General features: G+C 31.9%; 11 protein-coding genes across 12 annotated transcripts in view; 4 read left to right on the forward strand and 7 right to left on the reverse strand.

Moving 5' to 3' along the window:
- The first annotated feature begins 973 nt into the window (after positions 1–973).
- LOC115882699 (myosin light chain alkali) lies at positions 974–16149 on the forward strand. Its single transcript, XM_030900913.1, has 7 exons — positions 974–1218; positions 3277–3304; positions 8573–8713; positions 12468–12635; positions 12814–12900; positions 14051–14108; positions 15855–16149. The coding sequence occupies exons 1-6, from the start codon at positions 976–978 to the stop codon at positions 14074–14076; spliced, it is 693 nt and encodes a 230-aa protein (XP_030756773.1). The 5' UTR covers positions 974–975; the 3' UTR covers positions 14077–14108; positions 15855–16149.
- Positions 16150–18469: 2320 nt separating this feature from the next.
- Positions 18470–24898, reverse strand: LOC115882682. The gene is made up of 2 exons (XM_030900874.1): positions 24612–24898; positions 18470–19169 (listed from the first exon to the last, which is right to left on the reverse strand). Exons 1-2 carry the CDS (start codon positions 24859–24861, stop codon positions 18547–18549), a joined length of 873 nt encoding a protein of 290 aa, XP_030756734.1. The 5' UTR covers positions 24862–24898; the 3' UTR covers positions 18470–18546.
- Positions 24880–47046, forward strand: LOC115882681. The gene is made up of 8 exons (XM_030900873.1): positions 24880–25192; positions 26905–27297; positions 27432–27701; positions 30802–31020; positions 36846–37153; positions 38561–38739; positions 41445–41579; positions 46747–47046. The coding sequence occupies exons 1-8, from the start codon at positions 24914–24916 to the stop codon at positions 46968–46970; spliced, it is 2007 nt and encodes a 668-aa protein (XP_030756733.1). The 5' UTR covers positions 24880–24913; the 3' UTR covers positions 46971–47046.
- A 1920-nt stretch (positions 47047–48966) lies between these two features.
- Positions 48967–59430, reverse strand: LOC115882896 (myosin light chain alkali-like). Its single transcript, XM_030901152.1, has 6 exons — positions 59352–59430; positions 56939–56969; positions 52400–52537; positions 51646–51816; positions 50547–50633; positions 48967–49109 (listed from the first exon to the last, which is right to left on the reverse strand). Exons 1-6 carry the CDS (start codon positions 59352–59354, stop codon positions 49057–49059), a joined length of 483 nt encoding a protein of 160 aa, XP_030757012.1. The 5' UTR covers positions 59355–59430; the 3' UTR covers positions 48967–49056.
- Positions 59431–70960: 11530 nt separating this feature from the next.
- Positions 70961–92061, reverse strand: LOC115882843. Its single transcript, XM_030901092.1, has 8 exons — positions 91615–92061; positions 88393–88596; positions 86548–86850; positions 83088–83294; positions 80572–80836; positions 76084–76298; positions 74963–75169; positions 70961–71286 (listed from the first exon to the last, which is right to left on the reverse strand). Exons 1-8 carry the CDS (start codon positions 91753–91755, stop codon positions 70987–70989), a joined length of 1842 nt encoding a protein of 613 aa, XP_030756952.1. The 5' UTR covers positions 91756–92061; the 3' UTR covers positions 70961–70986.
- LOC115882701 (glutathione S-transferase 1-like) lies at positions 80430–84683 on the reverse strand. The gene is made up of 3 exons (XM_030900918.1): positions 84501–84683; positions 83088–83294; positions 80430–80836 (listed from the first exon to the last, which is right to left on the reverse strand). The coding sequence occupies exons 1-3, from the start codon at positions 84639–84641 to the stop codon at positions 80513–80515; spliced, it is 672 nt and encodes a 223-aa protein (XP_030756778.1). The 5' UTR covers positions 84642–84683; the 3' UTR covers positions 80430–80512.
- A 2299-nt stretch (positions 92062–94360) lies between the features above and the next one.
- On the reverse strand, positions 94361–95917 carry LOC115882844 (tigger transposable element-derived protein 6-like). Its single transcript, XM_030901093.1, has 2 exons — positions 95257–95917; positions 94361–94917 (listed from the first exon to the last, which is right to left on the reverse strand). Exons 1-2 carry the CDS (start codon positions 95915–95917, stop codon positions 94361–94363), a joined length of 1218 nt encoding a protein of 405 aa, XP_030756953.1.
- A 990-nt stretch (positions 95918–96907) lies between these two features.
- On the reverse strand, positions 96908–104502 carry LOC115882869 (glutathione S-transferase 1-like). The gene is made up of 3 exons (XM_030901120.1): positions 104267–104502; positions 100505–100711; positions 96908–97306 (listed from the first exon to the last, which is right to left on the reverse strand). The coding sequence occupies exons 1-3, from the start codon at positions 104405–104407 to the stop codon at positions 97004–97006; spliced, it is 651 nt and encodes a 216-aa protein (XP_030756980.1). The 5' UTR covers positions 104408–104502; the 3' UTR covers positions 96908–97003.
- A 4069-nt stretch (positions 104503–108571) lies between these two features.
- LOC115882845 lies at positions 108572–120232 on the forward strand. Its single transcript, XM_030901094.1, has 10 exons — positions 108572–108754; positions 109441–109647; positions 109755–110028; positions 111662–112069; positions 112346–112380; positions 112700–112906; positions 113019–113239; positions 116171–116339; positions 119342–119548; positions 119849–120232. Exons 1-10 carry the CDS (start codon positions 108614–108616, stop codon positions 120155–120157), a joined length of 2178 nt encoding a protein of 725 aa, XP_030756954.1. The 5' UTR covers positions 108572–108613; the 3' UTR covers positions 120158–120232.
- A 992-nt stretch (positions 120233–121224) lies between these two features.
- Positions 121225–128341, reverse strand: LOC115882778 (esterase FE4-like). 2 transcript variants are annotated; one of them, XM_030901019.1, is made up of 11 exons: positions 128239–128341; positions 127868–127996; positions 126708–126842; positions 125060–125219; positions 124800–124967; positions 124371–124576; positions 123690–123882; positions 123449–123615; positions 121849–121981; positions 121655–121787; positions 121225–121468 (listed from the first exon to the last, which is right to left on the reverse strand). In XM_030901019.1, the coding sequence occupies exons 1-11, from the start codon at positions 128287–128289 to the stop codon at positions 121279–121281; spliced, it is 1665 nt and encodes a 554-aa protein (XP_030756879.1). In that variant the 5' UTR covers positions 128290–128341; the 3' UTR covers positions 121225–121278. The 2 variants fall into 2 exon arrangements, with proteins under 2 accessions (XP_030756879.1, XP_030756878.1); XM_030901018.1 differs by having other exon boundaries at positions 124800–124985.
- A 1103-nt stretch (positions 128342–129444) lies between these two features.
- LOC115882678 overlaps positions 129445–144179 on the forward strand; it is a 34482-nt gene continuing 19747 nt past the window's right edge. Inside the window, exons 1-12 of the mRNA XM_030900871.1 lie at positions 129445–129573; positions 129640–129980; positions 130039–130243; positions 130626–130885; positions 133073–133268; positions 134133–134325; positions 134386–134495; positions 134795–134884; positions 134942–135074; positions 137228–137424; positions 139250–139432; positions 142684–142928. Coding sequence (XP_030756731.1) covers positions 129571–129573; positions 129640–129980; positions 130039–130243; positions 130626–130885; positions 133073–133268; positions 134133–134325; positions 134386–134495; positions 134795–134884; positions 134942–135074; positions 137228–137424; positions 139250–139432; positions 142684–142928 — 2156 coding nt within the window. The 5' untranslated portion in view covers positions 129445–129570. The remainder of the gene's footprint in view (positions 129574–129639; positions 129981–130038; positions 130244–130625; positions 130886–133072; positions 133269–134132; positions 134326–134385; positions 134496–134794; positions 134885–134941; positions 135075–137227; positions 137425–139249; positions 139433–142683; positions 142929–144179) is intronic.

Genomic DNA, 144179 nt, shown 5'->3' on the forward strand with positions numbered 1-144179 from the left:
CATTTACTTATTCAGAAAGTTCGTTATATTTCACACAGTTTTACTGAAAATCGATTTTTATTATTATTAATAAATATTTTAATTATTTATCGATATTACTATACAGGGTGGTTTTTAAATAAGTGCAAGTATTTTAACTGGTTAAAGTTATACCTGGGACTAAAGAAACACGCTCATGAGAGTATTTTTACAAAAAAATTGTTGAAAATTGTATATTTTTCCGAAAATCCAAAAAATTAACAAATTCATTCTCCTGAATTTTCTTGATGGTGTATCGAAGGCTTACAATGTTGCCACCTCATACGTTACACGCGTTCTTCCATATTTGAGTGTTTATATGTGTTTATAGTAATTTTAATTCCCTACACAGTAACATTATTAATAACTGTATTAAAACGCCCTATACTTATTTTTTTAACACCATGCCTTAAATTTTTAAAGTTAACTCGGTTATTTTCAATTTATTTTAAAAACGATCTTACACTCCGTTAAAAAAGTCTTGCACTTACTTCAGAGACCCTGTATAATTATTAATTAAATCATATTTTACTCATTTTCAACAAATAGGCCACTACATTTTTGAGCCAATTTTTATTTTTAGATCCTCCCTGTATACCTAGGAGATATTTAACATTAACTACTTGGCACAGATATTTAAGACACAGATATTTCAATAAACTTAAAAAAATATATTTGATTAACGTAGTCATCATCATAAGTGATTTTTTTTACTTTGATTTAATTTACACTAAATATTTGATCAAACTACTTTAACAAATAAATTTTATGACCTAATTATGTCCTATAACACTTAATTACTCCTATTTTTTAAATTATACCGCCGGTTTATTTATCATACCGCCGGTTTATTTTATTATACCGCCGGTTTAAAATGTACCGCCCGCATCAACCAATTTTTTGTAACTTGAAAAATAAACCGCCCGCACCAACGCCTTTTTTTCGCTCTGACCAGCCATGGCTACCGTTACTGAGACGGAACCCGACGTGGACGGCGGCGATCTCGATCGCAAGGTGTCCGTCGTGGACATCTCCGACGACCTGCAGGACTTCATCAAGCGGGTGGCGGCCGAGATTGACGAGAACCCGACCAGTAGCTACACCACTCCCCATATACCCCTGCCGAAAATAAACGTCGGCGAACCCGTTTACGTCAAGGCCATCAAGTACTGGAAGCGCAAAGTCTTCAAGTCCAAAATAGTACTGATCCGAAAAAATCACCAAGCCTATTGAAAAAGGCTGATGGCTTGATAAGTCCGTGCAAAGATGATTTGATTTTTTCCCCAAATTCACAAACTTTGTAATAAGTATCATTATCATCATCATATTCAGCTTTATGCTATCGTTCGTTGCAATGATGCCTCATTTACATAATTTTGTTTCACTTGCCCGCATGTTTTTCGTTTGTGCTTGTTTTCTAATATAGTAATCCCATCTTAAATTAGGTCTTCTTGTTTTTTTACATCTTGGAAACTACAGTATAATTTTTGTGGTCCATCTTACGTCACTCCTTTTCATTAGGTAACTGGCTCGTTGCCATTCGAGACTTTTAATTCTGTAGATCACGTCACTAACCTTGCTCTTCTGTAGAATGTAGAATGTTTAGGAGGGGAGTTAATCTCCGCTACCTTACAGATCTATTGTGTGTTCTCCTTTCTTAAGTTATAACGAGTTATAACTCATCATACAGTATCAGGGCATTAACAAAAGCCAGTATCTGCGACGGCTCCACAGAGGCCAGCTCTCCATCCTCGATATCAACCGTATCAAAGTTCATGGCACGAACGGTCGTCGTCTCGGCGCACTCAGTGATAAGGTGTTCTGGTGTTTCCCCATTTTCCCCACAGAATCTACATTCGCCGTTGTTTTTCAGCTTCAGCCTACTGAGGTGTTTGTTGAGGAGACAGTGTCCTGTTAGAAACCCCGTGAAAATCCGAAGATTGTTTTTACTTCAATCAAAGAAAACTTTTGATTTTTCTCGGTCGTAAGTTCTGAGGAACTTTTTCGTGTGTCTTAGACCGTTGGAGGACACCCCATGCTCTTCTGTCTTATCCACTCTACCTTTTTGTAGAACCCTTTTGTTATTTCAGGCATACATCCTTATACATTTGTACTACTAAGATTTCCCTTGTTTGACTAAAAAAAGTCTGGAATATCTCTATGGAATATCAGGCGATTTTTTAATATAAAATTTTACCTTTGTTAAAATCATTCCATCAACACCATTCTTTTATTAACAGATCATCCACACTTAATTCCATCCAAGATTTTCGGCCATTCTAAAATATTGCTCAGACTTATCAAGCCAAACTCTTTAATATCTTCCTGAATTAGTCGATTGCTGCTAAAAATATTGCGATTTCTTTCAGAAACAGGACAATATGCGATAGTAGGGTTCGGAGGTACTTGAAATTGGTGATAGATAGATTATGTGTCGGTTGTACCAAATTGTGAACTGTCTTTTTGCTAGTACCCTTCGTCCGAGTTGTGTTTAGTCTTATTTATGTTTTTTGTGCTTTTTTATATAATAAATTCTGTATTGGGTCAAGGTGACAAAAAAAAATATAAAAACAAAAAAAACAGATGTAGACATAGCACTATACCTAGTTAAGTACTTAAAATATATACTTTTCTCGAATACTTACCTTATTATCCAAGATATACTAGGTCTTATTAAATTGATTAATGAGAAAATAGTTGGGAACGAGATAAAATATAATGCTAGTTCAAACAATATTTTCCAAACGGATGTTGTAATTTTACTCGAAAATCTGGAACACATCCAAATTCGATATGTTTTTAAAATTGTGTCAGTCAAAGATATCTATTTTCATCTCTTACGTACAAGATCGAGGTATAATAGCAATTCTATTTTAAAACTTTATTATTATATTAGTTTCGAATGATTTTGAATAATAAAACATAGAAAATTAGAAACACCTTGCCCCAATACAAAATTTAATAACTATGTATGTAGTTCTATGTAGTTCCACGTATGGCTTAATACAAATTAAAATGTCTGTGACGTCTACGTTTTTAACTTATTTATTCTTAATAACTATTTTGTAAAAAAATAAAAACAAAAACTCAATAATGATTTTGGTCACTTTAACATGATTTTAAACAGTTCTTAGTGAAACAATATTTATTAAAATTATGTATATGTTTTCTTTATAATTAGAAGTGACTTTAATCATTTTGAATCACGTGATTGAAAGAAATAAAAACAAAATCTGATTTATTTTTTATCTTTTTCAGGCAGATCTCAGTGCTAGAGACGTTGAAAGTAAGTAGAATTTAATTTTATATTTCAAATCATTCATTTTTCTATTTCATTCTTGTCTCTATATTGTATTCTCCAGTCATATAATTTTCAAAGTCAAAATTCCATATAGATCTTTGGCCAGAGTTTATCATCGGCAGTGGCGGACTAAGAGTGTCGGGGGCCCGGGGCGGCGATGCTAAATGTGGCCCCCGGTCTGTTTAGATAATGATATGCTTCTAATGCACATTTTGTAAAAATTGAATGACGTATGTATAATGGTTGACAAAATTCAAGTATTTATACAGGGTGTCCCAGGCTGAGTCTGCGTTAGAAGTTTCTAGAGAACTACAATATCTAAATAGGAGATTTTGTGCATATCATTATTTCACAATGAGATCTATCGATTAAAAATATTTTCAATATGGCGGCACTTTCGGAAGTACCGGAAGTTGACAGCAACTTTCTTATTTTAAATGGGTGACTCCATTTTTTATTACATACTTAAGTTCTCTGTAAAATTTTATGAATTTTGATATTAAATACTCTATACCACCTAACGTTAACCGTTTTTGAGAAAAAAAAATATTTATAATTTTTGGAGGAAAAAAACTGCCTGTCAAAAATATGTATATAGCCTAAACGTCAAATTTAGTGATTGCCACAGCCACTGTACCATAAAGAGAAGACATGTGGCTATCTATGTCAAAAATTAAATTGTCCGAATGTCATATAATAATGGCCGCAGCTGTCATGGAATTGAGCGATTAAAAAATTATCATAAATCATTTTTTTTTCAAATGGAAATCAACTTTTTTCATTTCACTCGTGAAAAGGCTTTCGTTACTTTCGTTTTTAAAATTTGTTACTTTTTGACTATACATGTTCCTGTACCTAAAATAAATCGTTTTTAAGTTATTTAAGATTTAGCTTTAAAGCGTATATTTTTCTTGATTTTTTACCAGTAGTCTATATGACAGTATATTATCATTTCCTAGATCATCATTTCCTAGCTTTGCGCTGTTTTTTTTTCGATCGTACGGTATATTATTAAAATATCAACTATTAGATTGACTCTAAAGAACGAAAATATGGAGATATATTTATATAAATACACTTTTTAAACTTTTAAGCAGGCAGTAGTTATAATATAGGAAATTCAAATAATTCATTTTCTGACAGATGGAAATAAATTGTCTAACTGTTTGACACTTAATGTCAAAGGAAGCTAGATAAAATCAAGAAAAATATACGTTTTTAAACTAAATCTTAAATAACTTAAAAACGATTTATTTTAGGTATAGGAATATGTCTAGTTAAAACGTAACGAATTTGAAAACCTTTTCACTAGTGAAATAAAAAAGTGTGTTTCCATTTGAAAAGAAATTATTTATGATAATTTTTTAATCGCTTTACTCTTTTCTTTATGTCATAGGGGCTGTGATAATCACTAAATTTTTGACTTTTAGGCTGTACAAATTTTTTTGACATGTAGTTTTTTTCGTCCAAAAATTTTAAATATTTTTTTCTTAAAAATGCTTCCAGGGAAATACCGCGACAAAATATCGCGATTTTGTAAGTCCTCCAAGATCCGAGGGGCCCCTTCGCTGTCTCAGACCAGTGGCCCCCGTTAAACTATAGACTTCACTGCTCATCATCAGCAATGAAGCTAGAACACAAGTTATGGTGTGCATTGGTTGTAATTTAAAATGTTTATTCAGTAAAAATAAATAATGAAACCATTGAAAAATAACTTAAAATCTAAAATAACTAAATTCAGTCTCAAAATATAGAAAAAATAATAATTATTCGATATTTTAATCAAAGAAAATTACCCCTTGATTTAATTTCCTAAATAGAAAATGTCATTGACAATTACTGGGACCTGATTGATAATTAAGTAAATATCTGCCATTCCATTTATACTGTTTATAGTTGGCGTATACATATGGTTTGCATACTCCACCTACAAACTGCTTTATAACTACTGAACATATTGGCCTTGTTTGCCAGTTGAATAAAAAATGACTTATTAAGATTCGGAGGCCCCCTAAAAGACGGGGCCCGGGGGCAGACCGCCCCTTCCTGAAAAATAAAACTTTTCCTGAAAAATAAAACTTATGACTTGTGTCTTGTGACCATTTTTCTAAGTGCATTTACAAAGTAAAACTCAGCAGTATTTATGCAACTATAGTTCAAGACAATATATAAGGCGTCAAATTGGAAAACCCGTCGTATTCCAAAAATGTTGTTTTGGAAATAATATGCAAAAACTATTTTAGCAAATGTTTGAAGCGTTATTTTACAAAAAACATGTCCATTGAGTGGAATCATTGTTTTGTGTCTCGTTTTTCTAGAAATAAAAATTAATAATTATTTTTTAAAAAGAGAAAACAAAAATAATTCGGATAAGGCGGGTTTTGTAATTTGGCGCCTCATATAAAGTATTTTTTTGATTACAGTATAACAATGTCGGCATTCATTTTTCTAAAACTGGGTACTATACACCTTAATAATATACCTGTCAATTAATAATAGAATAAAAGAATACCGGGTGAGTCTCAAAAACGGCTCACCCCTATAACTTTTTTATTTTTTCAGATAAAAAAACGAGATTTGGTATGTTAGTATATGACATAAATTAGAATTAATTAACGTATTCAATTGTTTTTGGTCACTTCCTGTTTCACCGGAAATGACTACGACTTTTGATTTTTAAATGACACCCTCGATATTTTGTTACTTTATTCGATAGAAAATAGCACTTTGAATAGAATGACATATCATATTATGTCAACTTTTGATATTTTTGCAAATGGCTTATTTGAAATTGCAACATGCGGTTCATAACGACAATTTGACATAAAATACCAAGTGTATGGTACCTAATTATTCGTAAAAAAATACTTTTCCCAAATATGATAATGAACCACCCTTGTTCCATTTAAAAAAAAATGAAATACGGCTAAAAATACGATTGGGAGATTTTAACTGGCCAGGACAAGACATTAGACGATCAAATCTATTTTTCCAAGGCTCCTTGATTAAAAATTAGTGTTTTCAACACAGTCATGGCATTCTAAATTGAAATTTAAACTACGTTTTTGTTTTAAGCGAAAATGTCAAAAGTTGACATACCTATTATATGATATGTCATTCTATTCACTGTCACTTTCTATCGAATAAGTGACTAAAAACAATAGAATACGTCAATCAATCCTAATTTATGTCATATACTAACATACCAAATCTCGTTTTTTTATCTAAAAAAATAAAAAAGTTATAGGGGTGAGCCACCTTGGAGACGCACCCGGTATACAATTAAAATTTAGGAAAACAACTTGGAAAACTAAATAAGCGGGATATAGTGTATTTACGTTTTCTTATTTGAAATAATACACGCACTTTGGAATGTTTGGGATTTGGGCCGGTGCCGAATATTTTCGTGTTTCTCCCGAACGCGATCTAAAATTATATCGGCCGGATCATATAAGGTTAGGATGGGCGGCCGATTTGAATCCGGAGAGGCGGCACGGCCAAAAATAGAGCTCGCCAGGCGGCCCGCTATAAGAGAAGGTGTTTTGTTTGCCTTCGTCACACACTAACCCAGATTGTTCCATTTCAATAATGATTTTTTGGGAAGTTTTTCGATAAAAAACAACGATAGATCTTTCAGACAAAGCAATTTCTGCAACGGATATACAGTTCATATCAAATAAACTTTTAGTCACGTGATTAAACTTGACCGGCACAGCGTTTATATATTTTCTTTTAATCAAAATATTTTAAGCAACAAAAATAAATTAATTATAAATATATAAACAGTTATTATTTACATCAACAAAACTCACGTCCTTAACAGCACTTAACGGACATAAAAATAAATAGTTCAAAATATTCTAATAAAGTTGCGATGAGTTTTTTACGGCTATTAAGCTATCTTGTACACTTCGCACTAAAAGAGGTTCTAAAAAGAACAATGTTCGACTGCAAGGTCTGCTAGTGAACATTTTTAAGATTAAAATATCACAACACTATTTATTTAATAGAAGTGTAAATAAATGCGGCAACTTGACATTTTTACAGCAGAGCTACCACCTGATGAATACCCAGCGGGAAATTTAAATTCCACTAGTCAGCCCGGCGACGAATATTGCCATGTTGCCATGCAACAATTAATTTAAAAATTGCTCCCTCGATTACGTAACTATAAGTTTAATTGGTATCAAATATACGGATGCATTTTCACATAAATAAAAAAATTTCATCAAATTTATCAAAAATATTTATAGCTAACCGAGCTAAACCCATCAATATTTATCTCTTCCTTTGAGCCAGAATCATTATAGCAATCTTTTATGAGTAAGATTACTAAAAACAACTATCATTTACTCTATGGCCCAACTATTCAAAGTATATCGCGCTTATGTTAACCGTTTCTCCAAGTAATAGAGGCAATTTGAAAAAAAAATCAAATGATACAAAACGCTCCTGGGACGACCAAAATTTTGTTTTAATAATACTTTGACGTTTAAACTATTACTTCAAATGTCACTTTTTTTCCAAAGCTTACCATGAATTCATTGCTACCATGAGTCACCGTTTGTCGTTCATTGTCATTGGCAATAAAATAAAATAATTTATTAGAATGGTCATAATCAAGGGCGCTTCTGATACCGTGTTTTAAAAATAAGTTAGTTAAAGGCATATATTTTTGCTAGTATCTGCGGTTAGAAAAAAGTTATCAAGATGTGTTTTTTGTTAGATTTTTATCCACTTATTCCTCTTTGTTATAAGCTAAAGTTAAACATGCTGTTGTATTTAAAATTTTGGGAAAATCGCGCAATATTTGGTAAATTGTAATACAGATCCCCCTAACTTCTACTGTGAAATACATATTTTTATTCTTTAAAAGGTAGAATCAACGGTAGAATATAGAGCAGTGATTACCCAGTCCGGAGTTATTAACGTTTAAACGAAAACAGATCTAACCAACCAATTTATTTTAGCAGATAGGGCAAATTGATTCAAACAAAAATAACGTAAATTTGCTAAATATTATGATGCCAATATTTATAATACCTTTTACCTGGGTAAAATTTTGTCAAAATACCATCTTCTTATTAGACGTAGCAGTTACGCCCTCTACCAATCGTCCTGGGAGCTTGAAAATAATTTCCAGCAATCTCTCAGTGCCTCTTTGGTAATAATCTTTTTTCCGCATACCCTAAGGCTAATACTTCTAGCGAGACACGTGTTACATTACAGTCATTTACATTTTTTTATTACTAGGGGCCAACTTCGTCTTTTCCATCTACGACTTCGAAGGAAATGGTACCGTCGACGCTGTCAACCTAGGAGACATGCTCCGCGCCCTCAACCTCAACCCCACATTGGCCACAGTCGAGAAACTAGGAGGAACCAAAAAGAAGAGTGAGTAACTTTACTTTCCACAAAATAACGACTCCAAACCAATATAACTTCAATATAATACACAAAAACGTATTTTTTTCTAAATTTTTGTTTATTCTAAAGTTGTTCTCTATTGACAACTCTAAAGCCTCACGAACCACGAACTTAGTAGTTTCAATTGAAGGGATGGCTTTAATAACGAGGCAGCTTCATTTTAACAAAGTTTACTATCGAAACCAGGCAACTTTAGGAGATGCTTGGTTGTTGCTACAAACTGAAAGCTAGGCTGCTCCAAATAGCATTGCTCTTTAAGTACTGTCACATGAAGATAGCTGATTGTTGCAGGGTAATTCAGTAGAAATCTCATTTCTCTCAAAAGTGGAGATGCCTGGTTATTACAGCCACCCCTTCAATAATTATACTTTTTACTTATAGTTTCATTATTGTCTATTGTCTATAAAAAATTATAGACAATAACGATTATATTATAGAGTTTACGATCATTCACAATGTCTAATAATAGTTATTTACAGTACAAGTGTGTTTATGAACATGATTACAACAACGAGTGTGAACGATTAGAACGACGAGGTCGTAGACCGAGTCGTTCTAATCACACGAGTGTTGTAATCATGTTTAAACGCACCTGTCAAGTACAACCGAAAAATAAGAAAATACTGTTGATACTGTTTTAATTTTCGTTTATTAGTCGCCCACCTTTAACTATGACATTTGTCACTTTTTTTCTGAAAAGTCAGTTTGCCCTGTCAAGTAAACGCGAGCACTTTTTGCCCAGAAAAATCATTTAAAAATTACGATGAGCGATTCCGAAAGTCTCCTTTCAGATGTAGAAGTTGCCGCAGTACAGTACGTCTGTCCGTTCTGTGGCTACGGGGTATCCGTGAGATGGGAAACGATATTCTCTCGATGTTTTTCGTAAAAAATTAGACGATGCGTCCCATCAATAAAAATTCGACAAATTTGCAAGTACCTAGCCAATAAAATAAGTGGGCGGAGCGATTTGCGGTGACGTACTTTTCAAGTCGACGTATAAAATATATTGCTGTTTATTTAAATGCTTTTTGTCCGCATTCCTTTCATAGACACAGATCCAGCAGACGAACTGTACGTGCCACGGAATCATTATTACCGGAAAAGTTAATATATTTAGATGTTCGTAGTTGTTTTTCATTATTATAAAAACTAGTTGTCTATAGATTCATAACACCACTAGTTGTGTTATGAATCTCATAACGTCTCTTCAAACTGAAATACTAAAAAAATAGTGATGTAAAAACGTTATAACTAAACGGTTGTAGATAAAAATCTAAATAAAATTAAGAGAATATCCTAGCAACAACTTGCGATAGTTAGTTAGGTATCTATTGAGAAAGCATAATAATTAGTAACCATGGTTTCTCGTAATTGGCGTAACCAAAGTTTCTCGATATATAATTACATAAAGGATATTACTTTTAAATATTTTTATACTATTTAGTACTATATGGAACGTTTAAAATTGCTTAAAAATTATTGGTGACGTTAGAAAAAATAAGCATGTTCTATTTGGAGTAAAAATGCCTTTTCTGCCTCGCCTGCAATCGCTGTCAAACGTATAGCCTCGCCACAAAAGGTATCATTTTTACTCCTAATAAAACAATATATAGTAAACGCCACGAATGTTTGGGAGTGATTGATCGGTCGCTACCATGTGAACTAATCTGCTGAAGGTTACATAAAACTTAATTCCAGTGTCGTGGTGTTTCAAGTCATATAATAATCAATACATAATCTGTTGTAATTTGTTGTTTTAACTGTCAAAGTCTTGTCAAAACAAATATTTGATTATAAATATAAACTGAAATGCCCCATTGATCGCACCGCAAGCACACCAATGGACTGACGCACAAAAACGAATTAATCAAAGAAACGCGATATAGTATCGTCTTTGTCAATCACGCTAACATTTTAGAATAAGTAGGAGGAGCGCAGGAAGATGATTAGACCGGGCCTTTAAAAACCTACGTCTGCGGTAAAAATTTACGTTTTTAATGTAAAAATGATAGCGCGCGTGTCGATTCTAATTTCATCAAGCGATGAATCACTCCCAAACATTCGTGGCGTTTACTATACTATCCACGATTTCTCTTGGCACATAACAATCAAAAGTTAAAATTATATTATTCACAAATTTTGAAGTATAATTACTGGAAAAAATTAGAAATTTGTTAACTTTTAGCTTCATTCAGAACCTCGCAATTAGTGGTTTCAATTAGCGCAGAAGTTTGTTCCTCAAATTTGAATGTAAGCATTCAGAACGCTAAAATTAGTGGTAGGAATTTTCAATTAGTGAAAAAAGTTAACAAACTTTTCACTTTTTCACTAATTATACTTCAAAATTTTTGAGAAATGCCATTTTCGCCTTTAACTATCATCCGTCAAGAGAAAATGTGGTTAGAAATCAAAAGTTTATCTTCACAACAAGTTTATCTTTATCAGGCACAACCTTTGAATAAGAAGACTAAGGAAGGAGCATATCAAAAATCTTAGGTCCACCGCGATGGGCCTCAAATATGGCCGACTTAAATTCCGGTTTATCAGTGTTTTATTTTACGTTGTGAATAAATGTTGGTAGTTATTAAAATTGTTATAAAAATATAAAATTCTACTAAAAATAGATAAGTTATAATAATTATTTATAACCATAAACATCCGATGCGCTACTGAAGCAGATAACTCAAATTGACGTATCTAAATTCTTTGACATCTAATCTTTGACAAGTAGTAAATAAAAGCAAAATAGCAAGAAAAAATATATAATTAGTTAATTTAAGTGAATTTCATAAATGATCGGTTTACTACACACGTATGTATATTATATAGTCACTTACTAGCGAAAAGTTGTTCCATTATTTCACTCGATTGCCGAGATCTACCGCACGCTACACAACCAAATATTTTAGAGTCTTTTTCGATAAATCGCGAGTGTCACTGTTAATTTAAGTTCTGCCACAATTTCCATCGAGATTTACTACCATTATACAACTATCAGTAGTAGAATAAATAATAAATAACATAAAATAAGCTCCGTAAAGACTGACAAATCCACAAAATTTCAAATCAAATTCAAATGTGTCAAATGAATCGTCAAACAGAACTGTCAAGGATCCCCACCCTAGAGTCCTTTTTCCGCCCACCATGCATGAATACATGGATAGCATTATGCTCCTTCCTTAGTCTTCTTATTCAAGGGGTACAGCTGATTACCGCAAACTGTTGCTAAGATATTCTATTAATTTTAATTGTGTTTTTTTCTACACAATTTGAATGAGCACAAGTGTAATTGAAACCAGTAATTTATTCCACTAATTGCGAGTTTAACTTTTTATTTATATCCACTATTTCTCTTGTCAGATTATAATCAAAAACTAAAATGAAATTATACACCAATTTTGAAGTATAATTACTGGAAAAATTAGAGGTTTGTTAACTTTTTTCACTAACTGAAAGTTACTACCAGTAATTTGGACATTCTGAATGACTACTTTGACATTAGAGAAACAATCTTCTACACCAATTGAGACCACCAATTTATTCCAACAAATGAAAAGCTTACAATGACAAACCTCTAATTTATAAGTCTCTTGTTAAATAAAGAGACTACTATTAGATGCCAGCAGACTTGTAACATATTAACGAACACAAAAAAAATGATATCGACTTTAACAAATTTATATTCGCTTGAGGAAATACTAACATGTGAATAATGTTTTAGATGAAAAGAAACTTAAAGTAGAAGAATTCCTTCCCATCTTCAGCCAAGTAAAGAAAGACAAAGAACAGGGTAACTTCGACGACTTCCTCGAGTGCCTGAAACTCTACGACAAAGAAGAAAACGGTAAAATGATGGCTGCTGAACTTGCACACACCCTCCTTTCCCTTGGTAAGTAGACTTCTTCTGCTTCTTGTTGTGTGAGATAAAAATTAGCGATATAAAAATAGAGTTTCTTTCATTAATTCTATTTATGTCAATCTGTCAATATCGGTGTTCACCAAGTTCAAACAAGCAATATTTTTGACAAGAAAAGTGTGCAATATTTAAGATTATTTCTCCCTTTTAGGCGAAAGATTATCAGACGCTGAAACCGATGAAGTTTTAGCTGACTGCCTGGACAAAGAAGATGATGAAGGATTCATCCCTTACGAACGTAAGTATAATTTATAATTAAATACCTAACGTAGCTAAAATATTTCATGACAGCAAGTAAATTTTAAAGTAAGAAATAGCAAATTATTAAGGAAATGAGAAAAGTTTTTTAATACTTTAATATTTGATTCTTCAGAGATAGTATGGTAAATTGACTATTGAAACTACGCTTGTCTTGTTATGCCCCCTGAAACCGCCTGTAACCATTTCGGTTAGACACAAGAACGGTAAACTAATAGGATTGCTCATCCTCATAAGACGTACGTTCGGCTCTTCCCGCGCTTCAACTGACAGTTGTGACGTCAGTGTAGTCCTTGTTATGATAGTGTGTATTATTGGTTGCTCAGGGTAAATTAATAAAAATAACAGCTGAGAAATGTTGAGTTAATTATTTTGTCGATTTTAAATGTGAAAAAGATGCTTTTAAAGTTTTTAGAGCTATAGAGTTTATAAATACGTTCATTTTGTGTCGTGGATTGTGATTAAGTGCTTACTAAGTGCCTACGATATTGTTTATTAATTATTTTAAAGCAAAATATGTAAGTACTCTAAAAAGAAAGCCTGCAAAAGGTGATACAGGGAACTTCTGTACTTAAAAATGCATTATGCGAATATTTAGTACGATTTATAAAGTTAATTTTCTATACTGCATACATATAAGGTGTTTAAATAAATAAACTAAATAATCAATGTTTTGCATACGGCAACCAATAATACACACACTGTCATGACAGGGACTACAATGACGTCACACAGCGAAGAGTTTTCGAATGCACCTGGCAGACACTTTCGGCTGAATGAGCAGTCCTATTAGGTTAACTGTTCCTGGGTTAGACAGATTTGTTTTACTAGTAAAAAGACACTCACAAGATGGCTTCCGCTTGGATCCAATGCAGTGGTTTTTACAAAAAAACATTTTTTTATTCTGTAGAAGCGCAAAAAAGTTGACTTAACGATTTATTTGCTGTTAATAAAAACAATTTAAAATGAAATAAAGTTTGCATTATAGAATTATTTATAGATATTTTTATTAGAGAATTTAGAATTATTAGTCCTTTAACTATTTTTTTATATTTTTTGACTTGGAAGAGACTGTTGATTCTCTTTCTGTTTTTGATTAGTTGCAATAAACGATTTCAATGATTTTTCAGCATTCCTTAAAAAGATGATGGCGTAAGAAGCTATTTTTAGTTATTTTATGTAATTTAAGTAAGTAGTCGTTGTGGATTATGCCAGCTGCAGCTTAGCCAATGCAACTGTTGCAAATCGACAGCACGCTTCGCTCTTAATGCTTTTTGCTTCATAACGTAAATTTATATTTATTGCCTGGAAGTTATTACTGCTTATAATATCTATTGTTGAATTTTCTTGATTTCATCGTTTTTTCATCTTTTTCTTGATTTCGTCATGTTTTATTTTCCATTATACATTTTTTTCTTCTTTAATTTTGCCCATTTGTTGTTTGTTGTTGTGCTGTTTAGCACCATTTTGTGCCTGCTTATTTTCTAATGGTGGTTTCACATCATTCAGGTTCAGTGATCCAATGTTACTGACAGACGGAAAACGGCGTTTGCGTTCACACGCTTCATTTTGCTAGTTGAATAAACATTCATTGTCATTTGAAGTAAAGTGTATAGATTGCGACTGTTAACCTGAGTCTTCTATTTTATACTTTGTATCAGTCATGTATATGTTACAGTGAAAGTCGGAAATTCAGTGATTATTGACATTCACTAGGAAATGCTAGCAATTACGGATTGGACCAGTGAATGTGGTATTTTAAAGATATTTGACGACTTTTCCTGGTAATTTCTAGCATTCACTAGTGAAAGTAACATTTACTAAAGGGCGTCAGTAAAAGTTATTCTATTGTACAGGACGAGTGTGGAGAGGAAGAATGTTGGTGAGAGTTAGAACAAATAAAACTTTTAAGAATATTGGATCACCTCAATATTCAAGCTGATCCACATATCTTAAAATTACAATTTACTTCTTTAGTATATTTATTAAAAATTATAGAAAATAACGACATATCCTTCTAAATATTAAAAGCGATAGTATACGTTTTAAAGCGTACAAAAGAATTTAAAAAAAACATTCATAAACATAAGATTACTTATTGGCATAAAGATTTTTAAATAAAATTCTTCATCATGGACAAAATAAAGGTATGCCCGAATTTTCTTCAACTGGGAGTTATCATTTTTTCAAACCCGCTACTTCAGGCAGATCAAAACGTTTAATAAGTTCATAGTCACTAGGTTCTTTAATATTTTTTTATCTTGCACGCTTAACTTTTGCTATGACTTCACTATATTGCAAAAATAAAAAAACAAGCACTATTACATTCTTGCGAGTGCCTAGTTTATCTTAATTTTTCACAGAAAATTTTTTCCATAGGGAAAATACCGCACAGCACTTTTAAAACGATAACAAAACAATTATACATAACCACAAAAAACAAAGCGAATTTACGCCAGATGCTGTCAACGTTGCTAACGTTTAGCCCAATTTAATGTTATCCTTATAATGTCTATTATTCAACTTATCCTTATTTATCCTTATATTTTACCACATGTGGCAACCGCGCTGACTGAATCTTTCAAACTTACTGCTATCGTATCGTCCAGGGAATGTTAACATTCACTAGTAAAAGTTGGTTTCAAAAATAGCTGTTGAACTTTTACTGGCGTAGTATTAGCAAATCAGTGAATGTGAGCTTTTACTAGTAATTGTTAACAATCACTGATTTCCAACTTTTACTGTAACATATATACTTTTAAAATTCATTTTTTAATATTCAGAAAAATTTGACAATATGTTTCTTTGGTTACTCTTTTTAACAATGTTTTTCTTATATTGCTGCTTATTAAAAGAAATAATACGAAAATGTGTTATAACTATTCACAGTTTCATTTAAACTATCTTTGTAATAATATTTTTAACAATTTTCAGTTACCTGAGTACGTGCTGCTACCAAAAAAAGGCAAAAATCCACAAACTGTACAAAGTCATCTCTATCTGGATAGGTAACGACCATCAGAAGTCAGCACTGTTTTCAAGACTATACCATCAGCACCATGGAAAACTTATTGTCAAAACCATGCAAGAACTCCATTTAAAATCAAATCCAAAATTGTATTTGCCTAAGTTTTGCTATTTCCCGACAATTTTTTGTCGTCGGTTATATTTTATGTTATATTATTGTAAATTATTCATATTGTCATAAAAATAAAAGTGAAAACCCTAATGTGTCTGTAATTGATTTGTATATAGTATTAAGTAATATAAACAGATATACAGGGTGTCCCACTAAGAATAGTTCTCGGCTGTATCTCGCAAAGTATTAGCCGTAGGGGCTGCGGAAAAAAAATATTTATAACTAAAGAGGCTATGGAAAATTGTTGGAAATTATTTTCAAATTTGTAGAACGACCGCTAGGGGTCGCAACTGCAACAAAAAATAAGAAAATGGTGTTTTTACACAATTTTGCCTAGATAAGGTGTACTATAAGTAATAGCTTCATAATTTTCAGTAAATTTTGTATATTTTTGTTAAAGCCATTTTCCCCTATCTACCAAAATAAAGTGGTGGAGGAAGGTTAGATCTGTTTTTATTTAAATATTAATAACTCTGGACTGGATGATCGGTATCCAACAAGCGAGGGCTCGTTTAAAAGAGCGTTTCTTACTCTATATTGTACCATATAAACAATAATAATAAACTTTTGAACGTAGACGCTAGAGGGCGTTGTCTTACAATTTAACAAACATTTCGCGTTTTTTCAAAAAAATTAAATGCAATAGTATATGTAATTTTCGCTGGTAGTTAAAGTAGTAAAGAGTAGTAAAAGCATAAAAAGTCAGCGAAAACCGCATCTTGATATCTCCTTTCAAACTGAAGATATTAGCCAAGTTATAATAAATACCAAAAAATAAGTCCTTAATTAAGCCCATATTTTTACAACACGGTATCAGTAGCCCTCTTAATTCTGCCCATTCTAACAAAAAAAAATAAGATAGAAACATTTAGTTTATTTTAAAATCAACGAAATGCCTTTATTATTTGAAATAAGTTGTTGGCATTTTGAAAAAGCAATAAAAAAGATAAAAAACGCTGATAAGACTATCAAAATGTTGATCTAATAACAATTTGACGTTTATACTATTACGTCAAAAGCAACTTTTTTCCAAAGCCTACCATCACTTCACTGAATCATCGTTTCTTGTTCACTGTTATTAATATCTTAATTATTAGATATTAATACCTCTGGTATTATGGTATTCTGGTATTTCGTCGATTTTAAAATAAACTAACTGTTTCTATCTTATTTTTTTTTTGTTAGAATGGGCATAATTAAGAGGGCTACTGAAATCGTGTTGTAAAAATAAGGTAATTAAGGGCTTATTTTTTGGTATTTATTATAATTTTGCTCATATCTACGGTTTGAAAGACGATATCAAGATGCGGTTTTCTCTGACTTTTTAAGCTTTTACTACTCTTTACTATCAGCTAAAATTACATTTACTATTGCATTTAATTTTTTTGAAAAAACGCGCAATGTTTGTTAAATTTTAAGACAACGCCCCCTAGCGTCTACGTTCAAAAGCTTATTATTACTGTTTATATGGTACAATATAGAGTAATAAACGCTCTTTTAAACGAGCCCTCACTTGTTGGATTCTGATTATCCAGTGCAGAGTTATTAATATTTAAATAAAAAGAGATCTAACCTTCCCCCACCACTTTATTTTGGTAGATTGGGGAAAATGATTCTAACAAAAAATATTCAAAATTTACTGAAGATTATGAAGCTATTACTTATAGTACACCTTATCTAGGCAGAATTGTGTAAAAACTCCATTTTCATATTTTTTGTTGCAGTTGAGCCCCCTAGCGGTCGTTCTACAAATTTGAAAATAATTTCCAGAAATTTCTCATAGCCCTTTAGTTATAACTATTTTTTTTTTTCGTAAACCCTACGACTAATACTTTCCGAGATACAGCCGAGAGCTATTCTTAGTGCCCTTAGTGGGACACCCGGTACATACTGATTTTATTTAAAAAGTAAAAACTTCTAAATTTTAAATATTAAAAGAAATTTATACATATCAGAATAATTGCATGTTATTATTTGCCTATTAAAAGATGCCTTTATGTATAAAAGAAATATAGGTTTTATCAGTATATGTGTCTCTAATCTGTCTAATGAGTCAGAGAAGATTTCGGCAAAAGACATTTAATATAGATCTATTGTGTCCCCATTTCTTGAGTTATAACTCATCATACAGTCTCAGGGCTTTGACAAAAGCCAGTATCTGAGAAGATTTTACAGAGGTTAGTTCTCCATCTCCGATATCAGTCAGTGATAGGTGTCCTGGTTTTTCTCCATTTTTTCCCACAAAATCTGCATTCGCCGTTTTTTCTTAGTTTCAATCCACTGAGGTGTTCATTGAGGAGACAGTGTCCTGTTAAAAACCTCATATCAAACTGCAGATTGTTCTTACTTGAATCAACAACATCAACATTACTTGTTTACAACCATATTAATAGAAAACAAACACTTGTTTAATAAATCTATATATTAAACCAAATAAACACCCCAACTCAACACCGAATTTTGAAAATCAACTTAAATTATTATTTTTTATTCGTTATCTTTGTTTGGTAGATCTTCCACACCATCGCTCTTCATCGGATCATTCACCGCAGCTTTACTATCTTTCTTCTTCTTGAAAAAGTTCACTATTCTACCTCCGACGTTCCATTTCTTCTTCTTCAAATTCAAAGTGCTCATCCTCAACGTTCGGCACTTAGCTGCGAACGCAGCCTTGGCTTTTGCACCATTACTCCTCGGAAAAGTTGACGTTTTTTTCAAGCTTTCCTTAGATTTTCCAGGCATTACCTCACTTTCTTCTCCTATATCTTGATCTTCTTCTAAAGACGCTTCTTCTATGGGTGGATTAAGGATTTCAAGCGAGTCGTTTCTTGGTAAAGGTACCTCTTCAGGAAGTATTTTTTGACGGCATGTGAAGGGTAAATCGTGAATTTGTATGCAGTCCAGTTCTATTACGTCAACCACGTGTTCTTCCTGTTCTTCCTTTTTCTGCTGTTGAAAAGAAACTTTGCTTTCGCTCATCATGATCTTAGCCAGCAGCTGCTTGGAGTTTTTGACCAGATCGGTTAGACGGTTCTTTTTTTCGACAGGAGGATGGAATGGACATACTTCCGTTTGTTCGAAAGCTTCGTTACTTCCTTGGTCACCTGTGCCTAGAATATTAAAAAGAAATATATGTAAAGTTTGTTCAAAGTTCTGAGATAATACACCATTTTTATATCTCATTTCGGAGCAACTTACTTTTAACACTGAACACTAGTCCAGTGTTAAAAGTAAACTGTTTTGGTGCATTGTGGTGAATTAGTGTTTTATTTTGCTGTTGTATAACATCAAATGTTCCAATCTTTTACTGTAATCTATTAAAGGACCTTTGTATCTCTTATATCTCTACTCATAAACGAGAAATCTTATAAAACACACAAGAATGCGAAAAAATAAAAATATAGTACCCATGTACTATATTTTCACCTAAACTTGAAAAACCAAATCTTTGTAGAAACAGATATATGCACTTTGAATATTAAACTAAACACAGTCAGAGATGTACAAGATACCTCTTAAAAAGTATCTGAAATACAGTATCTAAAGTTACAAAGATACTTCTAAGCAAAGTATTTGAGATATCAGTAACGATGATAACGTCTATGTCTTCTATAAAAATATAGTACCCATGTACTATATTTTCACCTAAACTTGAAAAACCAAATCTTTGTAGAAACAGATATATGCACTTTGAATATTAAACTAAACACAGTCAGAGATGTACAAGATACCTCTTAAAAAGTATCTGAAATACAGTATCTAAAGTTACAAAGATACTTCTAAGCAAAGTATTTGAGATATCAGTAACGATGATAACGTCTATGTCTTCTTGTAAGCCTATAGAACGTGGTGTTCCTCAGGGTTCAGTAATTGGTCCTATTTTGTTTCTGGTGTTTATCAACGACATTGCAAATCTACACATTAGCGGTAAAATCTGCCTCTTTGCGAACGATACTAGTTTCACTTGGAGAGGCCCAGATGTTACGACACTATATAATACTATATCCAGTGACTTACGCACCATTAAATCTTGGTGCGATTCTAATCTCCTATGCATCAACCTACTAAAGTTTTGTCATATATAATATGTACTATACAATCTTTTCTACTTAATAACATCACTATTGACATCGTGGACTCTGTGAAATTCTTAGGACTTGTTGTAGACAACTCGTCAAAATGGGACTTGCACATCGAAGCTTTATCAAAGAAACTAAGCGCTGCCTGTTTTGCGCTAAGATCAGTTTCTAAGGAACTTAACTTATCAACCTCTGGAATAGTCTATTATGCCCTTTTTGAGTCGCATCTTCGTTATGCCCTTCTATTCCGGGGTACTTGCTGCGCGACAAAATTTGATCGTATTTTCAAACTTCAAAAGAGAGCAGTTCGATATTTATTGGGACTGAACAGTAGAACTCACTGCCAGAATTTCATTAAAAATTTCAAAATACTGACTCTTCCTTCTTTATTCATTTTTTAATCCGTTTGCTTAATCCGCAAGCACATATCTGCTATTCCCGAAAAGCCATATCACAACTATCCACTTAGGAATGCGGAGCACGATCTTTATCTGCCAACCCCGAGCTCAGAACTAGTTAAAGACTCAATACTGTGCAATGCCAAAAAAATGTACAATCATCTGCCTTTGAATATTAAGTCGCTCTCATTCTTTCCCGCATTTCGCAAAGCTCTGATATCATACTTATCATGAACTTTAATCATGAACAATTTTGAATTTTAAAATTTTGATCATTTCACACACTGGTTAAAAGTCTAGTATTTAGTATTTTATGACTCTTAAATCATTATATCCATTTACAATTTTCCTATTGTAAAATTTTATTGACACGCCTTTTTTGTGTTCTGCAATGTCCATGTATTAATGTTCACAATAGAACTCAGAGCAGTTCACAATAGAACTCAATGGAGAAGAATTGTAAACTCAGTTAACAGCGACAACCAAAAAGTAAAGAGTCAAAAATGTAATGAGATTTTTGAATGTCCGGAGTGCGGTAGGCAAATAACATCACGTATCGGGCTTTTCAGCCACAGAAAAGCTCATGAAAGGAAACGCCTTGCGTGACCATCTTTTGATGCGTGTCGAATACTCGTCAGCGAGTAATGGCAGTATGTATGTATGTATTAATGTAGTAATTTTAATCACGTAATTTTTTTTGAATTGTATGATTTGTATTGTATGATATTTTTATTATTTGTATATTTTCTGTGCTTTTGTTTGTTTTGTAAATGCTTTGTCGATGAAGCTATTTTGGCTTTTTGTACAATAAAGCGTTATTTTATTTAGTTACAAAATACTTTTAGAAAAGGTAGTATTAGAAATACTAGATATAAAAACGTATTTTTTAAATACTTTTTGAAAGAAAACATTGAAGAAAAAATCTGTTACTTTTCTATTTGACTTTTTGTTGTATCAGGGCCCTGTATATTTTGATCTAGCGACATTGGTTTGGTCCATTTGATGATTGATGGTCGTAAACAAAGAGAAACTAATAACTAAAGTGAGAGGGCTTGTGGAATAGGGCATTTCGTAGACAAGTTTATTTTGTCACCGCGCATCCCAGACGCGCATAGCGTTTAGGCGGTCAAAAAAGGAAGTTTTCAACTTTGCAAGTTAAACATTTGACAGGATTAGTTAGATTGTCAGTAGCTTTTTCTATTTCTTAGTTCTAGAAGGAGATAACTAAAACCTGTTGATAATCGGAGCAAATCGGAGTAATAAATTGTTTTTGACTGAATGTGCCTGTTCTTTTAGCTTGTCAGAAGAGAAGATTATTGTCATTATTGATTATTTCAGATTCCACGATTATTCGGCATTTTTGTAATTTTCGTTTTGTGGTTGAGACCCAGAGAAAAAGTTTCCTTTAAAGGTAAGTTTTATCTCGGTAATTATTTTAACATACCTAATAGTAATAGTGAGTTCACATAATAATCGTACATTGCTAATTTAATTTTTTTAATTTAAAACATTACATTCTTTTCTGATACCTATGGAACGACTAGGTATTATACCTGGTATTATTTCCAGTAATACAAATTATTTTCTTCAACTGCTAGGTTCTTGTTATAGAATAAAGACTATCAAAAACATTGAATACCTACGGGATACCTACTGATACTCTGTGCGAGCTCCCAACCGTGAACCGAGTGAACAGGGACTCCCAACCAAGTTAGATAAAAAAGATACTGAAGATTGCAGCCTTGAGTTGTAGTATCGCAAGGAGTATGGAGTTAAATAAATTATTATGTTCCTACACACTATTTTATTTATAGGTTTTAATGCTTTAAAGTCTAATAATAAATTTTCGTTGTCAACAAAATAATCTATACAAACTACGAAGATTTCTTATTATAAACTTGAAAGATTAAGATTCGGTTCAAATATACAAATTTTCAATTTTTGGCGCCAGTATATAGGTATGAATGCAACCTACTATATCGATAATGCGCTCATAGTTCGGGTTAGACGCCAAAGGCCGCGCCACTAACACAGTCTTCAGAAATTAACGTTGATCGGTCTCTCTTACTTTAGTTATTAGTGTTCTCTCTGGTCGTAAAGTAAAAAATATGCATAGGTAATAATTAGTAAAAATATTTTAGCAAACTAAGTATTTATAGGTACTATGATACTAAAAAAATGTATCTATCTAAATACAAGAAAAAATTTAAAAAATAATTTCAAATATTAGATGAAAATACGTATTTTGTATGTTATTTCTGTATTTCAGATACCTGCATCTGAAATAAGTCGCATCTCTGAAAACAGTGTATATTTACTAGCGATGGGAACTATCGAATGAATTAGACTATCGAATGGTTACTGAATGAATGATTTCAACTATCGAATGGTTTTATTCGAATAAAATCATTCATTCATTTGTATACTAAAGCATATGTGACAACCTCGCCGTGCGACTAAATGGTTATCGTTGAGCCACGACTATCGAATGCTTTTGATAAATGAAATTTAGTATTCGTTTGATTTTTGTGTGCGTCAGTGCATTATTAGTTCTTCCAAATGTTTATAACTTCACCTTATAAATACTGTGCTATTTTTGCGTTTATTAAAATATTTAAAATACTAAAATAGTAGTTTTGTGTGCAGGTGTCAAAATTTTTCCGAAAATTTGTGTGATTTTCCGTAGCCCGATCTTTCAATTATTTTATTTTATATGGTCTATAGGTCTATTTTTTAATGGGAAATTTTGAGAAGTAGCAATTTTTAAGAGAGATGAGATGAACTTAGAATTAATTTTAAAAATACATATTTGTATTTTAGATGTTTTAATAATACGAATTAGTTGAACTTAATAATCATATTTAAGTAATGTGGTGAAGTAAATGGTTCTCGAACTCTAACTATGGGGTGAAAAAATTAAATTGAAAGTTTTACACAAAAAAAAGTTAACAATGTTTGTTTTTTGTTTATACTAAATTCTCTTACATGTAGTTTTTTGCGAAGAAATATTTCATTTATTTTTTAAAGTAAATGCCAGTAAAAGTAAATATTATTTTTAAATAGTAAATATAAAGTACCTAATATAAATAATTTTGATTTCTAATTTTTTATTTATATTTTCTTTCCATTACACTGCATGTTTAGAAAATTAATAAATGTTTATATTTCATGATTTTAAAGTTTGTTATTAATATAACAAATTAGTTCTGTAACTATTATTATTTAATAAACCAACGTTGCCACAAAAAATTTAAAGACTATATTATTTTTAAATAGGATCTAATATAAATAATTATGACATCTAATTTGTTGTTTATATTTTGCTACTACGTAAAAAAATGTTTATATTAAATTATTTTAAATTTTGTTGTTATAGGTATAACAAATTATTACTGTTATTATTATTTTTATTAAACCAGTCTTTGCTTAAAAACATTAAAAATTATTTTCCTACATCCAAAATATTTTATTATCTAACCTAACCTAACCTAACAACAGAATATTAATAAAAAAAAATGCAAAATATTTATACATACCTACTATCGCTAACTAACTAAAGCCAAACAATAATATTCTTTGCTAATATCAACTAATACCAATATATGGCAACAGCGCCCTTCATAATGTATTTTCTGTGTAAATACTAGTACCTCAATAAAAAAAATAATGTGTCCTTATCTTTATATGACTCCGCAAAAAATCAAAGATGCCGGCTTCCTTCATAGCATTGCCACCGACCGCTGTCGGGTTTCTCGGAAAGAAACCTACGTCGCCGGGCGACAACTATGATCCTTCCTTAGTCTTCTTATTCAAAGGTTATTAGTGTTCTCTCTGGTCGTAAAGTAAAAAATATGCATAGGTAATAATTAGTAAAAATATTTTAGCAAACTAAGTATTTATAGGTACTATGATACTAAAAAAATGTATCTATCTAAATACAAGATAAATTTTAAAAAATAATTTCAAGTATTAGATGAAAATATGTATTTTGTATGTTATTTCTGTATTTCAGATACTTGCATCTGAAATAAGTCGCATCTCTGAAAACAGTGTATATTTACTACAAACCAATTACCTTTTAATGGAACCACTATCTTCTCTTTCGGATCATCGCTACCGTAACATTTCTTATCTCTAATTTTCTCCTCGTTCTCCATCATTTCCCTGGAGCACGACGATTCCTCCACCATATCCAGAGCGCTGTTCACGATCTCCAAAACCAGTTCCTTCGCTATCACTTTCGATGTCAGTCGATCACTACTCTTGTGCAGATTTTCGATCTTACCATCACCGGTGCCCACGATTTCACACGCGACAGCGGCCATAGTGTCGATCAGGCAAAAAAATAAACGTAATTTAGACAGAAGGGTGACGTTTATGCAAAAACTCGACTTGTGGCAATTCGGTGTTCAAAATTTGACGTGTCTGTCGTTTTATTTCGCTGAAACTAAATTGTTATGTACGTGGAATAGTCTCGGGGATACACCAGAATGGTTCGCCGAAGAAGGGACAATGTTAAAACGCAAAAGTAAATTTCGCAATGAAGAAAATGATGAGCTGAGGAGTAAAAAGTCGCATTACACGCACGTGAGTAAGGTGGATGAGACTCAGTCAAAGAACATCGAATTATGTCTCGAAGTCGAAATGGATGATGAGGTATATATGTTACAGTAAAACCCAGTAATCAAAGAGTTAACAATTACTAGTAAAAGCTCACATTCACTAATTTGCGAACACGACAGTGTAAAAGTTCAACATCGTGTTTCGAAACAAGCTTCAAACAAACTTTTTCTGGTGAATGTTAGAATTCATTGGACTTACTAGTAAATGCTAGCATTCGCTTTGCTTTTCAGCTATCCTCTAGCAGCTGCAGGTAACTTACTATTCGGAAATTACGATTAGGGCCTTTCGATAGAGCAGATGACTAAAAATTTGACTGACAATTAAAGCAATCGAATTCATTTTCGAAAATTTGTGAAAAATGAAAAACTGCTTTATCAAAAATTAAATATGTAATTAATTAATATTTGGGCAGAAATAATGGTGAAAAATTTAATTAATGGTATACTCTTTTATAAAAATTTAAATATTTTTATTTTTGAATACAAATAAGCTGGTAATATTATCGTTTTTAGCACCTGTACATTTGTTGCTTTAAAAACAATCTAAAATGTCATTATTCCATGGGTATATTGATAAATAAGTCTAAATTATAAGAAAATGCATTTTCTATGAAAACTTGAAGGGATAGGTAAAAATGGTATAATACGGTTTGATGGACAATTAAATTGTGCATCTGATTCTTCTAAAATATACAGGGTGTTCCATTTAAATTAAACAAGTTATTGCCGTTTAAATCTAGAAATTATTTAAAATAAATTTTTAGACACTCTGTATGAGGTAGTATTATTTTTATTATTGCAACACAATAACTGATCAATAATTAAACTTCAGTTAATATTTAGTATTAAAAACTTTGATACCCTTGGAGAAATGAAGCCTTAAAATTTTTACCTCAATTTCACAAAATTGAAAATATTTCAAAAACGGTAAGATTTAAGGGTGATAAACCTTAATCAAACTTACCTTTATTTTAATCATAGAAACTAAAAATGTAATAATATACAGGGTGTTCTATTTAAAAAAATAGAGCTTTGATATTTTTTATTTATATGGGAGACTCTGTATCTTGTAAAAATAGCTCTAATAGTCCTTCAACGAACAAAACTTACAATTTGTAAAAATCTAATCGTTTAGCTACAACCAATACTCCGTGTCGTATGTACTGAACAACCCTGAATATTTACATAAAAAATGCTAAAAGAAATAGATAGTGACGAAAAAATAGAAAAAAAAATTCCAAGCAAGGGGTGAAGAACGAAGGGCAAATTTTCTCCATTTTTCCCATAATATAATCATCAAGTACTTAAGTTTGTGATTTGGTTGAAAATTTCTTTTGAAGCAGTATTTTTACTTGTCTACGTAATATATTTAGTTTTAAAAAATTGTATTATTGTTTACAGAGTGCTCTCTAACTCTTCATAGAGAACATAATTTAAGATATTTTTGACAGATCTGTGGAAGAAAATCATAAGAGATTCGTCATATTGTGACATAATTTGTGATTGCTATGTTTGATATTTTAAGTTTTTGTTGTATCTGTCATAACTCAAAAAAAGAACTTGCATAAATAATTATTAAAAAAGAACAATTTTCTTCGTTGTAAAGAGTTCTTTAAAAAGTTTTAAATAAGTTATTCTCTAAAATAAAATGAAGAACTTTTATTATCATTTTTATGATATTTTTTCACCGTCACGTCGGTTTTACTTTTGTTGAACATTTAAAATCCTCTAAATATTTTCTTAAAGGTTAGAGACATAATGAAAAGTCCAGAAAAATGCCCATCCGCCTTACTCGACGTAACCGTAATCAAGCCCAAAGGTCCAGACAAGTTCACCACCGAAAAACAAACGCTAAAGACGAACCAAGTTCGGGAATTGATCGCTGCGATGAACCTGGGCAACGATAGCAGGAAAAGCCTAATCGGAAAACTTTTTGGCGATAACGCAGCCCTTGCTGACAAAGCACGGAAGCGAGAAGAACCGAAAAGCACCGAAGCCAGTCCGAGAAGGAAGAAGAAATTGGCTCTGTCGTCAAAATGCAGACAAACCATCATGGAGGAACCTGTCAAATTGGAGCAGGGCGATAATCCGTACGCCACTGATGAAACTAACTCGTTAGTGTACTCTTTGTATAACCAGGTAAGTAATAATGATTGGTCTTCTTCTTCTTCTGCTGCAAAACCTCTAATGGGTGATGGGTGTTAGCGATCAAATTATTTGTCCACAAATTTTAAAGTATATATTTTTTAAGTAATTATTTTTTAAAATTCTAGAAGATAAATCTTCCTAAAAGTAGCATGACACCAGACCAGCAGATCTATACGACGCCCAAAACCTACGACAACATCAGGAAAATGTTTGCCTGTACAAACGACATGAAGCAGTCTAACAACAGCAAACCTGACCAGCCCTGTATGTGTCAAAATTGTGCCATCGTAGGTATACTTACCGACTCACAGAAGAAACCATTCGCTACAGAACCCATGCCAGACCCAACGGAGTCCAAAGATTGGAAGTTTCGTAGGCCAAGCAGAAAGAAATCGGTAAATTCTTTAAAGTTCACTAGTGGGAGAAGACCAAGACTCTTTTGGCGTTGGTCTTGGTCTTCCAGTCTTAATCTTGGTCTTGCTACAAGACTCTTACAAACCTTGCGTTTTCTTAATTGATTTTTACTAGAGGCATTTTATACAGGATGTCCCAGAAATAAGTGCAGATATTGTCAAAAGAAACATCTTTTATCTTTACCATTTTTAAAATAAATTGAAAATAACAAAGTTGAATCATGGCAACATTTTGAAAACCGCAATCCTTGTTCAAAAGAAGTAAATGCTATAATTACTGAAATCTGAAATCCCTGGAATGAGTGGTTGTGTGTCGTTCGTATACGGTTTTTTAATATGGTGAATTATTTTCTTAAATTTAATTCTAAATACAGTTATTTCGCGTTATAACCATGATTTTCGTAAACCTCATAAGAATAATTTTTTTTTTTAAATAAAGGGTAAGTACAAGCAAAATATTTAAAAGGATGTTTTATTTTATTGAAACTACTTTGTAATATGGCAATGTTATTTTTCATGTATAGTTAAAAATAAATATAAAAGATCGCGCACACTATACCTACACGGACCAGTACGGACCAGCACAGCACAAACCTGCATCCTGCATGACATCGCACACTTTACCGCCACAGACCAGCAACATAAGCGAGAGTTTCGAAAAAAGGACAGTTGTCAAGGCTCAACTACTAGAGCGTGCAACATAGAAGTATTGAAAATGAGTAGTTCAGAGGAAGAAATTATTATTTTAGCCATGTTGTGTGAGGAAGAGGAGGAAGAGAAGGAAGCTAAGAAAAAAAGAAGATTTTGGGTTCACCCTATAAATCAAAAGAGAAAGCAATATGGCGAATTTCATCATTTGTTTCCTGAATTAAAAAGATTCGAAGAAAAGTTTTTCCAATATTTTCGAATGTCACAAATCAAATTTGATTAATTTTTTTTGCTATCGACTCCCATATTGCATCTTTTCTTTCTTGGTCTCTATATATAAAATGCTTGGCTCGTATCGCACAGCTCTGGATACTTTTGTACCAGTAAAATAAGCTTTTCTTCATTCATATTGCAGTGTAACAACCCAAATTCGTCAACAAAGTTGAAGAGGTAATATTTTGGCCAACTGTATAACAAGAAATATAAATGAAAGAAAGGAACCTACGTTGTGTTAAATATTTTTTTATTGTGATTACCTTGGATGCGCCTCGACAAAGCAATATTTTGGGAAATTTGAGGAGAATAGGTTATGTAAATAAAACGCTAAATTTGTAAAAAGCCCTACTTGTTTTATTAAATGAAATGAAAGGAGTGCCGTACTCTGCCTGGAATTCACATGTAAAAGAGCACGGCAGAGAAAACCATGATCACTATTCCAGAGAATCTAACTATGCTGTTCTGAACTTAAATAATAGACAAATAATAATATAGAAACTGTCTTCATACCTAGGTTTATAGTTTAATACATTCAAAACATGCCACATTTATATCGTTCAAAACTGAAGAGTTTTTTGTTAGTTTAACGGGTCCCCACCCGTAGGTACGAAGTCCCTTGTTGCGGAATCGACCCTAAATTGGAGGTTTGGCGCCAATATCTTATAATTTAATAAATTGTAAGTTATTCTATGAATTATTTTATTTATTGTTTTTGTTTGCCCTTTTGCGAGCTAAGATATTCGCCCATGCAAGGTCGAAAATTGTAAGTACACTCAACAAGGCTCTTATTCTCACAAACCACAAACATCGGCACGAAGGAACAGTAAACGATTTTATTTAGATTACTTTTAAACTGAAATTATTTACAGCATAAATAGATTCCATTTAATGTATACACATGTTATATATTGTCTTTGTCAGATCAAATGAATGAGGAATAACTTTAGAAAAGAATTACAACAAGAAAACAAAATAATATGATTTAGTTAACATTAGTTAAATAATGAGAAAACATTTGCTTTACCTTTAATAACATTCTTTGTCACAGAACTCAAGAACCAAAATAATATCAATGCGTCTCGAATGGTAGTCTAAAAGCTATTATCTAACAAATATCACCTCTGTTCGTCGCCTGATTTCCCTCTCCCTAGTTTGTGAATAATATTTTAAAAATCAATAATTTCGTTTATGTATACAGAGTGTCTTAAAAATGAATGTTTTGAATTTAAATAAATATGTCTATTTTTAAATAGGCGGTTCATCTCAATATTTAAAACGATTTAAAGGTTCGAACAAAAATAAACGAAATCTAACCTACATCATGCGACTTGAGCCAGCTAGCGTACTCGAAATACTGACAAACCCTTCAATATTTGCATGTTTGTGAAGGTGTGCTGGTTCGCCGGTGCGCACATTAGGTCGGACCAGCACGACCAGGCATAAATATTGCCGGTCATATTTGTCCCTGACCGACACGACCTGTTTTGACGGTCGTGGCTTGTGGCGGTACGTGCTGGTACTGGTCTAGTGTGCTCTACTCTATTAAATAACACGGTCACCTTCACCGGTAGATTTTACTGGTCTGGTCCGTGCCGGTCCGTGCCGGTCCGTGCAGGTATAGTGTGCGCGATCTTTAAAAGTATGGTATGCGTAAAAAATAATTAATACGGTTTGTTTCTAAAATTGTTAGTAATAGACTGAGATATGATTAAAATTAATACTCGTAATTTTTTGTGTACAAATTTAAAACTACAGTGAATAAAAATAATATGTTGAATATGGATAATGTAGAAGGTGGCAACACTGCAAGGTTCAGATACACTGTAGAGAAATCTCAGGTGGATAAACCAGTGGCACTAAAACGTTTTTTAAAATTTCCCCAAAAATATCAAGAAAAATATAAAATTTTCAACAGTTTTTTTTGCAAAAAAAATCATAGGCATGTTTCTGGGGTCGAAATATACTACCAATTAAAATATCTTCACTTATTTCTGGGACACCCTGTATATATAGTGCTAGTTCTATAATGAGAGGGTCTGTGTGGGCGTTTATTATTATTTCAAATCTTTTACTACAAAATGTATAAGAATTAGAACTTTTTTGTTTAGAACGTTTAATGCGCATTTGAATGTACATTGTTATGACACATAATCCGTAGGTTGCTTTTAAACATAACGAATTGCCATCGGGTAGTCTATCCCCAGATCAGTACAATGCTGTTCTGGATCACCTCTCATCCAGGATAGCCGAGTTAGAGAAAAGGGTGGCCCTACAGGAAGAAAGGGCTGTCCCTAAGGATTACTTCAAAAAGATCATTACGAAGCTGGTTAATCATCTAACGAAATTGACACATTATACGACGGAAGATAAAGCTTCAGTAAGTTTTTTTTAATAGTCCTATTCGTTCAAATATGAAAAGTACTTCTATGGTATACAGGGTCCTGTAAAGTGCGTTGGGCATCTGTAGGTCCTGTAAAAAATATTTCAGGAAAATATTTTAATACGCTCTGTATGTTATTGCATTTTAGGCTTCCTTTAAATCACTTTCTATAGTCTTAACATAGTATAGTCTGTGAAACGAATAACTTTGAATTTGACAGTTCCCGCGGGCTTTTCTAGTGTTAATTTTATTAGGTTAGCAACTTGCGGTCATGCTGACGCAATGCCGTCTCTAATAGAACAGCCTCGAGCGAGATATATGACGTCACGCTAGTTAAATACTATGGATTAATAAATATGTTGTGGAATACATGGAAAACAATAGTTCCTCGTATTTTTGGTTTGTATTTTAAAAATGATATAGTTAAATGAAATATACATAATATACAGTTAATTAATACAATATATATACCTATTTATAGTAATAAATACTTTCGCAAATAAACTATGAACCATACAAATGCATATCAAGATCCCAGCGGGGAGGTGCGGAGGGGGAGTGGAGTTCATTGCCTGCTCAGCATATTTCCCGGGAGACAAGACAGCGGATTTACCTCCTCCAAAGAAAGTGAGAGAACTAATCTCCTTCTGCAAGAGGAAAAACCTACAGCTGGTGATAGGATGCGACGCCAACGGCCACAACGAGGCATGGGGAAGCACGGACACCAACTTCAGGGGTGAGTTAATTCTTAATTACTTAATAGGTGAAGGGTTAGTAGTTAATAACATAGGCTCCGAACCAACCTTTGTTACTTGTAACAGGAAAGAGGTTTTAGACATTACGGTCAGCTCTAATTACTTGAGCAATAGGATATCCAATTGGTGGGTATCATCTGAGCCATCGTGCTCGGATCATAGACACATACAGTTTGAAATAAGCGTAGGTGAAAGCACTCTCCTGCAATATAGGGATCCTAAGTGCACAGATTGGGAAGGATACAACCGCTCACTCGTGCATCTGCTGGAACCCACAATTGCAAAAGTGAGAGATCGCGACGAGATCGAGATTGCAGCGGAGCAACTGCGATGTGCAATTATAACGGTTTATAGTGAAAACTGTCCACTTAAAACAAAGAAGGATAATAGAAAGTCCTCTTGGTGGAACAACAAACTGGACAAAAGAAGAAAAGAATGCGGCAGCTTTTTAACCGCGCTAAAGTGTCAGGTAACTGGGAAACTTATCGTGCGACGTTGGCGGAGTACAATAAGGAAATAAGACGGGCGAAGAGAGAGTCCTGGAGAAGGTTCTGTGGGAGTCTGGTCGATCTACCTCAAAGCACCAGAATTCACAAGATTCTCTCAAAAGAACCAGTGAATGAGCTAGGGACGATACAGCGCCCCGACGGTAATTTCACAGAGTCCAGGAAAGAAACGCTACAGATTTTGGCCCAAAAACACTTCCCAGGCTGCTTGATACTAGGTGATGAAGAGCTACCCCCCCGATACTCATGCGTCGTAAAAACCGGCCCAAAAAAGAGGATTGGGAGATAGCGAAGAAAGTAATCACCTATAGGGAGACTAAAGGGGCGATCGAAAGTTTCGACCCATTCAAATCCCCAGGAGAGGACGGAGTGTTTCCGGCCTTATTGCAGAAGGCTGAGAACATTATCGTCCCTCGCTTATTAAGAATTTTTAGGGCAAGTCTGGCATGGTCACACCTGCCAGCTGACTGGACGAGAGCAAAGGTGGTATACATACCGAAAGTGGGGAAACAAAACCTACAACCTGGCTCATATCGACCAATAAGCCTTACATCATTTCTGCTGAAGACTCTGGAGAAGATATTGGATGGACACATTAGGGGGAGGATTCTTACGTCTAATCCCCTGAATGTCCGACAATATGCTTATCAACAGGGAAAATCAACAGAACTGGCCCTCAACAATTTGGTAGGGGAAATTAAGAGTACCTTTGATCGCAAAGAAATTGCGGTAGGGATATTCCTAGATATTGAGGGAGCATTCAACAATGTCACCCCTCAATCGCTCCTAGGCGCTGTGAAAGCACGAGGAGTCGAAGCTACCATAACTGAATGGATTGAGCAAATGCTCAAAAATCGAGTAGCAACGACCTCGCTCAGTGGTGAGTCCGTTAGGTTTGTTCCGGGCAGGGGATGCCCGCAAGGAGGAGTTCTCTCTCCTCTTCTGTGGACCCTGTTAGCGGACGACCTGATGGCAATCATCGATGCATACGAGGTTGAAGCACAGGCATATGCGGACGACCTGGTGATCCTAGTAAAAGGACACAAAGAGGAGGACATCTCCTCAAAAATACAGGAAATCCTAGATGCAATTCACGGCTGGTGCACACTGGAACAATTAAGTGTAAACCCACAGAAAACCGTGATCATACCATTCACCAGAAGAAGGAAAACAGACAAACTGAAACCGCCCATTCTTCTTGGTGAGACAATTCCGTTTGCGGAGGAAGTTAAGTATCTGGGATTAAACCTGGACAAAAAACTTAGCTGGACCTCTCATCTGGAAAAAACATCAAAAAAGGCTTGCTATGCTCTATGGGCATGCCGCCGAATTTGTGGTAGAAACTGGGGATTAAACCCCAAAAATATGTACTGGCTATACGTGACGGCCATCAGACCTATTATCACGTATGGTGCAGTTGCCTGGTGGCAGAAAGCCAACCAAATAACGGCAAAGAATAAATTGTCGAAACTACAACGACAAGCTGCCTAGCGGTGACTGGTGCCTTCCATTCCACGCCGTCAAAAGCTATGGAAACCCTACTCGACCTACCTCCTCTTCAAATTCTTTTGGAAAGAGAGGCGAGATGGGCTACATATAGGTTTCTAAGTATAGCACGAGGAAGCCAAGGAACAATCATGTTCATACAAAACCGGCTAGTAGAAGAACTACAGTCGGATGGGATTCTGGGAATGGTCTCGGATCTCACACCACCAGTCCAACTCTTGACGCGCACCTACAACGTCCTGTTTCCGAATAGGAACGAGTGGGATAAGCCGGGAAACGGTTTATTACATGCGGAAATGTGTTGGTACACGGACGGATCCAAAAACGAAAAAGGATCTGGCGCAGAAATTTACTGCAGCAGTCCAAAGACTGAGATCTACCACAGTCTTGGAAAACACACCACGATTTTCCAAGCTGAGCTATATGCTATTGAAACCTGTGTGCAACTGCTGGTAGAACAGCAATACACCGGGAAAACAATATGCATATTTTCCGATAGTCAAGCCGCGCTGAAAGCACTTGAGGCAACGAAAAGCACGTCTATGACGATTCTTCATTGTAAGAAACTACTCAATATACTGGGAGATAGGAATAAAGTGTCGCTAATATGGATACCGGGACATGTCGGCCTAGAGGGAAATGAACGTGCTGATTCCCTCGCCAAAATTGGTGCAGGCTCGCCATTCGTGGGCCCAGAACCGACACTTAGCGTTCCTAAAAATCTCGCAAGTCACAGGCTCTGTGAATGGGTTACGGGTGCGACGTTCCGGGACTGGAATGACAGTCCCGGAATGGAACATGCCAAGAAGATCCTAGCAGGGCCATCCAAACATAGAACAGGAGAACTCCTAAAGGCCGGTAGGAATGGAACGCGTGTGCTCACTGCAGTGTACACGGGCCACTGCCGGCTGAGATCTCACCTGCAGAGGACGGACTGGTGGAAGACGCCGAATGCCGACTCTGTATGGAAGATGATGAAACAATGAAGCACGTTATGTGTACCTGCCCGCTGGGAGCAGGACCAGGTTTGAGATGTTTGGCAAACCCATGCTAGACCTATCAGACCTAGGAGACATATCGCCCTCAGACATAACGGCCTATATTAAGAGGCTGGGTCTTGAGGATGAACTTTGACGCTCTTGTAAATTAGAGCTTGTAGAAACTGAGCCACAATAGGCCCTCGCGGCCTCAGTGGAGGGTCCCCCTTGGGACCCACTCTTAGTCAAATACAAAATACAAATGCAGCAAATGTTTTACAATATACAAATAATGAATAGGTACATAAGATAATGGGTAAAATGTAAAATATATTTTAAATTTTGGAGTTTGAAAATCGATCTAATTTAACAAACAACATTCAATGTCTACTACTTACTATGACTGAAATCGTACTCCATAGTCAATGTAGATAGTTTTAGTGTTAAGAATAATAATTTAAAAAAATACGTGGTCATCTTTTTACAAGTTTATATTAGTTTATTAATTGCAGTAAGCATTATGTGGTGTGTGGTGTGAATATTTTATATGTAATTTTTTGGAATACATTCGACACTATTTTTTTCATATGACAACACTGATAAAGGCTATGATGTTTTTTTTAAACCACGTTTTTTTTAAACCAAATAAAAAAAATAATGAAAAAATAAATGAAAACTTAATCAGCGTTTTTCCCGAACCTAAATCCCAAGAAAATCAAAAATTTTAGAATCATTTTACATATAAAATGACAGCGATCTTTATTTCATAGCCATTGCTGACGCCTTTTTTTCTATGATATTGTATTATTTGCAAATATAATATTTCGAACATTAATACTTGCAAAATATACATATACATTTTGTGAATGCAAATAATAATACATCACTATTAGTAGATATTGAATGTTTTTTTGTTAAATTAGATCGATTTTCAAACCCCAAAATTTAAAATATATTTTACATTTTACCCATTATCTTATGTACCTATTCATTATTTGTATATTGTAAAACATTTGCTGCATTTGTATAGTTCATAGTTAATTTGCCAAGGTATTTATTACTATAAATAGGTATATATTGTATTAATTAACTGTATATTATGTATATTTCATGTAAACTGTATCATTTTTAAAATACAAACCAAAAATAAAAATACGAGGAATTATTATGTTTTCCATGCATTCTACAACATATTTATTAATCCGTAGTATCTAACTAGCCTGACGTCATAAATCTCGCTCCGAGGCTGTTCTATTAGAGACGGCATTGGTCTGATATTTAGAAATGTCAAAAGCCGATGACACTTTACTTTTGACAATTGTGTTGATTTTTGCAAGAAGAGAAAGAACTGTCAATTGTTTTATTATTTTCCTTTTCTATTTCACGAAAGTAAAAAGGGTTACCTATCTGATTCGTTCAGGCACTCAAGTTAAAGAATATCAGTAACTTTTTTGATAGAGGGATTTTATATTTGCCCTGTTGGTAAAAAATAACGGTCAAAATTCAAAGTTATTCATTTTATAGACTATATGATAGTATTAATGTTTTTATAATTCCAGAGATAGGTATAGTAAATAAAAAAAATATATTTTTTTATAATTTAGCCTTTTTAAAAAAAATCTTATTCTTTTTTATCTTATATTTTTAAATAAGATATGACCTGAAATCAAAACTATACTAGGTAAAATACCCGAAAAAAAAAACATTATTATAAGCGATACCAATTAAACTTTTAGTTGCGTAATCGAGGGCGCAATTTTTAAATTCATTGTTGCCAATCATGAACATATTCGGCGCCGGGCTGACTAAATGGAATTTAAATTTCCCGCTGGAGATTCAAGTGGTAGCCTTGCTGTAAAAAATGTCAAGTTGCCACATTTATTTCTTTATTTCCTGACATTGTCATTCATTTTGACAGTTTAATAACATTGTTGCGCTGTGCCGGCCAAGCTTAATGACGTGACTAAAAGTTTATTTGGTATGATCTATAGGTAGATTTGATAAAAAGAATTTAAATTTTGCTAGTAAACTGAGAAAAGGTTTAGTTTGAATTTTATAGCGATATCTTTTCTCGGTAGACCTACAACCATAGACATAGCAAAGACCCGCAACCCCCCTACAACCAATTCAGGTTCAGCGACAAGCAGCACAGGTTCTTCACGAACGCGGCCTTCATAGACCACGCCTTCAAAGTACCGGCCGAAAAAGAACTGGATCCGAAACCGTGTACCTCGTCCGAACCGCAAAGAGCAACCAGCGAGGGCATCTGGAAATGGGGGGAGGAAATTTTGTCTTCGGGTAGAGATTTTAAAAATAAAGTTATCTTGTTGCTCGAGGGAACGTTGCAGAATTTGAAGAAAGGGTATAAGGCTGACGGACCGAACAGGTATGAAAAGTTCTCTTCATACATTAACAAATACTCTTTATCTTATATATACCGGGTGCGTCTCAAAAGTGGCTCACCTATAACTTTTTTATTTTATCAGATAAAAAATCGAGATTTGGTATGTTAATATATGACATAAATTAGGATTCATTGACGTATTCAATTGTTTTCGGTCACTTCCTCTTTCATCAAAAATGACTACAACTTTTGATTTTGAAATGGCACATTCGGTATTTTTTTACTTTATTCGATAGACACTCTGAATAGAATGACATATCATATGTCATTCTATTCAGAGACTACTTGAGATATGCCGACATATCTCAAAAGTGAAATAGAATTGTTGTTAAATTTGTATAATTATAAATAAATTAATATACAGGGTGGTCCGAACTGTATTCCGGAAACTTTGGCAGCATATTCTGCAGATAAAAATAAGTAAAAAAGTTCGTATAAATGTATGTCCTAAAATGCTTAGTTTTGGAGATACAGGGCGTATAAGTTTTATTTTTATTTCGATTTTTCCAAATAATTTCTGAAGTAACGTGAATATTTGGATGAGAATTGGTATCTGGAAGTTTTTTGGCATAGTTAACTAAATAGTTATTAGACTGAAATCGTAAATTTGAAATGTTTTTGTGCCAAAAATTCAACAGAAACTGTTTTATCGTGATTTTTTCGAAGAAAAATTTATGATTAATTTAAAAAGATAAAAAATTCCCATATTTATCATTTCAGTCAAATAACTAACAAGACAACATGTTTATTTTTTGTCAATAATGACATGTCTTGACTGTTTCTATTCTAAATATCTTGAGAACGGTTGCTCGTAGCGATTTTTACCAAGAGGCATTTTTTACGTAAAAAATCACGAAAACATATATTTTTTTCACTCAGTAGTTTTATACCGGTACGGACGTAATGTTATTACTCTTCAAAAAAGTTAAAACACATGTAGGTGGCGCCCCCTACAAATAGGAGTCATATTGACATAAAAATCAAATTTGTCATGTCAAAAAACTCCCAGACACCAATTTTCATCCAAATATTGACGCTAGTTCAAAAAATATTTGGAAAAAATCGAAATAAATATGAAACTTCTACACTCTGATCTTCGAAACTAACCATTTTAGGACATACATTTAACCGAAGTTTTTTGCTTATTTTTATCTGCAGAATATGCCGCCGAAGTTTTCGGAATACAGTTCAAACCACCCTGTAAATAAAATACCATAATATATCATTAGCGATAATGTATATTTGATAAAAATTAAGCCAATCGCTGTTTACAAACATTTACTTAACGAAACGCTAATCCTATTCTAGATAAGAGAAAACAAAGGGAAAATTAAGATAAGAACTATAATTTAAAAAATAGTAATATAATTTCTAAAAATATTTTGTTAGAAACGACGACCTGCAAGCGTTTATAGAAGAGCTAACCAGCAATTTGGCTAAAACTTTAGAAACTAAAAGTCAAGCTCCGAATCCAGTAGTACCATTAGCGCGTGAAAAACGTAAAACTCAAGAAACGAAACGGAACGAAACCAAACAGTCGTTGATATCGAAGGTCTCAAAGAAAAGAGGTAAGATTAAATAAACCCCAGTCCTGGAAATTATTCATTAATCGGTTTAAAAGATTGTATAAATAAAAATAGATTTTTATAGTTTTATATTTTTTCGTTCACTTACTTACTGCCATTACTCGCTGACGAATATTTGACACGAATTAGAAGATGGTTACGCAAGGCTGTGACTGAAAAGAACGACATGTTTACGCCATGCGCCACTGCCACATCACTTATACAGGGTGTTTCAAAACAAATGCGAAAAACTTCAGGGGGTGATTCCTTGTTCAAAATAAAGGGTAGTTTGCTTCATAAACGTTGAGTCAAAAGTCAACCATTAGGGAGATATTGCGGTACAAAGATGGCGGAAAAATAATGTTTTTATTTTTTATCTTGAAAACGAAAAGAGATAGACTAATAAAATTTTATGGAAGCATTATTGTTATGAAAACACACTTTCTGGTAATTTTTTCACTTTTTTAAAATGAGTGGAAGGGGTTGAAATAAACTACCCCTATCATTCTAGTTAACGAAATTTTAAGAAAAATCTTATCAAACACATGCAAAAAAATTAATTTGGATAGTTTAGTTTGCTTAGAAACTTTTTTATCTCTTGTATTTTTTTGACAAAACTCACCGATTTGAAATTAAAAAATAAAATGTAAACATTACATGTCAGGACAAAAAACATTTTCTGATAAAAGAATCTAGTGGGCTGCTGTAATTTTTAGGAAAAAATCTAGTCGGCCGCTGTTACTTTTTAGGATGTTCCTAATATTATTTTATTTGACATTACTCTACTGCAATACGTTATTATCTAGATGATTATTATTATCGTTATTATCACTAGATTCTTAAACTAAAAATGTTTTTTGTCTTGACATGTAATGCTTTACATTTTATTTTTTAATTTCCAATCGGTAAGTTTTATCAAAAAAACATAAGAGGTAAAAAAGTTTCTAAACAAACTAAACTATCCAAATTAAAGCATTTGCATGTGTTTGATAAGATTTTTCTTTAAATTTCGTTAACAAGAATGATAGGGGTAGTTTATTTCAACCCTTCCACTTTAAAAAAGTAAAAAAATTACCTGAAAGTGTGTTTTCATAACAGTAATGCTTCCATAAAATTTCATTAGTCTATCTCTTTTCGTTTTCAATAATAAAAAAAACATTATTTTCACCATCTAATCTTTGAATGGACAACAACAAACTACCGCTATTTTAAACAAAGTACCCCCCATTTGTTGAAAGCACCTAACATGTGCGCTTTCCCGAAAATCATGCAACGCTATTTCTATATCAATGCCATGTATGTGCAACCTCATATGCTACGTCACTTTGGCGCTCTCCCTAATGTATTAAAAAGTCCCTAGACATTGAAGAAGATTACTTGTCCCCTACTTTCTTACTTTTTAATGGCGCTTACTGTCAGTAGGCCTTAAGAAGGTTGTAATTTATTGATATTCGAGTAAAAATGATTTTTAAATGGTGTAGTTTAAAATTCGCCAGAAAATAATTTTTTGGAAATTGATTTGTGCGTCTGGAAACGTTCTGTCCTTTTTTAATCTATCCATAACTTTGAATAAGAAGACTAAGGAAGGAGTATATCAAAAATCTTAGGTACACCGCGATGGGCCTCAAATATGGCCGACTTAAATTCCGGTTTATCAGTGTCGTTCTAATTTTATTTAAAAAATGTAAAACTATGATGTAGGGTAGACGTGGGGTAGACTCAATAATTTGTTGTTTTATTTTACGTTATGAATAAATGTTGGTAGTTATTAAAATTGTTATAAAAATATATAATTCTAATAAAAATAGATAAGTTATAATAAGTATTTATTAACACAAACATCCGATACGCTACTGAAGCAGGTAAGTTAAATTAACGTATCGAAATTTTTTGACATCTAATTTTTGACAAGTAATAAATAAAAGCTAAAATGCAAGAAAAATATATAATTTAGTTAATTTAAGTGAATTTCATAAATGATCGGTTTACTACACGTATGTATATTATATAGTCACTTACTAGCGAAAAGTTCCATTATTTCACTCAATTTTTGCCGAGATCTACCGCATGCTACACAACCAACTATTTTAGAGTCTTTTTCGATAAATCGCGATAGTGTCACTGTTAATTTATGTTCTGCCATAATTTCCATCTAGATTTACTATCTTTATACAACTATCGGTAGTAGAATAAATAATAAATTATAAATAACATAAAATAAGCTCCGTAAAGACTGACAAATCCACAAAATTTCAAATCAAATTCAAATGTGTCAAATGAATCGTCAAACAGAACTGCCAAGGATCCCCACCCTAGAGTGCTTTTTCCGCCCACCATGCATGAATACATGGATAGCATTATGCTCCTTCCTTAGTCTTCTTATTCAAAAGCTCCTCTCAATAATTAGTCTCAATATTTGACAAGTTTTATGCAAATTTTTAGTAAATGTCGCCTAGAGATTGACATCGCCAAAATTATCATCGATTGTCATTTCCCAGCCGTCTTTGACGCCGTTTTTTTCGATCGTACGGTATTTCTTGCGCCGCTTAAAACATAATTTTCACTCCATTCATCTTTCACTAAGCCGGTACCGGTCTTCTCTTCTATGATCCTAGGTTTAAGTTAAAATAGATCGAAACGTAAATATGGCGCCTTTATTTTTAACCCGCACTTTTCCTTTACATAATTCTCTTCTGTTTTGAAAAAAGGTTCGGGCGTCAACGTGGCCTATGTCAATCCCCGCATGACGAGATGGCCTGAAGAGTCTGCGGCTTCCTTTCGTGTCGATTCCACCGATTGCGAGGTGCTCAAAGACAGGATGAACGACGCATTGAAAAGAACACGTAAGTTTTTAATTATTATCATTTATTTTACAGGGTGGTCCGAATTGCATTCCGGAATCATCGGCAACATATTCTGCGCAGAAAAATAAGTAAAAAAGTTCGTATAAATGTATGTCCTAAAATGCTTAGTTTCGGAGATACAGGATGTAGAAGTTTCATTTTTATTTCGATTTTTTCCGAATAATTTCTGAAGTACCGTCAATATTTTGATGAAAATTGGTGTCTGGGAGTTTTTTGACATGAGAAATTTGATTTTGATGCCAATATGACTCCTACTCGTAGAGGGCGCCACCTATACTTTTTTGTCAAATGTTGTTGTCAAATTTAGTGATTTCCACAGCCATATGGGGCATATGGAGGCTAGAAGGAGGAGGCAAATCGAACGCAAAAATTATGGGCCCAGTTTTTGAGATTTAAATGAAGTTCGAAAATCGCCGTTAGGGGCGCATGTGATCCGATAGATTGAGAAATACACAGCTTCTTATGGCAAGAATTACTATTTTGTTATAAATTATAGAGTTCAGTTAATATTTGGGCATATTTTTACCAGATTTAGCTTTTAGAAACGTGTTTTTCTAACTGAACAATGTGCGTGGCTAAAATTGTGAATACAAAACCTTAAATTTGAGTTTGAAAAGTAAGTTAGAAGTTAGGTTATATCAGATGCCGGTTTTAGATATTCTTTTTCTAAGTTGTTATTATAAAATTGTTTCATTATATGGTTCTTTTTAGTGCATACACGACCGAAGAAAAATATAAGCTGTTAAAATAAATCTTCCTTATAACTGTTGAACAAAAAAGATAGAATTTCCAGCAACAAATATCACCAGTTCAACCTTTGATTTGATGTGATGTAAACAGTAATTGTTTCTTGATGACAAATGCGAATTAAATAGTTTATGGTGTGATTGTGTTAGTGATTTATTAATAGTTTTTCATAAAAACATTTGAAATTGATATGTTTACAAGCAGTTCAGTGTGATATCATTTTAATAAACATTAAAAACTTTCGTAACAAACTAGTAGTGGTTTTACCGCAATTGACAGAAACTGAATCACGAAAATTAAAAGTATTTTATCAGGAATAACTTCAATGGAAAGTGAATATGAACACTACTGTTAATTGCACCCTTTGATCAGTGTTATCTATCCCATAACTTTTTATAGCTGAAACCAGAGAATAGGTACATTAAGCTGAAATGTTTCCTGTGTCCAATAGTGTTTTTTCTTTAGATTTTCTGAATTTAAGTTTTAATGCCATTAGCAAAGTTTTGCAAATTGTCACTGTTTCGTAAACAATTAAATTCAAGATGTATTATATTCAACGTCACCTAATAATTGTAAAGGTAAATTTTTGTAAATAAAATATTAATGAATAAATAATGAACTCAATTTATTTTAAAAGAGTTGTAAATATGTATATACACTGACTTATTTCATCATATATTTATTTATTTAACAATATTAATACATTACAACTTTTGTTTTTATTAACTGACTAATTCCACTAAAATTAATAAATAAAATATACAGTATATAAAGTATATAAATTTAATATACAATTTAGCAGCTATACCAAAAAAAATATAACAGGAACATGTTATATCAAGAACACAAAAGAATTATAATTTAAAAAAAATGCATTCTAAATAAATACCTGGCTACAATATACCTACATATTAATTTAAAGAGCTTATTCATAAAAACTATTCTAAATGGTTTATATATACACAATCAAAGTCCTTCAACCACTGTACATTATTTTTCAATTTAAATGAAGCATCTCAGGTAAGTAAATTATTTTATATTAGAATACTATATTGCTTTGGCGTAAATTCACTTTCAATAGCACTGTTCAAATGGTGGTTAATACATATCAACAGGTAATTTTAGCCACCAGCTAGAAGGTAAATTATTTTTATTTTATAACAAGGTCTCCTAGGTTGTGTTACGCAGATGTTGATTTTAGGCTATATTCTCTATTAATTTGAATTAAAAATTAATCTGTACACTGATAGTATATAATTTGAATGTTTTTCTTAACATCTATCCATATATTTTTAAATAAATAGTTATACCACTTACATTAGGACCTTTGAAAAGACTTGGGTTTCTTTCACCCCGTTCTTTATTTGCCTTTTTTCCACTGAAAGTCCCACTTATACAGCCAGGTACGAAGCAAGATCTATTATATAGGGTTTTTTAATCACACTCATTGTTACATTGCTAATAGTTCAATAAAATAACTATAAATTTTAAAGAAAACTAGTAAAAACACAGTTAAATCGTATTCTAACAATGCAAATGATCAATCTAACCCGCTTACAGTGCCTCTGGTGTCAAACCGAGAAACTTGCTTTAAAGTAGGGACAGAAATTTCAAATATGCCCATTGTCGATTCGCCTCCTCCTTCTAGCCTCCATACACAGCCACTATGCCATAAAGAGAAGACATGTCGCTATCTATGTGAAAAATTAAATTGTCCGAATGTAAGATAATAATGGCCGCAGCTGTCATGGAATTGAGCGATTAAAAAATTATCATAAATCATTTTTTTTTATTCAAATGGAAATCCACTTTTTTTATTTCACTCGTGAAAAGGCTTTCGTTACTTTCATTTTTAAAATTTGTTACTTTTTAACTATACATGGTCATGTACCTAAAATAAATCGTTTTTAAGTTATTTAAGATTTAGCTTTAAACCGTATATTTTTCTTGATTTTAACCAGTAGCCTATGACAGTATATTATCGATCATCATTTCCAAGCTAACTTTGCGCTGTTTTTTTTCGATCGTACGGTATATTATTAAAATATTAACTATTAGATATGACTAAAGAACGAAAATACGAGATATATTTATATAAATACACTTTTTAAACTTTTAAGCAGCAGTAGTAATAATATAGGAAATTCAAATAATTCATTTTCTGACAGATGGAAATAAATTGTCTGCTGTCTTTTAATATATTCTTTTGGTGATAATAATGTTATTTAATTATTAATTTTTAACCCCCAATCCAAGAAAGTACTTCTTCAGCTAATGGTAAACTGCTGATGGACACATGCCATCCAGTTCGAAAGGACCCAGTCCAGGAAAGTTTTCTCGTTATAATTTGCTTTTAATATATTCTTTTGTTGATAATAATGTTATTTAATAATTAATTTTTAACCCCCAATCCAAGAAACGTACTTCTTCAGCTAATAAACTGCTGATGGACACATGCCATCCAGTTCGAAAGGACCCAGTCCAGGAAAGTTTTCTCGTTATAATTTGCTTTTAATATATTCTTTTGGTGATAATAATGTTATTTAATTATTAATTTTTAACCCCCAATGCAAGAAACGTACTTCTTCAGCTAATGGTAAACTGCTGATGGACACATGCCATCCAGTTCGAAAGGACCCAGTCCAGGAAAGTTTTCTCGTTATAATTTGCTTTTAATATATTCTTTTGGTGATAATAATGTAAAATTCTTACTTAAAAGATAATGTTTAGTGAAAGTACTTTTTTATTTATAAACATTTACTTAATTCTGCTTTTAGTATTTGTTCTTATAGCGGCAATATATATATACATTATCTGTAAAATCTGTCTAACTGTTTGACACTTAATGTCAAAGGAAGCTAGATAAAATCAAGAAAAATATACGTTTTCAAACTAAATCTTAAATAACTTAAAAACGATTTATTTTAGGTATAGGAATATGTCTAGTTAAAACGTAACGAATTGGAAAACCTTTTCACTACTGAAATAAAAAAGTGAATTTCCATTTGAAAAAAAAAATATTTATGATATTTTTTTAATTGCTCAATTCCATGACAGCTACCGCCATTATTATATGACATTTGAACAATTTAATTTTTGAAATAGATAGCCACATGTCTTTTCTTTATATGTCACAGGGGCTGTGATAATCACTAAATTTGACTTTTAGGCTGTACAAATTTTTTTGACTGGTATAGTTTTTTCGTCCAAAAATTTTAAATATTTTTTTCTTAAAAATGCTTCCAGGGAAATACCGCGACAAAATATCGCGATTTTGTAAGTCCTCCAAGATCCGAGGGGCCCCTTCGCTGTCTCAAACCCGTGGCCCCCTTTATACTAAAGACTTCACTGCTCATCATCAGTAATGAGGCTAGAATACAAGTTATGCTGTGCATTGGTTGTAATTTAAAATGTTTATTCAGTAAAAATAAATAATGAAACCATTGAAAAATAACTTAAAAGCTAAAATAAATAAATTCAGTCTCAAAATATATAAAAAATAATAATTATTTGATATTTTAAACAAAGAAAACTACCCCTTGATTTAATTTCCTAATTAGAAAATGCCATTGACAATTACTGGGGCCTGATAATTGATAATTAAGTAAATATCTGCTTCTATTTATACTGTTTATAGTTGGCGTATAAGTATATGGTTTGCTTACTCCACCTACAAACTGCTTTATAACTACTGAACTGGCCTTGTTTGCCAGTTGAATAAAAAATTATTACTTATTAAGATTCGAAGGCCTCCTAAAAGACGGGGCCCGGGGCGGATCGTCCCTTCCGCCCCCCCCCACCCCTTTAGTCCGCCACTGCTCTGAATAGAACGACATATCACAAATATGTCAACTTTTGACATTCTCGCTGAAAAAAATCGTATTTTAATTTTAATCTAGAATGCCATGGCTGTTTTAAAAACTGTAATTTTTAATCACGGAGCCTTCGAAAAATAGATTTGATCATCGAATGTTTTTCGTGTCATATAATTTTTAATCATATCTCAATTTTTTCAAATGGAGCGAGGGTGGCTCATTAGCATATTTGGAAAAATCATTTTTTACGAATAATTTGGTACCACACACTAGGTATTTCTAGGTATAGGAGTCAAATTGCCGTTACATTTATGGCCATAACACTTCTATATTAAAATTTAAAATGTCAAAAGTTGACATATGATATGTCATTCTATGTGGAATGACATTTTCTATCAAATGAAGTAAAACAATATCGTAAGTAAAACAATTATGTCATATACTGAAATCCCGTTTTTTTTATCTGAAAAAATAAAAAGTTATAGAGTCCACTTGCAAAAAACACACGGTATATTTTTACTCTAGAAGACAGTCAAACTTTTATTTTTCGATTTTGTTGGTTTTAATTAAATTTCTTTATCTAGACAAGACCCATTTCCTAAAGATTCTCGAAAGTACGAATACCAGGGACCGCTACAAACTATGGCAGAGCATCTACAACCGGGCTCTGGACAATCGTCAGAATAAGAAGGATCTGGTAACAGTCCAAATCCCCGATCCCAGAGATAGAAGAAGGATGATTCCTATCGAGTTCACCATCGAGGATTTGGAGAAGTTGCTCACCAACGTCAAGGAGGGTAACAGGTAGCGAAAGGTGTTTCGTGTTTGTCGTGTAAATATTGTACCTCAGTCTGATTCGAAGAATAAAGTGTTTTGTCGTGTAAGGGTGTTAATTTTTAGTGTTTCGTTTGTTTTTATTGTTTTAGAATTTTTTTTACAGAAGTGTGTAATTTAATATAATTTGAAAAGTATACTTTTGGTTTTTATTCAAATAACTTGAAATGTGATCATAAAAAAACATTTTTCAACTGTTAAAATTGCCTTATATCTATCAAAAATAGTAGATAAAATAGTACTTTAACCGCAAGGGTAGATTAAATGATACATTAACAGCGAGGATAGGACTTCCTGGACACAAACGGTACATTGTGAGACAGGAAATTGTAGAGAGAAGCAAGCCCTAAAACATAGGATACAACATTTTAATAAATAGTGCTTTCCATAAAATCAATAAAATGAGAAATATTCGAAATAATATACATGTACTGATTTCTTTCGAAAATCGACAACTATGAAACTATGAATCCTTCCCGGGACACAAAGGGTACATTATGAGACAGGAAATTGTAGAGAGAAACAAGCCCTAAAACATAGAATACAACATTTTAATAAATAGTGCTTTCCATAAAATCAATAAAATGAGAAATATTCGAAATAATATACATGTACTGATTTCTTTCAAAAATCGACAACTATGAAACTATGAACCCTTCCCGGACACAAACGGTACATTGTGAGACAGGAAATTGTAGAAAGAAACAAGCCCTATAAAATAGGATACAACATTTTAATGAACAGTGCTTTCCATAAAATCAATAAAATGAAGAATATACGAAATAATATACATGTACTGATTTCTTTCAAAAATCGACAACTATGAAACTATGAACCCTTCCCGGACACAAAGGGTACATTATGAGACAGAAAATTGTAGAGAGAAACAAGCCCTATAAAATAGGATACAACATTTTAATGAACAGTGCTTTCCATAAAATCAATAAAATAAAAAATATTCGAAATAATATACATGTACTGATTTCTTTCAAAAATCGACAACTATGAAACTATGAACCCTTCCCGGACACAAACGGTACATTGTGAGACAGGAAATTGTAGAGAGAAACAAGCCCTATAACTTAGGATACAACATTTTAATGAGCAGTGGTTTTCATAAAATCAATAAAATGAAAAATATACGAAATAATATACATGTACTGATTTCTTTCAAAAATCGACAACTGTGAAACTATGAACCCTTCCCGGACACAAACGGTACATTGTGAGGCAGGAAATTGTAGAGAGAAACAAGCCCTATAACATAGGGTACAACATTATAATGAACAGTGCTTTCCATAAAATCAATAAAATGAAAAATATTCGAAATAATATACATGTACTGATTTCTTTCTCAAAATCGACAACTATGAAACTATGAACCCTTCCCCGGACACAAACGGTACATTGTGAGACAGGAAATTGTAAAGAGAAACAATCCCTATAACATAGGATACAACATTTTAATGAACAGTGTTTTCCATAAAATCAATAAAATGAAAAATATACGAAATAATATACATGTATTGATTTCTTTCGAAAATCGACAACTATGAAACTATGATCCCCCGGCACAAACGGTACATCGTGAGACATTAATAATGTTAAGAATAAAACAATTTTAGTTTAATTTATTGTAAAAAGTATAAATGGTAGAGATAATAGATACAGATTTTCCTGAAAATGAATTAGTCAATGTGACATATGTGACTGATATACACGAACAAGCCAAGAAAACCAATTTTTTTGGTTCAGTACTATATATTATATTTTTAGTACTTTGTTAAGTACTAAAAAAGTAGATGTAGATTATCTAAAAAAACATTTTCATATTATATTATATTATTTTTAGTGTGTAATGGGACGGTTTCGCGGCAGTAGTAATACTCGTATTGGCTTTACGAAATGAATAATTAGACTATAATTACTACGTACTTTTACTATACATATCTTGTTCTGTTAAGGGGCTAAAAATAAATGTCACAAGATACTCCATTAATGGTTTTATGTTTTTTAAAATAAATATACAATGAAATAATGTAAAGCAAATTGAACATTTTTTACTTCTTTTTCTTAAGTGGTGGATCTAGTTCACACATTCTCCGTAGGAATGCTGAAAAATTAATAAAAATATTTTTTATTAAATAAAATACTATAGGTTAAAAAGAAAAAAAGGGACAGAGTGTCCCAAATAAATAAAAAATATCAAAGTTGTATTTTTTAAATGGTATATACCCTGTAATTTATTACATATTTAGTTTCTACGGGTTAAAATAAAGGTAAATTTGATTAAGGTTGTTTTTTTTATTAAAGTTGTCTCATTTTAATCTTACCGTTTTTGAAATATTTACGTTTTTGTGGAAATACACTAATAATTTTAATCTAAAATGTCAATATTCCATGGATATATTGATAAAAGACGTCTAAATTATAAGTAAATGCATTTCTACAAAAACTTGAATAGATACGGTAGTCGCAAAACATTTTCCGATGCACGTCATCAATCATATCGAAACTGACACTAAAGTCTATAAACCTGACTAAATGAAATTTTGGCAAAAATGTTTAAATTTGTTGTATAATTTAAGATAACCCGCAGCTCTTCATTTTACTTTATAGAGCATATGATTGTAACAGATATTTTAATTAGATTAAAGCTGCAAAAATTTGTTTAAACCGAATTTTATTATCGCTATGTTGGTCACATTGCGTCGTCTTCAGCAACGTTGTCGTATATTGTTTGACAATTATCATAATGTCGGCCATTGTTTTGTATAATATCGTATTGTTGTTGAATCTCTGTGAGTAATTCTCATTTTTTTGTAAATTTTCATAGTCTTCTTCTAAAAATTGTACTTTTAAGCACAAACAGTTCTTTTAAGAACTAAATTTTCAACGAAATTGTGTGTTGAACATGTGCAGAAGCATTTAAACAGTCGAAGCAAAAGCTTGTAGCTTTCCTGATAAAATATTTTGAACGAGAACTTTGACAATAAAGGCCCTTTATTATCCTTGACTGCAATCAGAGAAGCAAGTTTGATTGCTCAGCACATTATACCACTTTCAAAGTTATTTCTACGTTAGTTATTAGTAAATTTTGTGATTATTAGTTTGTGCATTAATGGCATCCTCTTACTTGTTATTACCACTTATGGTCTTGTAATGTCCATCAATAAATAAATAAATAATCCATATAATAACGCTTAGAATACTCTTCATAATGGACTAGTTTTTGCCAATATGTATCTAATAAGTAAGACAAGCTATAGAACAAATAAATAATAAATAAAAATAATAAAAAAATAAATAAAGATTCATCTCATAAATCTATCACAATCTGGCAGCGCTGTCGCCATCGCTTGTCAATCAAAGTTGATCGCCTACATCGGAAATTGTTTTGCGATTACTATAGGTCATAGGTAAAAAATGGTATTAATACCATTTGACAATTACATTGTGCACTGATTCAGGTAAAATATACAGGATGTATTTTTAAATTAAACAAATTATTACTACTAACTACTAGTAATGTGTATTAGTGGCTACTTACGATCATATAAGATCATTCCTTCATCGTCTTCCTCATCTAGGCAGTCTTCAAAGAGTTCATCTACTTCAGCATCAGTAAGTTTCTCAGCTTAAGAAAAAAGAATTATTCAGTTGTATCAACACTTTCAAATAAAATACAAAAAAAAATTACAGTGATCTAAATACTAATAATTTTGTAATTTTTTAATTACCTAAAGATAATATACCATAACTTGGTATATTGATGCTTCCAAAACCAATACGAGAACAGGGATCGGAGTGTTTGGGTCGAGAACTAAATACTCCGAACCAATGGGCACTTACCCTAGCATCCTACAGGCAGAAATCTACGCTATCGAAAGACAACTTATCAAGATAGGATACAACTTATCTTAGATAGGAACTATCGGAAACAAGAAATAGCCATCTTATCTGATAGTCAAGCAGCGTTAGAAGCGATCAACTCAGTATCAATCAATTCGAAATTGGTAAAAGAATGCATAGAGAAGCTGAATAAATTAGGCAAAGAAAATAAAGTCCTCCTACTCTGGGTGCCTGCTCACCAAGCGATAGAAGGCAATTTAAAAGCAAACGATCTAGCTAGAAAAGGAGCGAACACTCCACTAACTGGACCAGAACCGTTCTGCTTTCTTTTTTTTTTGGTAATCAACTCAAGGCGGAACTCAAGAACTTGGAAGATTTCATCCGCAACCTGGAATGAGAATCTTGCAAAGGTCTAAGACACTCAAAGAAGTTCCTGGGTTTAAGTAAGAGCAATCTTCGTATTGTCACTGGGTTTTCAACAGGACACTGTCTCCTCAATGAACACCTCAGTAGATTGAAACTAAGAAGAAACGGCGAATGCAGATTCTGTGGGGAAAATGGGTAAACACCAGTACACCTCATCACTGAGTGCGCCGAGACGACAACCATTCGTGCCATGAACTTTGGTACGACTGATATTGGAGATGGAGAACTACCCTCTATAAAATCGTCCCAGATACTGGCTTTTGTCAAAGCCCTGGAACTGTATGATGAGTTATAACTCAAGAAAGGGGGACACAATAGATCTGTAAGGTCGCAGTGATTAACCCCCCTCCTACTCATTCTAAAAAAATTACCTAAAGATAGTAACATGTGCGGTAGATCACCAGCGCCCATGTGTCCATCGTCTGCTTTGTCATACAACTTCAGACATTCAACAAAATCTTCATAACAGCCTTCATCTTTCTTGTTTTTCTTCAGTTCAATTATAACTGGAACTACATCTTCGATCTTCATTTTCTTCTCTCCTAGAATCATACAGTTTATTGATATCAGATAAAATACTATCATTTTGTTTATTTTAAAAGTATATCGTTAGAGAAAGTATATCTTTGGGTTTATGTTGTCTTTTTCCTGCTTCCAGTTATTTAGTTTTACGCCCATGATACTATGAAAACATTTATTTATTTTCAAGTTTCTGTAAGTCAATGCACTGTTACTTTACTAACTCACTTTAACACAGCATCTCTGATATTATTTAAATATTTGATATTGATACATATTTACGTTGTTCTGAATTTCAAATAAATATTTTTGAGTAATTTTGCTGTATTATTTACTACTAGACAGAGTAAAAAGTATATTAAACCTAATTTAAACCTAATGGGGAGTCCGCCATTAAAAACCGGAAACGGAAATATATTTAATAACATTGGAATTGTCATGTCAAATGTCACAGCCGCCATGTCTAAAAATTAGTTACCCAAGCAGTCACACTGTTTCCAAGATTTAACATTGAGTTGACACTTCTTATATTTATTATTTTATGGTTGTAAGTAAAAATATTTTCAAAACTTTAGTACTATGAAATCTCCAGCAGTTGTTGCTTACCTGCCTTTTTTGTGGCTCCCAATTTTTCTAAAGTTTCTAAACTAGGATTGCAGTTCATGGCTCTTGCTACCATACCCAGATCTTTGGCGTCGATAATTTTTTCTTTGCCTCCATACACTTCCATAGCAAAATCCAAGCCTAGATATCACAAAATTAGAAAAAAATTGTCACTAAAGAACTATTTAGTTCATGGGAGCAGTAAATGCCAATTTGAAAGCTTCACATTTTTGCGGAGATCTTCAAAATAGTCAATTCAGCGAAGGATGAGACCAGCGCAGCGTTGCCACCCTTCCCGATTTTGTCGGAACAGTCCCGATTTTGATCGAAAAGGCCCACGTCCCCACTCAAGGCTCTAATGTCCCGATATTTATTTGTTTAATAGCCACATTTTTATGAAACAATAAAACTGTAAAAGTTATTAATAAAAACACATGTTTATTAATTTCTTGAACTTAAAAACAGTTCTTTTCCACGAATTAATTAAATCGTAGAAATTTTAGAATTAAAAGAAGTATACAGGGTGTCTCAGATTTTAATCGGGAAAATTTAATAGACGATAGAACTTGCAAAAATAAAACAAAAAGTTCATATCAACTTGTAAGATTTAAAGCATTCTTTTCGAGATACAGGGTGTTAAAGTTACTTAAAAAAGAAAAAAAAATTAAGATATTTGAAAAACTATTTAATCGATTTTGATATAACTTGACCCGTTTATAATACTTACTATGGGTCTTAATTTGATGCAATTAGATTTAAGTTTAATGGCCAGGGGCGGCGGTGGGGCATCACTGTTAAATTATTTTAAAGGGAAAAATAGGCACGCCACTGCTTTTTTAGAAGTTTAATATTATTTTTGGATTTAGTAATTAAAAATATTAGTTTTTTGTCTCCTGACTTTTTTGTCTATCTTGCTTACTTCTTGCGAAAAAAATTGAATTCTAATTGTTAATTAATATTATAATTGGTACTTCTAATTAGTAGTGGGAACTATCGAATGAATACTATCGAAACATTCGATAGTTGCAATTCATTCGAATAATTCGATAGTTAGTAAGAAAACATTCGTTGAAAACTATTCGAATAAAAATTATCGAATAGATCCGTCATCTGCCTTGAAATATTGTATTCTAGTAATTCGGCAGCAAAAACCATTCATTTATACAATTCATTCATTTATGAAATTCATTTATTCGTCAGGATCGATTATAATAAAATATTAACTGAATTTTAGTTGTCGCCCGGCGACGTAGGTTTCTTTCCGAGAAACCCGACAGCAGTCGGTGGCAATGCTATGAAAGAAGCCGGCATCTTTGATTTTTTGCGGAGTCAGATATAGATAAGGACACATTATTTTTTTTATTGAGGTGCTAGTATTTACACAGAAAATACATTATGAAGGGCGCTGTTGCCATATTTTGGCATTAGTTGATATTAGCAAAGAATATTATTGTTTGGCTTTAGTTAGTTAGGGATAGTATGTCTATATATTCTGCATTTTTTTTTATTAATATTCTGTTGTTACACTGCAATAATACTTGTTATTTTGGATGTAAGAACATGAAAGTGATTTTTAATGTTTTTAAGCAAAGACTGGTTTAATAAATAATAATAACAGTAATAATTTGTTATACCTATTAACAACAAAATTTAAAATGATTTAATATCAATATTTTTTTAAGTAGTAGCAAAATATAAACAACAAATTAGATGTCAAAATTATTTATATTAGATCCTATTTAAAAATAATATAGTCTTTAAATTTTTTGGCAACGTTGGTTTGTTAAATAATAATAATTACAGAACTAATTTGTTATATTAACAACAAATTTTAAAATCATGAAATATAAACATTTATTAATTTTCTAAGCATGCAGTGTAATGGAACGAAAATATAAATAAAAAATTAGAAATCAAAATTATTTATATTAGGTGCTTTATATCTCTATTTAAAAATTATATTAATTAATTATATTACTTTTACTGGCATTTACTTTAAAAAATAAATGAAATATTTCTTCGCAAAAAACTACATGTAAGAGAATTAGCATAAACAAAATACAAACATCGTTACTTTTTTTTTAAATTGGCACGTGTAAAACTTTCATTTTAATTTTCTCACCCCATAGTTTGAGTTCGATAACCATTTACTTAACCACATTACTTTAATATGATTATTAAGTTCAACTAATTCATATTATTAAAACATCTAAAATACAAATATGTACTTTTAAAATTAATTTAAGTTCATCTCATCTCTCTTAAAAATTGCTACTTCTCAAAATTTCCCATTAAAAAATAGACCATATACCATATAAAATTAAATAATTGAAAGATCGGACTACGGAAAACCACACAACTTTTCGGAAAAATTTTGACCACCTGCACATGCACACAATCGTCAATAAATAAAATTAAAAAATAACTACTATTTTAGTATTTTAACTATTTTAGTAAACGCAAAAATAGCACAGTATTTATACGGTGAAGTTATAAAAATTTGGAAGAACTAATAATGCACTGACGCATACAAAAATCAAACGAATACTAAATTTCATTTATCAAAAGCATTCGATAGTCCTGGCTCAACGATAACCATTTAGTCGCACGGCGAGGTTGTAACATATGCTTTAGTATACAAATGAATGAATGATTTTATTCGAATAAAACCATTCGATAGTTGAAATCATTCATTCATTAACCATTCGATAGTCTAATTCATTCGATAGTTCCCATCGCTAATTCTAATTGTACCCTGTATCTCGAAAAGGAAGCTTTAAATCTTACAAGTTAATATGAACTTTTTGTTTTATTTTTGCAAGTTCTATCGTCTTTAAATTTTCCCGATTAAAATCTGAGACACCCTGTATATTGATAACCTGTTTAATAAATATTCGATAATAGAAACTTCCATTAAAGGAAACATAATGGAAATTTGCCAAAAAGAATATAAAAATTATAGATAAAAAAATAAACACAGGGCTAGTGTTGTAAATGGAAATATTTCCAACGGAAATATCTCCATGGAAATGGAAATATTGGAAATCTCCAAACGTGTCTCGGAAATATTGGAAATATTGGGAATATTGGAAATATTTTTAAAAATACTTGTCATTAACGATTCTAACCCGATGTTTATTAATATATCTTTCATATTTTGTAACCCTATAAACATTAAACTTACTATAGAACAGTTTTACAAACATATAATATGGTGAATATATCGAGTTTGAGGATTAACCTACTTATTTGCAACCTCGCATTTCTACGGTGAAGTCCCGAGGTCGTAGGTCGTAGCCTAGGGGAATCCCTGATCGACATTCATTTAGCTGTAAAAGCATTTTGTGATATTAGAAGGGTAATTCAGAATAATCTTGTATTATCCTCACTTGACGACAAAGAAAAATCCGAATTGTTGGAGTTTGTTGACAAAAGATAAAAATTTCCTATTAAACCCATTCATTATCCTGCAGAATTACTAAATCCAAAATCACAAGGTTCTGAACTTGATGAAACCCAAATTCTTTCTGCCATAGAATGCATACTTAATATGTCAAAAAATAAACTCAATATAAAGGAGCACGAAATAATAGATGAAACAGCAGATTACCGTTGTAGAAGTGGCAAGTTATTTGGAAATAACTACATATGGAAAAGTAGTTTTGATAACCCAGTCTCCTGGTGGAAAGGACTGTGTTCTTCATCTTCATTATCACAAGTAGCTTCACGAATTTTGATGATGCCAGCATTTTCGGCTGCCACGGAACGCAGTTTTAGCGTTTATAGTCATATTCATTCAAAAAAGAAAAACAGGCTTACTAATGACAGAGCCGCTAAGTTACTCTATATATCCCACAATGAAAACTTGCTGAAGAAAATAGGAAACGGCAATAGATCAATTTTTATTTCCGATACTATTGAAAATTTTGAGGAAGTAGACTAGCAAGAAGATGTTATTGAGTGTGATGCTGTTGACAGCGATGAAGACGCCTCTTGTTCAACTAGTGTGTCAAAAATATTTTTTTGTACAAATTTAACCTTAATTTATTTTTTAATTTGAAGTGTAATTCATTTTGTGTTTTGCGTTGTTTTGTTATGATTTTTATAAATAAATATTTCAGTTTTTCTAATCTACAATATTTCCATATATTTCCAATGTTTCAGCAAATATTTCCGAAAATATATTTCTGGAAATTTTACATCACTACACAGGGCACAGCAAATTTTACATTTAGGAAAAATGGTTGCACCAGTGCTGTCCCTGTTTTTTAAATACAAAAGGTGGCAACCCTGGATTAGACAGAATCTAAAAGTTGTTAGAAAAAAAGAAAATTTACTTTTAAATCGTGGTGGCAAACAGCAACTGTCACTGCCTTGTACTCTCTCGTTAGACAGACTATAGTATTATGGCAGAAAATAGAAATGTTCTGTATCCTATTATCTAACTTTAACCTTTGTTGTTTAACTGTTTAGTATGTTTGGGGACTTAACATCTCTTATTTTTTAATTATTCAAACAATTATATTTAGCAAAAATACTTACTTTCCATTTCAGATGGTTTTAACTTGTCACCCTGAAAAATAAAATTTATCAATAATTTAACAACAAATTACTTGACACATTTGAATTTGATTTAAATTTTTGCAGATTTCTTGGGCTTATCTGAGTTATAGTGATATTTCAATTCTTTCTTCAATTCTAAGCAAAAATCAAAATACACACAATGTACCTCAAACCAACCATTTCCGAGATATTGACTTTTGAAAATATCACTTAAACAATTTGATTTAATTAATTTCGATATGTTCAGTTTTATTTAACGATGCCATTCTGTCGAAACTGTAATACTTAATAATATTTGACATTAGTTCTTATGTTAGCATTTATAGATGTATAAAATGAGATTACATCAAGTCTGGAAATGACAAAATCTTCTTTTAACATTTCAATTCTTCAATTTATGTACATTATGTATTACGATTATTGCTTAAAATTGACGAAAGAATTGAAATATGCAATAATATACAGGGGGTTTCGTTTAAAAAAATAAAGGTTGATTTTCCACAACTTTATGACCGACCTTGTATATTTATAAATTTACTAGTAGCTAATAGGCATTTCAAACCCCATTACAACAGTATCACAGTTTCGGCAGAATGGCATCGTTAAATGAAACTGAACATATCGAAATTAATTAAATCAAAGTGTTTAAGTGATATTTTCAAAAGTCAATAACTCGGAAACGGTTGGTTTGAGGTACATTGTGTGTATTTCGATTTTTGCTTAGAATTGAAGGAAGAATTGAAGTATGCAGCTGAGAGAATACATAAATAAACATAGTCTCTTGCCTCCGATTCAGTCGGGATTTCGGAAAAACCACAGTTGTACAACAGCATTACTCAAGGTAACGGATGATATTCTGGAGGCTGCTGATCGGGGTGACCTCACTGGTTTGGTTCTCTTGGATTACTCGAGGGCTTTTGATAAGTTGAATCATCAACTCTTATTAGCAATATTAAAGTTTCTTGGGCTTGAGTGTCGCGCATTGAAACTTGATGAGAGATTTATCTCTCATCAAGTACACAATCTGTAAGATTAAATCTGTAAATCTGCAGGGAACCTTGGTGTGATTATGGATACTCACTTAAGGTTTACTGAACATATTAACAAATGTATAAAAAAGGCCTTCATAAATTTAAAACTGATCTACAATCAACGTTACATCTTAAATCCTAATCTCAAAAAGAAATTATGTGACACCTTAGTTCTTTCACAATTTACCTATTGTGACTCACTATATGGACCGTGTATTTTAGATCATGATGTTAAACGCATTCAACGACTACACAAACTGTTGTATCCGTTTGATAGGCAGTATGAAAAATATGATACAGGTATCACAAATAAAATGGCGGAAATTGGTTGGCTCTAACATGGCTGGGAGAAGAAAATTTCATTCATACTTACTAATTTATAAGATAATCAATAATAAAAGTCCATGTTATTTGTTTGATAAAATTAAATTTAGGTATGATGAACATTCATTGGACTTGCGTCACAAGTTTAATATCGCTCCCCTATACATCGCACAACTCTGTATGAGAGATCATTCAGTTATCAGGCATGTATTCTTTATAATAGAATTTCTGTAAATCTTAAAATTAACTCTTATTTGAAATTTAAAAGTTCTATACGATAGTTAATATTTAATTCTTCAATTTAAATGTTCAGATCTTATAATCTCCCGTCATGCCGCCATTTTAGTTTGTTTTGATTTATTTATTTATCTACTTAATGTACTTACTTGTTAATTACTTTCTGTATAATTATCTATAATACGGGATTAATTATTGGTTGCCTTTTTTTTACTCATAGAATTATTCTCTTTGTGTATCTACCATATATAAATACTTATCAATTATTTCATGTTTCATGTATAAATATTTAATTAATTGATTTTCGGTATATTCTTTCCAAACCAAACCAAACTATGTTATTCTTCCCTTTAGTTTTCTATTATAATTATTATTGATTTATTATAATATTTTTATATAATATATATTAATTATGTCTACTAATTACGGTTAAGTTAGGAAGCTAAGCTTCAACTTCGCCTTTTGTGATTTTTTTAAATTTCGCAATAAAGTCTTTATTATTATTATTATTATTATTATTATTATACAGGGGGTTCTGTTTAAAAAAATGAAACTATTATGTGCCACGACTTTATGACCGACCCTGTATACTTAAATTTATTACTCGCTAATAGATATTTAAAAATCCTATAACTTTTGTATTTAACTTTTTGCGGTACCTTCTATATTTTACCTAATAATCGACCGTTTCCATACATAACAGCGACCCTGTATATTAATGTATTATTCTTGAAACAAGTTATAGTTTTAGGAACCAATAATTTTTTAAAATTAAGATTGTGCAACGTACTTGTACTTACCATTTTGGCAGGTAAAACTAATCACACCGGTACACCGCAACCTTTAATGAGAGCTCTGGTATCGTCGATAGGATGCTTTATATAGACGAGGGCCCAATTTAAATTTAACGTAAGAATATCTGACATCATTAACATGCCGATTTTGATTGGACGCAATCGACGGTAAAGAAAAATAAGCCAAAAACGTGTCCGCAACTAAACATCTTGACTAGAGCAAACGGTAAAACTTTTGATTTTTGTTTAGATTTCAACGTTAAAAACCGGGCATTTTTTAAAATAATTTTCAATATTATTTTTCACCTTAAAATACTTTTCACCTTAAAATATTATAATATTCATATATTTTTACATACAGCATACAGGGTGTTTCATATAAGAATCTCTGGGGGAGCCCAACAAGGGATAGAGGGTAATGAAAAAGCAAACGAGAAGAGCTAGAAGAAGAACGAACACTACTGCATGTACCAGAACCGTTTTGCTTCCCAAGTGGAAACCAACTTGAAGCAGATCTCAAGATTCTGGAAAACTCCAACCATAACCTGGAAAGGGAATCATCAAACGGTCTTAGACGAGACGACTGAGAAAAGTTAAAGATTTTTCTTGATTTCAGTAAGAACATTCTTCGGATTGTCACGGTTTTTTTAACAGGACACTGTTTCCTCAATGAATACCTCGATAGATTGAAGCTAAGAACCAGCGGCGAATGATTATGTGGGGAAGCTGGATAAACACTAGAACACCTCATCAATGAGTACGCCGAGACGACAAGCATTCGTGTCATAAACTCTGGTAGGAATCATATTTGGAGATGGATAACTAGGAACTAACTCTGTAAAACCGTCTCAGAAACTGGCTTTTATCAAATCCCTGGGACTGCATGATGAACAAGTTAACGAGAAGAGATACAAAGATGATTAAATTAGAAAAAACTTGAGAATTTCTAAAAGCTACAAAGATACTCCGAAGATATTTGGGAAACTCTGATTTTTTTATTTCGGTTTTACTCTAGTTGGAATGATATATGACAATACAAATTCCCATTGCTACTTACCCTGCTCTACGAGCTGATGTTATTAGATTTTCTGTTTATGCGATATTTATCTCGATTCTGGATTACGAAATACCTATAGTGTTCATTCTTAATAGGGACACCGTGCATATGAGTCATAGATAAATGAAACAAGTTTAGAATAATTAATTATGTCGCCAAATATATTATTTATTCAAATTTATTATTATTTTATTTTAATTTTATAAATAAAACGTAGTGTGTTGCATATAATAAACTTTACTTTATATAAGGACATGAAATACCTATGAAATATTGGAAACCGACGTTATGCCACAATGGTTTTTGCAGTTCACAGTTCACACAGATTAAGTTTTATTTAATGCCAGTTTTTCACAATAATTATCAGGGGTTTGAGTGAACAAAATTTAAATAAATGCAGATATAAATTAAACTTACAAGATAGCAATAATTACTTTGAAAATGAACGCTGTAAACACTTTTCGGTGTTTTTTCAACGCGGGCGTATTATTTAAATTTTTTTCCATAGCAAATATTAAAATTGCCTTATATCTATGAAAAATAGTAGATAGTTGACTCTCTATTGACGAAAAATATGAGCTTTATTTATTTGTCAAATTACATAGAAACCAACGCCAAACCAGCACAATATTTTTTCTACTCGTAATAAATTCCTTGAAATAATAATTTCTGAATATTTTTTAAAACGTAACTCGCTATGGAAAAAATATCGTTTTATACAGTACGTCTGCTGGATCTGTGTCTATGAAAGGAATGCGGACAAAAAACATTTAAATAAACAGCAATATATTTTATACGTCGACTTGACGAGTACGTCACCGCAAATCGCTCCGCCCACTCATTTTATTGGCCACTTGCAAATTTGTCGAATTTTTATTGATGGGACGCGTCGTCTAATTTTTTACGAAAAACATCGAGAGAATATCGTTTCCCCTCTCACGGATACCCCGTAGCTACAGAACGGACAGACGTACTGTACACGACGATAAAATTGCATTATCGTCTCCCAAAATTAATTCACTCGCGATTTCATCGCTTGTGAATTAATCTTTTTCGTCGACGACAAAATACCATTTTATCGTCTTGAAGATGAACTATGAAAGATTTTATAATTTTTGAAGATTCTGACTTTGACAAGAGAAAATTCTTTCTATTCTTGTTTGCGGTTGTTTTTAGCAACCGCTATAGAAGTGCCAGATCCCGTACAACGTATGCGACCCAAAACAACTATACGTTTTAGCGGGAAGCCAAGCATTCCAATATAAATTTATTTCCTTTATCTATGATATGAATATATAAAATATTTATTATTATCACCATGGTTTTAGAATTACTAAAACCATAGATTTAGGAAGAACAGATATCACATTTTGCATTTTAACCCGATCAAACAATCGGAGGTTGACTACGTACTGTAAAAACCAACTGAGATAGAGAAGGCGACATTGCCACATCTCAAATTTGCGCCTATCTACTTAGTTTGATTTGCAGAAAAGGTGACTTTAAAACCTTCACCGGATATCAATAAATCTCAATTTCTTAATTAAATTAATAGTTTATTTTTAAAGAAGCATGCGTAATAATATGGTTATTCACCAGAGGATATATGCGTTACTATTAAAGGACATGTTTACTGTTTAATGTGCTGAAACGTCTAGAACTATTGGCAACGTCGCTGCTAGTCTTCCAGAATGAAATGAGCCGTCCGTCCCACCACCCCTCGCGACGGCCCTTGGTCCGTTATAGCGTACTACGTTTAGCTTACGGTGTGTTTGAAGTCAGAATCAAGTCCGAAGTGAACTTTTCAGTGTTTTTCAGTAGTTTTGCTTTTTGTTTAACGTACTTTTGAATCTGCGAATTTTCAATATGGTACGACAGTGTCAAATGTGTGGAAAAATAAGCTCAAATTACCGGAATTTGTCTTTTCACAGGTAGGTATTGTTTCCGCCGCGCCGTAATCGCCGTACATAGGCGTCCCACAAGGGAGCCTCTCACAATTAAAAAAAATTCTAATTATATTTGTTGAATTTTGAGCTATTAAAACAAGAACGTAGTAGCCGGTAATTGAATTATAATTCGTCTCAATTACTACTTAACTGTTGTAGATCATAACAAATTTGAATATAAACGTTGCATTTGAAAAAAAGTGACATTTTTTTTCTTAAAATTGCGTCATATTTTGGTCATTATATACGATATTCTAAAGGAATATTGCTCAACAAATAAACAAAGGTGTTTACCCGCCCCTTTTCACATTTTATTGCATTATTATATCTGCCACTTCGGCCTCGTTTAAACAATTTTTTACCACCGTACAAATACCTCTTCCTAGAGTTATTTGTACGGTGTGTTTACCTTTTTTTAGAATGGGACGAACTGTAAATAATTCTTAGGCTACTAGTTTTATACATACCTATATACAGAGTGACCCAGGCCTCCAAAAAAGCTTTTTACCTATTACGTTTTTGGTTTGTAATTTTATTTCAATTTTTACATAAGATGGGGGCCATTGTAACACATTTTCAAAATATTTTGTCAACATACAGGGTGATTCAAACCGCTATACATATGCTTAATACAGTTCATGAAGATTGGGACATTTAACTAAAATTTGATTGTCTGATGAAGCTACCTTTAAAAGTAATGGATTTGTAAATAAACGTAATATTCATTATTATGCGACAGAAATCCCATACTGTAGCACACAGATTTGATACTTTTAATGATAAATGCCTTCTATTGAGAGACTAAAAGGTAATTGCCTCGTATCAGAGCCATCATAATACAAGAAGAAGACCGAAAGTCAAATCTTGTCTTATATTTTCAAAAAATACAATTTTCTCATTAAATATTAATTTTAGGTATAGGAAGTTATTAATAATACAAGATTAAACAACTATTACACAGTACTTTACAGGAAGCTATCGATTGCGGACTAACTAAATCGTTACTAATTACTAATTTTAAAAAGTTCTTTTTAAGATCAAAAAAGGTAAAACTTAAACCTAAATTATCATTTGAGATTAAACGGGAAGTTCTAAATAATGTTGCCTATTCTAAACAAGAAAAATTTATTTATAACATAGTTTTATAACATCTCTAATTAAATTTGGACGAAAATAATATTTCTGTTTGCTGTAGGTAATTTTCTCAGCGAAAATACGTAAATAAAAATGGACAAATTAATTCCAAAAGGACAAATTATTCCAAAAAAAGGACTGTCCTTTTCAAAAAAGGATAGGTGACAACCCTAGGTATTTCTGGAATGTAAATTTAATGGCAAATCTACAACTTTAGTTTGAAAATATGTTCCGGCCACCTATGTTTACAAAAATGTCTAAAATGTGCTTTACCATTGCCTCCATATTCTGAAAAAAAAAAATTGAAAGAAAAGTCACCAACCACAAACCTAATATAGAACTGTTTCGGAAGCCTGAGTCACCCTGTAAATATTCAAAAGTAACTGAAAGTTTATATAGAATTAACTGAAAGTTTAAATTGGAAATCGACGTTGGAGCGATTTTCGAAAACTACCTACTAACGTTTCAACATAAGTATATGTGGGATATTAATTATATTATTATATTAGACCTTATAACAAAACTCATCTGACGAAAAAGTGTTAATGTAGTATATTAATATGGAATAAACATTTTACTAATTACTTTACTTTTACTTTACTAATTAAATTGGTTCCAAAAAACGATACGCCACTGGCCATTAGAACAATCCAAATGCGCCTAGTTGCCGGGGTCGGAAATTTTAGACTTCTCTGTCTCTTATGTCCTTGTTTGACACATTGGAATGTTTGATACACTACCAACGAGTATTTATGAATGAGATGTTCGGTCTATATTTATAATGTCTTTGACTAAAACTAAAGCTAAAACCACAAAGAAACAGCTCTGCAGGAGTAAAGTACAGATAACAAAAGGTCTTTTGACAGAACATATGGTTGTCCAGTGTTACGTGAACAAGCTGAACCTGTATCAAGGCAGTCTTTGCTGCAGTCTCTGCGATAAAGATATTGAAATAGCAAAGCACAATACGTCTCTGCGAATCTCTGGATCACAAGCGAACTATGCTCCCGTCCCATCAAGGACCGGCCAACCTGAAGAAGAAACGACAGAACACATTTTATGTCGGTGCAACAGCCTGGCAAATGTGCGGTTCTCGGTAACAGGCAATGATAGGCCATTGCCAGGAAGCTACATGGAGGGCTCAGTCTCCAAGTTGCTAAACTTTGTGAAAAGGACAGGACTGGAGAATGTAATCTAAGGGTCAGAAGAGGGCCACAATAGATCTGAGAAGGTTGCAGTAGATCAGGCAGAGAGCCACTTGTAGGAATCTAATCTAATTTAATCTAATCCGATCAAGGATCTGCACAAGTTTGTACAGAGTATAGGGATAGGAGAATGGGTGCAAAGATATAGAAACCCTTTTCTTGTGTTTGTCCCTACAAACACAAGACACAATAGGCCTTACAAGTGTCGCAATTTTTCCGGCATAGTACGGCCTCTTAATAGTAAGAAAAAACAACTTTTAGATAAATTAATGCAGTAGGCTAATAAAAGAATACGACCAATTGAAACTTAATATGACTGCATTCAGAGCAGGACCCACTCACCTAGCTGTTAAGTAAGGCGAGCTGCCAAAAAATGTCACAAGGGGTCATGTTGTGTACATTGCCAAACAGAAATAGTCAAATTCTGATTTAATCGTTGAATAAAAAATAATTTAAAGGATTTTATTAAATACACGCCACAACGCACTCGTATATACAGGGTCCGGCAATAGTGCGTCAGGCAGCTGTAGCTCCTAGAATAAAAAACTTGAGAATTTCGTTTAAGTGCAAACCTAAAGTATGTATGAGGATGTATTTCCGGAAAATATTTTAACTTCTATAGGGTGGCTCAAAAAATTGTGGGTGAATCAGGATGATTTTTTTTAAATGGAACACCCTGTATATTATTGCATTTTTGGCTTCCTTTCAGATCACTTACATAATCCTAAGATATGAGTAAATCTATTTCGATAGTTTTAGAGATATTAAAAAATAAATCAAAAATATATATTTTTCAACACTTCTTAAAAAAAATTGGCGCCGGGAGGCACGTACAGCCGCCCATACTAAAATATGTTAATATCTCGAAAACTGCGACTTTGACTGATTTTGATGTTATTACAAACTAGGTTTTTCCCACGACTACGTTCGCGTTACACCTCGAATAGTTCATGCATTGATTTAAATGATTTACTTTGTATATAGAGCTCGTGAGTGAGCCTTACAAATGCCCTATTGAAACTATGTTTTTAAGAGTTTTAGAGCTACTCGTATTTCATATGAAAGTTATCAATTGTCGATTTTCTGGGTATTATACAGGGCAAGTCTTGAATAAGTGCAAATAAATTTTTACTAACTTTACCCATTTGGTTGATGAATTTCAAAAATCTCTTCTAATTCTTTTTGTAGGATTTCATTCTTCTAGACCACATAGTAAGGAATTTTCATACAACAAATTGTTCCGACATAATTTTACTCTCTAAGAGGATGAATTTCCTAAAATCGCTTTGTGTAGCTAATTCACTAATGTCGTTTAAACGAACCTTTGTTCTAATATTTATGTATCTAAAGCTGGCTGTATGAACTGATCCCTAAATTATCTAAAAACTTGATATATAATCTAACTGACAAACCACTGACAATGACAAATAATTTATTTCTGGGGGCATTGTGTGTAGGTGTTTTTCAGGTATGTTTAATATTTAGTCGATTTACACAAAGAAATAGCCATTCAGCAATTTAAAAATACTTCATAACAAATCTAGACATATATACCTTTCATTTAAAAAAAGAATCATCAAGATTGGTAAAGCAGTTTCGGCGGGATGGATGTAACAAAAAAAAACATATATAAAAGCTCAAAAGCTCTTTGAGCTTTTATATATGTATGGATTTGCAAATCCTAATCTTAATTTGAAAACCGCATTTCGCTAGCTACTGTAATTTTGGAGTTACGATTTTTTTAAATTTTTAACCCCTCCTATACCCTCTTACCAACCCCTCACCCCCACCAAAAACTAATGGCCAGATTCTCGGGTGCCACAGTATTTTTCTGCCAAATTTGGTTAAAATCGGTTCAGCGGTTTTTGAGCTATCGTGTTACAGACGGCAGACAGACAGACAGACAGACACCACGAAAATATTTTGTATTTAGGTCATTGATGACCCAAATAACTCATTTTGAGTGAAATTAAAAAAACTAGCCGACCAAACCAAACCATACCTATTGGTATGGTCGGCTAAAAAATATTAAAAATACAAGAACTGTTCTGAAATCAAAACTATATTAGATATTTACTTTAGATGATCTGTTCTTACTTTGCTATAAATATGGTAATCGTAAATCATACAGGATGTCCAATATTTTACGCCAAACTTTCAAAAATATAAAATAAATTTTCTTCGTTTTTTTTTAAATGGAACACCCTGTATATTATTTTTTATTTGATGGAGAATAAAAAAATGAACATTTTTTGTATTTAAAGTATTTCAAAATGTTTAATAGTTTTCCGGATACACGCAGTATTATTTCATATGGCCCTTTCAATGGTAAAATACGAGAGAAAAATCATTAGGAGGCTTTGATAAAAATTTGCTGTGGAAAATGCCATATGAAATACAAAATCGGGAATATCTGTGAAACCGTTAAAAATTTTGAAATACTCTAAATGCAAAATATGTTCATTTTTTAATTTTTCATCTTTGAAAAAATAATATACAGGGTATTCCATTAAAAAAAAAACAAACGAAAATTATTTTATATTTTAGAAAATTTGGCGTAGAATTTTGAACGTCCTGTATGATTTACAATTTCTATATTTATAGCAAAGTAAGTAGAGACCATCTAAAGTAAATATCTAATATAGTTTTGATTTCAGGACAGTTCTTGTATTATTAATAATTTTTTTTACATAGGCTGAAAAATACATCATTTTTATTTATTTATTAATATCTCTAAAATTATCGAAATATATTTACTCATGTTTTAGGATTATGTAAAGTGATCTGAAAGGAAGCCAAAAATGCAATAATATACAGGGTGTTTCATTTTAAAAAAATCATCCCTATCCACTCACACTTTTTTGAGCCACCCTATAGAAGTTAAAATATTTTTTCTAAAATACATCCTAGTACATTCTTTAGGTTTGCACTTAAACAAAATTCCCAAGTTTTTTATTTTAGGAGCTACGGATGCCCGACGCACTATTGCCGGACCCTGTACTTAAAATATATTTGTTTCACTAAAAATCGGTATATAACGTGCAATATTAAGTTTTACCAATAAAATTAAGCATTTAATAACGCCAAGTAGCTGTACTCATTGACAGAGAAGACATAGTTTTTTGGAAGAGGCAATAAAAAATAAAAATACAGGGTGTCACATTTGAAATAACAAAGTTTTTATGTAAAATAAATATTTAAAATTGATCAGCAATTTTTGGTACCCTTGTATAAATTTTAGGAAGCAATAAAATTTTTCAGTAAAGTTTATTTCTCTACCTTTAAACTCAGCACAAGAATTAATTCTGAAAAGTAATGTACAGGGTGTTGATAATCTATTCTATTGTAGATTGTAGAATGCATATTTTACTATCTCTAAGTATCTCAAAAACAAAAGATTTTAAACATATTTCACCCTTATAATAAATACCTTTTTTGAGCCCAAGAATCCAAAAATGAAATAAAATACAGGGTGTTTCAAAAGAAGAAATATTACTTTGGTATCGATCTTAGTTCTGAAATACCCTGTATATCTACCTTGTTCACATCTACCCATAATATATTTTGTTTCTATAATCTATCCGTTTTTGTATAATCAACCGAGGCGAATGAGGTGCGCCACCCTCGTCCTGAATTTTCCAAGACTTGTATGGAAACCCTAGTCTTTGATAAAATAAATTATTAAAACAAATGATCTCGATATTACGTAAATTGACTATACCAAAGTTTACAGAATAAAATATAAGTTCCGTCACTTGTGCCGGCGGCAGGTATCAAAAGCCGCTTCACGCACGTGTTTCCCAGTGTATTACTGGTGTGTGGACTTTGGACCCAGCATACACGGCGGATCACGTTCAGCGTATTGTGGTATTACTCTGATTTTGGCGTTATTACAGAGTGGTCTCGCATGCATATGGAATTATTTTTCAAGTGATTCTTTAATTTTCATTGCAAAATGTTACTGATCACATTAGCCTTAGTTAATTATTTATTAGTGTATTATAAAAAAAGCATAATTATTTTTATTATTTCTTAAAAATAATATTGAGTTTTTCGCCACTGGAAAAAAATTATTTAAAATATCTAATTAGTAGTGTCCCAAATAAATAAAAAATATCAAAATTGTATTTTTTTAAATGGAACACCCTATATATTATTACATTTTTAGTTTCTACGATTAAAATAAAGGTAAATTTGTTTAAGGTTTATTACACTTAAACCTGACCGTTTTTGAAATATTTTCAATTTTGTGAAATTGAAGTATAAATTTCAAGGCTTCATTTCTCCGAGGGTATCAGTTTTTAATACTAAATATTTACTGAAGTTTATTTATTGCTCAGTTATTGTGTTGCAATAATAAAAACTTTATTTACCTTATACAGAGTGTCTAAAAATTTATTTTAAATAATTAGTAGCTTTAAACGGCAATAACTTGTTTGATTTAAATGGAACACCCTATATATTTTATGAGAATCAGATGCACAATTTAATTGTCTATCAAATTGTATTATACTATTTTTTACCTATCTCTTCAAGTTTCCGTAGAAAATGCATTTTCTTGTAATTTAGAACTCATTTATCAATATACCCATGGAAGATGTACCAAATTTTAAAAAAAACTGTTTAAATATTTGTTAAAGAGGACCAATTAATATGATTCCAGTATTCAAATTACATTAATTGACGGTTTGCGTTGATTAATAATAATTGCTCCAAATACTAAAAAACTGAATTATATATGTGTATTAGACAGTGTGGTAAAAAGTAACACCTTAAAAATGATATTTAATTTTTTGACAAATGCTTATTTATAACAGAGACGTTCATTTTCATAAATTATTGTTATATTGATTTCTGATTCAAATCCACATTTATTTAGAATAATTTATTAACAAACACAATTAAGTATGCAGTTAATTAGTATTTGGGTGGAAATACTGGTGGTATATTTAATTAATGGTATAGATACTCTTTTATAAAGATTTAAATAGTTTTCTTTTTGCATACAAATGGGCTAGTAATATTATCGTTTTACTAAAAACAATAATATTACTAGCCTGTACATTTTGTACATTTGTTGTTTTAAAAACAATCTAAAATGTCAATATTCCATGGGTATATTGATAAATGAGGTCTAAATTATAAGAAAATGCATTTTCTACGAAAACTTGAAAGAATAGGTAAGAAGTATAATACAATTTGATAGACAATTAAATTGTGCATCTGATTCTCATAAAATATACAGGGTGTTATATTTAAAGTAAATAAGTTATTGCCGTTTAGAGCTAGTAATTATTTAAAATAAATTTTTAGGCACTCTGTATAAGGTAGTATACTTTTTATTATTGCAACACAATAACTGATCAATAAGTAAACTTCAGTAAATATAGTAAGTGTAATAAATCTTAATCAAATTTACCTTTATTTTAATCGTAGAAACTAAAAATGCAATAATATACAGGGTGTTCCATTTTAAAAAATACAACTTTGATGTTTTTTATTTATTTAGGACACTCTGTATCTTGTAAAAATATTTTTAAATTGTAGCTCTGTTAGTCCTTCAACGAACCCAAAACTTACAATTTGTAAAAATCTAATCGTTTAGCTACAATACTCCGTGTCGAATGTGGTAAACAACCCTGTATAAATGCTAACTTAAGAACTAATGTCAAATATTATTAAGTATCACAGTTTCGGCAGAATGGCATCGTTAAATGAAACTGGACATATCGAAATTAATTAAATCAAATTGTTTTAAGTGATATGTTCAAAAGTCAATAACTCGGAAATTGTTGGTTTGAGGTACATTGTGTGTATTTCGATTTTTGCTTAGAATTGAAGGAAGAATTGAAATATACAATAATATACAGGGGGTTTTATTTAAAAAAATTAAACTTTTATGTACCACGACTTTATTACGGATCCTGTATACTTAAATTTATTACTCGCTAATAGATATTTAAAAATCTTATAACTTTTGTATTTAACTTTTTGCGGTACCTCCTATATTTTACCTAATAATCGACCGTTCCCATACAGAACAGCGACCCTGTATTTTTTACACTTTTTTAAACAATGATAAGGTTTGAAATAGCTCCCATCTACCATACTTTAATTTATGAATATAAGAATAGTATTTGACTCCTTTTTTAGTTTTTTTACCCAATCTTTAATTTCTTTCTGATTATAATTTTAAGTAGGTGAAATGAGAAACCTTCAATATATTAGTATTATTTTATATTACATAGTTACCACAAATTAATTAATACAATATAAATAATTTACGTAATTTTTATTGTTTATATTTTTGATTCATATAACTGTCGAAACAGGTCCAATCCTTCAACGTTGATTTTATAATATGGCAATTTCTCCAACCTTTCAATGTATGCTTTTATGCGAGGATAATCAGCGTATGGCACCAAATTGTTCCAGGTTGTAACGGTGGTGAGTATGCTAAAGTCAGCGATGGACAGGTTGTCTCCAGCTATATAGTCACTTCCACTTAACTCGAATATTTTTTCCAGAATACTGAAAGCTTCTTTGAGGTTATTCAAAGCATCTTCGGATGGTTTAATGCCGAAATAAAAGAGGGGTTTCTAAAAAATAACAGGATTAAATAGATTAAAGAAATATAAATGTTATTAAAGATGTACTACTATAGTAAGTAAAACCTTTAAACAAATAATACAAATAGGTAAACCTTACTGTACAGGGTGTCCCATTTTGGTTGAAATCATATGGTATCTCCGCTATTATTGCAGATAGAAAGATGCGGTCTGCACAAACCTGTCCCACTTTTTTGTCAAACGAAAGATGCTGTAAACAAAATTTTCATAGCCCTCTTTGTTTCTGAGCTACAGGGTCTTTTTGAAAATTTTGCAATTCGGTACACCCCCCGTATCTCTGTTATTGCACAAGGTATCGAGAAGGTAAAAACTCTTTAGTGTAGAACTTTTTACGGAGTCTGTTATTCTACGAAAATAATATTTTCGAAGATATGAACTAAAGTTATGTTTTCTTAAATGGAATACCCTGTATATTTATAAATTATATGATTTGGCTTGCCATAAGCTTCTGAAAAATATATAACATTCTATATTTATTTTCACTATTTACTGCAATATTTAAAAGTTTTTATTAAAAGATCATATTTATTAGTAGGCCATGATTGATAATAAAAGAAAATAAAGAATTTATACACAGTATACTGCTATCAGTCTCTTGTTTTATTTTAGGGGCTACTAATAATTTTTTTATATATTAGGAAAACTTAACTCTCTACCGCTATTTGTAAATCTTGGAAGTTATCGTACCGAAACTTTTAGATATTGCTTTGGCTAATTTACGTGAAATATACTTTCAGCATGATGGAGCTTTCCCTAACAACTTTGAAAATATTAGAAAGTTGTTAAATTATTATTTCTCAAATCAATGAATTGGAATCAATCAATGGACCCATATGATGGCCTCCCTGATTCCCGGATTTGTCCGTTCCCGATTTCTCATTTTGGAGATTTTTAAAACATGAAATATTTCGTGGCAACTACAACAATGTCGAACACCTGGAAAATACTTTAATAATGCAAGCTTTTAGATATTTGGGAACCCATCCCGTTATAATAAATTCCGTTATAAAGAAAGAAAAATATATTCAGAGATTCAGTGGTAACAGTTCAAAAGTAAAATATATCAATCCCAAATAAAATTTTAATGTGTGTCTGACTATTTTAGTAAATACCATTTTGATTTTTATGTTATTTACAACGGCCTACTAATAAAAAAATGACATATTTTAAATATTGATGTAAATAGTGAAAATAAATATAGCGTGATATATCTTTAGAAGCTCATAGCAAGACGGATCATATGATTTATAAACAGGGCCGTATCTAGACCAACATTTCGGGGGGGGGTTTGGCCTGGAGAGGGGGGGTACAAAAGCTGCTAGGAAAAAAGAATAATAAAAAAATCGATTTGGGCTACACTCAAATCTTAATTGAAAATAAAATTTTAAAAAAGTAACAGGTAAAAATTATTAATCTTTAAGGATAAACTGGTCTTTTCCCTGGAAAAACGATTGACTACCTCTTTGATATCGATATGTATTTCTCTATGTACGCTTAATAGAGGAAGTCCTGTCAATCGCTCCTGACCTGTAGAGTTACGTAGGTCCTTCAATCGTCTTATGCCGCAACCGCACATGCGGCATTTAGCGAACTCCGAACGCTCGTCAACTACCGAACGCTCGTGATCGGACTTCGCCTGTCCATCCACACATACGGGCTCTGATAGCAACAACATAGAGATGAGCGCTCGTTCTCGTCGCCGAACTCCGACTTCTTCATCCACACACATAGGAAATCGGCGAAGCCCCGATCGGAGATCGCCGAATACCGCATGTGCGGTTGCGGCATTAGGGTTGAAAAAAACCTTTCTGGTGTAGCTGTTGACGCTGGTAGAGTTGCTAGGATCATTAATAAAATGTATATATTTGGAAATATACACTGGTTACACTCCGATTATCGTTTCGATGGCGTTTTAGGTCGGTCGACTGCAGGTAGCTGCTTCCATTTTTGCCGCCACAAGTCTAGTTCTGCCGCTAAAGTGTCATAGTCCAAAAAATCTTTGACTAATAGCAGAACAATAACAAACGTTAATCACGTTAATGACCAGCAAAACACACAACATTCAAAATCTTGTCCTTATCAAACTTTTGCTGTTTTAAACACTTGAATGTTGAAAGTCGAAAATTGAAAATGACATTTGCTTTCAAAGTGGAAAAGTGAGGTTAGGATGTATAATGTATATTCATCAATGATTAAAGAATACAAGGACAAATAGCACCCGAAACCAAACTGTGACCATTCTTCCAAACAGTGTCGTGGCACATATTTTACTTAACATTGCCGCTTGAAGGGATATTTATATTTTTGATATTATATGTTTTCACTACGCCTATGGTGTATCGGGTGGTATCATACTAATTAATTACGAAAAAAACGTATTAAAATGTTAACAAAAGGTACATAACTAGTATCGACGTATAGTACATATGAAGTACATATAATATCAGAAAAATAATTATCGAATTCAATAAAAAAAAACGCTAAAAAGGTGTAGGGGACTATTTATTTCCCTATAAAACGTAACTTCTGGCTCTTTCTTATCATTGCGCCTTTTACACTTGACAGCTGAACAAATTACCATTGTAATAAAGTTTATACAAAGTTCATTACACACAACCAACTATTAAAATCGCTAAAATTGTCGCTGATGACCAGCTGATGATTCATTCGTTATGTCTAAAAGTTGGCGTCTAAGGTCACAAATTCTCTGCAGCCCGTATATGGGCGTTACATGTCCTTGTATTCTTTAGTCATAGATATTCATACCATTTTGATTTTTATGTTATTTACCACGGCCTACTAATAAAAAAATGATATATTTTAAATATTGATGTAAATAGTGAAAATAAATATAGAGTGATATATCTTTTTGAGAAGCTCATAGCAAGACGGATCATATGATTTATAAATATACAGGGTGTTCCATTTCAAAAAACATAACTTTAATTCATATTTTCAAAAATATGTTTTCCGTAGAAAAACAAACTACCTACGTCACTGTATTCTACGTAAAAAGTTCTACAAGAATCAGTTTTCACCTTCTCGATATCATTCACAATAACGGAGTTACGTGGGCTGTCCTAAATTGCTCAATTTTCGAAAAGAACCTGTAGCTCAGAAACGAAGAGAGCTATGAACATTTTGTTTAGAGCATCTTTCGTTTGACAAAAAAGTGGGACAGGTTTGTGCAAACCGCATCCTCATATCTTTACTAATAACCGAGATACCGCATGATTTCATTCAAAATTGGACACCCTGTACTAAATGAATAACAAAATACACAAACAAGTGTAAGTGCAATAAACAAAAAAACTGCTTAGGAGCCACTTTCGTATTTATTGAAAAAAAACATGTTTAAATGTTACTCTTTGTTTTGTTAAAAACAATGAAATTAAAATAATATTGCCATAGAAACCCGTTTTGATTTTTAGGACTTTAGGAGTTTTTTTTTTAATTCTCTCTAAAACGGTATGAAAATTTGGAAAACCATAAACAAAATTAGCCATTTTAGAACAAGCAATTTTTTTATGAAGAATGTGTTTTTCTCAAAATGGCAATAATAAAAAAGTGTTTCCTCTTCTAAAGACAATCCGGGGACATACTGTAGGTAGGTTTTCAAAAAAATATCAATGTACAGGAGACTTACAAGTATCGCTAGACCTCTAGCAAATAGGATTCCTGTATCAAAATATAATTTATGATCAATGGTAGCTCGTTGTCTACAATCTTCTTTGGGGTACAGAGAATCATTTTTGGCATATCTTCCAACCAAGTAGGCCATGATTGCATGACTGTCAGAAACAATAAAGCCATCTTCTTCCTCTAAAACGGGTATTGTGTGTTGTGGATTTTTCTGTAAGAAAAAGAAGTGTTTTCACTCTATATTTCACGCAGTTCTGATTGACTTCTGTTCTTGATTCGTTCACTGACATTGAATAATAGAATTAAAACCGTGGCTTTGTGATAATATTTAAGTATCCACTCCCAAAAAATCGATTTGCTATATCAGTAAAGACATTAATTAAGATTGATTGACGTATTCATTTGTTTTTGGTCACTTCCTGTTTCACCGAAAATGACTACAACTTTTGATTTTTAAATGGCACTAATATTGCCACTATTCCATAGAAAATGACACTCTGAATCGAATGACATCATACGTCAAATTTTGACATTTTCGCATATGGTTTGTTTGAAATTGTAACATGCGGTTCATAACGACAATTTGACTTAATTTGAAAAAAATACTTTTTCTAAATATGCTAATGGGCCACCCTTGTTCCATTTGAAAAAATTGAGATATGATTAAAAATACGATTTGGACATCATTTAACCGTAATAAGACACGAAAAACATTAGACGATCAAATATATTTTTCCAAGGCTCCTTGATTAAAATTAATATTTTTAACACAGCCATGGCACTCTCGGTTAAAATTTAAATGCGATTTTTTTTAAGCGAAAATGTCAAAAGTTGACGTATGATAGAGTCATCTATTCAGAATGTCATTTTCTATCGAATAAAGTAGAAATATACCGAGGGTGCCATTTGCATAACATACATAACGTGCCAACAAAAACATACCAAATCTCGTTTATTTATCTGAAATAATAAAAAAGTTATAAGGGTGAGCCACGAGACGCACCCGGTATAGATATAGTTAGACGATTAGTTTTAAGAAAGTCTCTTGAAAAAGGCCTATAAAGGCGCAACATAATATGCCAGATCATTACTCTCATTAAAATTATTGTCAAAAACTTGACTTACCTTTAGAAAATCTTCTTTTAAGTGTTCTTGGTTAGCCAAATCTACTGGAATCAATTCCAAATCCAATCCTAGTTCGTTTGCACATAGTAGAACAGCTCTTACAGGCGGACTAGCCAAAACACCGTACAATTTAGGAGCCATTAGAACAAGAAAACCTTCTTTAATGTCTGGTAAATGTAGAATAATCAACCTAACAGGCTTTAATACTCTATAAACTTATGAACTAACGATATTGTTGATCGATCTTGTAATCACATAAATTTTAATGAAGAACGTTAACCCGGTTCGGTTGCGTCAGGAATGTTGAAACTGTTTAATAAAATAATATTTTTCTTCGATAAATAGTTTAATAATCATCAGATGGAGCGTTAAACAGGCATGCATTAAATAGGTACACAATTGAGCGTTAAATATACACTGGCCGGCACAAAAAACGGACAACTTAAATTGTTCATGTATTTTTAATACATTTTTTCTAATCGGCCGATTATCAGGATTTTTTAATCAGTATGTAGCTTCAAAAATGTGTAGCTAAATGATTTGTTTTTTTAACCTCTTAATAGCCTTTCATACTCCAGCTGGCGTTACCGTCAGCCAACAGCGTCAGCCTGTCCGAGAATTCCGGGATTTAGTTTAGCTTTGCGCCGCTGCGCGCTGATGGTCGTTTACGGCGCAGCGGATAAAGAATACTGTACCGTAGTTCTGCTTTCAGTCGACAGAGTGGTTGCCGGAGACAGTGTTGCCAGAACTACTGATTAATCTGTAGATCTACGGATTTTCGGTACAGTACGATAATAATTCTAACTCTAATTAACCTCTCATTAAACAATTTAATATTATATGATTAAACAACGAACGGCGTCAAAATTGGCTTGGAAATAAAGATCGCTGTTATGTTATATGTAAAATATTATGGTAAATGTTAATAATCCTCATTTTCAAACCAGTTAAATGACTTTTTCGATCATGCGACATATTCAGTACCTATAAAAGAATGTGTATTTTTGTTGTATATTCAATGTTTAACACAAATAAACTTTCAATACATAAACGGGAATTACATACGCATTTACATAACGTGTTACAGATATTACACATTTTAATATGGCAACACTGTCGCTTTCAGATCCACACCAACTTTGATATGCCTTTGCTGGCCGAATTAGAGAAAATAAGTGGTCTTATGCGTTGACCACAGAACGACTGGTATCTCCACCGTACACCACTTGCGACGTAAGGGGAAATCAAATCAGGCTTGTCACGAATTCGCCCATTAGCCCCCCATACATTAACATATAAGTTGGACCGATTTGATCCGTCCGAATTGTGTCGGCGAACTAGGCTCGGCACATGCCAAAACTCTCGTCATTTTTGAGCTCGAATTTGGCTCCCCGACTTTATAGCCCGATTAGATTTGCCTGATTAAATCGTGTTGTTAATGGGACAAAATTCGACGTTTTATAACAGATTTGATCTGGCTCGCGATCTTTTGGAAGTCCTGAAAGATTTAACCAGTGGTCTTAGATTTACTCGGCATATTTGTACTCAGTGAGTTGCAAAAATGAATAACAATCGTAGAAGACGCGCTATAGCTTGTGCCATGTCGTATGTATTTATCGCCAATAAACAAAAAGTAAAAAACTAAGCAAGTGGGTAAAAAAATGGATTTCTCGTAGAGATGAACTAGGTTATATGCTAAGTACTAACCAGTACTAATCCACAGACTTCATCTGTTAGATTAGGTTGGTCTAAAAAACGAACGAAGGATAAAGTTGGCGGACTTGTGACGCTGTTTTTTCTAAGCGACGGTTTTTATTCCGATAAACATTTTTCTATATAAAGACTGCTATAAAACATCGAATTTTGTCCCAAACCAGAGTATTTAATTAGGCAAAGATCTAATCGGCAGACTATGTTAACAGGCCAAGTCCGCAGACCAAAATACGAGAGTTTTGGTACGTGACATGACAAGTCTGTGGACTAAATCCGCAAGCCAAGTCCGCAGGCCAAATCCGCAGGCTAAATCTTCTGGTATATCGAGGCTATTAGTAGTTATTTCTTATACAAGTCGACCGAAAAGATTAATTCACGAGCGGTGATATCGCGAATAATAAATTAATTTCGGGAGACGATAATGCAATTTTATCGTCGTGTATAAAACAATAATTTTTTCCATAGCGAGTTACGTTTTAAAAAATATTCAAAAATTATTATTTCAAGGAATTTATTACGAGTAGAAAAAATATCGTGCTGAGTTGGCGTTGGTTGCTATGTAATTTGACAAATAAATAAAGCTATCAGTTTTGAGTTAATATTTTTTAATTCTCTTTCGTGTCGATTGCTGATTGAATTGGAACCAGAAATGGCTCAAAACGAAATAAGTAAATTACCAACAGATATTCAGGCTGAGGCGACCAAACGCCATATATCCAAACTACTTCCATTTAAATCCCGAATAACTTATGAAAAGAAATACAAAAAATCTTTTTACCTATTACGTTTTTGGTTTGTGATTTTTATTTCAATTTTTTACATAAGATGGGGGCCATTGTAACGCACATTTTCAAAATATTTTTGTCAACATACAGGGTGATTCAAACCGCAATACATATGCTTAATACAGTTCATGAAGATTAGGACATTTAACTAAAATTTGATTATCTGATGAAGCTACCTTTAAAAGTAATGGATTTGTAAATAAACATAATAGGTATTCATTATTATGCGACAGAAATCCCATTCTGTAGCACACAGATTTTATACTTTTAATGATAAATGCCTTCTATTGCGAGACTAAAAGGCAATTGCCTCGTATCAGAGCCATCATAATACAAGAAGAAGACCGAAAGTCAAATCTTGTCTTATGTTTTCAAAAAAAACACAATTTTCTTATTAAATATTGATTTTAGGTATAGGAAGTTATTAATAATACAAGATTAAACAACTATTGCACAGTACTTCACAGGAAGCTATCGATTGCGAACTAACTAAATCGTTACTAATTAGGTACTAATTTTGAAAAGTTCTTTTTAAGATAAAAAAAGGTAAAACTAAAACCTAAACTATCATTTGAGATTAAACGGAAAGTTCTAAATAATGTTGCCTATTCTAAACAAGAAATATTTATTTTCTCGAAAAGGATATTTCTATTTGCTGTAGGTAATTTTTTCAGGGAAAATACGTAAATAAAAATGACTTTTTAAGTCAAAAAAAAATCAAAAGGACAAGTTATTCTAAAAAAGGACTAAAAGTTACTCTAAAAAAGGATTAAATCAAACCACAAACCTAATATAGAACTGTTTCGGAAGCTTGAGTCACCCTGTAAATATTAAAAAAAGTAACTGAAAGTTTATATAGAAGTAACTGAAAGTTTAAATTGAAAATCGACGTTGGAGTGATTTTCGAAAACTACTAACGTTTCAACATAAGTATATGTGGGATATTAATTGTATTATTATATCAGACCTTATAACAAAACTCATCTGACGAAAAAGTGTTAATGTAGTATATTAATATGGAGTAAAAATTTTACTAATTACTTTACTTTTACTTTACTAATTCGTTCCAAAAAACGATACGCCACTGGCCATTAGAACAATCTAAATGTGCCTAGTTGCCGGGGTCGGAAATTTTAAACTTCTCTGTCTCTTCTGTCCTTGTTTGACACATTGTAATGTTTGATACACTACCAACGAGTATTTATGAATGAGATGTTCGGTCTATCTTTATAATGTCTTTGTTTAAAATACATGAAAATTTGGAGGTGTCAATTTTTCATGGCGGTCAGTGTATTTACATTAACACAAAAGTCTATTTATATTCTTTAAATAAATAGATACTTGATAATGTTTGTTAGGTATCTCTTCGAAATGTTATGAGCTGTAAAGTATTTTTATTAGAAAATAATACGATTGATAGAAGTTATCGAAAAATATATTTAATAGTTTCATAAAAGTTAAATTAAAATTTAGAAAAAGCACTATTTTGCAATTAATTATTAATAATTTTATATAAATTGACCATTTGACCTGTTTGCTTTCTACGGTGCGATAGAAACAATTAAAAAAATACCGTATGATCGAAGAAAAAAGACATCAAAGACGGCTGGAAAATGACAATCGATGATAATTTTAGGGAGCTCAATCTGTAGACGTCATTTATTAAAAATTGACACATAAAACTTATGAAAAATTAACAATAATTATTGGAAGATTAAAAAGGGATAGAAATTACTTTTTCCCAAATTTTAAACTACACCATTTAAAAATCCTCGTAAAATCTATCTACTGAGCACTTGTTTGTCTTTTTTATATTTTTCAAAATAAGTAAATGAAGATGACATTATCTAATTATAACATTTTATTTTCTTGTTTTTAAAAATTACATATTTAGAAATGTTTATTAATTTAACATAGAGAAAATATTAATATTAAATAAGATTAAGCTCTTTCTGTCTGCTGGAAATCCATCTTGTTAAGTCCTCCATACCGTCTATGTTTTCCTTTATTCCGTAACAAGGCAACTTCTCCATTCTTTCCATGTAAGCTTTCACTTGCGGATAGTCAGCAAAATGCACAACATTATCCGCAAATCCAACAGATGTCATAATGCTGAAATCAGCAATGGTCAGACTATTTCCTGCGACGAATTTGGTCTTGCTTTTTTCTAGGAAAGTGTTGAGAAGTTCCAGAGCTTCTTTCAGGTCGTCTAGTTTTTCTTTGGACGGTATGACGCCGTATAGGACCATTGGTTTCTAAAACAATGTCATTTTGATTTGATGAGAGTTTGTCAGAAGTAATTTTAAAATACATGCTACGTTGACACAATATTTCTGTTAAATGTATCACTGACCGTCATCATTTGTAAACTAAAATCTTAAAATTACTGAGCTTATACAGAACTATATGTGTATTATAGGCTGTTTATATATTTTAGAACAACTAATACACAGCTCGGGATCTCTACTACCAGAAATCAACAAAAGAATTAAGTTAGCGTGGAGTACTTATTGAAGAAACTCAAACATATTCAAATCTAGAATGCCACTCTATCTAAAGAAGAAAACATTCGACCAATGTGTACTACCTGTCATAACCTATGCATGCAAAACCTGGACACTTAAAACGAACATCATAAGGAAACTGCAGGTCGCACAATGCTCAATGGAACGAAATATGCTGGGAATAACCAAGAGGAACCGTAAAAGAATAGAGTGGATACAACAAAAGACCCAAGTAATAGATGTCATCCTCAGAATCAAATCCCTCAAGTGGCAATGGGCAGGATACCTGGCAAGATCCTATGTTATAGGGCTTGTTTCTCTCTACAATTTTCTGCCTCACAATGTACCGTTTGTGTTCAGGAAGAGTTCATAGTTTCATAGTTGTCGATTTTCGAAAGAAATCAGTACATGCATATTATTTCGTATATTTTTCATTTTATTGATTTTATGGAAAGCACTGTTCATTAAAATGTTGTATCCTATGTTATAGGGCTTGTTTCTCTCTACAATTTTCTGTCTCACAATGTACCGTTTGTGTCCAGGAAGAGTTCATAGTTTCATAGTTCTCGATTTTCGAAAGAAATCAGTACATGCATATTATTTCGTATATTTTTCATTTTATTGATTTTATGGAAAGCGCTGTTCATTAAAATGTTGTATCCTATGTTATAGGGCTTGTTTCTCTCTACAATTTTCTGTCTCACAATGTACCGTTTGTGTCCAGGAAGAGTTCATAGTTTCATAGTTGTCGATTTTCGAAAGAAATCAGTACATGCATATTATTTCGTATATTTTTCATTTTATTGATTTTATGGAAAGCACTGTTCATTAAAATGTTGTATCCTATGTTATAAGGCTTGTTTCTCTCTACAGTTTTCTGTCCCACAATGTACCGTTTGTGTCCAGGAAGAGTTCATAGTTTCATAGTTGTCGATTTTCGAAAGAAATCACTACATGCATATTAGGTATTTCGTATATTTTTCATTTTATTGATTTTATGGAAAGCACTGTTCATTAAAATGTTGTATCCTATGTTATAGGGTTTGTTTCTCTCTACAATTTTCTGTCTCACAATGTACCGTTTGTGTCCAGGAAGAGTTCATAGTTTCATGGTTGTCGATTTTCGAAAGAAATCGGTACATGCATATTATTTCGTATATTTTTCATTTTATTGATTTTATGGAAAGCACTGTTCATTAAAATGTTGTATCCTATGTTATAGGGCTTGTTTCTCTCTACAATTTTTTGTCTCACAATGTACCATTTGTGTCCAGGAAGAGTTCATAGTTTTATAGTTGTCGATTTTCGAAAGAAATCAGTACATGCATATTATTTCGTATATTTTTCATTTTATTGATTTTATGGAAAGCACTGTTCATTAAAATGTTGTATCCTATGTTATAGGGTTTGTTTCTCTCTACAATTTTCTGTCTCACAATGTACCGTTTGTGTCCAGGAAGAGTTCATAGTTTCATGGTTGTCGATTTTCGAAAGAAATCGGTACATGCATATTATTTCGTATATTTTTCATTTTATTGATTTTATGGAAAGCACTGTTCATTAAAATGTTGTATCCTGTGGCAAGAAGAACGGACAACAGATGGACCACAAAAGTTACAGCATGGTACCCACGAGCAAATAAGAGACCTAGAAGAAGACCGATCTTGAGATGAGATCATGATATTAGGAAATTAGCAGGGATAACTTGGACTAACAATAGACAACAATGGGCCCAACTACAAAGAGAGTATCTAAATATGTGACTAATACTTTCTAATGAGGTTCTTTGTAGATAACCCGGGCTTCCGATCACTTTTTGTTATGGTGCTTGGACCAGTCACACATGGTCTACAATACTTACTTTATTGTTTTACTCCTTTGCGTATATTTTTATGCATGTTAATCGTCTCTCTCACAGAGAGAGAGTCAACAGATTGTTATATTTTTATTTAAACAAATACCAATTTGTATTATTTTTTGAGGGATCGCGGACTATACGTACCGTTATACTTTTTACTCTAATGAATAGAGTGCTGCAATCGAAATACAATTTGTGATTGATAATAGCAGTTTGTTTGACATCTTTTCTGGGGTATAGCGAGTCGTCTTTGCCGTATTTTTCTACCAAATAAATCATGATGGCGTGGCTATCAGTTAAAATGAATCCATCATCGTCCTCCAAGACTGGGACTTCGTGCTGAGGACTTCTCTGAAAAGGATAAATAAAAAAATAAATTAGACGCTTTTAAAGGGAACCAAACACCCTTTCTTATAGGAGATAGATGAAAACTAATATCGGTATCTGAGCTCAATTTTTATCAAAAACGTGATGGTGAAAACCACACATCGATATCTGTTAACTTTTCGGAATTACGGGGTGTTTTTCAAAAATTTGCATTTTTAACAAATCGCTGTAACTTTTTTACTATGGAAAATTTTGTATTTTTATGAAAACATTTCCAAAGCACCTTTTTACGTAGAATTTAATTGTATAAAAATTATACTTAATTTTTTTTTAAATTAATAATTTAAGAGTTATCAACAGAAAAATTGATTTTTTATTAGAGATACCCTGTATATTTTTCTTAGACTCTAAAGAACTTAAAATTACCTTTCCAAAAATATAGTACACTTGATATTTTGTTATAGTCCCCTTCAAAACACTTCAGAATTTTTAAAAGTTGGCCACTTTTAACTAGTAGGCTTTGGACCCCTTATTGATGGTCTGTCCCTATTGGAACTCGAAAACATATTTTTTCTGCAAGACGAGACACCGCTTCAGAACGCTGAAGTTATCAGCAAATTTTTGCAGCCAATTTCGAGAATAATTTAATAACTAATCAAAATCCCAATGGTTGGCCGTCGAGTCCACCGAGGCCGCCGGACTTAGCGCCTATGGATTTATATCTTGCGGAAGAATAATGGCTCTTATTTTTAAATTGCCCATGTCCACAGTCCATGCGCCAAAGGCAAATAAAGCGGGAACAGAGTAGCACTAATATATTTTGGTCTTGGGCAATGGTCGTACGTGAATGATTTCGCAGTCGTAGTTAATCGGTTATCGTGTTGATAACTATGACCCTTCTATAACATAAAAATTACGTGCAAAGGAATTGAAAATTACCAGTTTAGTCGGGTACTGTAGCATGTAAAACTTTAAAAACACTGTCCTGAAAATTTTGTCCTTGTGGACTTCCCCCCTTTTTCCCCTGTACTCGTCATATTTTTTGAAAGGTAATTTTAAATTATTTTCAATGAATTAAAAATATACAAGGTGTCCCATATAAAAAATCAAATTTTCTGTTTCTTTTATCGAGATCTACCAGCCCGGAAAATATTTGCATTTATTTAAGACTCATCCTGTATTTCACTTTATTAAGACACTATGTAAATAATAATTCAAAATATTCTTTACCTTTATAAATGGTTCTTGCAAATGCTCTTCTCCGCAGAAATCCACCTTAATATAGTCTAGCTTTAAATTCAGAGTGTGAGCACACATCAACACTGCCCTAGTTGGTGGGCTCAGATCAACACCGTACAGTTTTGGAGCCATGTTAACAATTGAAGAGCTAACTCGTTACTATAACGATGTCCAAAGCAGTCTTCTATTTATACAGTTGATATAAAATTATTATTGTCATATTATTTGCGATAAACAAACAAAACAACAAAATAGGGATGTTTTGAAGAAGTGTTTGTTCTTTATGTACGGGATAACGACATGTTATTTTTAAACTTAAAAATAATGTACTGGGTGTCAAGAATGATAAATATAGCATCTAAAAATTTCTCAAATCTTTTTTCTCAAAAACTATGCGATGTGGCTTTTTTACAAGAGACAAAAAATGTAGTAAATACTAGGATTACCATTTTACGAAAATAAAACATTAGTCGACGTTTGGCAAATGCTTGGCAGGAGGGTAAGAGACCTCGAAGTAGTACCAGCTTTACTAAATGAACTTCGCTTGGTCCTTAAAGAAGAATGGGAAAACATAACTCAATATGATATATATGCAGCCTCAAGGACAAAATGTACGAAAGTATACAGACAGCAGCAGCCAAGAGTGGCAATACAAAGTATTAGGATTAGGGTATTTTTTACAATTTTTTTCTGTTTGTACACTTGAGTATTACAGATGTTTTCTTTAATATCGTTAGTTCTGTCAGGAGCGCATATACGGGAGGGGTAATGGGGGTAATTACCCCTCCCAGGAAGAAATTTAGAAATAAGAAAATCTGGTATAAAATAAAATTGTCACAATATAGTCACGATACGTTTGAGCGAAAATGTAATTTAAATCTATTACTTTATTTAAATATTGGCACTACCCCTCCCAATCTTTGGATGCGCCACTGAGTTCTGTTATCGTTTTGGTTTGGTTATCATTAATTTTATTAAACCGGACTGTATCGTTAGTCTTTAACGTTTTTTTTTTTAATTTAGTATAGAGTATCCAATACAGTGTAATATGACGTTACGACCATCTATATAGATGACGTTACCAAAACCATCTCGTCATATTGATGTTAATGATAATTAAAAAATTGCAAATTGATCGTTATCAGTTCATTTCGCTCTTAAAAATTAACCAAAGCATATATTGACATGAATCAAAAAATAAAATGCCCAGAAGTCATGGTTCTGACGAAGTTTTAGTCTAAGGTTCTGACCGTAAAATTATATTTTAGGAAAATTTACAAACGAAAGTATTGCACAGGTAAAAAACAACCCCTCGATTAACACTGTATAATATACCAAATACTAAAATTTATAAAAGCTGAGTTTATAAATTAGAGTTTATATAATTATATACAGCTTCTTAAAAAAATCATGAAAATAGGGCTAAAAATAACAAAAATATAACACTTTAAATTTGACTAAAATTTTCTCAGTTGTGTTTTTTTGCATTTGAGTGTATTTATAAACACATTTCTAAGAAAATTTCATTTTATTACAAAGTAACACACACATAAAAGCTTCTTTCTTTTAATAAATATAAATAAATTAAACAACAATTCAAATCAAAATAATTGTATTTCATACATAATTTTTTTTTTATTTACTTACTTACTTTGGAAAAAAAAACAAAGGTTTGAAATATAAAATGAATCAAATATTTTAAAAACTCGATAGAATTTTCTAATTGAAATATCACACGATAGAAAAAAACGGCGTCAAAGGCAGCTGGGAAATGACTATCGATGATAATTTTGACGAAGTCAATCTCAATAGTTGGTATTAAAAAACTGTATTTTATTTTTAAATTGAGTAAAAAAGTTTAAAATTAGAGAACTATTTTTGGAAATAGATTTTGTGTGTCTGGAAACGTTACAATTCTTAGTAAATGACGTCTAGAGATTGACCTCGACAAAATTATCATCGTTTGTCATTCCCCAGCCAATCTCTGACGCCGTTTTTTTTTCGATCTTAGGGTGTATTTTATATGTATATTATTTTACTCGTTTAACCTAGCCAAAATTCTTGATTTTTGTTGATTTAGTCCTTCTTCGATGACATGGAAATAGGGCAGTTTTCTAATATTTTCCACGTAGGTTTTCACAGAAGGAAAATCATCGTAAGAGAAAAACACTTCAACAGACGTCACGCTCATGGCGATACTGTAATCGGCTATAGTAACATTGTCTCCGGCTAGATATTTCGTCTTGTTATCTGTCAAAATCCGATTCAAATAACCAACAACTTTTTTTAGAGCGTCCAGTTTTTCTTGGGAAGGCTTGATTCCTTGAGTTACCAAAGGTCTCTATAAAAAATGGTAATTAGTGTTTAAAATTTTATTTAAAGGAACAATTTCTTCAGACCACATCCAAAAATGACAGAGAATACAATATAATTTTGAATTAAATTGACAGACTCATAATAAATTCTTTAAAAAGTGTTTCTAGATATCTACCATGGCTTCAATTTTTAAAGAATGAATATGGGAATAGTATCTGAATACTTCATCATATTTTTTGTTCAAGGTTATGTTATTTTTTCCATAGCAACTGTTAAAATTGCCTTATATCTATCAAAAATAGTAGATAAAATAGCAAGGGTAGATTAAATGATACTTTAACAGCGAGGATAGGTTAAAAACTTTATTTCTTCTCGCACGATTTTTAATTGCTTCCATTTTTGAAAATGTTTGTATTCCTTTTCATAAAGTTATTCGGGATTTAAATGGAAGTAGTTTGGATATGGCGTTTGTCGCCTCCGCCTGAATATCTGTTGGTAATTTACTTATTTCGTTTTGAGCCATTTCTGGCTCCAACTCAATCAGCAATCGACACGAAAGAATTAAAAAATATTGACTCAAAACTGACAACTAAAGAGACAGCTTTATTTATTTGTCAAATTACATAGAACCCAACACCAACCCAGCACAATAATTTTTCTACTCGTAATAAATTCCTTGAAATAATAATTTCTGAATATTTTTTAAAACGTAACTCGCTATGGAAAAAATATTATTTTATACGCGACGATAAAATTGCATTATCGTCTCCCGAAATTAATTCAATTAATCTTTTCGGTCGACGATAAAATACCAATTTATCGTCTTGTATAAAAAAATAACTATTAAGCCAGGTTTCCACATGCATGGATTATTGGCGCCACAAGCACGCCTGTTCCCTGGTGCCATTAACTGCCGGCGCCAGTGGTGGTTTCCACACAATCATTGTTTGCTGGCTTGTCTGACTAAAAAAATGGCGTCTTCTATAGTTCGTGCAAGTATTAATCTTAAGCCAGGTTTCCACATGCATGGATTATTGGCGCCACAAGCATGCCAGTTCCCTGACCCAGTGGTGGTTTCCACACAATCATTGTTTGCTGGCTTGTCTGACTAAAAAAATGGCGCCTTCTATAGTTCGTGCAACTATTAATCTTACAGTGAAAATTTTAGCATATCAAATATTGAAGGTATTCAAGAAAAAAACGGAGAAAAAGAAATTAAAGCACAGGTGGTGGGTCCGTTCATTGATATATCGTGGAAAAATGTTGGGGGAAACTTATAGTTTACTAAAGGAGTTAGCCTCTGAAAACCCAGAATCGTATGTGAACCATTTGAGAATGAATGAAAACCTATTCGAGTTTGCGGCTAGAAAACAACACTAAAAAATAAGAACTGGCGCCAAAAAAAAGTTCAACTACTTTGTACTTCGCTGGAGCATAGATTATTGGCGCCACTTTACTGGCGCCAGTTAATTTTTGGTGCTTCCATATGCAAATAAACTGGCGCCAGTTGACTGGAGCCAATAATCCATGCATGTGGAAACTAGGCCTTATACATATGTTATTTTACCGTTATTGGCTTAACACTGGGCCACAAAATGCTGGAATCAAAATGCAACGATTGATTAATAAGAGCCTTCTTCGCATAATCGTTTTTTGGATACAATGAGTCATCTTTTCCATACTTGTCAACCAGATATCCCATGATGGCATGGCTGTCATACAGAATAAAGTCATTGTCGATTAATACCGGCACTGTATGGGTAGGATTTTTCTGAAAAGTACAATGAAATACACTCAGCGGCACGAAAAACGGGTACCTAAAAATATCGATGTATTTTGGTAAAAGTTTCAAACACCCTGTGAAATATGTTAATCCAGTAAGGAATTTGAAAATCATTTTATCATCTAGGTACATTTCTCGATAGTTTGTTTTTTGATTAATCTCAATAGCTTTATTTTTTTTTGGAGATATTCGCTTTTGAAGAAGACACTAACATGTTTTCGTATTTTTTACAGTAAAACCATGCCTTTGCTTTTGGGTCCACAGGGTGTTTCAAACTCTCACCAAATTATCAACATTTTGTTTTCCCTCGTATACTTGATAGATGGCAACTTTCATTTCTAATTTAGAAAAAGGTAATAAAACGTCAAATCATTTAGCTACAAATTGCTTAAAAATCATGAAAATCGGCCCATTAGAACAAAATATACTAAACTTTAAAATACATCAAAATCTTAAGGTGCTCGTTTTTCGTATATACCGTATGATCGAAAAAAACGGCGTCCAGTTGGCTTAGAAATGAACATCGATTACATTCCCCATATAATTTTGTCAGAACTCAGAAAGATTTAGCTAAAGATAAATACAATAAAGTTATAGACATCACCATATTACACAATAGATTTAAAATTGTAGAAATCATATTAAAATATTGATATTAATTAATTGAGATGATTAGCAATTTTTATATTATAGCGAGGCTGCATTATCACAAGTCTGCTAAAAATTGATCGTAAGAGGACTTTGATTATGGCAATTCCAAACGTAGACGTGTTTAAATCGTTTTAAAGAAAGATTCGTATAAAAAATAATTAATAATAAATCACTATTTATCTTCCTATAGTTACACTGATTTATCTAATAACATACAGTCACATGCTTGAACCTCCGATATCAAAATAAACAAACTATATTAATAAATAATAAGTCTGCAGAGATGATATATTTAAAAAATATGTTTTTAAAAACAATAATGGATAAGAAAATACACCCATTTTACTTATTATTTATGCATGAGTTTTTGGGTAAAGCTTCATTGTATTAAAACACAAATAAAATTAATAGAATATCTTAGCAACAGCTTGCGTTAGTCAGTTGTATCCAGATCCATAGAGAAAGCTTAATATTTAGCTTATAAAACAATCAACTTTTGATTTCTAACCACAATTTCTCTTGACGGAAGATAATCAAAGGCCAAAATGACATTTCTCACAAATTTTGAAGTATAATTAGTGAAAAAGTAATATAACTTTTTCACAAAACATCCCCCTTTAGAACTTTCTCTTTAATGGCCATAAGGTGGGAGTAAAAGACCAACCGCCCGAACAAACACTAGAGGCGCCACCGGTCATCAAATCAATGACTAAAGAATATAAGGACATGTAACGCCCCAAACGGGCTGCAGCGGAATTTGTGACTTTTTTTTTGTTTTAGTGGCAAACAATGAGTCATCATTTGGTCACCAGCGACAATTTTAGCGATTTTTAATAGTTTGTGTGTAGTAAACTTTGTATAAACTTTATTACAATGGTGATTAGTTGTTCAGCTTTCAAGTGTAAAAGCAGCAGCGATAAGAAAGAGCCAGGAGTTACGTTTCATAGGTAAATAAACAGTCCACTCCAACTTTTTAGCGTTTTCTTATTGAATTCGATAATTATTCTTCAATTCCAATTAACATCTATATGTACTTGATATGTGCTATACGTCGATACTAGTTTTGTACCTTTTGTTAACATTTTAATACGTTTTTTTCGTAATTAATTAGGATGATACAGCATAGGCGTAGTCAAAACAATTATCAAAAAATATAAATATTGCTTCAAACAGCTAGGTTAAGAAAAATATCTGCCACGGCACTGTTTGATGGCATCGTCACAATTTGCTCTCGGGTGTTATTTGTCCTTGGATTCTTTAGTCATTGCATCAAATGGTGTAAAAATTGCGAGAATTTAATCATCTAATTTTGACACAAGGGGTCGCGCTTAACTTTTTCAATTTTAATTCGATATTCATTGTTTTCAAACTATATTATTAGACTTTGTTGTATTTTGTAAATGTATAAATGTTTTCTTAGTATAAAGTTGCATTATAGTAATTTAAATTATATTACATACGTATTTAAGATTCGAATATTATGACATATATGTCAGTTTCCGTCTAAAATGTCATCTTGATAACAAAAAGTTAGTTATTGTCAAAAGTAGTTAAAATCATGTTAAAATATTAAAATTTACAAGTTATAATTAGATACTTTATATTATTTCAACAACAAATACATAATAGTACAGCGTAATGTTGATATGCAGGTCCAAAACAAAAAGTGCCGTTATATTTTTCAGTTTTCGTTGTCAGCCGCGGAAGTTTCAGTGATTTTAGTATTGTAAGATAATTTTATTTGTGAAATAGAAATATTGCGTTTGGATTGCAAAACTAAAAGTGGAAGTTTTATTGCAATGTAAGTAAGCGTTTGTCCATTTTATATTTTACTTTTTTCATACCTATGACAAATATACATAATATTGAAATTTTATAATTCGTTTTATTTAAAAAATGTCAGAAATCAAGCTTGTAATCCTGTAATTAACATAATTATTATGTAATATATTCCATTTAATTATAATATATTACTTTACAATTAAAAAAATGTAAATTTAAAAAATATATTAAAAATATATACAGGCATTAATTGAAATTTTTTGAGTGCGAACAAACACGAGAGGCGCTATATTATTTACTTTCATTTCTTAACATGACAGACGAAGTTCTAAAGGGGGATGTTTTGTGAACTTTTTCTACTAACTGAAACTGTCTACCTCTAATTTTGACGTTCTGAATGCTTACATTGAAATTAAAGGAACAAACTTCTACGCTAATTGAAACCACTAATTTATTCCACTAATTTCGAGGTTCTGAATCACTGTTCTGTGTTCTGAATGAAGCTTAAGTCTGTTATGACTGTCAAGCTCCATCTACACATAACGACTTAAACTCTTAAGAAAAATAACTTACCTTCAAGAATTCCTCTTTTAAATGGTCACCTTTGATAAAATCAATTTTCACCAATTCCAAATCCAATTTTAAAGCCTTAGCACACAGAGTAACTGCCCTTACAGGTGGACTGATAAGCAAACCGTACAATTTCAGAGCCATTTTTGTACTATACTAATCACTAATCACAATATTTTTCAATATAACTTTAATTGCTGTTGATTATGAATATATCTAATTTCAGAAAAATAGGTTATATTAGCGGAAAGATGATTATAAATATTATTATGATTTTGAGTAAATACAGGCTGATTGCCAATGAAAAAATAATATCTATTATGATCTAAGTATCTAATTATTTGTTCTTTAAGTTTGTTAATAATCTACGAGTATTTTAACGATATTCGAACTTTATATTTTTAATGAATTTTTGTTTAATATCACAGGTTTAATACTGGGTTAAATAACACTGAATCGATTCAAGGACGCTAACGTTATAAATTCTATTAATAGTTCAACAAATAAAAGCAGTTCTTTCGATATTTGGATTTTTTTTACCGTCACCATTTTGTCAAGAATTTTTTTTCTTCATTTTTTGGTATCGTTTTGGTGTTAAAAATATAAATGAGTCTCTATTTGTGTCAAAAGCAAATACAGTGGGGCAAATAAAGTAAGGCAAACAACATAGGGAAAAAAACTTATACCGGGTGCCCCTGAAAAGTCTTTTCACACCCCTATAACTTTTTTATTTTTTCAGAAAAAAAAACGAGATTTGGTATGTTAGTATATGACATAAATTAGGATTGATTGACGCATTCAATTGTTTTTGGTCACTTCCTATTTCACCGGAAATGACTACAACTTTTGATTTTTAAATGACACCCTCGGTATTTTTTTACTTTATTCGAATGAGACTCTGAAGAGAATGACATACCACACTGAACCAAAAGTCGACATAAATATAATGAAAAAGTTTATTAATATAACGAATTAAATCATTAATTTTGAGCCGATGAACGATTTCATTGGTACAATGGAAAGTAATTCATTGACTCTATGAACTTTAAGTTCATTAAATCAACGAACAGTGTTCATTAATTTGAAGAACACATTCATTGCTTCAATGAACAGATTTCATTAATATAATGTACCTAAATCCTTATATTAATGAACCTTATCATTAATACAATGAAATAATTTCATTGTGTTAATGGACCGTATCATTAATACAATGAAATAATTACATAACCTATTTAGTTATACATTTAAAAGTCGACACTATTAGCACAGAATATCTAGCTACGTAGCTAGATATTCTGTGCTATTAGTAACTCTTGTTACACCGTATAATCGATGATGAAGATCGCTGTCATTGATATGAAATGTCGTTGATAGTCATTTCCCAGCCAACTACCTGAAATAATTCTACCATAAATAGATTTCCATTTGAACAAGCCCTTAGCTACAAAGGTAACAAAATTACTAATAGTGCCGACTTACTTACGAGCACAGTAAATTTTTCCATTAGGAATTATTAATAAAAAACAAGTGCATTAAACTAATAATAATTTATTAAACTCGATATAGCATATACAAATTAAAAATTAAAAAAATCGAATCGACGAAGGGAATAGTAATGTTATTATTAATTTTAGGGAAATTATATTAAGAAAATTAATTTACCAGTCGATATCCTGAGGGATTTCTATAAAAAGACCATTTCTTCATTATATTAGCTGTATCCTTAGATTTGATAATGTCTAGACGAATTTGCAACAGGCTTTCCAAGTCGCATCAAGTGGGTCCGATGTTAAATTGTCGAATTTGAGGGCTTGAAGGCAGGTCTCAACATCTTCTTCCGGTTCTAAAAAGACGTATATCAAAAATAATTAAAGGCCAAATATTAAAAAGAACATTCGAATTTACCATAATCAGTTCCATGCCTCGACTTGTTACTATGTTTTTTCTTTCTTTTGTTTTTATCTTCTGAAACATATTCTCACATATCTCACACAGCGGAATTTGATTTGACAACACAACAAATTAACTACAATACGATAGGACTTTTATTTAAAATATTTAAAATATTGAAGAGAACACTTACCGCTCTAATGAAACTAAAGCCTCACTGAATAACTCAACCACACAGGCGTTATTAAAGTGCCAAGGTAACCGATCAACATGGCGGACATTTAAGCCCTAATATTTTATTCGTGATATTAATAATCGCGTACATTAATATAATGTAGCGTGTTCGTTGTATTAATAACATTGTTCATTGTCACAACGTACAACTCATTAATCAATGATTTAGTACATTAATATAATGAATATGTGTTTATTAAAGTTTCAGCACTAAAATAAAGAACGCATTCATTGGAACAATGAACGTGTTCATTATACAGTAAAACTTCCATATAGCGGCCACAAAAATTTTCAAAGGAATGTGGCCGTTAAGGGAAGTGGCCACTATTGGGAACAATAAAATACAGATACCAATGTAAAATGCCTTTATTTTGGAAACGTGCAAAGTAATTAAAATTAAGTACGAGCATGTAGTACAAACACACAATAAGTGTTAATAAATGATCTTCAGTTTTAGATTTTTGGCACAAAAAATAATTCAGTTGTTACAAAAAAACTTTTATTACATAAGATTTTTGAAAAAAAAAAAACTTACAATGTATACATATGTATTTTACACATAGGTATTCTTATATACATATGTACAATTGACTTTTAAAAGTTACAAAATGATAACCTTATTTTATATGGTGAAAAACTGATTAATGGTAGTCTGCTTTAAATTTTTAATTTTGATTTTTGTAATTTCACTTTCAAATTTCATCAAAGTATGGGCAATATCAACCGCTAGTTCGTCTTTGTTTTGAATCACCAAAAAATTCTGAATGTCTCTTAATTTTTCACATACTTCACTCATATTATTTATAGATGAACACAGAATGTCTTGGCCTTCATCTTCTTCCTCTTCGGCTTGAGTGGAGTCCTGTCTGTCCTTGTTGTTTGTAAATTCCTGGATTATTCCCTGCATCTCTAAACTAGGATTTTCCGTAGGGACATCTGAATCGACTGTCAGATATTCTTTAAGATCTGGACTTCCTGGCATGTTTTTTAAAATTGAAGATAACTGACTTAAAGGAATGTCGTCCTCTTCGTCAAATGCATCGTCCCCTTTGACGGTTGCAAATCCCGCTTTTTGGAAACATTTTTTTATAGTGTTCGATGTAACATTTTTCCATGCTGTACTTATCCACACCATAGTACTTGCCAAATTTATGCTCTCTTTAGCCTTTTCCATCGTTTCTTCGGTATTAGTAAAAGTCAAAAGTCTTTTAATAAAAAATTGACGATATTTTAATTTAAAATTTTGAATAATTCCTTGGTCCAACGGCTGGCAATGAGATGTCGTATTTGGAGGAAAAAAAATTATACGAACATTTTCAAGTTCTATTTTTGGGTGAGACGTGGCATTATCCAAAAATAAAAGAACTTTTCTACCCTGCCGTTTCATTTTGGTGTCAAAGGTTTTGAGCCAAGATGTCATTATATCTGTCGTCATCCAAGCTTTTTTGTTGGATACCCATTCTATCGGCAATTTATCTACATGCGCTCCTTTAAAACATCTCGGGTTTTTGCTCTTACCTATAACTAGCGGATTTTCCTTCTCACCATGCATGCTGCAACAGAAAAGCAGTGTCACTCGTTGTTTAGCTGATTTTTTGCCAGCACATTTATCATTCTTTAAAGCAAAGGTTTTGTTTGGCATTGCCATATAATAAAGCCCTGTTTCGTCTGCATTAAAAATGTCTTTAGTGTCGTATTCCTTAATGATTGCTGTTAATTTTGTTTTCCAGTCTTCAACAGTCACTTCATCCACATCTGCAGACTCACCACAAATTGTTTTGAAGTTAATATTATGTCTCTTGCAAAACTTATTTAACCAGCCAGTTGAAGCCTTAAATTCACTAAGTTTCAAGGATGTAGATACCTCAAGAGCTTTTTCCCGAATTAAGGTTCCCGATATGGGTATGTTTTTGTTCCTTGCCTTACAAAACCATTCGTAAACTAGTTGATCGATTGCAAATCCTTCTGTTTTAGGAAACTTTCGTTTTTTATCTGCATTGCATCCTTCTTCTTCAAACATTTTTTTTAATTCCACTTTGTTTTTTAAAATGTCGTTCACTTGCGTTCTTCCAACACCAAACTTTTCCGCCAACTTTCGAGCACTGCTGTTATATTTTTCACTTTCCGCGACAATATTTAATTTCTCTTTAATAGACAAACGTTTACGTTTCAAAGACATGGTTGCTGTTCTTTCAGAGTAAGAAACTAAACTGATTCTATATCTCCCAAAAATTTCAGCAAACTACTGACGAATTTGTATTGTATTTGTCACTCTCTGTACCTACTTCTCAAACAAATTATAAATGTTTATTGCTTGGAATTTCCTAAAGTGTCCTAAAACAGCTCTTGTTAGACAAAAAAAAGGTTCGAAGGGTTCGGTTTTTGGCCGGTATTGGGGCAGTAGATAATGGGTTTTTCCCTAAAATGTACCTTTGAAGCGGCCGGTGACCGCTTTCGGAATTAACGTTATTGAGAAATATTTTAATATAGGAATTCCCCTAAGATTAATTCAAACAACTGAAAATTGACCGCTAACAGAAGTGACCGCTTTTTAGAAGTGGCCGAAATGGGAAGTTTTACTGTATTAATGAAAATCTTACATTAATTTAATATCCAGATTTTCATTATATTGATGAAATTAGATTCATAGTATTAATAAATCGGACATCGATCTATGATTAACAAATCATTATATTAATGAAAAAAATAATTGTCCCAATGAAACAACAGTTAATAATCAATGTTCATTAACATTATGAACAATATTTCTTTCAGTGCATATGTTAACTTTTGAGATATTCTCATTTGGTTTATTTAAAATTGTAACATGCGGTTCATAACGACAATTTGATTCGAAATGCCAAGTGTGTGGTACCAAATTATTCGTAAAAAAAATACCTCTTCCAAATATGCTAATGAGCCACCCTCGTTCCATTTAAAAAAATTGAGATATGATTAAAAATACGATTTGGGCATCTTTTAACCGGCCACTTTATGTCCCTTAAGCGCTGTTAAAGAGATGAGTTTTGTTGATGTAAATAATAACTGTTTATATATTTTGATTAAAAGAAAATATGTAAAAGTGGGCAACGCTGTACCGTTCAAGCTTCATCACATGACTAAAAGTTTAATTGGTATGAACCAAACATTGCAAATTAAAAAAAAGACATTTTCTCGGAAATTATAATTAAGTTTATTACATTGTCAATTCGTCTTACAAAATAGGTGTCTTAAAAACTAAAAAGCTTAATAAGTACGAAATCATTTAAGATTCCAGTTTAGATTTAATAAAGCCAGCCAACTGAACATTGCCTTCTTCGTTGACCTTATACCAGGGCAATTTTTGAGGTCTCTCGATGTATGCCTTCAACTGAGGAAATTGTGAATACGGCACGTAGTTGTCGATACAAGTGACAGTTGTTACAATACTGAAATCGGCAATTGTCACGTTGTTTCCTGCTATGTATTTTGTTTTGTTGTTGACCAAAAAGGCTTCTAGAAATCCAAGACCTTCCTTGAGTAGACCCAGAGTACTCTCAGTAGGTTTGATGCCTTTAAATAGGGGTGACTAAAATAATAGAAAGATATCAATAACTTAGAAGTTTCTTATAGAAATAAAATTTAGTGACATCACAGCGACATTTAAAATGGTCAATCGTTGGTAAATCTTACACTTAAAAAAACCTAAAAATAAAAAACTGCAACATTGTACTTAAAATTTTACAAATATACTGGGTGTTCCATTCTGAGCGTGCATTAGAATTTTCTAGAGAACTACAATATCTAGATCGGAGATTTTTTGCACATCATTGTTTCACTATGAGATCTATCGATTAAAAATATTTTCAATATGGCGTCACTTTCGGAAATACCGGAAATTGGCAGCAACTTTCTTATTTTAAATGGATACCTCCATTTTTTATTGCATATTTAAATTATCTATAAAATTTTATGAATTTTGATATCAAACACTCTATACTTAACATTAACCGTTTTTGAGAAAAAAAATATTTTAAATTTTTGGAGGAAAAAAACTGCCTGTCAAAAGAAATTGTATAGCCTAAACGCCAGATTTAGTGATTTTCACAGCGACTGTGACATCTTTGAATAAGAAGACTAAGAAAGAAGAAGCATATCAAAAATCTTAGGTACACCGCTTTGTACACCGCGATGGGCCTCAAATATGGCCGACTTAAATTCCGGTTTATCAGTGCCGTTCTAATTTTATTTAAAAATTGTAAAACTATGATGTAGGGTAGACGTGGGGTAGACTCAATAATTTTTTTTTATTTTACGTTGTGAATAAATGTTATTAAAATTATTATAAAAACATATTATAATAAAAATAGATAAGTTTTAATAATTATTTATTAACACAAACATCCGATACGCTACTGAAGCAGGTAAGTCAAATTGGCGCATAGATAAATGCAACAAGTTTAGATTGGAAAGCCCGTAAAAATTTTAGGTCGCGAAATTATTTTGGGTCGCGACCGTTATACGCGATCTGGCGCTGCTATAGCGGTTGCTAAGACCAACGGCAAACAAAAACAGAAATAATTTTCTCTTGTCAAAGTCAGAATCTTCAAAAATCATAATAATCTTTCAAAATCCAAACTGCTCTCATTAAAGAAACTCCGAAAAGTGTTTATAGCGTCCATTTTCAAAGTAATAATTGCTATCTTGTGAGTTTAATTCAAGTTTTATTTACTCCAACCGGTGATAATTGTGGAAAAGTGGCATTAAAAACTTAAAAATCTGTGCTGTGAACTGTGAACTGCAAAAACCATCGTGGATCGTGGCATAACGTCGGTTTCCAATGTTTCATAGGTATTTCATACATGCGTCCTTATATAAAATAAAGTTTCTTGTATGCAACACACTGTCTTTTATTTATAAAATTAAACGAAAATAATAATAAATTTGAATAAACAATATTTGGCGATAATTCCGGAAAAAGCCGAACCGCTCCGAAATTTTCAAAAGTTTTGGGTCGCGACCGCTGCAAGGATAGCGCCAAATAGTGTTTACATTGTCCTTATGGGCACTTTCCAATCTAAACTTGTTTCATTTATCTATGAATTGGCGTATCTAAATTCTTTGACATCTAGTCTTTGACAAGTAGTAAATAAAAGCAAAAATGCAAGAAAAAATATATGATTAGTTAATTTAAGTTAATTTCATAAATGATCGGTTTACTACACGTATGTATATTATATAGTCACTTACGTTGTTCCATTATTTCACTCGATTTGTGCCGAGATCTACCGCACGCTACACAACCAACTATTTTAGAGTCTTTTTCGATAAATCGCGATAGTGTCACTGTTAATTTAAGTTCTGCCACAATTTCCATCTAGATTTACTACCTTTATACAACTATCAGTAGTAGAATAAATAATAAATAACATAAAATAAGCTCCGTAAAGACCATGGCTGGGAAACTTAAATGGAAATGACAGTTCATAAAAATAGTTTTTCCTCCAAGATGCAGAGGGACAAAATATTAAAACTGTCAATATTAACAATGCAAATGTCAATATCTGACAATAATAAAATTTGATTTTTAACTGTCACTCAGAGACGCTTTTGTTGTGATTTTACGGTTTGATTTGTCGAATTATTGTAAAATTAAATTCCTTCAGATTTTTTGCCAGTATTCTGTTTTAGACAATGTTTTTTAAAAATGGTGGGACAATTTGTGTTTTGTAATAACTCTTAATTATTTTTTATCATGGAGTTTAATTGTTGTACACCTGGTTTCCGAAGGATACAATGGTAAGTAAATTAAACATATCTACTTACAGTTATAGATTTTTTAAATTAGTACTGCTAATAAATGCTACTTGCAGAGCAGTTATTTAATTTTTTTACGGTGCATGTAAGGAATTAAGGACGCGCGTTTTTTTTTATGATCAGCAGATAATTACATCTGATTTAATTTGTTTTGATTATTTCAGGTCCCAAACGGAAACAAACTGGGAATCTTGCCTACACCAAAATTATATACCTAGCCGTTTCCAATTCACTTCAAAGGGAGGAAAATTATGTAAAACTGCCTGCTATTTGCTGAAAACCACCAAAGATTAAATTATAACTGTAACAACTTAATATATACTATTTCTAGTATTTTTAATATATTTTTTAATTAATATCCGACATATAAGAACACTTTGTATGCTTTTAATTCAGTTGATTTATCGTGTATAATATGTTCGACCTAATTAAAAGCACACAAAGTGTTCTTACATGTATGTCTAAATTTATTTTAAATTAACTAAAACAACCCCCTTCCCCGCACCCCTCTCTTCCATTAGTATTTCTTCCTCCGTCTAAAAAACAGAGCGCTGTCGCCGCCGCAATTTCTACCTTACTGATGAAGAGCAATAGCAATGCGAGGCGCAGTAGCTGCATGTAAACGGTCACTTGCTTCTACAGCTGCCGTGGAATTATTGAGGGCAGGACAGCGGGCAGCGCGAGTAGCAGCGGCAGTGGCTGCATGTAAAGGGGGTATCAAATGAATCGTCAAACAGAACTGTCAAGAATCCCCACCCTAGAGACCTTTTTCCGCCCACCATGCATGAATACATGGACAGCATTATGCTCCTTCCTTAGTCTTCTTATTCAAAGGATAGATCTCATTGTGAAACAATAATGTGCAAAAAATTTCCGATCCAGATCTTATAGTTCACGCTCAGCCTGGAACACCCTGTATACCGAAGTATGAGGCCAATAAAGATTTTAAACAAAATCAACACTTTTTTACCTGAACATTGCCGAGTCTGTGGCTCAAAGTACCTCCCTCAAAGAATAATCTTTCGTCTATGCGAATTTTTTGTTTTAGATTATCTAGGGGATACAAAGGATCATTTTTTTTATATTTGCTGACCAAATATATCAAAATGGCGTGGCTGTCGATTATGATAGTTCCATCGTCGTCTTCCAATACTGGCACAGTATGTAGAGGATTTTTCTGTGACAAAAAAATATGTTATTTTACTTCATATTAGGTGTTTAAATTTGTATTTGTATCCCTGTCTTCGTTTTTTATTAGTGCTGTATATCGGGTGATCCACGGAGATGGTACGTTAGACGTTTACGGAGAACCGGTTGTAGGATTTTTTTGAAAATTTGCGTTACAGTGTTCCCGGATCATTTAAAAAAAATAATTTGTTATTTTCAATTCAACCCAGTTTATACAGGGTGTTCCTTAATGACATGCTAATGTTTAAGGAGATAATTTTTGGACGTATTCTAAGAAAAGATACAGGGTGGTAAATTTTTCTAAAAAAAAACTTTTTTTCATAATAACTCTGATTTTTTTACAGTGTGTCTTCTATGCATCAAAATACTGTTTTTGGTGTACAAAGAATTCTATTTACTTGAATCAGTGCAGTCCATACGGCTTTTAATTGAATATTTTTAGAAAAAAAATAGTACACCACTGACTTCTCTTAAAATAAAAATTATTTTCAAAATCTCCAACATTTTTTCTCTTGATTTTTTCGCCCGACACATAGTTTTTGCTTAAAAAAAATCAAGTCATTTTATTTCATGGTGAAATCCATGAAAATGTGATGCGGTGACAGTGGGGTGAAAATCATTTCTTCATCGGCTGGAAGGAAATTAAGGAATACAAATTTTTTTGTATAACAAAATAAGCATTTTGATGCATGGAAGGCTTGTATCAAATATACCATCAGAGATGTTTTGAAAAAAAAATCAGAAAATTTTACCACCCTGTAAACAAAATAATTATAATGGAATGATTCTTGAAATGACTTTACTAAACAAACACGAAAGTTTAGGTTTAGAAACATAAGTCGTTGAAATGCTCGTTGAATTATATTTATGTTTCTATTTTTTAAATAATATACATAGGCTTCAATGTAAAATAACAATGATTTGAGCGATTTTATAACAAACGAAAAAAAGTTATTTTTTAATCTCCCTGTTTGATATCCAATCCGTTGATTTAAACAGATTAAATATGTTGACTTTCCTAAATCTATAACCCAAATTTCAACTTTCAATATGCCGAGTTTATGATTTAACCAATGCTTATTCAAGATCATGTTTTTGTCAATTTTACACATATTTTATGCTTTATCTCGAAAGATGTTAGAGATAGGTATAAGTTAGTTAATAAAAAAATGTGATAATATACCAGGTGTGTCATTTAAAATAACAAAGATACTACCACTTTTAGTATGAAGCGGCAACTCTGTAATTATGAAAATAAATTAGACAAATAAAGCAGGTGCCGTTATGCAAAAATAGATTTTAGAAAAAATACTATCACCCGTTCTCCATAAGCATCTAACGTAGGTACCATGGCCGTGAATCACTCTGTAGATACCTTTTACCGACATGCACATGTGTGTAACGTAATAAATATTTTTTTAGAGACTTTATCTGATTTTTTTGCATTTGATCATTTAAGTCTACCCTGTATATTTCAAAACTGTGCAGGATCTTGAACTCGATCATAACAGGATCTAGCGGGGTAAATATTTTTTATAGCATATAACACGCGCTATGTTTACCAAAGATAAAATTAGAAACATGACATGAAAAATTAATCCGATAAATTTGTTCATGAATTATGGTAGATCATGGTTTAAATATTATTAAACTAATATTAAGTGTCAACGAGTGTACAAATAATTACCTACATGATATTACTTTTTATATTATTTGGAACATTTGAAATTGATTTGTAACATTTGAAAAAAATATATATATTCTATACGGAGCAAAAATGTACTATTGTGTGTATTGAGGGACTAGCTACCGTCAAACGTACAGTACAGCTTCGTCAAAAAAAGTATAATTTTTAGTCCTAATCAAACCATACACTATTGTTCGGAGATAGTCTTAAGTCAAGAATGAAATTAGTATTATATATAAACAAGGGTATTATCTAATGTCAAAATGTAAAGTACTAATTGAGAGGGCAGAAGTTATCTTGATCAACATACAGCTGTTTCAAAAAAGATATAAAGCAGCATATTTTCTGACAACGATTATTGACTTTCGGAATGAAGATATTATAGTCTAACATCTAAAGAACTTAAGTTCTGCGCTAGAGTTTGCGAATGTAATGTAACAGATTTTTGTCACTTGTACATAAATTTCAAAATAAATCCCTGCCTTTTAGAGGTCTAATGCATTTACACGAAATTACTTCAAAAATCAGTCCAGCATTTTAATTCATGAAGAGATATGAACTAGGTATAGGTATGTGTTATACAAATCATTTAAATTTTTTAAAGATATTATGTTTTAAAGCTGAAAATAAAAAAAAACTCCTAACTAAACCTGTGTTCCTGAGATTGAAATAGACTACCCCTACAGTTAGTGCATTATTTAAGACACCCTGTATATGTATGTAGGTATAACATATGGAGGCTAGATAGCTTCTTAGCCTCCATAGTAACTTCCTTCTAGCCTCCATAGTATAACACCATAAAAAATGGCGTCACAGTTGACTTTGAAATAAAGATCGCTATCGTTTTATATTATACCGAGTGCGTCTGAAAAGTGGCTCACCCCTATAACTTTTTTATTTTTTCAGATGAAAAAAACGAGATTTGGTATGTTTATTATATGGCATAAATTAGGATTGATAGACGTACTCAATTGTTTTTGGTCATTTCCTGTTTCACCGGAAATTATTTCAACTTTTGATTTTTATATAGCACCCTCGGTATATTTTTACTGTATTCGAAAGAAAACGATACTTTGAATAGAATGACATCATATCATATGTCAACTTTTGACATTTTTGAAATTGTAACATGAGGTTCATAACGATAATTTGAGTTAAAATACAAAGTGTGTGGTATCAAATTATTCCTAAAAAAATGCCTTTTCCAAATATGCTAATAAGCCACCCTGGAAAAAATTGAGATATGATTAAAATTACGATTTGGGCATCTTTTAACCGACCAGAAAAGACACGAAAAACATTAGACGATCAATACTATTTTTCCAAGGCTCTTTGATTAAAAATTATTGTTTTTAACACAGCCATGGCACTCTAGATTGAAATTTAAAATGCTATTTTTTAATTGAAAATGTTAAAAGTTGACATTAAATATGCCATTCTATTCAGAGCGTTATTTTCTATCGAATAAAGTAAAAATATACCCAGGGTGCCGTTTAAAAATCAAAAGTTGAAGTCTTTTCCGGTGAAACGGGAAGTGACCGAAAACAATTGAATACGTCAATCAATCCTAATTTATATCATATACTAACGTACCAAATATCGTTCTTTTTATCTGAAAAAATAAACAAGTTTGAGGTGAGCCACTTTTAAGACGCACCCGGTATATGCTTACCATTTAAAGCCTTCTTATCGACCTTCTAAGTTATATAACAACGTTATAATCTAATCTAATAAATATTCTAAATATAAAAATAAATGGGGTGCAGGTATCTGCCTAATTCCACATTTATTTATCATCATTTCGTTGAACTCAGATAAAATTCAATTGAAAACACTTTTAAAAAAATTGACTTTTACCTTCAAAAAATCTTCTTTCAATTGGTCTCCAGCTAAAATGTTAACTGTAACAAACTCCAGGGGCAGCTTCAGAGCTTCGGCACAGATCAGAACTGATCTGACTGGAGGACTTACAGCTATACCATATAACTTTGGTGCCATGTTGTTAGTGTAGCTCTTAGCCCAGTTAGCTGTGTCGACTGATAACTGAAATTACCGATTTTCGGATCCGACTTTATAGCTGGAGTCAGCTTAGCAATGTTGGTGGGGGGTCAAGACCCACGATAATAAGAAGGATGATGGTGTAACTTTCAGAAAATTACAGGATATTGTGTAATTTTCAAAAAGTACTGCCCTTACAGCCTTTGCGGGCCCCCTGTCTTGAAATTTACATGTAAAATAGTTCATTATTTATTCTTAAATAGAAATGAAACAGAAAAAAGTGACGGTAATATTCTGAGATTATCCCGAAAACTTTTTTTTGGGTGAACTATATTTTTAATAAATTGTCCAAAACTTACGAATCTATTACGCTGTACTTTCGGGTCCCTCTCAGGAGTCGGGTAAAGCATGTGTTTGACCGAAGGAAATATATATTATATTTCAGGAATCTGCCTAATGCTTAGCCCGATCCTGTTGTGTTAAGCCACACCCAAAATTCTAAACACACGTGCTTTGATTAAGGCTTGATTAAGGTTTGCAGAGCTTCAGCATTTGCCATAAAATAGCGAGCAATTTGCTACAAAACCATATAAATTATATATCACTGTAATCGCAATACTTCAATCTATTATATATATTGTACCGGAATTTTAAATGATGTCTTTATTTTCGATAAAATATAGTCCAAACATAAGGACTATTTTGTTGATGTTTGATCGTCAAAATATTAAAAATAAAGAAGTTGTTTAAAATGTGCTACAATACGGATCTTTAATTATATTATCTTTAATTTCCTTCTTCATTTGTGTAAAAATACCTAGCCAGTTTTACATAAAACGTTAAATGCCGAACGCTTATTTTGCTACTTTTTCGGACTAGTGAGATGGCGATTAAGGCGAAAAAATATGCAAAAAACATTAGAAGAGCCTGGAGATAGAAAAAAAGGGGAATAGGCCGAAGGAAGCTACCCTGGCTGAGAAATATTATTAGCAAGCACTTCAAGTCTCTGAAAATTAATAAAACCATTTGATGAGGAAGAAAAAGATGAACGCCTACGCAGGAATCTGCACGGCACTTAACAAGAAGAAGTTTGATATATTAGAAAACCATAATAAAACATTTGTGCTGCTATTGTTAAGTGTTGCACCTTTTGAAATTTGTTTAAAAAATGTATCTGCATATTAAAAATTAATTAAAAACCCAACAGCGTGATTATTGTCCGCCATTTTGATGTCAGTATAACACTCTTCAAAGGGAATCAAAATTTATATGTATTGTTTGCTCTATGATAGAAAGCTGAGCTTGCATTTTTTTTATCTCTTATGGCACTAATTAAAGGTGAATAAAATACTTTTTTCAAAACGTCACAAAAGTATTATTTTTTTCGTCATGACTGACAATATATAAACGCCTGTATGTCAAACGTACAGCTTCATTTTTACTCATTATAAGACAATATACTATCATATATCCATACTCTTTCCAACCCAACAAAAAACAGGTACACCAAATCCTAAAAATGAATTATAATTGCACCATAGCCACACCTTGCATTCGTATGGTTCGATAAAAATGACAAATGTTGTTCAGCAGATATTCTTTTATGACAGATAAAAAAATAAAATGGCAACGTCATTCAACTTAATTCATGTCAATGGCAACAATGACGTCCAGTTCGCTTGGAAATGAACATCTATGACATTTCCCATATAATTTTACAATTAAAATGACAGCGATCTTCATTTTATAGCCATCGCTGACGCCGTTTTTTTTCCGATTATACGGTATATCAGAACAAAATACTAAATTTTCCGTTGTCTTAATAATTTATAATCCCCAGTAAAAATGTACAAACCAAACAAAATGCTTTAGCATAAAAAAATGTCTTAAAGAATGACAAAACTATTTTTTTAATTCGACCTAAAGTTGAATGACTTGATAACAAAAAAAAAATAAAAAAAAGCAGATGTGAGCTTAATATGCCATGTAAGGATCACGTGATATATCTTTAAACAAATTAAAAATAAAATGGCAAATTTAATATACATTGTAGAGATCCTTTACTTTACCGACATATAGACAGTGTTTAAAGCCAATTATTTTGGTATATTGTGGTGTATTAGTGTTTTATTTTGCACTTATAGATATATTAAAAGTAAATTCTAAAACCTTCAGTCGTATAATTTTCAGTTAAAATGTAAAAAATAAAAAAAATTGCCTTAGCATAAAAATATCTTAAGGAATTCCAATATTATTATTCTACTCCAATCTCAAGTTGATTGGTTTGATAAACACAGCAAAACTGAGGAATAGCTTTCTAAAAATAAAAAAGCACGGATGTGAGCTTGAAAAAAATATATTTTTATATAAAAGGCTTGTTCTCTGTGTCAAAGCTTTCATTATTTTTGCTTTAAAAATAAATAAAAATATATGTTTTATTCGTTTGGCTTAACACATCAATCATATTAGATTTGTTCATCATGTGATCAAATTTTCATGTAAAAGCTTTGATAAAAGTCAAGCGGAATATAAGTATCTTCATTGATGATACAAAATTATTATTTATTAAAACCTTCACATTTTATAATTAATATTTAATATTTTTATCAAATTAAGTAAATATTTTTATCACATTACAATGAGTAAGCAACAGTTATCTTTATTGAATGTATTTTTATTTTATTTTTAACGTATTTTTTCGACAACCGACATCCAAGAAAAGACAGACAATACGATCGTGAAGCATGTGAATTAAAATGACAGTCACAACTGTCATGGATCCTCCAGTTGACATTTTTCAGTAAATTATGTTTAAATTACTATTTTCTTTATATTTCCGCTTTTAAACACTGTCTGACAACAATGGTGTGTGTAAAAATCTGCGCGCGCCCTAGACCACATAAAAATATCAATGGCAGTGGAAATATAGAATTAAGTAGAGAAAAATACGAAACATAATAGTTCTAGACTATTTGTGTAAGAAAAATTGGAAGTAGTTTCTTAGTCCAACCCTTAGCGACTGAAAATATAATAATTTTAAATATATGAATGGATACATAAGATTCTATAAGCTTGAAATCTAATTTTAAAAGTAAAACTTTGGCACACAGAAAAGAAACTGTCATGAAAGGATCGCTATAGATAGGTTGCGTTTCATTTTGGTAACATTTTTTAATTTTCTCTAAATAAATAAAGTATGCTTGTGTCTTGTGTAATTATCTGTACTAGCACAGGTACCAGGTAATAATTAGATTTATATAGCTTAAAATATTTACGTGACTCTCTAATCAAAATATATACTACATATTATGTATTGTTTGCTCTATGATAGAAAGCTTAGCTTACATTTTTATTTTTTTATCTCTTAAGGCATCAATTAAAGGTGAATAAGATACTTTTTTCAAACGTCACAAAAGTATTAATTTTTGCGACATGATTTACAATACAGGGTGTCCCAAAAATAAGTGCACGTATTTTAACTGGTAGTATAGTTCAACCCCAGAAACACGCCTATGAGGTTTTTCTCGCAAATTTTTTTTTTTAAAATTCGAAATTTTTTGATAATATGGCAACATAGTATAGTAGATTAAATTTACAAGAAAGAAAATCCAGAAAAGATCCAGTGGTTCTCAAAATTTTAGCAAAAAATCATTTTTTTTTTTGGAAATTTTCAAAGTAAAATAAGTCCGTTATTTTGGACTTATTTGGAAAACGATAAATAAAAAATATGTTTCTTTTATCGAGATCTACCACCCCTTAAAATACTTGCACTTATTTCTGAGACACCCTGTATAAAAAAGTCATTTTAACGCCTAGGCATAAAAGCAGTTTTACGCCTAAGCAGAAAAGTACGAAAATATATTATTAAACTGACATAAAGTGTCAAATTCAACGAGTGTAACCATAGCTTTCAGATATAAAATTACTTACAAGGTATCACTTTTAATTTTTTTTATATTATTTGTAACGTTTGAAATTGTTTCAAAAATTATTTGTGCCGCTTGAAAAAAAGTATCATATCGACACTAATCATCCCTACCTAAAAGGCTAATATCTATACAGATCTAAAATGAATGAATTATTTACGCAGTCAGCAACGTTGCCAAAGTTCCAACGTACATTTTCCTGATATTAAAAAAAAGATAGGTGTTAAAATAAGCTTTATTGAGAAAAATATGACGAGATAAACGATTACAAGCAGAAAGCATGGCTCCGAAGTTGTACGGTTTATACCGAAGTCCACCAACGCGAGCGGTGTTGTTATGTGCCAAAGGTTTAAATTTAGAACTGGAGTTTGTTTTGGTGAATTTGTATGAAAAGGAACATTTGTCAGATGACTTTTTGAAGGTAAATAACGTAATTTATGTTTAACCATCCTAAAAATTTGTATTTGCTCAACTATATTAGTCATTACAGTTTACAGTGGCGTAACATAGCGTCAATTCAAGGGGATGTAATAAGTAACTGCAATTAATATTTCATCAACACGATATTTTTTTTCTTTTTTTTTATTTATTAATTTTTATTAATTTAATTTTTCTTTTTTTTATTTCTTATTTTGAAGTTATAAAAATAAAATATACAAAAAATGTAACAGGTTAAAAAATAATCAAACCATTTTAAAAAAAGTTCTAAATTTAGGTAAAAAACAAAGCTGTGGTCGTATCTGTAGAAAAAATAGTAGACAAGACCAACAAAAAAGTTTATTGAGTGCCTTACAACCACATAACCAGTGTTCACTTTTATAAACATTTTCACTAAAATGACGAATACACAATTTTAATTTAGTATTAATATTCAAAATATGCTTTGGAGGTCCTTCTTCAATAGTTTTTAATTTTTCTGATTACACCATAGCTGTAGGATGATTGCAAAATTATTTCTATTTTTCAACCGCACGCAGATTCGATATTGTTCATTTTATACCATGATATATTTTTACTTTAGCCTTACTAAACCCTATAACGTCATATAAATGCCCCAATTTTTGTTTTATCCAAAGATAAATGGTTTTATCACTTGTTTTTTTTTAGAAAAATCCTCAGCACACTATACCAGTTTTAGAAGATGAAGATGGTTTCATCTTATCAGATAGCCATGCCATTATGGCATATCTTGTTTCGAAATATGGCAAAGATGACACTCTGTATCCGAGTAAAGATCTAAAACAACGAGCTATCATTGACCACAGATTACACTTCGATTCTAGCACTTTGTTTGCGAGATCTGTAGCAATAACGGTAAAACAGGTTTTATTTATAATTTGATAAATTTAGAAAAAAGTAAAAAGGTCACTGCGACGTTGTTTTTTTTTCGACTACATTGTAGGTATTTTATTATTTTGCAGAAGCCATTATTTTTGCTAGGAATTAAACCATCAGAAGATCGATATAGGGACTTCAAAGAAGCTCTAGGGTTTTTGGACAAGATTTTGGAGAATACTAAAACTGACTATGTTGCTGGAAACGACATCACCATTGCTGATTTCAGTATATTCAATACAGTAACAAACGCTGATCGATTTGTACCATATGGTGATTTTCCTCAAGTGGCAGCCTACGTTGAAAGGTTTAAGAAAACTGTTTATTACAAACTAAATGAAGATTTAGCTAATACAAAATAAATTAGTACTGTAAAGATTGTTTTAATTCTATTAAACAAGTGTTTTTGCGTATATTTTTTATTACTAACACAAGTAGGTAAACTATAGGTTTGTTCCAACCAGCATTTCGGGATCGTTTCAAAATCGTACTCGAATCGGTTTTTCACTTTGTTAGCATGCGCGGACTTCGAATAGTTTCGTGACGGTGCAAAAAGTGTGGAAAGTAGTTCCAAAGTACTTTGAAACGCTATGTGGATTGTTTTCGGGACTGTCAAAAGTGTCAAGCGTGCATGTATCGATCGGTTTTTTGTTTTTGTTTAGAATTTCATAACATAACCCGATTATTTTTGTTTGCAATAATAATAATTATTATTATGAAATGGAGAATCAGAATGCAGTAATTGTTGGTAAGTATTGTTTCAACTGTATACTCACTAACTCACTTACCTATCCTCTCTTTTATGATTCTGTTATGCGTAGTTTCCTCTTATTTCACTGCAGTGGTAGAATCTTTGAATATTATTTTATAAATAAAAAATTAATTAAAATTTCCGAACGATTTACTCCACACAAATCACAAGCAAAAGTATAACGCACACGTATATACAGGGTGACAATTTGAAAACGAACAGTATTTAATATTGCCTCTACCGATGATAGTATGAAAATTTGGCGAAATACGTCTATTTACATATCAAGGGGGACAATTTTTGAGGCATTTGTTGTCGTGTTACTTTCAATTAAATGGCAACCCTTATTTCTTTTACCATTTTTGTGTTCCTTATAAAATTCTCAAAAAGATAATGCAGTTTATGTAGAATTCTATAAGAAACACAAAAATGGTAAAAGAAATAGGGGTTGCTATTTAAAATATTAGGGGTAGGTGCCCTGGGAGTCAAGGGGTCACCCTGTATAACGCACATGTATAACATTCTAATTTGTAAAAAGTAACTAAGACAGAAGCATCAGCCGGCCGCCGGACCAGAATAAGATGTTAAAAATCGATAATCCCTGCCAATATGCTTTAATGCGCAAGTCAACCCAAACAGTTCTCAATTTGGACCATGTACCGAAATTACCGTTCTGAAATCGTAACTAAACGATTCCAAGGTAGGTTGGTACCTAAATAGGATCGTCTGATCACCGTCAAATCTCAGTTGGAACACATTTGGATTACTACGCACGAGCGTGATCGTTCAGTGACGGTTCTGCGGCGGGTTGGAACAAACCTTATAACACCCTCCTTATAGTACGGGAGTTCAAACGAGATTTTTGGATCTGCTCAAGCCCGGTAAAATGACATAAAGAGAAAAACCTTGTTAAGCACCCTGTTAAGTACCCCCACCATACATACATGAACCTTTTATACAGGGTCCGACAATGTAGAATGTAGAATGTTTAAGAGGGGAGTTAATCACCGCGACCTTATAGATCTATTGTGTGTTCCCCTTTCTTGAGTTATAACGAGTTGTAACTCATCATACAGTCTCAGGCCTAAGAGCCAGCATCTGAGACGGCTCCACAGGCCAGCTCTCCATCTCCGTACTACGTACCGGGTTCATGGCACGAATGGTCGTCGTCTCGCACTCAGTGATAAGGTGTTCTGCTGTTTCCCCATTTTCCCTATGGTTACGTATTATTGAAATTCAAAGCACTCAGCACAATGCCTCTTGACAACCCAGTATCTACTTGCTCCAGGTCTGCAGCTTCAACTGACATGCCAGAACCTACTTGCTCCAGACACGTCAAATCTCCTGAGCCCTTAAATGATGACGAAGACATTCCTTTGAGCAAATTATCGAAACAATTCATCGAAGAGTTGTCACCAACACCTCAAGCTACATTAGAAAATATTCTGAAGAAAAGGAAACACAAAAAAGGTTCGCAAGGTATCCTGAACTCAACACCCGAAATAGCATTACTGCATAAGAAAGAAAACGAAATAAGAGAAAAAGAAAGAAGAAAGTCGGCAAGAAAAATCAAAAGGAGGGTGGAAATACCGGAGAGCGATGAAGAAGACCATGTTATCAATACAGAATCTGATGACGAAGACGATCCAAGTTGCATTTATTGCAACTCTTTATATTCTCATTCTCGTTCCAGAGAAACCTGGATTCGTTGTCAAAATTGTCGAAAATGGGCCCACGCAGAATGTGCTGGAATAAGCCCCAAAACCAAAACATTCATTTGTGAAATATGTATTTAGTTATGTTAGATCTTATGTCTTTTTCAGTATACTTTTCCATTACATACATAAGTTTATATCTATCTAGTTATTAAACGTTCAGTGTTTTGGAACATTTTTTTTTTTTTTTTTTTTTTTTTTTTTTTTATAGAAAAAATTATTACTATGCTATCAGAAATCCTACAAGTATGCCAATGATCCCAATAGTTATGATGGCACACCAAGGTGAAACAAAAATATATATTTTTCAGGTTCAGTTGTCTACCTAGCCTCTTATTTGATTACAAATAATGATAAAGCAAAAGTTTTGCACCCATTTTTTCAATTTTCTATTGTCAGTATTTTTCAATTTATCGGATGTTTAAAAAAAGTGTGCCATCACAGCCGGATCTCCCTATATTTTTGCATTTCCTTTAGCCTACTAAATCCTATAACGTCACATAAGATTGCCTCTAATCTTTGTTTTATCCAAAGATAAATGGTTTTATCACTCTGTTTTTTTTAGAAAAATCCTCAGCACACTATACCAGTTTTAGAAGATGAAGATGGTTTCATCTTATCAGATAGCCATGCCATTATGGCATATCTTGTTTCGAAATATGGCAAAGATGACACTCTGTATCCGAGTAAAGATCTAAAACAACGAGCTATCATTGACCACAGATTACACTTTGATTCTAGCACTTTGTTTGCGAGATCTGTAGCAATAACGGTAAAAAAGGTTTTATTTAAAAAAAAAAAAAAATTTTAGGAAAAAAAGTAAAAAGGTCACTGCGACGTTGTTTTTTTTTCGACTACATTGTAGGTATTTTATTATTTTGCAGAAGCCATTATTTTTGCTAGGAATTAAACCATCAGAGGATCGATATACTGACTTTAAAGAAGCTCTAGGATTTCTAGACAAGATTTTGGAGAATACTAAAACTGACTATGTCGCTGGAAACGACATCACCATTGCTGATTTCAGTATATTCAATACAGTAACAAACGCTGATCGATTTGTACCATATGGTGATTTTCCTCAAGTGGCAGCCTACGTTGAAAGGTTTAAGAAAACTGTTTATTACAAACTAAATGAAGATTTAGCTATTACAAAAATAAATTAGTACTGTAAAGATTGTTTTAATTCTATTAAACAAGTGTTTTGCGTATATTTTATTACTAATACAAGTAGGTTGCCAACTATAGGTTTGTTCCAACCAGCATTTCAGGATCGTTTCAAAATCGTACTCGAATCGGTTTTTCACTTTGTTAGCATGCGCAGACTTCGAATAGTTTCGTGACGGTGCAAAAAGTATCAACTTTGGAACGCTATGTGGATTGTTTTCAGGACTGTCAAAAGTGTCAAGCGTGCATGTATCGATCGGTTTTTGTTTTTATAGGAATTTCATAACATAACCCGATTATTTTGTTTTGCACAATAATAATTATTATTATGAAATGGAAAATCAGAATCCAGTAATTATTGTTGGTAAGCGTTGTTTCAACTGTATACTCACTAACTCAATTACCTATCCTCTCTTTTATGATTCTGTTATGCGTAGTTTCCTCTTATTTCACTGCAGTGGTAGAATCTTTGAATATTATTTCCATAAATAAAAATTAATTAAAATCTCCGAACGATTTACTCCACACAAACTCACAAGCAAAAGTATAACGCACACGTATATACAGGGTGACAATTTGAAAACGAACAGTATTTAATATTGCTCTACTGATGATAGTATGAAAATTTTATGAAATACGTCAATTTACATATTAAGAGGGACAATTTTGAGGCATTTGTTGTCGTTATTTTCGATAATTTATTTTGTTTATTTTGTGTTCCTTATAAAATTTTCAAAAAAAAAAAAAAAAAAAAAAAAAAAAAATATAAAGAAACAATAAAAAATGGTAAAAGAAACAGGGGTTGCCATTTAAAAATATTAGGGTAGGTGCCCCGAGTCAAGGGATCACCCTGTATAACGCACATGTATAACATTCTAATTTGTAAAAAGTAACTAAGACAGAAGCATCAGCCGGCCGCCGGACCAGAATAAGATGTTAAAAATCGATAATCCCCGCCAATATGCTTTAATGCGCAAGTCAACCCAAACAGTTCTCAATTTGGACCATGTACCGAAATTACCGTTCTGAAATCGTAAACGATCCCAAGGTAGAATGGTACGCAAATAGGATCGTCCGATAACCGTCAAATCTCAGTTGGAACACATTTGGATTACTACGCACGAGCGTGATCGTTCAGTGACGGTTCTGCGGCGGGTTGGAACAAACTTTATAACACCCTCCTTATAGTACGGGAGTTCAAACGGATTTTTTGGATTTGCTCAAGCCCGCAAAATCACATGCTGAGAAAACCTGTTAAGCACTTGTTAAGTATATCCCCACCATACATACATAATAATATATGATACTTTTAGTACAGGGTCCGGCAATGCGTCGGGCATCTATAAAAAACTTTTGCTTAAGTACAAACTCTAATGTATGTACAGCACGTCTGTCCGTTCTGAAGCTACGGGGTATCCGTAAGAGGAGAAACGATATTCTCTCGATGTTTTTCGTAAAACAGATGACGCGTCCCATCAATAAAAATTCAACAAATTTGCTGGTAGCCATTAAAATAGTATGGAGCTGATTTGCGGTGACGCACTCGTCAAATCGACGTATAAAACATATTAAGCTGCTTTATTTAAATGTTTTTTGTCCGCATTCTTGAAATTCCTTTTATAGACACATATCCAGCAGATGTACTGTACTAAGATGTATTTCGGGAAAATATTTTAACAGGGTGGTTCAAAGAAGTGTGAGTGGATCGGGACAATTTTTTAATGGAACACCCTGTATATTATTGCATTTTTGGCTTCCTTTCTTCAATAGGTTTAGATAGTTTCAGAGATAATAATAAATAAATAAAAAAAATTAATAAAAATACAAGAACTGTCCTGAAATCAAAACTATATTAGACATTTACTTTAGATGGTCTGTACTTACTTTGCTATAAATATCGTAATCTTAAATCATACAGGGTGTTCCAAATTCTGCGCTAAACGTTCTAAAATACGAAATAAATTTTCTTTTTTTTTAATAGAACACCCTGTATATAATGTTTATAATAGATGGAGAATTAAAAAATGAACATTTTTTTGTATTTAGAGTATTTCAAAATTTTTAACGTTTTCGCAAATATTTGCGCTTTTATATTTCATATGGCATTTTCTACAGTGAACTTTAATCAACGCCACCCAATGATTTTTTTCTCGTATTTTACCGTTGAAAGAGCCATATGAAATAATACGTACATACATACCATTATACCATATATTATACGGTATAATAAATCTATTATTGTGATTCACTAAAAAGATATTTTATTAATACTGTGACAATGAATAAATTGTAGAATTTAAGGACCACAAGTCATTTAAATTTTATATAAATAATCTCTGTTACAATAATTATTGAATATTTCATAACATTTCAAATAAACACGTAACTGTTTAGTCTCTAATCAAACTATGACATTTTTTCTAAAAAAGTAATCAAGAAAGAAAAATGTTTACTTGTGATAATGTACCAAAAAGTAAAAAAAAATATTTGCTAGGCACCTGATAATGACTATTAAAAAAATAATTTAACATAATCACTTATCTAAATGAGTTTGGCACACGGCGATCAATATAAAATAGTTTGTCATTCTAGGAGTTCAAATGTTAATAAATAAAAATTGTTTGGACATCCTGTATAAAGATGTTATATTTTCTATCTCTTTTATCTCCGGTTTATCTATCGCTATATATAAATTTGATAAACAATGATACGCCAATTATAGCCTTTTTTATTGGACTTTTTTTTATTTAATTTACGATTGCTTTACGAGTTTTATTTGTACCTACTTATACAGCGTAATTTCCATTCGTTATTCATTATTTATTGACTTACCATCGCAGTTAGCTTCAGCTCGAATTAATTATAATTAAATATTTTTAATAAAATTAAGCGTTAACATGACTCCTAAATTGTACGGTTCAAAGGCTAGTCCACCAGTTAGATCTGTGCTCATGTGCGCTAAGGCTTTAGGTCTTGAGCTAGAACTTGTGCCGATAAATTTCCAGGCAGGAGAGCACCTATCGAACGAATTTCTTAAGGTAAGAGTGATTTAGGGTTAAAAGAATTTTTAAGATGTTTTTTATTAATTTAGCATGAAATAGTTTTACCTTAATCTATACTAATATATAAAATCCTTAAGTGACTGACATACTGATTAATCACGATCCTGCTCAAACCACTCAACGTAAGAAGCTCAATTTTGGCATACAGGTTGATTCTAGGGTGTAGAGGTTCGATAAGAAGGGATTTTTCGAAATTCCAGTTCCAAGAGGGTGAAACCGCCCCTCAAATATTACAATATTTTTTATTTAAAAAACGGTCAAGTTTCCGAAAAAAACGCTTAAACACGTATATTTCATTTTGTTTTTTTACATTTTTTAAGATTTTTAAAAATGTATACAGGGTGTTTTGAAAAATCTGGTCATTGATTAATCACGATCCTGCTTAAACCGCTTGACGTAAAAAGCTGATTTTTGGAAAACAGATTGACTTTAGGGTGTGGAGGTTCGATAAGAAGGGATTTTTCGAAACTCGAATTCTAAGGAGGTGAAACTATCCATCAAATATAAAAATATTTTTTATTTAAAAACCGGTGAGTTTTTCGGAAAAACTCTTAAACACGTATATTTGATTTTGTTGTTTTACATATTTTAACATTTTTTTATAAATTTGATACAGGGTGTTTCATAAAATATGACCATTGAGTAATCACGATTCTGCTTAAACTGCTTGACGTTTAAAGCTGATTTTTGGCAAATGGATTGACTGTGGGGTGTAGAGGTTCGATAAGGAGGGGTTTCTCGAATCTCAAATTCCAAGAGGGTGAAACGCCCCTCAAATATTACAATATTTGTTATTTAAAAAAACTGTTAGTCTTTTCGGGAAAACGCTTGGATAAGCATAATTTATTTGTTTTTTTACATATTTTGAAATTTTTAAAAATCATACAGGGTGTTCCAAAAGTTGGGTAATTTCTTAACCACGATTCTGCTTAAACTGCTTGACGTAAAAAGCTTATTTTTGGCAAAAGGATTTTTCGAAAGTCAAATTCCAACGAGATGAAACTACCTCTCAAATATTACCAAGTTATATAATAATATCGCCATATTGTTTTTTCTCATGCTGACATCAATGTGAGAAAATTTTATCCAGTTTTTATGTTAATGGAAATTCTTGCTTTGCTTTATCATCACCATTACAAATGATTAATTCGACGCGAACGAAGTCGCTGGTACACGCTAGTGAAAGACATATATTCGATCCTTATTCATTATGTAGTTTTGTAAACTTCTTAGAAAAAATTAAAGAAAATTTATTTGAAATTGTATCAACAATAAAATTAAGTATAATATTTTTATATTTTATTCAATTTCTATATGATATATTCGTTTCTTTGTTATTTACAAAATATAATACAGGGTCCGGCAATACTGCGTCGGGCATCTGTAGCTCCTAAAATAAAAAACTTAAGAATTTTGTTTAAGTGCAAATCTGAAGTGTGTTCTAGGATGTATTCTAGGAAAATATTTTAACTTCTATAGGGTGGCTCAAAAAGTGTGAGTGGATCGGGATGATTTTTTTAAATGAAACACCCGGTAAGATGTTAGTAAATATATTTCGATAGTTTCATCGTTATTAATAAATAAATAAAAAATGTATATTTTTCAGCCATTCTTAAAAAAATTATAAAAAATACAAGAACTGTCCTGAAATCAAAACTATATTAGGTATTTACTTTAGATGGTATGTAGTTACTTTGCTATAAATATGGTAATCGTAAATGATACGGGATATTCAAAACTCTATGCCAAACTTTCTAAAATTTAAAATAACTTTCCTTCGTTTTTTTTTTAATGAAACACCCTATATATTATTATTTCAGCAGATGGAGAATTAAAAAATGAACATTTTTTGTATTTAGAGTATTTCGAAATTTTTAACGGTTTCGCAGATATTCGCAGTTTTTTATTTCATGGCATTTTTTCTCGTATTTTACCATTGAGTGTATCTGCAAAACCGTTAAAAATTTTGAAATACTTTAAATACAAAAAATGTTCATTTTTAAATCTAATGAAAATATAATATACAGGGTGTTCCATTTAAAAAACAAAGAAAAATTATTTTATATTTTAGAAAGTTTGGCGTAGAATTTTGAACATCCTGTATGATTTAAGATTACGATATTTATAGCAAAGTTAAGAATAGACCATCTAAAGTAAATACCTGATATAGTTTTGATTTCAGGACAGTTCTTGTATTTGTAATATTTTCTTTTAATGAAGGTTGAAAAATATATTTTTTTTTATTTATCTATTAATATCTCTGAAACTATCTAAATATATTTATTCATATCTTAGGATTATGTAAAGTGATCTGAAAAGAAATCAAAAATGCAATAATATACAGGGTGTTCTATTTAAGAAAAAATCATCCCGATCCACTCACACTTTCTTGAGCCACCCTATTGAAGTTAAAATATTTTTTTGAAACACAACCTGTACAGCTGGTTCAAAAACAAATGAATACGACTCTTTACACATTTTTTTCGAATATTTGGACAGTGTATTTATGTGTCAAGTATTTTGACATGTTAAGGTTATTGTGACATTGTATAAAACAACTTTGCTTTTGATAAAGTGGCAAATAAATTTTTCAGAACGTCATATCAGCATGACATGAGTAGAGAAATGGGGGACTGGTATCATAGAACATACTGCCCGAAATAATAAAAATATGTTTTAAATCGTATTCAATTTTATTGGAATCAGCTGTACATACTTTAGGTTTACACTTAAATAAAATTCCCAAGTTTTTTTATTCTAGGAGCTACGTATGCCCGACGCACTATTGCCGGACCCTGTATAGCTTCAAGCAAAAACTAGTGTCATAATTCACATAAACTAATTAAAAAAAATAATATCACTTTATTATTTTTTCATGCATTATTTCAATTCATGCATCTTCAAAATAAATACGTATAATAGTTACTTTTTTACATAATTAGGAAATAATATTTTTATATTTAACATTTTTTTTGTAGAAAAATCCTCAACATACCATTCCAGTTTTAGAAGACGATGATGGTTTTGTCGTACCAGACAGCCATGCCATCAATGGTTATTTAGTCGCCAAATATGGTAAAGATGACTCTCTATACTCGAAAGAAGACTACAAATTAAAAGCCACCATTGATCACAGACTACATTTTGATTCCAGTATTTTGTTCTCGAGAGCTAGTGCTATTTCGGTAAATACACATTTGTTTCTTTGAAACACCATACCCTTGAAAAAAAAGGCGTCAGAGAAGGCTGTGGAATGACTATCAATGATAACTTTAGCTAGGTCGAGCCCTAGTCGTCATTATTTGGCTCGTACTCTTCTTTGTTTCTTAATGGCACTTACTGCCAGTTAGCCTTAAAAGGGGAGAACCTAGACAAGATTTAATAAACGACACCTACAGATTGACCTCGCCAAAATTATCATCGATTGTCATTTCACGCCGATTTTTTTTCAACTTACTATTAACTTATTTCGCTTTCTTTTACAGAGACCTCTTATCTTAAAAGGTATAAAACCAACCCAGGAAAAGTTCGACGACCTTAAAGAAGCTCTAGGTTTCCTGGAGAGGATTTTTACAGAGAACAAAACTGATTTCGTTGCTGGTAACAAGCCAACCATTGCTGATTTCAGTATAGTGTCCAGTGTGACGTCATATTCGGGTCTGGTTCCTTACACTGACTTCCCTAATGTTAAGGCCTACATAGAAAGATTCCAAAAACTTCCTTGTTACGAAGCTAACAAAGAAGGCTTAACTGAGTTGGAGAATTATTTCACGATTCTACTGAAAAAAGCCTAAGTTTGTTCAAATTTAATATTGTTACAATAATTATATTTGTTAAAATAGTTTAAATTAAATCTTGTATTTTTATTTTGCAGTGTGAATGAGAATTTCAACTTTATTTAAGAGCATCTTCAAATTATTGTTGTAGGAACAATTTAATGTTTCAGCAATTTTTTTTAAAAAAACTCATGGGCCTGTTTCTGCTGTCTTACACTTATTTAATAGAGACCCTGTATAATACATCAAATAATTTTACATGAAAAACACTTTTATTTTTCAACAAATAGTCACCTGATTTTTTTCTCGTTGTACTTATTTACAGCGTGTATATTTTTTTTAAATTTATACAGGGTGTCCCAGAAAAAAGTGCAAGTATTTTAAGGGGTTGTAGATCTCGATAAAATAATCATATTTTCTCTTTATCGTTCTTCAAATAAGTCCAAAATAACGGAGTTATTTTACTAATGCCACAAATGCGACAAATAATTTTTAAACAATTTCAAAAGTTCTAAATAATATAAAAAGACATAAAAGTAATACCTTGTATGTAATTATATATCGAGAAACTACGGTTACGCTCGTTGAATTTGACACTTTATGTCAGGTTAATAATATATTTTCTTACTTTTAAGCTTAGGCCTAAAAGTGCCTTACTTTTATGCCTAGGCGCAACCTAGGCGTTAAAATGACTTTTTTATACTGTCAATCACGTCGCAAAAAATAATACTTTTGTGACGTTTGAAACAAAAAGATATTATTAAACTGACATTAAGTATCAAATTCAACGAGTGTACTCATGGTGGCTCAATATACAGGGTGAGTCTTAAATGAGTGCAAATAATTTCAGGGCTGGTAGATCTCGATAAAAGTAAAAGAAACATATTTTCTCTTTACCGTTTTAAAAAAAATATTTTTTGCTCAAATTTTGAGAACCACTGGATCTTTTTTGGATTTTCTTGTTTCTTCTACTACCTAATATTACTATATTATCATGATTTTTAAATCCAATTTGTTTTTCGAACAATTCCAAATTTTTAATGAAAAAACTTAAATAAATATTAGCCAAAATAAATATTTGTTGATTTTTTTAACAATTTAATAGATCAATATCTATATAAAGTACACAATAAAGTTTCCTAATATGTATCAAAAGGCTTGATTCCATATTTCTCATACAGGCTGTCCCAGAAAGCTATTCTCTTCGCCTTTGGTGTGCCCGCTGTCACTACCAAATCCGACAGTATATTCACAAACTTAAAGGCTCCAGGTTTGAGTTCAGGCCAAGTAATATTTTGCAAGAGTTCATCAACTTCTGGCGTCGGGTTTCTAAAATTATTTGGATATACAGGGTGTTCTAAATTCGAGGGTAGAGATTGAAATCTCGGAAACCATAAGACATATAAAAACCAATAAAATGTGGCTTTGCAAATGAAACACATTAGAATACTTTCGAAGATATTCACAAAATATACAAATATTATAAAAACCGAAAGACTATTTTCAAATACTCACAGATAAGTAGCAAAGTTAATCCATAATCTTAATAATCTCTTATGCACTAGTTGATCGGCTACAGAAAAATTATTTGGATCTGCAGTGGAAAAAATATATCCCATTTCTTCGCCATGAGTAATATTTGTAGAACCTGTAAAATACCAAAACATTCGATAATATTTTTAGATGCTAAAAAGTATGTAATAATTTACCTGGATATCTGTAATAGGTATTAAAACCCATTTCCCCAGAGTACGAAAATTCGTAGAAATATGTACTTGCTTCGGCCGAATGTAATTCGGCATGTTTTACTATAGATTTTGTAAAGTCTTGTTCTGTGAAATACTGAAAAAAAAGTTTTAAATTATTTTCAATTTCTAAATATTAAATATTTTTCGAAATATTCTCTAGCTTGAGAAAAAGAGACACATCATCCATTACATTCCTTCTAGCGATACAAAATCACTTAATAAAAGTAATCGAAATATTAGAGCATATACAGGGTGGTTTTTAGAGAACTACAGTATCCAGAACGGAGATCTTTGCAAATCATTGTTTCACAATGAGATGTATCGATTAAAAATATTTTCAATATGGCGGCACTTCCGAAAATACCGGAACTTGACAGCAACTTTCTTATTTTAAATGGATACCCCCATTTTTTATTAAATATTTGAAAAATTATCATAAATCATTTTTTCCAAATGGAAACCTACTTTTTTTATTTCACTAGTGAAAAAGTTTTTTAATTCGTTACTTTTTGATTATACATATTCCTATACCTAAAATAAATCGTTTTTAAGTTATTTAAGATTTAGTTTTAAAACGTATATTTTTCTGGTTTTTAAACAGTAGCCTATGACTTTAAACGTCAAGTAATGTAAAACAATATATCTGGCCATGTCATATTGGAAAATTTTGTTAAAAAATCAGTATGTCATCGATCGTCATTTCCAAGCCAACTTTGCGTCGTTTTTTTTTTCATAAATGTTATATAATATTAATATCAACTAGTAGATATCACTAAAATACCAGATATATTTTTATAAATACACTTTATAAAGTTTTAGCAGCAGTATTTATAATATAATACGATATTCAAATAATTAGTTTTGTGACAGAAGGAAATAAATTGTCTAATTGTTTGACACTTAATGTCAAAGAAAACTAGATAAAATCAAGAAAAATGTACGCTTTAAAACAGCTACAGCCAATATTAGATATATGGCATTCAAACAATTTAATTTTTGAAATAGATGTCTTCACTAAATTTGATGTTTAGGCTCTACAACTTTTTTTGACAGGCAGTTTTTTTCCTCGAAAAATTTTGAATAATTTTTTTCTCAAAAACGGTCAATGTTAGATATAGAGTGTTTATTAATATCAAAATTCATAAAATTTGACAGACAACTTAAATATGTAATAAAATAATGGAAGTACCTATTTAAAATAAGAAAACTGCTGACAATTTCCGATATTCCCGGAAGTGCCGCCATATTAAAATATTTTTAAATGATAGATCTCATTGTAAAACAATGATGTGCAAAAAATATCCGATCTAGATATTGTAATTCTCTATAAACTTCTACTGCACGCTCAGTTTGTGACACCCAAAGAACCTTTAATATGTATTTCTCATACAAGTACTCGTTCTACTTGTAAAATATCTTAGCTATTACTGGAAGTCTTATTGATCTTACTAAATATACCACGAAGTATCTCGTCATTGCAGATATAAACCAGATATTGAAGAGGTACAATTTAAGAGCTACAGGAGATTTTCCCCCATAAATATAACAAAACGATTCAAACCTCAAAGGCACCTAATTTGTTGTTTAAAAATGTATCATTCGGGGAATATTCTTCTTTAATGGCATTTCCAACTTCACTGATATCTTGTGCATCAACAAGATGGAGGTTTCCCGGGTTCATTCTTGAATATGCTTCGTCATAAGCAGCCAACTGACTATCTAGATATTCTACCAAAACATTAATACCGTTAATTTATAAGTATAAATGGTGTTTTCAGGTTAACCCCGTATTGGATACCTACCTGATAAGTTCATAAGTCCCTCGTCAGCATCTGTACCAATCATAATAGGTATTTTATTGAAATTTCCATTTTCCAAAATGACATAAGGATATCCCGTTACAAAAGAGTCGTTGTTCTCAACTTCGACTACAGGAGCAAAATAAAATCCTTGTTCTAATTGTTTCCTCTCCGCCCAACTGGGCTGGCTGGAATCCTGTAATAAATTATTCATTAGAGTCCTCACAGACGTTCAGTTGTTTAGCACAGGCTGACTGTGCAGGCCAAGTTGCGCATTTGAACTTGTACGGGCTGTTCCATTTTCGTCTGTTTGTACCTAATTTAAAACGGCCGCCTATGTTAAAAAGTTAAACAATGAACGTTTTACCTTGATTATGAAATAAGTACATATAGATTATATTTTGTTTTTAGAAAGTTCATAACTAGGCAGATAAAATATTTATTTAGCGTATGGCTCTAGTACCTAGTACACATAATATACAGCCTTCGTATATGGCCTTCCTATATACTCACGAGCCGCAACTGCATCCTGTACTAAAGCCTGTCACACACACGCAGTTTTATAATACAGTTTTCTCTACAGTGAACGGAGTGACGCACCCACTACTAGTTTTAGCACATTTTTTACAGTGAAAATGGCTTGACCCGAGATATAGTCCTAAAAATATATAAATGCCTCAATACCCAATTTGCAAAGGTTAATGCAGCATCGTCTATGGCCTTCGCGTCTACACTTTGCAATACTTCCAATAATTTGTTTGAATCTCTGGATGTGTTAAACTGCGAGTCTATCAAACTGGCCGTCTTGTACGATATCGTGGTCTGGTTCCTTTGATAAGCCCATGGACATAAGGGAGTACCAGATTGTAGAATAGCAGCTCTGAATAAACCTAACAAAGTAAAATTTATATTAATAAAGTTTGAAAATTGGGGACCAACGGCCGGTCTGCAAAGCAACTGTAAACCAAGTATAACCAATTCTTGGAATATCTATGCGATGGCTATGAAATGAAGATCGCTGTCGTTTTACATGTAAAATTATATAGGGAATGTCATCGATCGTCATTTCCAAGCCAACTAGACGCCGTTTTTTACGGTATTTCTTGTACATACCAGTGCTGGATGAACTTAACAGATGCCAACCTACAGAAGCGCTACCAGCAGATTGTCCAAAAATCAGAACTTTCTTAGGATCACCACCAAACGAAGCGATGTTTCTCTGCACCCATTTCATTGCTTGAACCTGATCTTTCAACCCATTATTCCCTGGGATAATTTCGTCTCCAGTAGAGAAGAAACTTAAAATCATTTATGTTTGTTTTTGTGATTTGTTCTTTGTTCTAAATACAGGATACTGAATATGAAATACGCACCAAAAACTCCCAGTCTATAGTTAATAGAGATCAGAATAACGTTGTTATCCATCCAGAAGTTGGGGCGATAAAATCCTTGAGGTCCTCCATTAAGTCCAGAACCAGAAATAAATCCACCGCCGTGTATAAACAGCATGACGGGTAAATCAGTCGCATTTGACTAAAGGATAAAGTTTGTTGTTAAAATTCTAAATCAATTTAAGGATTTAGCTGTTATATTGGATACTAAATAAATAAATAACGTTTTATTGTGCAAAAAGCCAAAATAGCTTCATCGACAAAGCATTTACAAAACAAACAAAAGCACAAATAACATACAATACAAATCATACAATTCAAAAAAAATTAAGTCATTAAAATCACAAAAAAGCCGTATCAAAAAAATTTTACACTAGGAAAATTGCAAATGGATATAATTTTAAGAGTTATAAAATATTAAATACTTGACCTTTGACCAGTGTGTGAGATGATCAAGATTTTAAAATTCAAAATTGTTTATGATTAAACATCAACAAAAAAGTCGTTTACCGCATATAGGGCTCTCTCCAGTAAGTATGATTTCAGAGCTTTGCGAAATGCGGGAAAGAATGAAAGCGTTATACAGTATTGGCCCTTTAACTAGTTCTGAGCTCGGGATTGGCAGAAAAAGATCGTGCTCCGCATTCCTAAGTTGTGAGTGTGGTTGTGAGATGGCCTTTCGGGAATAGCAGATACGTGCTTGCGGGTTAAGCAAACGGATTCAAAAATTAATAAAGAAGGAAGAGTCAGTATTTTGGAATTTTTAAAGAAATTCTGGCAGTGAGATCTACTGTTCAGTCCCAATAAATATCGAACTGTTCTCTTTTAAAGTTTGAAAATACGATCAAATTTTGTTGCGCAGCAAGTACCCCAGAATGTAAGGGCATAACGAAGATATGACTCAAAAAGGACATAATAGGCTATTCTAGAGGTTGATAAGTTAAGTTCCTTTAGAAACTGATCTTAGCGCAAAACAGGCAGCGCTTAGTTTCTTTGATAAAGCTTCGATGAGCAACTCCCGTTTTAACGAGTTGTCTACAAGTCCTCTAGGAATTTCGCAGAGTCCACGAAGTCAGTAGTGGCGTTATTAAGTACAAAAGGTTGTACAGTACTTTTATATGACAAAACTTTAGTTTTTGATAGGTTGAGGCAAAGGAGATTAGAATCGCACCAAGATTAAGTCACCATTAAATCTACTATACTCTACTAAATACTATATCCAGAGTATTATATAGTGCCGGTACATAAATACTATAACAAAAAATTACTAATTTTAGTGAGGATGCAGTCAATAATCACAATATAGGCTAATAAAACTTATTTTCAATTTGTCAAGCTTTTGAGAAATGTATTCCCATCATCAGGACAGTTTGAATGCTTTAATTAACAAAACATCCTTTACACAATAAGGCCTTACAAAATAACATCATTGGACATTGGAATCACAAAGAATTTCCGTTATAAAAATAGTCAAAATACATATACATCTAAAAACACTTTTGTTAAACATATAACCCAAAAAGAAATTGCTACATTGCTTTTTCGAGCTCGATCAAACAGTAACTGTTAATGTAAAATGTGACTCTTAAATACCTACTATAAAAAAATGTTAAAAGGGAATTTTACTTACTTGTGGTACATATACATTGAGAAGTAAACAATCCTCGGTTTCTTCAGGTAAATCTTGATAAAGCTGATAGCATACTCGTTTTTGTTCGGTGGTAGCATTGTATACTTCAGTCCATGGCTCTACTGCTTGGGGAGCCTAAAAACGCATCCACAACTTTAATTATTATTAATTAATTGTTTACATTTACGTAAATAGTTTGACTTCCGATCGGTTAATTTTAAATATGAGCAAGTCTGGTCTTGCTCATAGAGTCTTAGCGTTGATTGAAGAAAGATGTGCAACCTTATGGGCGATTTCGTGGTACAAAATATGTCCGAGATGTAACTGGCGTTACCGTCAGGATGTCCGAGATTTAGTTTAGCTCTGCGCCGCTGCGCGGTGATAGTCGTTTGCAGCGCAGCGAATAAAAAATACTGTACCGTAGTTCTGCTTTCAGTCGACAGAGTTGGTGGTTGCCGGAGACAGTGTTGCCAGAACTACGGATTAACCTGTAGTTTTACGGATTTTGGGTACAATACGTTAATAATACGAATTTACTATCATTAAATAATTATTTAATAAAATATTATATGATTAAACAAAGAACGGCGTCAGAATTGGCTTGGAAATGAAGACCGCAGCTGTTATTTCATTTGTAAAATATTATGGTAAATGTCAATAAATCGTCATTTCCAAGCTAACTAAACGACTTTTTTCGATCTTACGAAATATTCAGTACCTATAAAAGATTTTTTATTTTTGTTGTTTATTCTATGTTGAATAAGAATAAATTTTCAATACATAAAACGCGGATTTTTCGTCAAACGTATTACAGATCAAAATTGAGTATCTTCCCAATTCTTTCAATCAACGGTCTTAGTCTTGCACAACAAGCAAGACAAAGATCTGCAAGGCCAAGACCAGGACCGACCAATGGTAACTTACACAAGACCAAGCAAACCAAGACCGAGCGTGCAACCTTGGCGGTTTTGCGGTCTAGCATAAAATAAATAAATAATTTCGTTTTTTTAGTAAAGATTATCCAAACGAGTCAGGAAAAATTTCGACAGACGACATTCAAAAAATGACAGAAAATACAATTTGTCTGTGAATTAAAATGACAGATATAACTGTCAATGTCATGTATTCTTTCGTTGAACAGACTATATTATGTTAATTACCTGAAATCTTAACGTTCCAACTGGAGGTTTGGCATATGGAATGGAATAAAATGAAGAATACGGTGTACCAGCTATGGAATATTCAGTAGTACCCAAGATTGGTCCATCTGGTGTATTTACTTGTTGACACTAAATTAAAACAAGATTAAGCCCATATTATATACTGCCTTTTGTGCTAAAGTGCCTTTGAAGCACTTTAGTATTGCTATTAGGTCATCTTGTATTAACTAAACTTAATAATTGTAAAAACTAAGGGTCTTAGAAAAAGTCTGTCCGTCCCTTTGTCCGCCCCTGACACAATGGTCACTGTCAGGGATTCACCGGTTGGACAGACTATATTTTTGTATTTTTTTATGAAACTTTGTACTTACAATATGACCATTAAGAAAAACAACAGCGAGTGCCACTATTTTAAGCAGCATTTTAATTCACTTTTTGGACTCAACAATCTGAAAAATACTAATTTGTTTTTCAAAATTGTCACAAATTTTATTGATGATAAAACTGTATTTTAAGTGTTTACCTACATGTTTTGATACAATTTCAAGAGGCACTCTAACTGTAGTATCAACAATTATACGGTATGTTCCAATATTCTTCGGACATAGAATCAATTCTATGTATTTTTTAATCAAAATAAATTAATTGAATACATTATTATCTGACCTACAAAAATATTCCTTGTGACACCAAGCGTTAAAATCTAGTAGCCAATAATAATCTATTGTTGAAAATATGTAAAAAATAATATACATGGTAGGAATCCATTTAAAAACAATAATTTTATATTTTAGAAAGTTTGGCTTGGAGTTTTGAACACCCTGTATAATTTAAGATATTTATAGCAAAGTAAGTACAGACTAACTTTAGTAAATACCTGGCATAGTTTTGATTAAAAAAACAATTTTTGTATTTTTGTTATTTTTTTTAGAAAAGTCTAAAAAAAATTTTTTTTTATTTATTAATATCTCTGAAACTATCAAAACAAATTTAATGATATCTTAGAAGTATGTAAAGTGATTAGAAAGGAATCCAAAAATCTGAATGAGATTTTTTTGGGACGCACTGCAAAAATTAGACAACCAGTCGACCCCTAGTTTTTGAGTATCCGCGCTTTATCCGCGCCAGAAATGGCGCCAGATCTGCCGCGTCCTCTCGTGCACATGCGGGCAATCAGGCAATCTATATCGATATTCCTACTTAAAAAATAAAAATAAATACATCTCTAATGGGTCATAGAAAAGACTACTACAAAAGAATGTGTTGTGAATAGATCATATATTTTTTTTCCTATTTTTGGCCACTTGTCTATTACGACATTCAGCCAGCTTATTTCTTAATATTTAATTAGCGTTTAAAATTGGACAAATACAGACTCACACACACATTTAACACCCATGTCCGAGGCCGGAATCGAACCGGCGACCTTGCGTCTACTAGAATGCGGCGCAATCATTTCGACCACAAGGCCGACATAGATCATATATAATTTATATTATCCAAGCGTTATACCCACAGATCAGCATTGTGTCATTTTAAATAAACACATGTATTAAGTTATGGGAATCTGTGGTTTCAATAAAGCGGAAAACGGAACGCAAAAAGTCGTGAAAGTGCTAAAAGTGGTATAAAAATGTGCGATTCGAGGTCCTTTTGATTTTATTTTATGTTTAATTTGGTTTTAATTACAGTATCTGTTAAAAATGGTAAGTTGCTCTAAATTTAGTAGCTTCTTTCATCTCGAAATCTATATTTTATTACTAACTTTTCAGGCAGCCACCGAAGCAGAGGTAAAAAGTATTATAAAGAGTATTCTTACTTCTTCGCCGCTTGTATCCACAATTACGACCGTACAGCGGGATTACCGAGAATTAGTAGGAAGTAAAATTCCATTTCATGAGCTTCGGTATAACTCTGTCGAACAGTTTTTAAAAAGCATTCCAGACATTTGTGTAATTGATGGCACAGGACCATTTGCTGCTGTATTTCCTGTTTTGTCGGAAAAAAGTGCCCATATAGACTTGATGGTGTCGCGGCAAAAAGTCACTACAAAACGACGCTCTGCTCCTCCTATGAAAAGAAAAACAACTCCAGCTCCATTTAGAAACCAAAGGTTGTTGCGGTGATAATATATAGATAGTACTGGTACTAATGTTATGTTTTCTTTGCAGAATGCCATTTAATACAAATGTACAATCATCTTTCCCCAGTACATCAAGTTCTAATTACAATTCAAACTATAATACAAGACCAAAAAGGATAGAAAATGGTCAGAATCTTTCATATTCAAACGCAGGGAGTAGTTATAGTGGTGGAGTCAAGCCAGAGAATCAGAATAAAGTGTTTCATATAGAGAGTAGACCTGAAAAGAGCAAGGTAAAAAAATATACTTTTAGATTAGTTATACCTAATTGAATTAAGCAAAAACTTTTAAGTTTTAGTCAAAGCTATAAAATGTTTATATTTGTACATATTTGGTAGACTGATTACAACATTATTATTAGTTGAAAACATAAATATTAGTTAGCACTTAGCTGTCAGAGACTTGTTGAGGGACTTTTGTTTATTTATTTACATTTATTTACTTTATAATTTGCTTATCTTTTCAATTTCGTAAGCTTGTTTTTGGGACAAGTTTTTCTAGTTTTCTGCAGGTGCTTATATTATTATTATTTTAGTTAATTCTAGTGCTTGTACAAAGCAAAATAATGTTCTGTTAAATTTCTTCTCCAAAACTACAACATTGTTTTGTTTTTAGACTCCTGTGATTCCACCCTTGATAAGTGCAATACCTGATAACGCTCCTGTTTTGAACCAGGAAGATCTGCATCAATTTAAAACAAATACTGACATTGAAAAAGCCCAAACCAGCTTAAATAACTTAACTTTCAAGGATATTGAAGAAAAATACGATGACGACTCCTCGAATGTGCCCCAAAAAGTTCAAAACAACTTGAAGAAACTAATTAGTCAGTTTGAAGATGGAATTTGGTGTAGCGAATTACCACAGTATTACAAGTAAATATGAAATAATTGTAATATACAGGATTGTTCACCACATACGACATGGAGTATTGTAGCTAAACGACTAGATTTTTACAAATTGTAAGTTTTGGGTTCGTTGAAGGACCATTAGAGCTACAATTTAAAAATATTTTTACAAGATACGGAGTGTCCCAAATAAATAAAAAATATCAAAGTTGTATTTTTTTAAATGGAACACCCTATATATTATTACATTTTTAGTTTCTACGATTAAAATAAAGGTAAATTTGATTAAGGTTTATTACACTTAAACCTTACCGTTTTTGAAATATTTTCAATTTTGTGAAATTGCAGTATAAATTTTAAATCTTCTTTTTTTATGGTATTTACGGTATCAAAGTTTTATTACTAAATATTTACTCAAGTTTATTTATTGATCAGTTATTCATGTTGCAATAATAAAATCTTTACTACCTGTACAGAGTGTCTAAAAAGTTATTTTAAATAATTACTAGCTTTAAATGGCAATAACTTGTTTGATTTAAATGGAACACACTGTATATTTTATGAGAATTTAATGCACAATTTAATTGGCTCTCAAATGATTATACCGTTTTTACCTTGGATTGTCTTCTCAGTTTTCAATTCACAGGCATTTTCTTATAATTTAGATTTCATTATCTAATATACCCATGGATTTTGACATTGAAGAATGTTTTTAAACCAAGGTATTTCTTTCAATGTAGGTTATGTTATGTAAAAAAAACATTCCTAATAAAGAGTATTATTATTATTTTAGTTAATTCTAGTGCTTGTACAAAGCAAAATTAACTGTTTTATTGATTAATAATAATTGCTCCAAATACTAAAAAAAACTGAATTATGTATGTGTATTAGAGAGTGTGGTAAAAAGTAACACCTTAAAAATGATATTTAATTTTTTGACAACTGCTTTTATTTATAACAACAACAGACGTTCATTTTCATAACTTATTATTATATTGATTTCTGATTCAAATCCACATTTATTTAGAATAATTTATTAACGAACACAATTAAGTATGTAGTTAATTAGTATTTGGGCGGAAATACTGGTGGTATATTTAATTAATGGTATACTCTTTTATAAAGATTTAAATAGTTTTCTTTTTGCATACAAATGGGCTAGTAATATTATCGTTTTACTAAAAACGATAATATTACTAGCCTGTACATTTTGTACATTTAAAGTAAATAAGTTATTGCCGTTTAAAGCTAGTAATTATTTAAAATAATTTTTTAGACATTCTGTATAAGGTAGTATAATTTTTATTATTGCAACACAATAACTGATCAATAAATAAACTTCAGTAAATATTTAGTATTAAAAACTTTGATATCCTCCAGGAAGAAATGAGGCCTTCAAAACAAATACTGCAATTTCGCAAAATTGAAAATATTTTAAAAACGGTAAGGTTTAAGTAATAAACCTTAATCAAATTTACCTTTATTTTAATTGTAGAAACTAAAAAAATGCAGTAATATACAAAACAACCATTTAAAAAATACAACTTTGATATTTTTTAATTATTTGGGACACTCGTATCTTGTAAAAATATTTTTAAATTGTAGCTCTAATAGTCCTTCAATGAACCCAAAACTTACAATTTGTAAAAATTTAATCGTTTAGCTACAATACTCCGTGTCGTATGTGGTGAACAACCCTGTATTAGGGGATTAGGGTGTTTCAAAATAAAATAAATTTTTAAAACCAAAAAAAAATTGATTATTCTAGGTTAACAGAATTGAAGTGATTTTACAGGAAAAATTATATAAAAATCCAGTCTGATGATATTTTTTTGTAGTTTTATTGGAAAATATTTGAAATTTTCGATTGGTGTTATTTTTGATCGCTGATATCTTTGAGACGTTGATCTGAGGAACTTTGACCTTCGGTCGTTTTTTGTAGAGCGTGAAATTTCCTATACATATTCTCGCGAGGATGTTGCGGAAACAAACCATTTCGAAATTATTAAAATTCAAAAATAAAAAAAAATCTGTGTTATTTGAATGGAAAAACAACAAATAAATTGAGGCAAAGCTCAATATTAATATTAAGGGTTTTACTTTGTTTTTAAATGTACTTTCAACTTTTAAACACCATAAGAATTTTTTTTTATTTTGAAACACCCTAATATCGATGTAATATTAACGTTTCATTTCTGTTTCTTTAAATTACAGAAAAATGTTTAAGTTAGATCTGTTATATATGGATTATGGGTATTCGAGTTTAATAGATATGTGTATAGCTTTAAAAAATATTTTTCACTACGTGAGACCTGGCAAGGATGATTTTAAACTGTTTGATCGCAGCAAACCACCACCGGTGGTTACCCAAAGAAATTGTACGATTTCTAGTTTGAATACTGCTGATAAGGTAAAAGTTTATCTATACCAGATGGTCCGGTATTCTGAAAATGCCTTAGGTTTTCTATTTGATATTTTCACTCCAAGAAAAAACGGCGTCAAGTAGGCTTGGAAATGATGAGAGAAATCTTTATTTCCAAACTCGCCGATTGTTTTTTGATTTTATGGTATTTGAATCACACTGTAAATAATAAAAAATAAATTGATATGGAGATTTTTCAGAACACTGGTTCGCCCTCTATATTATATACAGTATGTCCCCGAGGAAAAACTTCTTTTTATTAACTTCTTGAGAAAAATGGGGGCTAAATAATTTAAAGATTGTATTGATCAGAAATATGTTGGTCAAACTAGAAGATCAACATTAACTAGATTTAAAGAACATATGGCTCAGATAAGTTATGGTTGACTAAAGATTATTGTATAAATAATAATTTAAAATTAATTAAACAAATCTCAAATTACAGGCAATTAGATGCATATGAGAGCGTCAAAATTATTCCTTCTAGTTTTCTGTTCCTATTGGTCTAGTTTCAGTAATTAATTGTTACGCTCCGTTGGTTTTGACTCACTTGGCTAGTTTTGCCACGCCTAGTCGGTGCCAACTGTTAACGGTAATTTGTAGATATTAGTTTAGTTTTAATCATCTGCTGATAATGCTAACATGGTTAGAGAAGGCGCGGGTCCAGTACAAAGGTTTTCCCTTAAATGAGACGGAAATTTTAGAAACTATAAAAGGGATTAAGCGTTTTAGAACAATCAAAAACTTTTATGAAGAATTTATATTTTCTGAAAAAGTTTAATAAAAAGGTTTTTGTAAAGACGATTCAGGGGCACACTGTAGAATGAATGAACTTAATATTTAATTTTTTAGTGTTCCCAATCGGTCAGTAACCCTTTACCAGATTTGGATTGGTCAGATTTTAGTGGGTATATTCCTAAAGATATATTTGTGCTTGGTAATGAAATACCAAAAGAATTTCTGCCCAAAGAATCTCAAGAGGGTGACGAATTAGACGTTGTAGTGGTTGAGGTCTATGACCCGTCAAAATTTTGGATTTATTTTGGTATGTTTAGTGATGTCAGTTTGTAATATCCTGTAGGTGTTAATTAAAAATTCGTTTTAGGTACATCCGATCAAAAAACTCCTCTAGACATTCTCATGGATGATATTCAAGATTTCTATAATGATGAAGACAATCAAAAAACATATGGTGTTCCACCAGGATTAATACAGGTATTTTTATCAACAAAAACTGTTTTTTTTTCTCATAAAATTATTTTTACTAAAGATTAAATATATTAAAATATTTAACACGCCACGTAAAAACTATTTTTTACGCGTAATAAAGTATTTTTTACGTGTATGAAACTATTTGTTACATGTAAAAAATAATTTTTTACATGTAAAAAAATATTTTTTTTTTAATTTATTACTTTTTCAACATTTCAAACTACACTTTTTCAAATATGCGCACATTTTTTTTTACATAGAATTATATTATATTAATAATAATAATTACTCATATATTTTAGGAGGGTCTCTATTGTGTCCAAATTATTTATGGAGAGTATCACCGAGCCAAGATTATTAAAGTTTTACCGAATACCAAGGACCTAGTTAAAGTATGTAAAAAATTATAAAATTTGTAATGTAGTCGTTGTAACTTAGTCTATTTTAAGGTGTTTTTTATTGACTATGGCACAGTACGTAAAGTTCCTACCAGGGGAATGTGTTTTTTGCATACTCAGTTTACGCTGTTGCCAGCTCAAGCGGTGCGTTGCCGATTGGCAAATATTGCCCCCCACGTACAAAGTAAGTTATTGTTTACTATAAATATATTTTTTAATAATTTTAATAACTATGTTAAACTTTATCAATAATACTCAATTTCAAAAGTTATTTTCTGAAATAATTTATATTTATTAGTAATCGATAGTTTTATATTTTTCAAAAAACTTTGATTAGAATTATTATTTGACTAGTTATAATAATATTTAATAAGACTAGATTAATTTAATTTAAAATAGATCAGATTTTTTTGTATATTCTACTACCAGAAAACCAAAATTATATGATAACACACTTTTACACGACTTTGAAGAAAGATATAGTGTATCTATTACAATACTTAATAGAACTACTACAATTAGAAGAAAAACCAAAAAGAAAAAGATACCCAAATACCTTCACCTACTACTCAACTACAAAATAAACGAATATGATCTCTTATAAAAACTCTACATAACAACTTACTATTCTACACTGAACAAATTATCAAGCTTACTAATTAATCAAACAAAAAGAAAAAATAACTTATTAAATTATCCCTTCACCTATTACTTAACTACAAAATAAACTATAAAAATACTACACTTCTACACTAAACATATAATTAAACTTAATAAATTAATCTACTTTTACACTACAACTACAAAGAAATAAGAATGTTTTTTAAAACTAGAAGAAACAGAACTTCGATACGTGCGACCAGGATAATAGGTCAAGGGGACAAAGAATATAGAATACTTTAAAATGATTATTTTATTTAATACTTTAAAATTATGTGCATTCAGAAAGAAAAAATACCTCGAAAATTATCTAAACAAACATTTTTATTTCTTATCAGTGAGAAACATCGGCCTCGTTGCAGAATTTGTCGGGCATTTACAATGGTCGAATTGTATAATTACCAGCTTTTATAGCATATCTAATAGACAAAAAGTATCTGGTCGATTAGTAACCAATTGGCACAGTCAGAAAATTATCGATGTCGCTTCAAAATTCAGAGTAACAAAAAATATTTTTCTGTAGTAAAATACAGAGAAAACCTTTGAATAAAAAGACTAAGGAAGGAGCTATCTATGTATTCATGCATGGTGGGCGGAAAAAGCACTCTAGGGTGGGGATCCTTGACAGTTCTGTTTGACGATTCGTTTGGCACATTTGAATTTGATTTGAAATTTTATGGATTTGTCAGTCTTTACGGAGCTTATCTTATGTTATTTATTATTTATTATTTATTCTACTACTGATAGTTGTATAAAGGTAGTAAATCTAGATGGAAATTGTGGCAGAACTTAAATTAACAGTGACACTATCGCGATTTATCGAAAAAGACTCTAAAATAGTTGGTTGTGTAGCGTGCGGTAGATCTCGGGAAAAATCGAGTGAAATAATTGAACAACTTTTCGCTAGTAAGTGACTATATAATATACATACGTGTAGTAAACCGATCATTTATGAAATTCACTTAAATTAACTAATTATATATTTTTTCTTGCATTTTTGCTTTTATTTACTACTTGTCAATGATTAGATGTCAAAGAATTTAGATACGTCAATTTGATTTACCAGATTTACCTGCTTCAGTAGCGTATCGGATGTTTGTATTAATAAATAATTATTATAACTTATCTATTTTTATTAGAATTATATATTTTTGTAACAATTTTAATAACTACCAACATTTATTCACAACGTCAAATAAAACAACATATTATTGAGTCTACCTCACGTCTACCCTACATCATAGTTTTACATTTTTTAAATAAAATTAGAACGGCACTGATAAACCGAAATTTAAGTAGGCCATATTTGAGGCCCATCGCGGTGGACCTAAGATTTTTGATATGCTCCTTCCTTAGTCTTCTTATTCAAAAGAGAAAACGGTCCTGCCATCTAGTAGGCTTGGTCCATAAACGTCTTAGATTGATCTACTTTAAAAATACATATATACAAGGGTAGTACAAAATCAACAAAATTATTGAGTCTACTCTATTTATATTGTTAGGCATTTAAATAATAGAACATCCCTTATAAACTGGAATTCAAATCATGGATAATTTGGTGTTTTGGCTTAAAATTTCCCTTTTCTCTCTGCATCTCGAAGTTTCCCACGAGTTGGCATCATGGCCGCCGAGCCACTGTCAGCCACTGTGTGTATTAAATTGCAAAATTTCTTTCAGACACCCCTTGGGCCAAATCGTCGTCGGATAAATTCCGAGACCTGGTGAACCGGCGAGACACCAAAATCAAAGTCAGTTATATTAACTGGGCCGATCAATATATATGCGTGTTTCTGGCAGACGTCACCAACCCAAACAAGGTCGCCTATATCAACGAGGTGTTGGTAAAAAATGGAGACGCCGTATGGGAGGAGGAGGTAAATAACGATAAGGTTTATACTGTAGGTAGTGCGAAAGTTAGCTTGCTAAAATGGAGGGTAGCGATGGCGAAGAGAAATATTTCAAGGACAACGATCTAAAAATAAGTGTTAATCTGTGTCTACTCATTAAAGAATTTTATTTTTTATGTCTTAAGGATTACTAAATACGTTATATTGTATATAATATTTATTTAAATAAAGTTCTACTGTTGAACGTGACTCACAGGTTTTATTTAAGGACAAATCAGGCACAAGACCAATTCAAGAAATAAGTCGTAATATCGAGAAAATTAATACTGACAGTTGACCTTCAACTGCCATTGTTCCACAGCTTTTGATAATACTTTATCCATTGAATAATAAGACTCGTAACGGAAATGACGTCACTGAGGCACCTTTTTGTCAGTTTTGTTTGAAATTTCCCCTGACTACTTTTTATTATTTTTTGTTTATATTTTTATGCAAAGTGTATAAATCTGGAAGGGATTGTGTGATTATTATAAATATTTATTTGTGCAGCTTGTGATCGTTCTTAGAATGATATAGTCTGTCCAACGAGAGGTTCCATGACAGTGACAGTTGTGTCTGTCTATTTAATTCAGAGCATATATACTATATAGGATGAGTCTTAAAAAAGTGCAAATATTTTTTTTCTATGTCTATAACGCCTATAAGTTTTTTCGCCAAAAAAAAATAAAAAATGTTGAATTTTTTTTAATTAAAAAACTTAATTTTTTGATAATATGGCAACATAGGTTGTAGATTAAATTTACAGGGAAAAAAACAAAAATTCCAGTGGTTCTGAAAATTTAAGTAACTTTTTTATATTTTGAAAGTATTATAACTCGGTTATTTTGGACTTATTTGAAAAACGGTAGAGAGGAATTATATTTCTTTTATCGAGATCTACCAGCCCTGAAAATATTTGCACTTATTTACGACTCGCCTTGTTTATACAGGGTGTCCCAGAAATAAGTGCAGATATTTTAAGGGGCTGTAGATCTGGTCAAAAGAAACATCTTTTAACAATTTTTAACTTTTAAAACCATTTTTAAAATAATTTGAAAATAACCGAGTTATTAAATCGTGAAAATTACAAAAAAATAGTGGCAACATTTTGAGAACCGCTTTTTCACGAGGTTTTTCGGCTTATTTGACGCCTCAGGTGAATAAACAAGTGGCACTAAAATGTTTTTTTTTAATTTCCAAGAAAATGTCAAGAAAAATAATCAATTTTCAACAATTTTTTTTCGCAAAAAAAACCTCAGGCGTGTTTCTGGGACACCCTGTATAAAACCCGCCTCTAAACTGCATTCTTTGAAGCCGAGCCGGTGAATTGCATTTCTTGTCGTTTTTTTTTATATAATCTGTGGCAATCTTTCCTAACTCATTGGACAGACGTAATAGAACAAATTTTAGTTATAGATATAAACTAATATTATATAAAAGTAATAGAACAAATTTTCACTGTTAAAAAAATTGTATCTGTATTTCTGTTTACATTAGCTTATTTATTTTTATTGAAAATATATTTTTTAATCAATTATTTATAAACCCACAAATATTATTATTACGTTTGCGCTACTTCATGTTTTAACTCGTTAAAAAATAAGAACGCCACTGCTAAGCCCGAATTCAAGGTAGCCATATTAAAACGCCTTTCAGATTTCGCTGACTTTGTTGATATAGTCTTTCCTTACTCTTTTTATTCAATGGTTTTTTGTTTTGAAGCAAAATGGAAAATGTCATTTGAAACATTAACTTTCAGTATTCATTTTCTGCCGAATCGGACGTTGTTTTTTATGATTTTTCTTTCTTTCAGGCTAAGGCGCCGCCTCCAATGTTGCCAAATTTACAGTGCAAAGTTCAAAAATTGCATTTGTTTCCGACATTTCTTGAATTGGAATATGGCCTTGCCCCCAATGCCGCGGAAATCTACTCTTTGGAAGACTTACTTGTACCCATTCAGTTTTGTATACCGCTGTATTTTGAGTCGGCTCCAGAGGTAACTATTTCCTTTAGTAGTGGGAACTATCGAATGAAAATGCTATCGAAACATTCGATAGTTGCAATTCATTTGAATAATTCGATAGCTAGTAAGAAAACATTCGTCAAACACTATTCGAATAAAAATTATCGAATAGATCTGCCTTGAAATATTGTATTCTAGTAATTCGGCAGCAAAAACCATTCATTTATAAAATTCATTTATTCGTCAGGATCGATTATAATAAAATATAATCTGGATTTTAGTTGTCGCCCGGCGACGTAGGTTTCTTTCCTAGAAACCCGATAGCGGACGGTGGCAATGGTATGACAGAAGCCGGCATATTCGATTTTTTGCGGAGTCATATAAAGATAAGGACACATTATTTTTTTAATTGAGGTGCTAGTATTTACACAGAAAATACATTATGAAGGGCGCTGTTACCATATATTGGTATTAGTTGGTATTAGCAAAGAATATTATTCTTGTTAGGGATAGTATGTCTATATATTTTCATTTGTTTTATTAATATTCTGTTGTTACACTGCAATAATTTTATTTTGGATGTAGGAACATTATTTTTTAATGTTTTTAAGCAAACACTGGTTAAATAAATAGTAATAACAGTAATAATTTGTTGTTATACCTTTTTATTTTCTAAGCATGCAGTGTAATGGAAGGAAAATATAAATAAAAATTAGAAATCAAAATTATTTATATTACTTTTATTACTTTATATTACTATTTAAAAATAATATTTACTTTTACTGGCATTTACTTTAAAAAATAAATGAAATATTTCTTCGCAAAAACTACATGTAAGAGAATTAGCATAAACAAAATACAAATATCGTTAACTTTTTTTAAATTGGCACGTGTAAAACTTTCAATTTAATTTTCTCACCCCCAAAATTTGAGTTTGATAACCATTTACTTAACCACATTACTTAAATATGATTATCAAGTTCAACTAATTCATATTATTATATCACATCTGAACATCTAAAATACAAATTTGTATTTTTAAAATGAATTGTAAGTTCATCTCATCTCTTAAAATTGCTACTTCTCCCATTAAAAAATAGACTATATACCTTATAAAATTAAATAATTGAAAGATCGGGCTACGGAAAATCACACAAATTTTCGAAAAATTTCGAGTACCTGCACACGGCACACAATCGTCAATTAAAAAAAAAACTACTATTTAGTATTTTAAATATTTTAATAAACGCAAAAATAGCACAGTATTTAAAAAATCAAACGAATACTAAATTTCATTTATCCAAAGCATTCGATAGTCGTGGCTCAACGATAACCATTTAGTCGCACGGCGAGGTTGTCACATATGCTTTAGTATACAAATGAATGAATGATTTTATTCAAATAAAACCATTCGATAGTTGGAATCATTCATTCAAAAACCGATAATTCGATAGTCTAATTCATTCGATAGTTCCCATCGCTAATTTCCTTAGGATAAAGTTTGTCCAATGAACCGGGAATGATTTTGATTTTTTAATTTGCTTGTGAATAAGATGACAGACACAACTGTCACTGTCAGGGATTCTCTCGTTGGGCAGACTATTTCCGAGATTAGAATGCATTCGACAGGGACCTCGTAAACTTTATACGAGGTGTGCCGAAAAGTTTGCAATAAACGGGATTGTTTTATTATTGAGTTTAAAAAAAAAAGTATGCAGGATCTACGGCATAACAAAAAAATAACACTTCATACCTGTAATATGCATGTTTAATCAGGTGTCTTTCAAGATAATGCTTAAAGGTAAGTTGGAATGTTCAAACAGATAAATAAAATAAACCAATGACAGAGAGATAGAGAGAATACATGATTTTGACAAACGAGATCCAAAAAATGGCGGATAAATCATCTACTTTTGATCTACTAAAATGACAGAAGACTCACCGATGTCATATACAGGGTGTTTCAAAAAACGTGCCATCTCTCGTGGGGAGATTCCTTACGTAAAAATAAAATTTATTTTGCATATCAACATAAGTCCGATTCTACTATGTTTCGTAGCTACAGGGTGTTAGTCTTAATAATCTTTTGATTTATTATAATTTTCTTCCAAGTACTTTTAGTGATTCGAATGAAATTTTAAGGGTAAAAGTTACTCTAAGAGCTACATATTTTAATGCTAAAATAGTGTCGATAAATTCATCAGGGACGTGCACATGGGTTATCACTGGAATATTTTTCAAAAAAAACGTGTGCCACTGGCTTTTTTCTTTTGATATCAAAATTGTATAGGCCGTTTAATGCCAGTTAAAAGTAATAATCTCTTGATATTTTGTCGAATTCGGCCTCCTTGATGAGATAAACGCAATTTTATTAATCACAATAAAGTTAATATAAAAATTAAATTAATAAATTATTTTACCTAATTTATTTAATTTATTATTAAATATTAGTACTATAGTCCAACCTATAGCAAAAAAGGTTTAGTTTGGTTATGGCTATTAGACTTGGATCAAGGCAAATTAATAAAATTCGTTCATCTCAAAGGAAGCCGAAATCAACAAAATATCAATAGATAAAAAACTTTTTAATCGGCATTAAACTGCTTACACTATTTTGACTAACGAGAAAAAAAGTCAGTGGCATTACATGCTTTTTTTTAAATATTCCAGTGATAACCCATATGCGTGTCCTGGTGAATATGTCGTCACTTTTTAGTAACTGTTACCCCAATGGTGCCGTTTATCACCTGTGACGTAATGACCAACCTGCGCAATATCATACCTTGTATTCTTTGTACCATGAGTCCAACCTATAGCAATTTCAAAAGGTTTAGTTTGGTTATGGCTATTAGACTTGGATCAAGGCAAATTAATAAAATTGCGTTCATCTCATCAAGGAAGCCGAAATCAACAAAATATCAATAGACAACTTTTAATCGGCATTAAACTGCTTACACTATTTTGCTAACGAGAAAAAAGTCAGTGGCGTACATGCTTTTTTTAAATATTCCAGTGATAACCCATATGCGTGTCCTGGTGAATATGTCGTCAATTTTTAGTAACTGTTACCCTCAAAATTTTATTTGAAAGGCTAAAAATACTTGGAAGAAAATTATAATAAATTGAAAAAATATTAAGACTAATTCCCTGTGGCCACGAAACAAATCAGAATCGGATCTATTATATTTTATATCATATTTATTGTAATTTTCTGTTTGAACACACGACTTGTTAAGTGAGGGCACTGTCTAAGCATCACTGACTCTACGTCACGTTATTTGAAGGTAGACGAAGCAGCCTTTAAACATGTGGAAACTTGCTTCATCGATACGGTGAAATACCACAGAAAAATAAAACCTCTAGACCAAGTTACTTCGTCGTCTCTAAGTCTGGACCCCCCTGTAAACTTTGACATTTTCGGCGACTTAAAACAAGAACTATATGAATTTTCTATGGATTTAAATTTACTGGATGTTAGTGGAGAAGTCTGCAAGGAGCCAACTATAGACATTGCTCAGATTACTGATAGGTGAGTATATGTTCTCATCACTGAATAAAAGGACCAAGGAAGGAGTTTTATTATGGCTGTCTTAAATTCCGGTTTATCTGTGCTGACCATGACTCTGTGTTTTATCTGTGCTGACTTGATCTGTCAGAACCATGACTCCTGAGCATTTTATTTTTTGATTCGCATCAACACATGCCTTGGTTAACTTGCCACCTACAATTTGCAAATTTTTCAATTATCATTACTTTTTGATGTTATTTTTTAATATGACGGGGTGGCTTTGGTGACTATTGTAGTACCTAACCGTATGATCGAAAAAAAAATGGCGTTCAGTTGGCTTGGAAGAGAGGCCAACTATATGTATTTAGAGACGTATAAAAACACGATTTCGTCTTTTAATCCGCCATAAGTCTAAATATTGGTGCCCGACTCTCTCTATACCTATATATACTGTGATCCGATTCAATTCTTACGGCTCTTTTTTACGGCTCATCGTTCAAATTTTATGGATCCGTGCTGGCCACGATTCAATTGAACGAACCGTATTGTAAGCAATGAATCAATTCTCACGACACTTTGAACGAACGATTGCATTAGTGACTTTTTTACGGCTCATCGATCAAATTTTATGGATCGGTGCAGGGCACGATTCAATTGAACGAGTCGTATTGTAAACAATGAATCAATGCTCATGACTCTTTGAACGAACGAGCCGTAAAAACAAACGATCGCATTGTGATCCGATTCAATTCTCACGACTCTTTTTTACAACTCGATTTTATGGATCCGTGCTGGCCAAGATTCAATTGAACGAACGGTATTCTAAGCAGTGAATCTCACGATTCATTTTTAATACTCGTTCAAATGAACGACCCGCTCAATCTTTGCCTACCTCTGCTGTGCCACAGATTAGGTATTCCAATTGGGAATACATTTTTTACAAAAGGCAACAATGCGTTCGAGACAAAAAACGAAATCTGACAACGCCGTAGCCCTATTAAAGGCCCGAGGTCACGGTGGCGTTTATGAGCAAAGACACAAAATTTCGAATTTCTCCAAAGATTCTGTAACAAAAACTGTCAAAAAACGTAATTGAAAATGGTGACTATGACGTCCCTTCCGTCTGTAATGTAATGAATATAAAAATAATATCTAACTCCTTATTTAGTCTTCTTATTCAGTGATGTATCTGGATCGTCACATCAAAGGACACTGTGACATCTTTTTTAATAAAATTCTTCGGCTTGAAGTGAACTATTTATTCATCTTTTT

Source organism: Sitophilus oryzae, unplaced genomic scaffold (genome assembly GCF_002938485.1).
Source record: "Sitophilus oryzae breed Bouriz unplaced genomic scaffold, Soryzae_2.0 scaffold_179_pilon_pilon, whole genome shotgun sequence".
Lineage (NCBI taxonomy): Eukaryota > Metazoa > Arthropoda > Insecta > Coleoptera > Curculionidae > Sitophilus > Sitophilus oryzae.

Bases quoted from the DNA above. Each gene is read 5' to 3' on its own strand.
- LOC115882699 (XM_030900913.1), top strand. From the start codon at position 976: ATGGCTACCGTTACTGAGACGGAACCCGACGTGGACGGCGGCGATCTC. The intron at 1,219-3,276 runs GTACTGATCCGA...TATCTTTTTCAG, and splicing joins AAGTCTTCAAGTCCAAAATA to GCAGATCTCAGTGCTAGAGA. The intron at 12,636-12,813 runs GTAAGTAGACTT...TCTCCCTTTTAG, and splicing joins ACACACCCTCCTTTCCCTTG to GCGAAAGATTATCAGACGCT.
- LOC115882682 (XM_030900874.1), bottom strand. From the start codon at position 24,861: ATGGCCGCTGTCGCGTGTGAAATCGTGGGCACCGGTGATGGTAAGATC. The intron at 19,170-24,611 runs GTAATTGGTTTG...TTAATATTCTAG, and splicing joins GATAGTGGTTCCATTAAAAG to GCACAGGTGACCAAGGAAGT.
- LOC115882681 (XM_030900873.1), top strand. From the start codon at position 24,914: ATGCAAAAACTCGACTTGTGGCAATTCGGTGTTCAAAATTTGACGTGT. The intron at 25,193-26,904 runs GTATATATGTTA...ATTTTCTTAAAG, and splicing joins AAGTCGAAATGGATGATGAG to GTTAGAGACATAATGAAAAG. The intron at 27,298-27,431 runs GTAAGTAATAAT...TTAAAATTCTAG, and splicing joins TGTACTCTTTGTATAACCAG to AAGATAAATCTTCCTAAAAG.
- LOC115882896 (XM_030901152.1), bottom strand. The intron at 52,538-56,938 runs GTAAGTATTTTT...TGTGATATCTAG, and splicing joins AAAACCATCTGAAATGGAAA to GCTTGGATTTTGCTATGGAA. The intron at 51,817-52,399 runs GTAAGCAACAAC...GTATGATTCTAG, and splicing joins GGGAGCCACAAAAAAGGCAG to GAGAGAAGAAAATGAAGATC.
- LOC115882701 (XM_030900918.1), bottom strand. From the start codon at position 84,641: ATGGCTCCAAAACTGTACGGTGTTGATCTGAGCCCACCAACTAGGGCA. The intron at 83,295-84,500 runs GTAAAGAATATT...TATCCTTTTCAG, and splicing joins TGCAAGAACCATTTATAAAG to AGAAGTCCTCAGCACGAAGT. The intron at 80,837-83,087 runs GTACGTATAGTC...ACATTGTTTTAG, and splicing joins TTAGAGTAAAAAGTATAACG to AAACCAATGGTCCTATACGG.
- LOC115882843 (XM_030901092.1), bottom strand. From the start codon at position 91,755: ATGGCTCTGAAATTGTACGGTTTGCTTATCAGTCCACCTGTAAGGGCA. The intron at 80,837-83,087 runs GTACGTATAGTC...ACATTGTTTTAG, and splicing joins TTAGAGTAAAAAGTATAACG to AAACCAATGGTCCTATACGG. The intron at 75,170-76,083 runs GTAAGTCAAGTT...TTTTTCTTACAG, and splicing joins TAAAAGAAGATTTTCTAAAG to AAAAATCCACAACACACAAT.
- LOC115882844 (XM_030901093.1), bottom strand. From the start codon at position 95,917: ATGTCTTTGAAACGTAAACGTTTGTCTATTAAAGAGAAATTAAATATT. The intron at 94,918-95,256 runs GTAAGAGCAAAA...CTAATACCGAAG, and splicing joins GGAAAATCCGCTAGTTATAG to AAACGATGGAAAAGGCTAAA.
- LOC115882869 (XM_030901120.1), bottom strand. From the start codon at position 104,407: ATGGCACCAAAGTTATATGGTATAGCTGTAAGTCCTCCAGTCAGATCA. The intron at 100,712-104,266 runs GTAAAAGTCAAT...TTTTTGTCACAG, and splicing joins TGAAAGAAGATTTTTTGAAG to AAAAATCCTCTACATACTGT. The intron at 97,307-100,504 runs GTAAAAAAGTGT...CTATTATTTTAG, and splicing joins ACAGACTCGGCAATGTTCAG to TCACCCCTATTTAAAGGCAT.
- LOC115882845 (XM_030901094.1), top strand. From the start codon at position 108,614: ATGGCTCCGAAGTTGTACGGTTTATACCGAAGTCCACCAACGCGAGCG. The intron at 109,648-109,754 runs GTAAAACAGGTT...ATTATTTTGCAG, and splicing joins CGAGATCTGTAGCAATAACG to AAGCCATTATTTTTGCTAGG. The intron at 119,549-119,848 runs GTAAATACACAT...TTTCTTTTACAG, and splicing joins CGAGAGCTAGTGCTATTTCG to AGACCTCTTATCTTAAAAGG.
- LOC115882778 (XM_030901018.1), bottom strand. From the start codon at position 128,289: ATGCTGCTTAAAATAGTGGCACTCGCTGTTGTTTTTCTTAATGGTCAT. The intron at 125,220-126,707 runs GTAAGTAAAATT...TTTATCCTTTAG, and splicing joins TCAATGTATATGTACCACAA to TCAAATGCGACTGATTTACC. The intron at 121,982-123,448 runs GTTTGAATCGTT...CTTTTTTTTCAG, and splicing joins ACAAATTAGGTGCCTTTGAG to TATTTCACAGAACAAGACTT.